The sequence below is a fragment of the Canis lupus genome, chromosome 1 (assembly GCF_011100685.1).
Source record: "Canis lupus familiaris isolate Mischka breed German Shepherd chromosome 1, alternate assembly UU_Cfam_GSD_1.0, whole genome shotgun sequence".
NCBI lineage: Eukaryota > Metazoa > Chordata > Mammalia > Carnivora > Canidae > Canis > Canis lupus.
In genome coordinates this window covers 50,139,141-50,257,330 of record NC_049222.1, presented here as the reverse complement: position 1 = coordinate 50,257,330, position 118,190 = coordinate 50,139,141, and the positions used below count along the sequence as shown (strand labels likewise).

Below are 118,190 nucleotides of genomic sequence, written 5' to 3'. Positions count from 1 at the left end.
ATGTGGTAGGATGGCTTCTGCTTTCCCCCATCCTCCCCTGCGTAGGGAACGTAAGAGAACTTAAAGGGGCCTCTGGATCTGCAGTGGTGTTTCCTTTAGTGAGGAGATCGATCCCAGGTACCGCAGAGCTCCTAACCCAGTGCTCATCTCTAGCACATCTGGCTGTGCCCCTCTGTACCTGAACGTGTGAATCAGAGTGACAGACCTCTGGCTCAGATAAAGTGTTGGCTTCTGAAGCTGGTAACCAGTAAAACACAATATAACTGAGCTTTCCTAAAATAAACCATTTATTGAAAAAAACCTTTTTCTTAAATTTCATTAATCAGCCTTTGCATAACAAACCTGTGGCTTGCCAACAACAACAAAAGGTAAGATTTCACAGTCAGTGCACTCGACAAACAAGAGTTTAACAAGGCCCAGGACACCTGATAACACTACAACTGCTTTTGAACCCAGGAAGGTCAAAACACTACACTGATGTCACGGTTCTCAGTCACACGAGAAACAGGTGACAGAGGTGATGGTCCGTGTACAGTAGTAATGGCACTTAACATGCAGCTTCTTTACCTCGTGGACACCGTCACTCAGAGGGCCCCGTGCCACGTCAAACAAACAGGAGCAGCAGGAGAAGTGACGCTTGTCACCTGTGCAGTCTTCAGTCTTGGAAGGTTAAAAAGGCTTATACTGCTTCTCAGCACAGTCTTTATGTAAATATTACATACAGTAGTGATTAAGAGAATTCTCCGAGCACACACACTACCAGGCCGCAGACCGATTAGCTTCATTCTTCATCTGTGCAGACCTGGGAGGGAGGCAGGAGAGAGCTGAACCAGATCTGCCATAGACACACAACTAACAGGTAAGTCACCACCACTGCTGCAGCCTCCTCCCCAATCCCCGCACTGGGGAGCCTGAGCAAGAAGCCCAGCTCAGAGAAGCCCCAGGGCAGAGAAGCCCCAGCAAGGACTCAGCACAGAGGGGAGGCTCAATGGTGCAGTAAGTGATGTAGGTACTAAAGTCACGGTTCTGTCAACTGGCCCCTGAAAGCATTTTTAAGAATGTACCTGGACAGGGGCAGCCCGCGTGGCTCAGCAGTTTAGCGCTGCCTTCAGCCCAGGGTGTGGTCCTGGAGACCTGGGATCAAGTTCCATGTCAGGTTCCCTGCATAGAATGGAGCCTGCTTCTCCCTCTGCCTGTGTCTCTGCCTCTCTCTCTATCTGTATGTGTCTCTCATTAATAAATAAATCTTTTTAAAAAAAATGTACCTGGACAATATCAAGTCAATACAAACCATCTAAACAAAGAAATGAGTGTGTTTTAAATTACAAATCCCTAATCTCTACACAGCAAAACTAGCTCCTTGTTCCTTACTTCCACTCACCCTGCTCATTGGCACCTTCCCTTCCTCCGACAGGGGCTCCCCTGTAGGGCCCTTTCAGCACTATTTTCTCTCCGGGACCTGCATCAGAGCCCCATTCTCTCCCCACATTCACACCCATCTGAAAGCCCTAAGCAGATGTTCCAAACATGCCTTAACCATCATCTGCCAGAGGAACCCACTGCCTCCCTGACCCAACCCTCTGTATCCCTCCTTGGCCAACAGGATCTCCCATCTGGTGATCCAAACCAGGGCCTGGGAGCCATCCCAGACCCTCCCCTTACTTGTCTCTCATCCCATCAGCTATTCAATTGTGGCCATTTTAACCCCGAAATAGCACCAGTAACTTGCCCCTGACCTCCCACGCCCAGCCCATTAGCTGTATCAGCAACTTCTTAACTACTCTGTCTCCAGAAGCATCATTCTGAAACACCATTTAATCAAGTTACACTGAAAATAAAACTGGAATTCCTTCCTGGGGGCTCCTTTTCACTTCTGCAGCCTTACCTTTTACCACTTTCCACATCCTGTGATCCACCGGTACACAGTTCCTGGATTATTTTACCCTTGTTAGCCTGTCGTCTCCACCGCCTGACCTCCCTATACCCTCCCAAACAGCTCAAGCATCTCATTCCAGAGAAAGCAATGATAGCTGAAATGGCCTGGCTGGATGAAATCACTCTTCCCAGGATGCCTGGGTGGCTCAGCAGTTAAGCGTCTGCCTTCAGCCCAGGGCATGATACTGGAGACCTGGGATCAAGTCCCACATCAGGCTCCCTGTATGGAGCCTGCTTGCCCCTCTGCCTCTGCCTGTGTCTCTGCCCCTCTCTCTGTATCTCTCATGAATAAATGAATAAAATCTTAAAAAAAAACAAAAAACAAAACCTGCTCTTCCCAGTGGCCCTACAATGTAGCATACATACCCCACCCCAGCTCTGAAAAAAATGCTTAGTCACTGCTAGCCCTGTCTCTCTCTCCTCTCTTAGAGTGCAGGCACTGCTAGCCCTGTATGCAAGTAGACCATACACTCTCAGGAGTAGAAACTTGGTCTTTTGCCCAGTCCCATATAAAATGCCATGTGACAGTCCCAGGCATACCACAAACACACCGGGGTAGATCAAGCAGAGAACCTCAATGAACATTTTCTGGGGGGGAGAAAAAATCTAAAACTCCCTGGCATAATACGTTTAGCTCCCTTCCTTTTCTTTTTCTTTTTCTTTTTCTTTTTTATATTTAAATATATACATTTTATTACTAAAAGTAAATTATTAAAGAAATGAAAATTGAAACAACACTAATATCACTAACTATTTTGCCTATCATATGGGGGGGAAGATAATACTACACAATGCTGGCAAGAGTATGGAGAAAGCAGTGCTCTGATTTTCTGCAATAGGGAATGCTAATTGGTAAAAATTTTTGGAAATTAATTTGAAAATACATCTTGAAGTTCAAATATTGCATAACCTTTGACTCAGCAATACTATGTTTATAAATGTACCATGTGTGTACTAATACAAGTATTTTATGTCTAAGTTTCCAAATTTCCTTCAGTGCCAGATACAAACAGAACTCAAACATCCAAACATGAAAAAGACTGTACGGTGATCTGCCCAACCTTGACGAAGGAATGGTCGAGGAGCTGGCTGGCCGTCCACCTCATCCTGGGCTCACTTTCAAGGCAGTGAGAAAGGAAGTCCTTTCCTTCCGGGCTTAGTCTCTCAGGGATGGGTGGCTTGTGCCCCATTCCCACTTTATACATAATCTGAAAGTTGTGTTCATATTCATGCCAAGGCCTCTAAAGAAAGGGGGAAAATCAGGTTTAATGATATTACATGGCCATAAAAAAATGAGATGGCCCAATCCTTTCAGGCATCTCAATATTAATATATATCAGAGGCCAGCTAGCTTTTACTTACAGGGCCAAATAGTAAGTAGTTTAGTTTTTTTGCTTACAGAGCCAATTAGTAAGTAGTTTAGGCTTGTGGGCCACAGTGCTCAATTCTCCCGCTGTGACCTGACAGCAGCCATAGAAGATACATAAATGAATGGGTGTGACTGAGTGCCAGTAAAACCTTATTTACAAAGCCAGGTGGTCAGCACAGTCTGCCAACCTCATTTGGATGTTATGATAGTCCAGCATTACCTGGAAGCCACTATCATGAAAATAAAAAAGGATATATATAAACTGATATAACAATGTCAACAAAATATATAAAACTCAACAATTCTCTCACAGGGACATTACTATGCTACCCCGTTGAATAATGAACATCAAATTCTAATAGTGCGAAGCTCTGGTTATTTTATGTATCATAAAACATAAGAATAAAACGTTTAGCAGCCACAAGGTACAATACATTTTCCTACTAATAACACTTGAGAGGTTTCTAACATTTTTCTGCTTTATAAATAATGCTAATACACACACACAATGGTCCCTCTAGACATCTGCTGTTCATTAGCAGTATTTTCATAAAAAAGTAAATTTTTAGAATTTTAAGATAATCATACAGAACAGTCTCACTGCCCTAAACATCCTTGTGCTCTATCTTATCATCCTTTCCTTCTTCTCCCAGAGCTACTGACAACTGATCCTCTTACTGCTGCCTCCTGCCTTCCCCGCAGAATGTCATGTGGGTGGAATCACACATGTATGTAGCATTTCCAGATTAGCTTCTTTCTCGTTGGCAGTATGCTTTTACAGCTCCTCCTTGTCGTCCTCTGGGCTAGACGGCTCATTTCTTTTCACTGCTGCATAATATCCCGTTGTCTAGATTACCAGTTTGCTCACCTGTTCACTTACTCAAGGACACCTTGGTTGCCTCCACATCTGGCAATCATGAGTGAAGCTGCACTCCAGTGCTAGTGTTTGGACAGAAGTTTCTGGTTTCTCATTTCTTTCTGCAGCTTCTCATTTCTCCAAGTTTTAACTTGAGCTTTCTAGTTTTTTATTCACTCATGTAAGTGTTCTTTAAGTCATAAATCTTATAAATATTTGGTTCCTAGACGGTCACCTGTCTTCACGTTACTGTATCTTTTTAGAGTTCACTTTTTTTTATGTTTACTCACATTCTCTAGTTAGCAGAAAATGTGTCCCTGGTATTTGTAATACCTAATAAAACACAATTACAGCTCTGTTCCTGTGAACACCCTCTGGGAGTTTCTCCTCCTGGTGTGGGCTCTGCTCACCTTGCCGGTCACCATCTCTATGACGACACAGCCCAGACTCCAGATATCAGCGGCACGCCCATGGCCTTCTCCTTTTGCACGAGTGATGACTTCTGGAGCCATGTATGCTTTAAAAGTCACAGATATGGTGATAGGAATGGATTACAAACACAGCACCATGCAATAATAGAGCTAAGCAAGAAATTAATATTGTGTAATACTCCACATAAATGAAACTAACTTATGGCAGGGGGGTGCAGAAAGGACTTTCTCGGAGTTATATAATATGAAATATTGAAACTAACAAAAGATTTCAAATCAATTTTCTGAATTGACATTTTAGGGGATGAATTAGTATCTAAACGACAATTTCTGAATGGCAAATCTTCAGATAAACTGTATCACATTAAAAATATGAATTAAGTGGTCAAAAGAAGCTGTAAAATTTTATGACACTGAATAATCAAAACAAATAATTACCATTAAACATGTCCCTTTTTAAAGGGACAATGAAGCAGACTGGTGGGGAGCATACCAGGTGTGGGCTTGGCTGCACTAGTAACACATTCCCACGTGTTAAGATATTCACCCACTTCTGGGTGTGCCTACCTACTCCTTTTTATTTAAAAGAGCCAATAATGCTTCAAACTTCCTGCCTCCTTTAGACAGACATGAAATTGTCACAGGTGCTCGACAATAAATAGGTTATGTTCTTAAAAAAAAAAATCCATACTACCCTATTTAACATACTGTTGTGTTTTGACTAGAATAGTTTTAATAAACCCCTTGTGAACAACAAAGGTAGTTTTTCTGGGAAGAAAAAGAGGACTTTCTTGTCTCCTTTCACTTTGGAGGGAAAGGCGAATTTCTGCATCTGAGACGTGCTGGCAGGTAGAAGCCTGCGGTGTCTGTGGTCAGAAACCCTCCCCCCTCCTCCCTGGTCTGTGCTGACAGCAGAGATGAAGGGAAAGCCCAGTTACCAAGCACACTGTAATGAGTCATTGTGGCAAAGACAAATCAAGCCAGTCCCCACCTGCTGTCCCCAGTGTGCTATTCACTTCTCCCGGCATGGTCTGTGCGTTGTTTTTAAGCTTTACTGAGCATCCAAAATCCCCCAGCTTGATGAGTCCAGAGGAGGTTAGGAAGATATTGGCACCTAACAAGAAACAAGCACTTGTTGGGCTTGGGAACACAGAGTGCATTTTCAGCTATACGGCAACCAAAATTCCCAGGAACTTGATTCACAAATTAAATAATGTAAAGGTTTATAAAATTTGACTTACAGAGTATAATCACGGAAGGATTTTAAGCCTTATACACAAATGTTACTACAAAGCAAAGAAATGTTCATATCAGTACAGAGAGCTTTGACCAACAGACTCTGAACTGAAACACTTGCACAGATCTAATGCTGCAAATACAGGGAGACCCTTTACAGAGGAATTACATGGAAGCTACCATTGCCTGTAAAATCAGAGGCGTGAACAAGTAGCAGCGCCTGTAACAGGTCGCAACGTGGAGTTTGGACTGGCGCACTCGCTCTTCTCTGGAGTCCTGGCTGAGGCTGCACAGACAACTTCAAACTATGACTGAAGAGATGCTATAGAGCCTCCTCACATCTCTGAATGCAACACACATGCTCATACTCTAGCTGGAATCTGGGGTGACTGCTCACAGCTGCAGGAAGCTCTAGGCTATGAGATATTGTTGCCCTAACCAAGCCACATATCTCTGGCACTGTGTGTCCTATGGCACTTTTCTCAAAAAGCAGTACAGAGCCACTCAAATTAGGTTGGGAGCCACACCATGAGCTGACATCTAACAGAGCACCTGAGTGCTCCCAGGATATACAGTCCCCACAGAGGACTACACACTACCAACTTCACGACTCTGGAGCTACTCCACACGTGGACATCAGCCATACTGAATCACAAAAAATATCACAAGGACAAAGATTTGATTCAACAACCCTGAGGAATTCTCTTTATGGTCATGGCCCATGAAAGGAAGGTACCATTCCGTGACAGGGATCAGAGCCAGGGTATTGGTATATGTGGCTGAACAACTGGAAACAGGCAATGTCATGGCTGATAAAGAGCCAATTAGGCAAATGCTCAGAATGATTCCAAGCAGCAAAGCAATGGGGGACACGGGCAGGCGGGGAGGCAATAAGAATGGTGGATGCTGGGGATTCAGGGCGAGCTACTGGAGGGAGGATGGACAATCCTTACACTCAGACCAAAGCAGGTTCTGGTGTAATCCAGCCCCGTGCTGGATCAAGTGCTGGGTCGGAAGTCAGCCAATTCTACAGAGAACATGCTTATGCTGACCTCGGACTGTGTGACAGAGTGGAATCCTTCAGTCTAGGGCCCACCAGAGACAATCTGTCACTTTAATTATCCCTGACTCCCCAAATACAAAGGTCAGGGACAAATGCCAGAGGTTCTGAGGCAAGCATGACTATTCCCCTCATGCCAGAAGAGAAAAGCACTTTAAATCAATCAGCATGACTAAGTCAGTCTTTAGCAGAATTGTACACTGGAGGAGGTTGGTGTAAATAAATCTTGTCTCCCAAAACACAGCTTACACTGGCATTTCAGATTCACGGTCACTTTACATATGCATGATGTTCACATGGAAATACGCAAAAGTCTTGAACAGAGAAAAAGATGTGTAGATTGTGAAGGTCTAGTAAATATACAAGGTTGGCTAAACCAGCCTATAAAAATAGCAAGTTTCATTCTTGGGGAAACAGACCTCACTAAAAACAGTGTTACACAGAAAGATAAAGCAGTCTTATCTGCTCATGGATGGGGATGTGCTATATGGTCTCTCAATACTGGGTTCTTAATGGTAGCATATTCACAGTAAAGGCACTTCTTTCTAGAGAAATGGTTTGTGGGAGAGGGATCTAGTGTCTTGGCAGCACCTACTATGTGTAGGGCACACAGTCTGGTATCCATGGCAGCCAGTTGAGTGTGAGGACTACCTTTGATGTCACGGTGAACGATGCCATGCTCATGGAGGACGTTGATTGCGATGGTGATCTGCTTTGAATACAGCCTAATGACATGCTCCTGAAGTCCCAGCCTTGACACCTCTTCTAATGTCCCCTCGTCACAGTATTCCATGAAGATGTACATTTCTTCCTGCGGGAGGAACAAAATGCAGCCTGTGTTTATATGTACACTAAGTGAAGAACCTGGAAAATGTCACAGGTCATGCCCCAAAGGAACCTTCTTTCTAATGGTATGCTACACTTGTCATCCTCAACACTGAATTTGTCTGGTAACAGTCATTTCTCACTCCTACACAGAGGTGTCTGCCTGCCTCCTCTGTCTGGAATTATACAGCTTGTCGAGATAAGAGTGTCTTCTCCAAATCACAGGTGATAAGTTGTCTATTATCCTCTGAAATTAAGTCTGCTATATAATCTCAGACAGGGACCAACAGGGCTGTCCCTATAAATGTATTATTAAGTACTGAAACACATCCTTTTCAGATATGAATTTATTTGTGAAAACATTAAAAATCACCACTATTCAACTTCCCTTGGAAGTTCAGACTCCACCAAGATGATCCGAGTTATCCTCTTTCCCTCCAAGTGTTTACTTCCAAACACAGGGGGGAAATGAATTTGAAGTTTTAACGTTCTCATTTCACAACGGTTCCTTAAATACATGTAGGAGAAAAACCAGCATTTCTTGACAGTGCACCCAACAGTGGTTCAGTGAAAAATGGGGGGAAAAAAGTAACACACTGTGTAAGGGGCATTTTAGAAGAATCTTCTGATCGGCAGGATGGGTTTCAGTGCTTTATAATGTCGGGTTAACGACTACAGTCTACAACTTACATTTTAGGAAGAACTCCTCTAGTTTCAGAGAGAAGGCAGAAATGATGTAACTCATGGAGATTTCCTGATAATTAGGCAAAGTTACTGTGCTCTGAAATGAGAAGACCTGCGATGTAGAACAGGACTCCGACTGTGCCCTTACTGATTCCTCACACAAAACCGCGTGATCAAAGTTGGCTTACTCTATGAAGCTCCACACCAAAATACCGAACCAGATTGGGGTGTTTGATGCCCTCAAAGATTTTCAATTCGTCTGCAGTTTCCTTGATAGTTTTATGGTCATTAGGTTGAAATCGGATCTGTAAAGAGAAAACTGTTGATCAGTGTTGGTCCTGTCACAAACCAGAAACAAGACACCTTTATCCCCGAGAGCTGTAAAGCTGCCTCCTGCATGTGCATCATCCAGACCCACAGACTACGGTCAGTGTGTCTGTACTTGACTTTGAGTCTTTCTCTGCTTTGTCATTCCAAGTGAATTAAACATGCCTGCTTTAGAATATTTGGTGAGAGAACAGCTAACAGGATCATTTTCATAACTGCAAACTGAATTCACAAAATCATTAAACATTCGATAAGTGATCATAAATATGTAGGTTCTGGAAGATAAAAAGGTGAGAGATAATTGTGCCCTTAAGAAGTATACGAAAGGGCACCTGCACCCCAATTTTCATAACAGGAATGGCGACAACAGCCAAACTATGGAAAGAGCCCAGTATTTTGTCAACAAATGAATGGATAAAGATGTGGTCTATATATATACAATGACATTACTCAGCCCTGAAAGAAAGAAAGAAAGAAAGAAAGAAAGAAAGAAAGAAAGAAAGAAAGAAAGAAAGAAAGAAAGAAAGAAAGAAAGAAAGAAAGAAAGAAAGAAAGAAAGAAAGGAGAGAGAAAGAAAGAAAGAAAGAAAGAAAGAAAAAAGAAAGAGAAAAAAAGAAAAGAAAAGAAAAGAAAAGAAAAGAAAAGAAAAGAAAAGAAAGAAAGAAAGAAAGAAAGAAAGAAAGAAAGAAAGAAAGAAAGAAATCTTGCCATTTGAAATGACATAGATGGTACTAGAGGGTATTATGCTAAGTGAAATAAGTCAGTCAGAGAAAGACAATTACCAATATGATCTCACTCACGTGGAATTTAAGAAACAAAACAGAGGATCACAGGGGAAGAGAGGAAAAAATAAAACAAGAGGACAATCAGACAGGAAGACAAACCACAAGAGACTCTTAATCATAGGAGACAAACTGAGGGTCACTGGAGCGGGGGGGTGGAGGGATGGGGTACCTGGGTAATGGGCATTACGGAGGGCACGTGATGTAATGAGCACTGGGTATAAGACTGATGAATCACTGAACTCTACCTCTGAAACTAATTAATATATTACAGTGTTAATTAATTGAATTTAAATTAAAAAAAAATTTTTTTAAAAGTAGTTTACGACCGGAGTGCCTGGGTGGCTTAGTTTGTAAAGCATCTGTCTTCAGCTCAAGTCATGATTCTAAGGTCCTGGGATGGAGCCCCAAGTCAGGCTCCCTGCTCAATGGGGAGTCTACAACCTCTCCCTCTCTCTCTCCCCCAACCCATGTTCACTCTCTCAAATAAATACAATCTTAAAAATAAAAAAGTTAACAACCAAGTGGGAACAAGGTGGTAGAAGCAGTGTGGGTGAATGCCATGTGGGAAGACAAGAAATGCCACAGGAGCTCAGAGAGGGAGGGCTGGGCACTGCACGTGTGTGCTGCCTGCCAATCCTACCACCCATCGAAGCTCCAGCCTCTTCCGCCACAGGCTCCTTCTACTCCTTGCATCCCGAGTGTCTCCTCAGGAGCGACAACAGTATTTGCTTCCCTGATAGGAGGCTGGCTCTCCCCCATCCTACCTTTAGCTATTGAAATGCTGCTCATTCCTGAAGCTGATCACAAATGTTATCTTCTTACCTAATTCCCCACTAAGATTTTACTGTTACCACCATCCTCTCCGCCTTTAGCTAACTTTGCTTGCCTCTTTCTGTAAGGCGCTCAGCACACCTATGTGGTGGCAGAAGTACCTGTGCATCTGGTCTGAGAGTTCTTACTAGCATCCTCACCGGAATTGGACACTGCACTACTCTATCATCTCCAGGCATCTGCCTAGACAGCTCAACACAGAGGAGCTAGCTCTAGGAGCTAAGAAGAGCCTTGAAAATAAGCTTCTTTACCAAATCTCTGTCATGCAGAGGCTTGAAAGCAGAAGGCCCCCAACAAGACCAGACCACTTACCTCCTTCATAGCCATCAATTCGCCAGTGTCAACACTGATACAGGTGTAGACCTTCCCATACTGCCCCTCCCCTGTGAACAGAACAAACATACCATCTCAGTCACCAAAGAAGGCCATTTGAAGTCATTCAGATGTGTAGTAATGTTTCCCAAGTCTGGATCTATATTTATATAATCTATAATTATCTACTATTCCAAGACCCAAAATGTTCCCCAATAACGGAAGGCAATCTCTTCACTGAGCCTTACCTGTAAATATCTGTAGGGTAGAAGGAACTTTGGCAAACCCTAGAGGAAGCATAAAGGAACAAAGGTGCACACTTCTAAGCCCTTACAGCCCTTGAGGAGGTCAGGGCCCGGGGTGGGGGCACCATCTAAGTGTACCTTGTTGTGGCACGTCCAGGGGTGGGTGGGAGTGGATATTTTACCAACGTATCTTTGGGGACATTAAGCGAAGGGGACGGAACATATAGCAAAGACCAACAACATAACTGATAACATTTACAAAGCACTTGGTTTCTTCTGTGTCTTCTGCCTTAATTGCTAGCTCTACAGAACCTTAAGGGTATCCGGGGCTCACAGAGTCCTATTATCACAATCATGTTAGCCTCTTCAGAACCAAACACTCCATTGAGAGATGTATTTAAAAGACAGAAGGATCTGAAACATGGTCAGGCTGCTTCTGTCACACGATCCACCTCTAGTTATAAGAGGCACTTGACTTGGAAATTAATAACAGGCAATGCTTTAGGAAGGACAGTCTCTCTTCAGTAATGTTCTTGAGGGAATAAGGTCATAAGAACATCAACAGGAACAAATGGGTAAAATTTACATAGTTTTCCATTGGCAACTTCTGGAGTTATCATGCAAAAACTACTCATTTTAATGAACCATTTAAAAAAAATCTTTCTAGGGGCACCTGGGTGGCTCAGTGGGTTAAGCGTCTGCCTTTGGCTTAGGTCATAGTTCTGGGATCCTGGGATGGAGCCCCACATCGGGCTCCCTGCTCAGTGGGGAGTCTGCTTCTCCCTCTCCCTCTGCCCCTTCCCCTGCTCACTCACTCTCAAATAAATACATATATACATCTTTAAAAAAAATTTAAAATCTCCTTTGTACTGTTCTTATAACACATTTTACTGAAACATTATTTACACAACCTAAAAACCAGAACCCTCTGCAAAAGATATGCTACATCTACCAGAGATAAGAATCAGTTATACAACTTAACCTAAAAAAGTGTGACTGTTGCTGTTTCTAACAGAGGTGAACTCTATGTCACATTGCTCCATTTCCTTACCAATTTTGTTTCCTCTTTGCCACTTGAAGGTCACCTTCCTCAAACCTACATGCATAACGTTATCATATGATTTAGGGGTATCACAAACTTGACCAATGATATTCTTTCTCCTCATTTCTCGATACCTCTTTTCTTCAAACAGTCGGACTGATTTCTGGATAGCTTCTATGGGTCCTTGTTTGGAAGCACTGTCTGCAGGGAGAAACAAGCTCAGTAGTCCCAGTCACTAGAAGTAAGTCAACGTCCAGCAAATAATAATAGAAAGAGAGCAATACACATGAGCACTTGAGCACAGCAAGGCTTAGCATTCTCTAGTCAGATACCCAGCAGGTGCATTCAAGTCCATTCCAATCCAACAGCTCCAGAGGATGCGCCACCCACTGCACAGACACACACATAAAATATAGGCTCGTCAGGCAGAGCTGATGACTTCGCCCCCCCAGACTGCTGCTCAGACCCTGGAGTGACTTCCTACCTGCCACCAGACTCTCCATCTCCAGTCCACTCTCGTTGGCCAGTATTGTCTTACTGGCACATAAAATCTGGTATGTTCCTTTCCTACTTAGATTTATTTCACGGTTCTCAACAAACAGTTTACCAAAAATCCAAGCCCTTCATCTGGGATTGTAGGCCATGCAGATTTTGGACTTGGTTTATCTTTCCCAGTTTGCTCCTGTCAGTATTCTCCCTCTCTTCTCCTGCCACAGGCCCCAGATGAACCAAACTAAACAGACTCGTAGAATAAACACTCCAAGCCGTTTCTGACACTTATGTTCACACTTTCCTGCTGGTCTAAAAAGCTGTCTTCCCACCACGGTGTCTGGGGTGTACGTCTCACCAATGACAGCTCAGCTGAAATATCATACCCCTTTTCGGAAGCTGTCTTGATGAGAAGGGAATTAAGTTGTCCCTTCTCTGGGAAGAGTCCAGAATAAAGGCTCTGGAACCAGGATGCCTGGGATAAGGTCCTGGCTTCATCAGTTTCCAAGTAGATAAGTTAACTGACTTCTTCATATATCGAACTCCTAATTTGTGAAATGAGGGTAATAATATCTCATGCACAGATGGCACTACTGTATTTAAGGAAATCATACATTCAAGGTGCTAAGCCCTATGCCTGGGACACAGCAATACTCAGTAAAATTTAAGTTACTTTTGCTACTATTCCTTACCTTCTCATCAGGTTCTATATCTCTAGTTCTCCAAATTATCTGGTCATAACTTACAGTAAAAAATAACTTTTACACATATAGATATCTAAAGAAGTTTCATAAAACAGTATTACTGTTACCACGTGTGATTCAGACTCCACCTTATGTTTTTAAATGCTGACTTTACAACCCACAAACGGGTTATGACCCATAATGTGAAAAGCACTGCTTGGTACGTGTCCCCATTACAGCCCTCCTCATATTGCATCCTCACTAGCTAAGAGCCTCACTTTCTGGCCAACAAAGAGATCACTAAGGACTAGTATGGCTGTACGGTTAATTTGAGAAGAGAAATTCCCCCAAGGTTTATAGTGTTCTAACTACAGTTTCACACTATAACCACTTCTTAACAACATGAATCGCTGTTTTCTTTACCTCAATATATGACACATCAGGTCTCATGGGCACCGAACAAGATTTCACAGCTATGAGCCCATGGACTCCACTGTCAAATATTTCTGGGAAAGGCATTTTGGTTTTGTTTTACAGTAAATATTTCTCAAGATTTCTCCATCTTTGTTACTGTGAACTGTAACTATCCCAAGAGTTCCCAAGTTCTCCTGACCACAAAGTACTTGTTTTGAAGATTATCACAAAGAGCTGGCATGTATGGGAACTTCTGCTGACGTGAGAGCTGCTGGAGAGACCCAAGCTCCAGCCCGTGGCTTTCCCTGCCCTAAGCCCTCCACATACACCTCACCTGCCCCAGGCTTGGCAAACAATGCATCAGAGTCATTTCTTCCACTTTGTTCCTTTTGTTCCTTTTTTTAAAATCCCACCTGAGTCTGGTGTCTTGCACGGCACCACCATAATGATACGCTAACCAACCTTATTTCCCCCCACTCCAAGCAGCTCCCACCGTCTCTCCTATCTCCTCCTCCCCACACCCAGAACACACCAGGTGCTCAAGAGGCTGCCGGGCTGCTGACTATCTCAGGGTGAGGCTTTCATCCCTTAGCTGTCACTGAAGACTGGCCACAGTCTAACTTCTCCCAGCCCCTTCGTGTTCACCACCACTTATATCTACACTGCCCAATCCAGCTGGCTTCTCCTTTCGTCACTGGGCCTCCCTCTGGATGTATTTCCTACTCTGTACTTTTCCTCCTGGCTTGATGCAGATCTGTTTTGATATAAGAGTCAGCTCAAGCCTCACCCTTCCATAACACCTCCCCCCCACCCCCACCAACTATTTTCAACTTTGGTGGACAATATACTTCCAAGGGGCGAACATTGGTATGAGCACTGGACTTGTAGAAAGAAGCAGTGTGCGCCTGCCCCAGCTCTGTCAGTTATCACCTCGGTCAACTATTTGGCTTCTCAAAAACTTCATCAGAAGAAGATATGAATAGTTATTCAGTTCACAAATATTAATTATATTCCTACTATGTACAAAGAATTATGTGAAGGGCCCACCCAAAGTGACATAAAGAATTAACTACCACCATAGCTTAAAGAATATAAGATGAATAAAACATGTTCCAGATCCAAAGGAGCTTATAATTTATTATAAGAAACAGGAAATGTATACACAGTACACATAGGAAGTAATGTCACAGGTATAAAAGAGATCAAAAATATTAATGAAAAACTAATAATTCAAAAGCTAAAGCGTATTTTAGCTGAAACTGCTTACTTTATGCTTCAATATTTGAAGTTCAACATTCTCTCTCTTACCCTTAGTCTGGCTGATAAGTGTCCGAAGTTCCCAACTTCTTCGAGCTGACCCACTTGAATCACCTTTTGGATACGCTGGTTCTGCAGGAAGTATGTTTTTCACAAAATTAAGATTTATGGAACAGATAAGCCTATGTAATCGAGAGTAAGACTGAAATGGTGCGTGGCAATGATTAGTTCCCGTCAATCTGTCCTTTCGTAATTAATTTCTATTCGATGTGAGTGTGAGAAGCTACCTTGAGAATTAATTCAAGAAAACTATACCAGACTAAGAAGTTGTCAATGATGTTACATGATTTTGACTATATGAATTTTCCACACGTGACAAGACAACAGAATACTGAGCAGAAATTAGATTCTCTAGGGACCCCATTCAAGAGGCCCTGAATTATAATAAAACCTCAGCGCATCATTAACAAACTTAGTGCAGGTTCATATTTTTAAAGAGAATAAGAGTGCCTGGCAATTAAAGTAGCAGACATAATATATTTTTTAAAAACCAAAACTAGCAGATCTAGAAAATGCAAATACAACTAAAAGGCATCTATATTAAAAAGCCAACACACGTTGATCAACAAGTGTTCTCTGGGAGCTCTGTCATTGTTTTCTCATTCTTCATTTCTTTCTAAGGCATAGACCATAAAAGCAGTAGGAGATTCAGCACCTCACACACTCACCGTCGCGCTCCTCCGTGGGGCTTGAGTGGCGGCTCAAGGACCGAAACTGTAACTCGGCGGCTATAGAAGCCAACCGGTCATTCTCAGGGACACTGGAACCCCTGTTTTGAGATTTTAAATAAATTGAGCTGTCAATTCAATGGAATTAAAAATGAAAGATCTGTGAGATTCTTCTAGAGTGGTAATTCTCAACTAGGGGTAATTCTGCCCACTGGGGACATCTAATATCTAGTGAACACAGGATAATGCAAACAATAGCCCCCAAACAAAGAATTATGTACCCAAAGTGAACAGTGCTGCTACTGAGAAACCCTTCTCTGAGGAAGGAATGGTCAGATTTTTGCTGACACCTGACAGCAAAACACTCTGTTTAAAGTTAAAAACAACAAAAACAGAAACAAAATAGGATTTATTCAAGTGTTACTGGCATGCGTGGAAAGCTCCACCATTTAACCCCGGATGGATTAGAAATTATTAGCCAAATATAGCTAACATTTACAATTCTGATCATACTATATATTAATGTACTTAATTCTATTTTTTAAAGTGTTAAAATTATCACATGATTGAAAAGATTTCAAATCTCTTAAGAAAATGGAAGGGAATACCTAATGATTTTCCAAGCAGTAGCCAAGCAAAGGTGCAGAAGAGCAGGAAGCTTAGCATGTAAAGAACAAAGTTAATTTGTTGCTTTTCCAGAATAAAGTTAGGTGTGTTTAGAAATCCAGAATGAATCCATAGACAGTAAAACCCAGAATTAAATAAGGGAAGTGTTAAAATTACGATTCGAGTAATCCATGATAAATATGGCATGAGTTTATTAACACATTCAGTGTGTACTGTGTGTATGAGCGATATTATGAAGTATGGTAGCATTTATGCTCTTTTCCAACATACACTGAATAGATTTAAGGGGACATGGTTCTACTGAACAGATGCTCAGAGATTATGAAGTATGCAATGCTTTTTTATTTCCCTAAACTCTTAAATCTAGTATAATACTTGTTAAGTCTGAAAAGAGGGGGACATCCTCTATTGCCATGTAGTTCATCAAAAAGTCTTGAAGCCGCTTCATGGAAAAAATCACTGATGTTGAAGAGACAAGTGACTCCTAAAGCAACACCAAAGACTGTGGTGCCAAGGGGAGGTCACCTGACACCACTATATTCCTGATTTCTCAGAGACCAAATCAGACCACATCCTCAGAGACTTTTGCTAGGGTAAAAGGCAAAAAATATACTTAAAGGAAATAGTGTGCGAGTGAATGTTTAACTACTAGTGGAAGAGTTCCACAAGTTCAGTGGTGTAACAATCAGCTTGCAAAATTCCTGAAAAATTAACAATCAGTCTCACAAAGCAGCAAGAGCCAGCTCCAACAAACAGAACACCATAAAAAAGTCTTATCAACAATGGTAAGATAACTGAAGTCCAGACTATTTCCTAAGTCAAATCAAATAAAATCAAATCAAAGCATTTATAGGATGCTGTGGGGCACAGTTAAGATTTCACAGGGCTCAGGGGTCTCTAGGACAGGAAGGACTGCACACTATGAGGCAGGGGCCTTCCTGCTGAGGCTGGAAGTCCTGGGCATCACTCTGCTTCCCCTGCAGCACATTCACAAACCCTGGGCTGTACAAGCCATCGGCAGGGGGCAAGCTCGCCACCACAAAGGGGCTGAAGCCCAAAGTTAAACTGAACATGTGCCAGGCTTGAACGCAGGAGCAAGGCAAACCACCATTGGGGTGCACATCTCCACCGGGCCTTGCTGCTCAATGCCTGCTGTCACATATACACAACCAGAGAGTAGAGAGAACTTTACTCTTTTGTAAAAACTGCCCTTCAAGATGGCACACTATGATGGTGGTAAAATTTCTGTGTGTCAAAAGCCATCCCAAAGATGAACACTTAGGAAGTGCTATTCACAACGGACTGAAAACAACTTCCACAAGGCCTGAGACTAAATGCACAAGAAGACCAGCCACATGTACTTCACTTTTACGCTAACACATGCTTCATGCACCACACCCCTGACTCGCAAATGCCTTAAGCCACAGTTCACGAACCCCGAAAAAAAGAAGAGCATTCCTCCCTTTTCTAGTTTGCAGGAATGGTGTGCAAACATGGACACAGCAGGCCATGAAGTGTTCTCAACTGAGTCTGCTCATGAGGGCATATGGCTTCCCTTCGCCCTGTGTCACTCTCATGAAAAAGACAATTTCAGTGCTTCCCTAAGGGACAGGAAAGCAGATGTGGGAACATTTGCCATGAAATGTTCTAAACATAAAAATGAAGAAGGTAAAGGGAATCTGTTTAATGGTAACTGTTAGTTGTTTTGGTTGACAGCTGAAGCTGTAAAATACATTGACTTTTTTAGGTTATACAGGTTTATCACTATAAACTGGAACATTTATTATTTTAATGAATGGAAGAATGGCAATGTTTGTAGAAATTTTAGACTGTTATAAAGTAAGTCTAAAAACATTTGAGTGCATTTTCAATTCTAAAGCCACATGCCATCTTTCTGCCAACATACTAATATTTTTTCTGTGGAGCAAGATACAGAGCACTGGGTTCCTTCACAGTTTCATCTTTTTTGATCAGGTTACCCTCAACTCATATAGTTTATTTGACTCTATCACTATCTTTACCAGGAGATGAGAATAGTGACTGTGTGTGTCCTCTGCTAGACATGAGGATAAAATTAAGAGTGACCCAATGTCATTTGTCCACTGAGTATATGAGGCCTTGATGAAGCCCTCTGTCAAAACTAACGAGAGTGGGAAGAAGTGTAACAATACTCCTTACCTATACAGATGACTCATGCAAGAGACTTTCCAGAGCTTGGCAAATATCTGATAGCTCTCTCTAGTAAGGATACATTCTCTATATAAGATACAAACCCCACGAGCTCACTTTTCCACTTTCATAAACTACTTCTAATCAATAATTCTATAAATCAGAAAATCTGGTTAGAAAAGGGATCCTCCTAAAATGCAAATTCCCACCTAACGGTGTTAACTAGAAGCCACCTCTGAACTACCTTGGGACCGAAAGGCACCACTTGCTGAATTTTTCATGTTCCCTTCGGTAGGGACCAGGTTCTTTGGTCTGTTACTCTCACCAAAGAGTTGTTACTGGCAGGAGTCTAGTCATTCTGGTTAATATTCACTCCAAAGAAATATTAATCAGGCAAATTATCTACTGGTGCTGCTGGGTGCGAGAGCCTTCAGGTTGTGCCACCCCATGGGCTGCCTCCCGAAGCTGAGGTCCCTGCGGGAGTGCACAGGAGAGGGCCGAGGAGACAGGATGCTGGGGAAGGGTGACTACCTGGTATCATGGGCACTGCTGATGGGTTTGGGTGGTGCAGAGTCGCTGCCTGCGGGGCCGGGGCGACCGGCGGTGGCGGCGGCAGCAGGGACAGGAGCAGCAGCAGGGCTGCCGTGGCTCCGTGCGTCTGAAGGCACGCTCCGAGTGCTGAGATGAGAAGAAGAGCTTTAGGAACACAGATTGAGAAAAGGGACTGGACTCTCCAGTGGTTTTAAAAATAAAATAGGGTGAGGAAGTGAAAAATATTTAAAAATATAAAATGCAAATTTTCCTTTCAATGAGATTCAGGTCTAGGTATAAAAAAGAAAAACACTAATTATTCTGAAAAATAACTGTGGTCTTTTCCTAGCAAATATTGTCAAATAAACTTAACTTTTAAGAAGTGATTCTAATAGGGAAGAGAAAATGTTCACTCCCTCAGGATGCAGAAATGCCACCACATTCAAGAAAAATACTTTGTACAAGTTTCAGAACTCAGTTCAGTATTAAGTTGCTTCAAGGTTACATACACACATGACAGTCAAGACTAGAAAGATCATTCCAATTTTTTCTCCATTTCTAAAATGATGTTTAGGATTGTTTTTCAAATGCTTACTGTGCTATGCACACTCAAATTTGTTTTCGTAAGGTCATTTTCAAAGAAAAAAGAATTATTCCAAAGCTGGTGAGCATTTAGTAGCTTGAGGTTATAAATAAGCTGAGAAACTAAGTTATCTGGAAAGGTACAAGTCTGTTTTAAAGTCAAATGTCTTTTTCTCTTGCAATTAAGGCATTGTGGTACATTTTCGAGATAATGCAATTAAGAGCTTTTAAACAGTATGAACAAGAACAAAGAAGAAATACTTAGTGATCAGAGCAAGCACTCAGTAGCGTCAGAGCATGAGCATGCACAACACAGAAGAATCAAATGGCTAGATGAGCACCAAGTACCTGAATCCCTCTGGAGTCGGGATAATTAGATGTGGGTTGGGAGGGTCACTATGGCATCGTGGTACCTTCACAGGGCGGGGACTGTTCCGATGAATAGCTGCCAGTGACAATGGCGACAAATCCAACTTGTTAAAAGGGTCAAAAGAAAATGCTGAAGCAGGCCACTAAACACTTAACTTTGTTGGTGACCAAAATAAACCCATTATATAAGAAAATCATATCACATATACAAACATTGTGGAAAATGGCACTTTTTAAAAATTAATAAAAGGTATATTACACATTCAAACTTTTAGCATCAAAAGCATCTCCCAAATCCTGGAGATAAAGTACATGATGTACACAAAACAAACAATGTGACCCAGTTAGAGACTGAGATGTGTCATCTCTGTAATAAAACAGAGTTCTTTATGCTTGCTACATTTTTAGAAAGATTCTGGACCATGCTGACACTTGAACAGATTCTGAGTCAGGGACGGTCACTGTCATTTTCCTGAGTACATGGAGTTTTATTTAATTCCTTTAAACAAACAAGGAGGACCAGACACAGATTAAACAGGTTATTCTTTTTTCAGAACACATTTTCTTCTCTACTTAAATATTCTGGTAAAAATGAGATAAAATTTAAAATAAAAATTTACAGAGCCCTTGCCTAGTGATTACAAAAACGCTGATAATTCTCTCCTCTGAACTAGACACAACTAGCATAGCATATGTGTTACATTTTGTCTATTTTGCCCTGACATGTGTCCTCTTCCTTTTGACTTGGTTTTAACCCTCCTTAATTTTTTAGGGGTCATATTTTCTCCTTATATGAATTTCACTCCACATTTTATTTAATCTACATATTTTCTCCTCATGTGAATAATTTTACTCCACATTTTATTTAATCTATGTATGCTTTATCCTAAATGGAAATACATTCTTCTTCATGGTTCTGGTTGGTCTGTTGTCAATGATATTACACAGGAAAGACCAGAGTCCCCAAAATGGAGAGATCTGAAGGGAAAACTTGCGAAGCAAAAATTAAGCAATTTTTAAGAAAACAGTCAATTTGTGTCTCTGGCTCATTATCTCAACAGTTACAATAGTAAATGAAAGAACTCCAATAGTAACAAAGGTAAAAAAAAAAAAAACAAAAAAAACAAAAAAAACAACAAACCAATAAAAATGCTTCAGGAAGGAAGGTGATGTCTTTAATTCAGCAAACATACTGGGGACTTCGGAGTCAAAAATCACTAGAAAACTTCCCCTTCAAGGTGTAAAAGAAAGACATGCTGCTAGAACACATGCATGCAAGTTTCACATTCTTCATATGAACATTTCTTTTAAGAGTTGATATAACTAACTGCTGCAAAACTGTGATATTTCATTGAAAAGAAAAGCCAAAAGGTCAATAAACATAAAACAGATGCTCCAATTTCACTGGCAGTTATTTACTACAGAGATGTTTTTCATGGCAAAAACTAACAAAACAAATGTCCACAAGGAAATGGTGCAAAGCACTGTACTATGTCCATAATGGACACAATGCAGCCCACTAAGGAGAATGAACTGGATCCCTACCTGATGACCAGAAGGAATATCTACAGTTGTCAGGTAAGAGAAGCCAGAGATTAACATCTAATGTGATCCAACTTTTATACAGCAAAACGAACAGCCCTGTCTGTGCTTGTGTGATGACAGGAGGATAAAGAAGGCACAGCGGAACGCACCTGTATAATTACGTGAGCACACAGAACCTGGGGAAGGCTCTCCACCAGGCTGTTATCGGTGGCCACAAGCGTAGAGCAGAGGGAAAGGAAGATGGTACACAGCGGGAATGATGGTTGCCATGCTCCCCTTTCACTACTGTTCTTGTAAGGAAAGAACATGAAACCAGATGCAGACTGCTGCCTTGCACAGAACACTACAGTTTACAAAATGTCATGACCTTAGGGAATCCACATTAGCATCTGATGTTGAGCACTTGCAGAGGAGGTTCAGTGAGGTTAAACAAGCAGCCCCAGGTCATAGGGCTGTCAGGCAATCAGATTCTCAGCCACTCTGTTTCCACCAAACCACACACCCAGAAGACAAACAGCACCTCCAGCCTGCAGACAGCACTGCTAACCAGCTGTCCTACCAGCAGTTTGGGGACAGGCACATGAATAATTAGTGACCCCACGTTAGCAGTGATTACCTACCTATCAATCGTGGAGGTACAACTATTTTTTGTTTCTTCCTTCCGTAGTATTTTTCTACCTTGAAATTTTTTCTACATGTACATTTTCTACATTTCTCTGCATACTCTATATTTTAATTTTGCTACCATGAAAATAATTCCATATATAGTAAAATATTTTAAACAAGTGATTTTTACTGAATTATTGATCATGTATTCTTAGTGAAATATTTTAGGAGAAAAGAAAATCAAAGTTTTCAGGATAATATGACTATTCAAAAAATTTCATAAGAATAGAGAATGTTATAAAATTATAATATTATAATTATATAAAATGTTCAAAGAGTTTTGTGAATGCTTTCATTTTGTAACAGCTCTGGGAGAAAAGGTATAAACTGAGTAACTGAATGAATTTTAAAAACAGAGAAACCAAGCATTAAAACCTGGTCTACTGAATTTTCTGTATCTAGCAAGTACCTTTAAGATACAGTTCCTGCTCAATAAATTTATCATTTATGAATTATTTTATTCTGTGTAATTTAAACTGTTTTAAAATTTCTAAGTTTATATTTATGGATGTTTATTGCATATAAATACATTTTTACTTTTATTTACTATTTCAAGAATGGGGGAAAGCACAGTCTTTTTCTGATACATTCTGTCTTAAAGTTTCAACATACTCCATAAAACTGTATACTAAACTGTAACTGAAAACTATAATGAAAGTATGTCACAACACAAGTTAACCTGTGTTTTTTGTTTGGTTCGGTTTTTTAAGTAAAATCAACTAGGAATACACTCTGTTGTTCGGGAAATTCTTAGCTGTAGAGAATAAAACAAACTTATTCTCCATCAAAAGGTGAGGAAGGAGGCAGAACGACCACACTCATCCACCTGCAGGAAAGGAAGGCCCTTGCTCCCTAACAGCCAGCCATCTCTCCAAGTCCTTCCTTCCCAGAAGAAGAGACTTTAAGGGGGTGGACAGAATCAGTGTTGGCGTGCAAAAAAATAATTAATTAATTAAAACGTGTAGTTTAACACTTGCTGGCAGGCAGTAAATACCCTGTGCTGGCATTTTCACCTTCCTGTGAACTGAGTATTGGAGTTCTCCATATACACACCTCATTCCTGTCACTGTCATCTCCCTGAATATTGTTAAAGAACCTCTCTACAGGGGATCCCTGGGTGGCACAGCAGTTTAGCGCCGGCCTTTGGCCCAGGGCGCGATCCTGGAGACCCACTTCGGGCTCCCGGTGCATGCAGCCTGCTTCTCCCTCTGCCTGTGTCTCTGCCTCTCTCTCTCTCTCTCTCTCTCTCTGTGTGACTATCGTAATTAAAAAAAAAAAAAAAAAAAAAAGAAGAACCTCTCTACAGGTGAAGCGTGAATGGCTGCAACTGTAAGATGACGCGCTTGCCCAAGGAGGTGCTAGGGGAAACGTTCTAACTGCCATCTTACCAAGGTACAAACCTGTAACAGGACTGTGTGGCTTTCCTATCACATGGCCAATGCACTCATTCATCAAGGCTTGAAGACTCTAGGAAAATGGGAAAGGACAAGGGAAAGAATGTGCATTCTCTCAATTATAGCACAAATTAAGCTTTCAGTATATTTAAAAGAAATATGCTATGCTATCCTTAGTGAATATTTTCAAAGTTCATTGAAAAGAAAATAGGTATAAAGATAAAATTAAACACAAACAACACATAATTTAAAATAATAATAATTTATACCATTAAATTTTTATAAATAAGAGCAAATTAGCATTCAAGTCCCCATAATGCAATGATGTGCACAAGCAAGGGACTTCTATAATCGTCTCTACTATTCAGGGGCTAACATGATTGAATTCACATGTTGAACATTGTCTCTTTGAGCTGATGGAATGTCCTGGAATAACAGTGATAATATTTAACATTTGGCATGCTCTTAAATGACACATGCTGAAGTAAAACAGCTAATCCTTATTCTTCATTAAACTGTTAAAAAGCAGCAACTAATAAGTCAGCACTTTATAAAACCTGAAACTGACAAATATTTTAGAAGTGTCAGGCTTCACAGCTAGCCACTGACTTAGTCGGTTGAACAATACTATTATAACAAAAACAGAACGTGGAATATCTTACTATGTTGCTAATAGTGCTTTAACTTTCAGCATTATCATTACAGTTATGAAAAAATATTTAAAAACAACTATTAAAAAATACACAATCAGAAACAGTGATCAACTTATTTCTTTAATAAAAAAAAAATTCTAGAATATTTCATACCAAGAAGTCATCTTCTGGCAAAGCTGAAATAAAGGCAGGTTCAATGGCTTGTAGAAAGTCAAAACCTTGGGTTGCCCACCTGTTACATGAGAAAGTTCAATAATCACAAAACCAAGAAAATGCTGTAGTAGTTTTAGTCTATACAATACTGAAAAGTAATCTGGAAAATTATAATCTAAAAAAAAATACACTTTTTGTCTTTATGTAAATGCCTGCGGTTGAGTAAATTTACAATGTGTTTTGAGAAAAAAAGGACAAACAGCTTCTTAATAAAGGAACTGGTTACCAATTTGTTTCCATTTATGTTCATAAAAGGCTTAAGTTTCATGAGGGAGGGAAAAAAATTAGCCATCAGGAAGACCTGTCCAGGGAGAATGTGAACTTCCTTAAAGTTCACTCATTATGGAACAATTTTTTTTTAAGTTTTCTAAGAATCATGGAGTTTTTTGGTTAATAGTTTCATTTAAAAATAAAACAAAGCAAAATCCTTTTACTGAAGAGTTCAAAATGCTCCTTTTTGTGTCATCTGCTCAGAAATCTCACATAAAATATACAAATGCAGTACTATCAATCCCACATCCCTCACTTATTCTTCCATTTTCCTGCTTCACAGTCTGCTCCAACTCTCTCTCTTTCTCTCTCTCTTTCTCTCTCTCTCTCTCTCTGCAGTAGGAGTACTGAGTTACTTGCAGCTCTAGGAAACATCTACTTGGTCATTACCTGGGTCTTGTACCTCGACCACTCTCACATTTAGTTAGGACATAGTTCATCCATTTCCGGGCAAAGCTTATATATTTGTCTCCTATCTTCTGTCTAAATTCTCCAGACATCAAACGAACAACTTCTTTATGATACTGTAAGAAGATTTTTGCATAAATCAAAATTAAGTAATGCTACATCTGTTTAAAATGTCATTTTTCTAAAAACAAAAAGCAAACTCCAATTGAAATTGACATATTTTCAAAAGGATAAAGAGTTACAGATAATATTATGTCTTAAAATGCAGTTTCACCAATGTTTTACTAAATTCAAATTATGAATGTACTTTCATGATATTAAGTATCTCTTAAAGAAGGTTTTCAAATATAAGTAGAAAGCTAATGTTAGCACAAAACAAAAACTAGGCAACTCTGACAATTTCAAAGAAAACCAACATTTCTGATCCTCAGCAGTGGGTAAGATGACATTCTTGACTAAGCTGTGATTACAATCAGTAATCTGATTTGCTGTACAAGGTTCATAATACTTTTGGTAAGTAAGCCTCAGAGCAACTGCGAAGTTCACGATTCGTTTCCTCTTATTTTGAACCTACCTCGAACCCAAAGTTGTAGCCCTGAATCATTGCCTCTCGGTAGTACTGTTGCAATGTGACAGACTCTGATTCATCAACTTCCGCATCAAATTCTGAAGTGAACATGTGGTCCACTCGGTCAATGGCATCGCTTATTCTGTTGCAAAGCTCTAGTGCATCATTCTAAAGAGTCCCAAACCATAATTAATCCAAAAAAAGCAAATCACTTAATAGTTAACTATATTATAGAGGAAGATTTTTCTCATCATCACAGACATTAACAATCATTGCAATATATTTTGGTCATACTTATTTTGGTTATTCAAAAATAAAGGAAATGTATTATTTATTTATTCATTATTTTCATCTTTATTTGTATTAGATATTCTTTAACATCTTATGAAATAAAAGAGAAAAAAGCCATTTATAATAATAATGCCTAATGACTATGTGGTCTTTAAATAGATGCTCTCATTCAATATTTTGTGTATCAACCACTAGCTGCTTTTTTGCCCTGGGTGGTTGCTAAAGTATGATTTCAATCTAACAGGAAGACTCTGTATTATCCTCTTAGCTCCCTGCCACTCCCTAGGTTCAGGGGTTCTCAGTTGGGGTCGATTTTACCCCCTTCTGCCAAGGGGACATTGGCAATATCTATTTTGGTTGTCCAAACCTAGGGAGATGGGGGTGAAATCTACTGGCATCTACAGTGTAGAGCCCATAAATGCTGCTAAACATCCTACAAAATAGGACAACTCCCCCCAAAACAAAGAATTATTGACCGAAAATGTCAATGCTGCAGAGGCTGGAAATCCCTGCCCTAGTTCACACTGTTGTCTCCCTAAGCAGGACTACAATCACTCCAAATTGGACCCCCTTCCACTCACTCTTACACACACGTGTATGTACACATGGTCTCCACTGGTAATATCCTAAATACCTTTCCAAACTATTCTCCCTAGATCTTCAACTATTTGATGTGGCTTCGAAAAAATAAAATCCCAAATCTCTCAATAGCCTGATTTTTGCCCACCTGATTTTACTAGCCTTATCTCCCATGACTTTCCACTGTACATACGAAGGTCTAGTCAAGTCAGACTATTTGATATTCAGTGACCAGTCCCAGCACCCTGACCCAGGGATGCCAATGCCCAAATGTTCCTTCCCGGTTTGTATCTTCTGAAATCCTCCAAGCTAAAATGCCCCCATGGTGGCAGCTTCCAGATGTGACCAGGAGGATCTAGCATCTCCCTTCTCAGTACTTCAGTGTCACACTTCAGGTCATACTCAATCCACTGTAAATTCCTTAAGCTCAAGAATAATCAATATCGTATATAATTTTTTTTTTTTTTTTTTTTTTTTTTTTTATCGTATATAATTTTGTACTCCCTGGAGTTCATTGATTTAAATTGAAAGAACAGTCTGCTGCACTGGTATTCGAGTGGGATGGCAACCGACGAGAGAACAAGTTTCTAGGCAAACGAGACAAATCAGATTGACAGAAGAAACAAGGCTTATCAAACTACTTATAGTTTCAAGAACTGCTGCTTCTTCAAGAAATCAAGCCTTACTGTGATGAAGGCATAACTGATGGCTTGTAGAAAAGCGCAGATCAGACCAAAGCCAATGAGCAGAAGGCCAGGTAGGGGTAGTGAAAACAGGAGATAATGGGAAAAGAAGGTGAGGCTCTGGCTTGCCCTGAACTTCGAAGGGCTAGTGCCTGTCTACAACCGGCTGTCTCTACTACATTTAATTTTACTGAATTATCAGTTAAATAAAAGAAAAAAATAAATTTTCTTTTAGATTACACATTACTGACATATATATGGAAGTACCTCTAGCAAATACTTGTCATTGCTAAAGAAGAAAGAAACCTGGATGAGGAGTAAAGAGATCTAAATTCTAGGTAGGCTACTAACCAACCATGTGGCCACTCAGAAGTCACATAACTGGTCCAATTTCTATCCCTTCCAATTCTAACACTTTATGGTTCCAAGACAGATCTGGGAAGTCTTTAGTGAAGACATGGGACAATGTTTATTGGGAAGAGGAAGAATAGTGAGGACCTTGTAAGACTTTGGGTTCCTTGGTTGATATGACACTGTAGCACACAGACCCTTCCACACTAAAACCAAGGGGTTCAGGCGGAGGTGGCAGCGACATACTTTTAACTGCTGTAAAGCTCTGGCGATGACCGGCTGACTGGACGTCTGCTCCTGGCGGAGAGTCATGAGTCCCTCGATGGACTGCTGGAAAGCTTTTCTCTGGATGGTGAGATGTGCAGACTGCATGACAACTAGTAAAAGGTTATCCACCTGGGAGGAGAATTAAGCACAGGACTGAAAATCAGATCCACTTACTGTTTCCCATTCTAGCTCAATCCTTAGTCCAGAACAATGCCAACCTCATCAGGGCTACCAGTAGCTCAGTACTCCTGCAGCAGTATATGTGTATGTGCGTGTGTGTGCGCGTGTGTCGGAGCAGCCTATGAAGCTGGAAAATGCAGGAATAAGAGAGGGTGAGATGAGTGGCCTTCCATGAAACAGAAGAAAACGAGACTTTATTATTTTTTTCTTTTAAGTGACAGTGAGTCACTGTAGGAGTCTGCATAGAAGAGTGTGTGATGTGATCAGTTATATATTATAACGTCATTTTCCAAGTATCCAAAGACACACACACACACACACACACACACACACACACAGGCTTCGAGAGAGGGCAGGTGAGGCTGGAAGCAGGGAAACTAAGTGTGACACTGCAATAGGCCAGGACAGGATGATAAAGTCTGACCCTGGCAGTGGCTCTGGACAGCAGAGAGAGTGTCATTTCCCGGAAATGCTTTGGGTGTGTGAGGGCTGGTGATGACCTGGAAGGGTAAAAGAATTTCTGTTGATTGTCACATTCTGGCTTAAAGAACTGAGTGGACAGAGCACCATTCTCTGAGACAGGGAGCACAAGTGGAGGAGTGGGTCACGTGAAGCCAAAAGGACAGGAAGCCAGGGTGTTCAGCTCTGGCCAAGCTGAGTCTGAGGTGTATATGAGCACTCACCACCAACGTCCGGAGTGAGCACAGAGAGAATGAGAAGACTTCTTAAAGGTTTTAATTAACGAGCTCTACAAACCATCATGGGATCTCTGTAGGGTAGGCAGGTAACAGCCTTTACTACACAGTGTTAACTAACACCAGGTAAACCACAGTGCTCAAAGAAGGAGAATTTCTGAATTACAAATTAAATGAGGGTGATAATTCCTTTTAGATCATGAGTATACTGATTACAGCTGAACTACGTACAGATGTATTTCAAATATTCCAATATAATTTAATATACTTATAGAATTTGAAGGAATATCTTAGTACAAGTTGTAATACAAAATTACTAAAACATTGAGGCCTATTCTTAAGAAGCCCACGCTTGAGATGACTATGGCAGCTAAACCAATCACTCAGGGGCTGCTAACAATTTTTTTTTTAGTAACTAATACCACTTCAACACAGGGATGTGAGCAATGGCTACAGGAACTGGCAGTGACACATACCTGCATGCTTCTCAGGGTGTCGACGGTCTCGACCTGAGGCACAATTTTGACAGGTCGCACTTCCCATGAGGCCCAACTATCCTCTGAATCCCGAGCGCGATCACTCTGCTTGGTTAGCAACAGATAGGCATCAATCAGTACATCATCTGACTCTTTCGAGCAATCTTTTCCTGCGGCTGCATTGAGTAACTGCAAAATAATGTTCTTCTCCTCAGCAAGAGTGTCTGGAACAAACACTTGCAAGTTTTCTAAGCCAGGAATCTGTACCTGCAGAAGAAATGATCCAGAATCTCAGATGAGGGAATGTCACATGCTATAAAAATGTTATTTAAAATAAACAAAACCAGGAAAAGACAAGCAGGTGTGAGAAGGTGTTGAGGGCACTGCAAGAATCCCACTCCAATGTGACTGAAGTCAGGGAGAGCACGGGGGTGCTGTGCTGGAGGCCTGGTAGAGCTTCTCCACCCACTGGGCAATCCTCTATTTTATTGTCAATAAGCAAGAAAATACCCTTCAGAGGAGGAATGCCAGCCTGAAACGACCTCAATCGATGCTACTTTCTAATAATTATGGAAAGTCATCTGACTTGGTAAAAAGACAAATATGGATTTGCTAATCATTCTTGGTGGGGGATCACAAGAAGCCTTTTAAAGATCATTTTAATAAGGATTGTGCAAATCACATATAAGTACAGGTGGGATAAAATCTCCAGTAACAGTATCATACAGAGAATCTACAAGTACTGAAACTCAAATAACTTTAATGGTGGAGCAAAGATAAGGACTCAAAAAGGAGCTCTAGTGATGAGCAGGGCACTGATGGCAGAAGGTCCTGTAAAAAGTCTGAACTCTTTCAGGAAATGTAAAGGTAAAAAACAAAACTACTACTTAAAAATCAATTATCAGAGGCACCTGGGGGGCTCAGCCAGTTAAGCATCTGAACTCAGGTCATGATCCCCGGGGTCCTGGGACCGAGCCCCAAGTCAGGCTCCCTGCTTAGCAGGAAGGCTGATTCTCCCTCTGCTGCTCTCCCCACCCCCCTCCATCGTGCTCTCTCGCTCTCTCAAGCTCTCAAATAAATGAATAAAATCTTTTTTTAAAAAATCAATGATTATTTCATTATTTTGCACTATTTTAGATACATTATTTTAAATACATATAACTAATATTAGTACAAGTAAATATTTGATTACTTTATTTGCATTCTATAAGCAAGTTAGTAAGTCTGAAAAAGTTTGTTTTTCTGATTATTTCACTGAAAAATTATGAGAAAGTCTTATCACTGGAATCAATATATCACCAGCAAAGCCTGCAAAATTTACTATCTGGATCATTAAGAGAAAATTTTCCAGGAAAGGCAAAATATTCCAATTACACCATCTTTAATATTTACCTTAACATACTGTTTTGATTTCAGAACATCCAGAAGGTCTCTAATGGGGGCTGAAAGTATGAACTCTGCTGCTATTTCCAGGTCCTAGAATCACAGTTACAAAGAAACTTCTTTAGGGTTAACTTTAAAAAAAATAATAAGATAAAAGAAAAAAATTGTAAAAATCAATCAGGATTGTGAACTCACCTTTCTCAACATTTTAGCAAATCCAAGCGCCTTGGAGGCTCTTTCTCTAGCTTCGTGAAAAAGCTCCTTCAGAGCTCGACTGATCTCTATAACGGATCTCCTGCAAAGATGATTGAAATCCAGTTAGGGTACGTTAGAGTATATCAAGAAATAGAAATAAGGATGAAGCAAATTCCAAATCATATTAATAAAGACTGAAAAAAATGAGAAAAAGCAATTATTGAAAATGTACTTGAAATATTCAGAAGCTTGCTCTCTTGTGGTTTTTAGAAACCATTTGTATTGTTCAAATAAGTAAGGCACATACAATAACATGCAAATAACAGTAAACTTAATTTTCTAAAGATTTCCTTATAATAACTTCTTGGAGTTTGAAATAAAGTTCTTAAGTTGACTACCAGCTCAGAATCTTACTAAGGAGGAATATATATATACACAATGGCAGGCTGGTAAATGCTTAACAACTGGCTACCCTCAAAGAACTATCGTATGTGGTGTTTGGTGATTTTTGGGGGTGTATAGGCTCCACCATTCCTGCCTGCAGGTTACCAGTGTGACAGCACTGAACAATGACTGAAAAGATGTGTGCAATAGCACTTTTGCTCTCTGGAGCCAGGATGAGCCAGCCCCATCACACCACTGCACATGAGCCCACTTTTTAGATCCATCTCTAGTAAACAATCAGAGCATCATCAGAACTATTCTCTAGTTCGCCATCTTAGATCTCCAATTTTCCCTGCTTATTCTGAATCCATTGTGTTAGCACTCAAAACTGCAGGACCTTCTACAAACTGACTCATTTTGATCCTCAGCTATTGAGCATTGTCCCAGGTAAGAATCTGTGAGGACGCTTCTTGCTTTAACCCTGGCATGATAACATCTCAGGTGTTCTGAAACCCAAAATGTGTTTTTCATCAAATTTTGGATGGTGAGAGAAAACATTTCAGCTCCAGAGAAGTCAGTTCCCCCTGAACATTTCCTAAGGTTGAATCATATGATATCACTAGTAATTGGCCACAAAATATGGCTGATATTGCCAAAAAACAGCAATTTAACCTGATCCAAGCTGAATACTATCTCACAGAAGTGGAGGAAATGCAATAGATGCATAAGCCATAGATTCATGTACTCAAGCTTAAAGTTTAACAGAAGGAATAAGCCACGCATAGAAACAGTAACAACATGCCAAGTATCATAAATGTTATATGCTATGGGGAGTCGGGGGGTGTGTGTAGCAGAAACATAAGTATTTAATTAGAGACATTTCAGGACACAGAGACGAATTCTGTATACTCATTTTTAGTTAACTTACACTCTCCCTCCCTTTTTCTAAAGACACTATTTTCATTAGGCTAACTAAATTCTAAGTTCATCTTCAAAGAAAATTTCATAGAAAATCCTAAGTAAGTAAGACACAAAAATGTAAGGTAAGTAATAAAGAGAAGTCTTCAGGTCTACTATGGAAATTCCTAACACGGTTGAATTTCTGTTCAGAGCCCATTCTAGGCTCATCGCCATGAGCAGAAGTCAGTGAAATAAGGAAGGAGAAGAGAAGGAGTGAGGCTGCACCTTATTTCGTCTGAGGCATTGGAGTCGTCAGCGCTGGTCCAGAACTCTGCACAGCTCTCCTGCAAGCCGAACTCTAAAAAACTCCCTGTTGACTTCAGCAGCATCCCTGCAATGTCACTAGAGAACAAGAACAGGAATGTAAATCAGGGAAGAAAAATGGTCCTCGCTCATTCTACTTCTCTAATAGGACACTGAAAGAGTCACTGAAAGGGTCAGCTACTGTTTTAATAGTCTGAAAATCAGTAACAGAATTTTCTTTTACTATAAAATCATGATGAACGTGAAAAAGAGGAACTTTCCCATTAAGGGTAGGTACCTATCTTTGTTCTATTTCCACAGTTTTATCATAAACTTTAAAATCTTAAACTAGGGATCCCTGGGTGGCGCAGCGGTTTGGTGCCTGCCTTTGGCCCAGGGCGTGATCCTGGAGATCCGGGATCGAATCCCACATCAGGCTCCCGGTGCATAGAGCCTGCTTCTCCCTCTGCCTGTGTCTCTGCCTCTCTCTCTCTCACTATGTGCCTATCATGAATAAATAAAAATTAAAAAAAAAAAAAACTATATTCAAAGCAGCTATGTAATTATTATATAAGTGTAATTTTCATCTTAAATGTCCAAAATGGTATAAAATAGTATAAAATAGCCTCAAATATATATCTACAAGATGTTCTTAAAAGCTTAATAAACTAAACAATAGCATAAGAAAACAAAGTGAATTTCTTAAATACAACTGTTTTTCCAAATTTCCCCCACAATTAGCTTTTCATAGTCCATCAACATGACATGTCTCACACAGCTGATGCTTCTCATTGAGTATGCAATCTAACTATGGGCTTAAAATGTAAATCCAAGTGTGTACAACAAATCCAAATGAGTGTAGTCAAGATTCAACAGCAGCTTACTGACCACTTTGCTCAAGGAAAAGAGCTTCTATCTAGTCAAAGAGAGCAGGTATGCATACAGACAGTGTCAGAGGGCTGGAGAGACCAAACTCAGCAGAAGGCCTGGCTACACTGGGCCCCCAGGCTATGCAGAGCAGTGAGTGGTGAATGGTAGTGGGAAGAGGGGCTCAGTTGGGAGAGGAAGGGCAGTTGAGGAAGAACAATGAATATGATCTAAAGAGTTAAGTAAGAGGCCTGGTTGTGAAAAGAAATTGCACAATCTGAAAGGCATAGAGGGTGGTGGGGTAAGACTGAGAAAGCAAGCTGGGGCCATGATGAGGAAGGCCGTGTGTGTCGCGCTAACTGCCTGACCTTTGATTGGTGGGCAAAGAGGCCAGGCTTCAAAAGTAACCAGCGGGTAAGTGACCTGATTACAAATGCATACTCTCTGTTTTTTTTAAAGATTTTATTTGAGAAAAAGTGAGAGCAAGTGAGTGAGATAGAGAAAAAGAGCAGGAGCAGAGGGAGAGGCAGAGGGAGCAGGGAGCCTGACGCAGGACCCAAGGACCAGGGATCAGGACCTGAGCCGAAGGCAGACATCCAGGTGTCCCACAAACCCATCTTCAAGAACAGTAGTATACAAGGATATCCACGAAGAGTTTACTCCACAAATACTGAGTATATGTTATGTACCAAGCAGCAGTGAGCAGAATAGATAAAAATCCCTCCAAAGAACAGAGGAAAAAACAAAAAATAAAGTAAAAAAGGAAAAGATATAATTCAGATATTGTTAAGTCCTATGGAGAGAAATAAAGCAGGAAAGGGAATGAAGATGGACCCCATGAGTAGGAATTTCCATTTTAAAGAAGGTGACACTTAAAGACCTAAAGGGAGTACAAAACAGGTCATCAAAGTAATTGGGGGGAGTGTAACTGGGGAAGAGTAGAGCGACCAGCACATGCAAAGGACCTCAAGTACAAGTGTGCTCAGCCTGGGAACACAATGGAGAAGCCCCTGTGGCTGTGCGGTAAGCCCAGGAGAGCCTAGCAGAAGAGGACAGAACTGCAGTGACAAGTCAGACTATGCCCACCTGATGGGCCACATTCCGGCACTCTCACTCTTCCTGAGGAAGAAGGGAAGCCGTGGAGTAGTTGGAACAGAGGAGAAAATGCTCTGATGTGCATTTTAACAAGATCACTCTGGCTGTGGCCCTGAGAACAGACCAAAGGGACAGAGGAGCCAAATAGAGAGACTCCTTGGAGAGCGCCTGCAGCCATGCAAGTGGGCTCAAAGCAGTGGGGCCTCCCCTCACCACAGTCAAAACTGTCTCCAGACGTTGCCAAATGTCCCCAGGTGGCAACCGGGCCCTGAGAGATGCACACATGCACACAACTGGTTGTCACATTCACACAACCAAACAGGCCGATGGGAAGCAGGCGGCTCAGGCGCACAAGGGCTCCTACCAGAAAAGTTTTCCAGCCTGGGCTTCTCCTCCCCGGATGTAATGGGTTATTTCTTTGGTGAAATTCCACTCTTCTTCTAACAGGTTTTTTAGACTATGGGATGCTTGAGGTAACTGCTGCAGCATTTGGATCCAGCTTCTCATGTAATCAAAATACACCTGAAAATACAAAAACATAATGGGAGATATCTGACAACGGAAGCCAGCAGCTCCCAACCTTCACCTCTGTCAACCCGGAAACGACACATCAGAAGGGCCAGGTGTAGGCGGACACTGAGGCATGCAGCATGGAGAGAAGCAAGAGTCACAGTACTGCTGTCTGATCGAAGATCTCTCTTCAACTGCACAACTCAACTCCTCGGCAATTTAACCCATTATTTACAATCTCTGTACGTTACCAAGAAAATAAAATGTTCACAATGTACATAAAACTTATAAAACAAATCAAAATAATAGCACCCAGAAATGTTCATTATTAACATACTGTGAACATTATTCTTTTAAGAGGTTTGGATCTTTACTTGTGTAACTGCTTATTTTAACTTCAGACAGCATTTTCCTTGAGAAGAAATGAGTACACTTTTCCCACCATCCCTTCCTGACACCCAAATTTTTATGACATTGTTTTTTGTTTTCAAGATTTCTGACATATAAATTATGATTTCTAATCAAAATACCCAGTTTGTATCTACCGTAAGTCCTACGACAACAGCCTTTCCATTCCTAAGTTCTTGTTTAGATTCTCTGCCCTGAGATGTTTAAGGTATTACTCCACCTTTGAATGTTGTGTGTTGTTTGAACGAAGAACCATGACACCGGCCTCACCTCCCGCTGTCCCTGCTCGCCTTACACCCTGAGCTGCCTTGCCTTTTCTCTCCTTGGAGGTTCACAGGACTCTGGATCTAGTCCTGGATCTCAGTGACCTCACCAGGCTACATCTCAGGGTTCACTGGAATGAATGCTTTCTGAAATCCAGTACTAACTTTCAGTATGCAAACCTTAGATCTTTATTTCAAGAAAACTCTTCTGTTGTGTCTTTGGATGCTTCTGGGCCTCCGCCAGCCTGGCTTTGTGGTAGGAATCTGCAGTCTGGGGTCTGCATATGTGGAACCCACAACTTACAGATCTACCATCATCTTTGCCAAATGAAATAAATCCTTTAAATATAAGGCCAGGACTTTCCTTTGGCTTCTCAGAGTGCCACTTCCTCTCCCTGGCCTTCCTTAAATCTGGCCGTCTCCTGAGGACTGCACTTTTCTCTTACAGCCCGAGGGCTGCACGCAGTTGCCATCCTCATGTACATCACTGCTCTCTTCAAACCACTGCTCTTATGTTCTTAGTTAAAACCAAAACAAAAGAAATATCTGCCCCTTTAAGATTTACGTCATCAGACATACCATCGAACCCTCTCCACACACTGTCACCTACTGATTTCCAGCTGCCTGTCCTCCTCCGTCACACTCTGACATCTGACATAGTCTTCTCTCTGCCCCAGGCTCAGCCACCACACACGGTGATTCGCCCCCGTTCTTGTCATTACAGAAGAATCTCTAGGCCTCAAATCATCGATCCAAATAGACTGATTCTAAAACCTCATCTCCTGCTCCCAGTTTTCTGTTCAACTACCACCATGGTGACTGCTCTCTCATTTAAACCTTATCTGAACTCCAGGCCCCGAGTTTCTCTTCTCTCTCCAGGTCATCCCCCTTCCTCCACCCCTGTTCCTCCTTAATCAGCTTACAGCCCACACCGTTACCCTGTCCACTCACTGCTGCTGCCACCCCACACCCTCCCACCTCTCCCTTCCTTTTCAGCTCACTGCCTGCCAAACCCCAAAGCATGATGAGTCCAAAGAGCCCATTCACCACACCCACAACTCAAGGTGATGAGTGTCACAGGACAGGGAGGAGCCACTGCTCTACATATTGTAATCCCAACCACATGGTGTATGTTTCCGGTAATATTTATACCTCCACTCAGCACATTCTCTTTCTCCCTACAGCCACAGTTTGAAACACCTCCATTTTTGTCAAATGGCCAATGCCTACCCTTACTTATCTCACCCCTTCTAACAAAGGAAAAAAAGGCATTAGATATAAAATTCCTCATCTTCTCAATACCAAAAATGCACACCCATATATGACATGCCAATCTTCCCTTTTGAGCAGTGGCCAAGCTGAGCTTCCTCCCAGTCTCAATACTTGTGTTTGGAGACCCACCTGCTCATGGCATCTAAGGAAGCTCACACTATCAATTTCCCTCCTCTCTGATACGCATAGAATTCTATTCATCTCTTTCGCTGAACAAAAACAGTCCCAAAGGCATTCAAATGATCTCTAGTAAGTTCAATTTAAAAACCTCACTAAACCCATAGCCTTCCCTATTAACCCCACTGCCCAAGCCCAGCCTCTGCGGGGAACACCAGCTGTACACATCTCGGCTCTCTCCTTCTAATTCTTCCACAACTATCATCATCTTGTTCATCATTTTCACATTTTCATTCTTTTTATGTAGTTTCCTTGTGTCTATCACATGTTCCTACATCTCTATCGTGTTTAGGTTTTGATTATTTCTAAGGCCAGCACCACAGAAATGTGCTAATAACACCGTTTATAAGCTTCAATGTGGTTTGTTGCCTCAAACACTTGCCCTGGACCTGCACGTATACGTGCTTAGGTTTTCCAAGGATGATGATGTAACACAGAGCAAAGCCCCAAAGTCACACACATTCTGCATCACGACCTGCTAACCACTCTTCCTCTTACCCTATGAGGCTCTCATTCGGCAGTCCTTCTCAGTTAGCAGGCTACATTCAGACAGCACAAGTGTCTCTACTTATGTTCCTCTGTCTTGCAGATCTGCCACCAACAAGTCCTCTACGGGGACTCCTCCTGCCTCTCTCCTGACTGTTCACACCCCCAGATATTCCTATCTGGGCTATGAGATATTCAGAGCTTGTACTCACCCTCATTTCAGCCCAAATTTCAAGGCAAATATAACAGTGTTTTGGTCAGGAAGGAGAAGAGAGCACTGTAGCCAATTTCGTCCTCTACTGAACATGGAATTTCTTTCTTCATTGTTTTTGGCGAGTTGCAAGAGAAGGGTATTGTGGTATACATAATGTGATTGACTTTTGAAAGGCCATTCTTTCCCCCCTTCCTAACAAAATCACTGATTTTGTTTGGGTTCCTCCAGTTTTCAAAACATGCCCCTGCCATTAGCCATCAAGCATACAATTTTAAAATCACTGGTAATTTCTAGCTCTTCATCTGTGAAATTATGGGGATTAATTGTAGCTCTAAGGAGTACTTCACTTACCCTGCACCTCAGATGGCCCATAGATATGCTACAGACACTGAAGTTGAAGGACCTGGAGGGCACAGTTCACCTGCCTGATTCTCTTCCTGCCTCAGTGACTGCATGCTAAAGGGTGCCATGCATGCCTTTATAAAACCACCAAATACAGCAAAGCACTTTTTGTCTTTTTAAACTCCTGCTTTAACCATCCACTGAGAGAGAGAGAAAATAATCTGCTTTTGTTTTTTTACCATGACTTTCCAATGATAAAGACTCTTCTGACATAAGAAATATATGGTATTTCAAAATGTGGCCACATTTTACACTCTCTGGTCTTTTATGCATTCTCCCCAAACAATTAGGAAATCATTTCGAACTCAAAATTATTTCTAATATGTTAGATATTACAAGTCCCAATGCTACCCTCGTTCTTCTTTCTATCTTTCTATGATAGAGGCTAGAAAGCTAAATATTTGAATCTCTAGTCTCCACTACAGTCAAGAGGCATACAAACAGGTCTGGCCAATACAACACAGGGGAAACCTGTTGGGCATGGCTTCCAGGAAAGCTCTCCCTGTTTTGCACTGAGCTGGCAAGGATACTTTTTCCCTTTTGCTCTTTTTCCTTCCTTCTAACCTAAAAAGTGGGGATGCTCTCTGGAGGTGCTGCAGCCATCCCGAGGCAGAATACAGCGAAGTATCACACAACACATGTCTTGAAAACATTCCAAAAACAACATGCCCATGAGCATTGTCATTCTTACATTGTTTCATTGACCTGCCACATGACACAATCATCTGCACATATACTCTAATGAATCCAACCCATATTTGCCTATACTAATACTCTGCCAGGCATGATGAAAGACACGATAACTTCAAGCCACAGCCTCTGGCTTACAAAGCTTCCAGGCCAGTAGGGGAGAGCTGAGAACAGCTGCCCTGAGAGTACACGGGAGGTACAGCTAAGTGCACATTAGGTTGAAGTTGTCAGATAGAGCTTTCCAGGGAAAAGTAAAAGTTGCAAGGAAGTCTTAACTGGGTAGATAAGGAAAAGGGACATGTCTACCAGGAGGGAGTAATATGAGCAAAAGGACAGAGGTTAACAAGCACAAGTAAGCACAACATGTGGTGTGAGAAGCCTGGGGAGCTCCTCTAGGGAAGAGATCAAAGTAAGTCTGCTCCTGCCAGATCACAGTATTTACAATCTCTCCAATGCACGCGGTTCCTCAGCTAAGTCCTGACTCGGGGTAAGAGCTCCCAGATGCCCCCAAGGCTAATTTAGAGGACCGTCTCCAAGTCACCATGGCACCCCAACAGAATAAGAAGCCCTTACTGCTCACTACTGCCTTCCCAGTCCCAGCTCAGGTAGGCCTTACAGAAACGGCTGACGAGAGACAGTTCAATAAACTAGGACCACACTAGGACTCCATTTCTGGGCCATTATGCTGTAAGAAGAAGAATCTTACAGTTAAACAATGAACTAGGGTAAGTTGTCAAAAATTCTAATATAAAGACCACTGAGGATTTAGGAGAAACAAATTTAATCCAATACTAGATGAAAAAATCAGGTTAAAGAAATGTTGCCCTCCTCCCTCACTGGCTCTCTATCTCTCTTGCTCTCTCTCTCTCTCTCTCTCTCTCTCTCATGCATGCACACACAAGGATCGCCAACCCCCACGGGTCTCACCATCAGCATTTTGTGCAGGTCCTCCTCAAAGGCGTCGATGTTGCAGTCAGTCTTCTGCAGGTCGGCCAGCACCTCGTGCAGCATGAACTGGTAGTACTGCTTCATCAGAAGGCCGCCCTTTAGCACCTCTTTACACTCCCTCACCAGCTGCAGGAGATGGGCACAAGCTCAGTCACCACACACCCTCACCACATCATCTGGCAGTTTCACACAACTTCCTCTTAATCCTCAAAACCTCTGAAAGTCCTCAAGTATTTTCCAATTCTTCATCAGTTCAGTTTATATAAATACCTTAGGAGTCTTGATTAAGAACAGAATAGTGAAAATAAAAGTAGCTAACGTTATAGCAGCAATACACATACACACAGAATACATCATCCAGGCAAATACTGATTTGTGAAAATATATTCCCCTACAAATACATTTACATAGAAAATAAATCCCATGGAGAAAGATCTATTTCTCTACTAGTTTGAGTTATATAAGACAAGGGATAGGAGAGAAAAATCTTCTAATGAAACTGATGATTTCTGTCCAAAAACACAATACTGATTCACATAAACTTACATGCCACAGAGCATGACAATCTTTGTAATGATTTAGCATAGCAACTACAGTGATTTGTGGTCTTTACCATCAAAAGCCTTTAATCATCACAAAAATCATCCTGAGATCAATCTGATGACATGAGATGGAAGTCCAGGGAAAGCAAATGTAAACAAAAAGCTGAGCACCACCGCCAGGTGCACGCCCTGCAGGTGATGCTGGGGAGGAGAAGGGTTGACACGGGATGACTGACCTTAAAGTCCTTTCATCACAATACTTATCAGATACTATCACAGTATTATTTAAAACAATGGGGATTGGGCAGCCTGGGTGGCTCAGCGATTTAGCACCTGCCTACAGCCCAGGGCCTGGTCCTGGAGTCCCAGGATCGATTCCCACATCAGGCTCCCTGCATGGAGCCTGCTTCTCCCTCTGCCTGTGTTTCTGCTTCTCTCTCTCTCTCTCTCTCTCCCTGTGTCTCTCATGAATAAATAAACAAAATCTTAAAAAAAAGGGAGGGGGGATTAAATAAATTATGATGTACCTATATAGCAGAGCACTACTGTGGCCATTTAAAATCTTATTTTTGAAAAATATTTAAGGGTAAAAACCATACGCATATTTTTTCTTTTACTTGTATGTGTAGGAAAAACAGATGGATAAAAATATACTAAAAGAGTTACAGTGGTTACCTCTGAGTGGCAGCATAATAGGAAAAGTTTTCATTTTTGTCTGTATCATTTTCTGTACTCTTCAAATATTCTAGAATAAATATGGATTGCTCTTATAAACATAATTTCCTCTTTAAAGTATTCTAAAAATAATAACCTACGATAAGAGAGCCATGGCTGGAGTCAAATCTATTAAAAGCTGTTCTGTTCAGATGCAAATTTCTCTGGCAAAGAGGTCACTTAGGTGCTTACAACTGAATCTCTGAATGGTTTTAGCCAAAATATGTTTTATTTTGATTGTAGTAATGCCACATTTGTCTAAGTATTGTTTCTATTTTTAAAAATATTTTAACAAAACTTATTGTTTCATCCTCACAATAGCTCCATTAGCAAAAAGTAAAAAGTAAACTCTGCTTTCTCTTACTAGGTTATATTCCTGAAGTATTCATTTTGTGAGAAGAGAAGTCAGTATTTTACCTAAACTTCCTAAATTACCACCACAATAAGGTGGACAAGTGGAAAGCATGGCCACAGTGGATGGCAGGACAATAACCAGGAGCAAGGTGGTGAGCAGCAGAGCGAGCTCTCTGGTCAGTACTGGACAGAAACTGAAGTGAGCACAGTGGGTTCCATGAGTCACCCCCCTCCCAGCTAGACCCACAAATTCAAGTCTTATTCTGTGCCTATCCTACGGCCTGCGCTTGTCCCCAGGTGCCATCGGTTACCCGGAGCCCATGAGCTCTTGGCCCTTCCAACCCAAGAGGACGGCCACACACAGTCGACAAAAACATACCTTTTTCTTTCTTTCTTTTTTTCAAAATCTGACATATTTATTTTGCATAGTGGATGTCAATATGGGAATATCATAATGTACCAATACAAACAATCTCTGGCATTGACTGTGCTAGATACAACTGCTTCCAGCCATTCCGGTTACCTCTGGAGTATCAAACTCCCTGGAGAATCCCATCCAAGAAAGCAGAAGCTGTCATTACTATTTAAACCATGCAACTGCCTAAGCAAGCAAAAAGTCCAAACATCTCCCCACTGCATACTCAAAAGACATTTATCTATTTCCATGTAACTTAAATAGAACCAAAAAAGAATAAATTTAAGGAACTTAAAGTATTTCTAATGAGTGAATTTTATGTTTCTAATCTCCAAAGACTGATATTAATAGACTATGTCACTTCATAGTACTTTTATATCCTTTTGGAATGAGGAAGTAATGGCGAAAAGGCTGAACCACAATCCTATCTTTGAGGGCTACATGCAAAGAATATTTTAAATTACCCTAAAAAGAGTAGCTTAAAAACAGGTACACTCATTTTTCATTATTTGCAACAATTAAAATCCTCAATCCAAAATAAAAACAAGCCTGTAGAATAGTAGCATTTAGTAATTGCTAAATATTTTTAAACGGTCACTGAAACAGACCTGCTTAATACTTAAGAGAGATGGTTCTCCAGCAGGCCTCTGCTCCAGTCTTAACTTCAGACACTCATGTATCACATTCAGAAGGACTCGACAGAGCACCAGGAAGGCAGGTTCGAAGGAGGGTAAGTCCATGGACTTTAGCTCGTCCCACGACACAGTGCTGCCCTTCTGCTCCGAGGAAGGTGGTGTCCTGGATAACTGCACATAATCGGAACCCCACATGGGGTCTGGAAATTCGGAAAACTATAACAAGAATTCAACAAAGGTTAAAAGAGCATACAAAACAATGTCCCGAGGTTGTGGTTATAAACTATAATTCTCTACAGTTTACTGGTAATCTACAAAATCACAATTTTATAGGTACAATAATCTTTAGACTGATTCAACATTTTCAACATATAACTTAGAAGTTCTAAAAGTAATAGAAAATCATAACAAGAACATTATAATTTTTTATCAAAAAAAGCATAGTAGAAAAAGAATCATGTTCATCATTTGCATCATATATTTTATCATCATATTTGAAATGATTAGAACACTTTATTTTTAAAGTTATATATAGTATTATCCACAACTGTCTCCAGACTGAGAAAATAAGAAATTATTGAAATTTGAGGAAAGGTTATAAAACCAGGGAGCCATTTACATAAACATAAAAACCAATTCTTCTGTCCGTTGCTCTCTTGAGCTACACCAAAAGATGCTGAAATAAAAATATTCATAAAATTGACCCGGATGGTCCCACTCAAATGTTATTCGACATTCCTGGGAATCTCAGTGTTGCTCACCCTTTCTCAAATTCCTTATGCTTTTCTTCATAAAGTAGGGAATTTAGAGCTTTCCCCACTATCCTTAAACCCTGGCAACATCATCCTGACTAATCATATTCAAAGACGTTCCCCTCTCCCTTTACTGAGAAAATGAGGCCAACAAAATTCAAAAATCTCAAATTCTCATCAATTAATTTTTTTTCAAAGAGTTATCCATTCCAGAGAGAGAAAGAGAAAGAGAGCAAGAAAGAGAGAGAGAGCATGCACGCAAGCAGGGGAGGGACAAGCAGACTCCACGTGGAGCATGGAGTCCGACAAAGGGCTGGATCTCAGGACCCTGAGATCTGAGATCATGACCCGAGCCAAAACCAAGAGTCAGATGCTTAACGAACTGAGCCATCCAGGTACCCCTCAAGTTCTCTTCAATTTAAAACATCACCAATTATAGCCATTCTGCATCCATGTCATTCATATCTATGTTCCCCGTCATTTAGTGAACTCTTAACTTGTCTCCTCTACTCACATCCTCTTATGCTCAACACATATTTCTGCATTTAAATTAATACATACTTCAATTTCCCATAACACAAGAATTTTTAAAATAGCACACCATTTTTAACATGTGATCAATGTGGTTAAGGTTAAAACATGTCTGTTTAAAAGCTTTAGGCAATATAAATGCATGTTTTCCTCTGGTATAGAGAACGATCTCAGATTAAAGGTTTATTTAAAACTCTCTAAAACTCAGCAAACATTCTCTGATAAAATTCTAAAGAATTCTTCTGGCATTCTCTAGAGTTCCAGCCCGTTCATCCATGCACTATGGGCTCACTGGGAAAGGAACAATCCCTTCTGGTCCACACTGCAAGACAACACTGCCTGGGAGACCTACACAGCTGCTAAGGAAACGTATTCCTGCTGGTGGTGCGCAGTGGGTCAGTTCCTGTCCAATGAGTACCAGGAGTTAAAAACCTACTTAGCACTGAAGAGGAAACAGCAGTTTTAACTGAAGAAACTAAGGTGACGCATCAGAACAGCTGATGCTCATTTAATATAGGAAATAAGAGAGAACCATAAAACACTCCACAGCAATATCACATTGAAGTCCTCTGGAAAAAATCTAACAAACCAAGATTTCTAAAACAAATTCAATATAGCCCATGAAAATAAAATTAATGTGGTAAAATTAATAACTTAGACATTAACAGAAATTATCACTACAACAAAGAGCAAAAGAAAAAGAAATGGAAGTTTTGGGCAAAAAAGAGACACGTGGAAGTCGGATCTGGGAGCTTAATGTGCAAGTAACAGAAGTGTGGAAAGAAAAAAGAAAAAAAAAAGTGTGGAAAGAACAGGAGCGGGAGGAGAGGAGAGGTTTTAGCAGTCAAGATAACACGAATATGTGAAGAAAGAACCCTCTTTAGACAAGGAAGAACTCAAAGTACAATTCATTTACCCTCACTAAAAATTACATGAGGAAACACAGTAGGGTCTCGTCAAATGAAAATTTAATCATAATAAAGATCCCAAGATAAAAATACCCAAGAAGTGAGAAGCCATGAAATTAGCTGAACTTATACAGGCAAATACAACCCCATGACGATAACCTGGTTAGAGACTATAATCAAGTTCTAGAGGAGTTTTGAATTTCTTTTTTTTTATAGCATACTATGAGAAAAAAAAAAAAAACCTGGAGCTTAAATTCCCAACTATTTCAATAAAACACAAGAGGGCAGCCCTGGTGGCCCAGTGTTTTAGTGCCGCCTTCAGCCCGGAGTGTGATCCTGGGGGCCTGGGATCGAGTCCCACATCGGGCTCCCTGCATAGAGCCTGCTTCTCCCTCTGCCTGTGTCTCTGCCTGTCTCTCTCTCTCTCTCTGTGTCTCATGAATAAATAAATAAAATCTTAAAAAAAATAAAACACAAGAAGAGAAGAAGGGGCAATAAAGTACAAGAATGGCATTTTTTGCTATTACTTCATGTTTATTATTACTTCTAGTGAGAAATACAGGATTAACTATGCTATAAAATCTGTGATCAATTCAGGAAAACCAGGCCAACTCAATAGTACAGAGACATCAATAAAAATGCAGTGTAATTACAATCATAACCCCATTGGCATTTTGAGTGGGCTAATAAATTCACTCAGTAAAATTCATGTGGAAGAAAGTAATATGCAAAAGTCAAAACAGCCCAGAAATTTTTAAAAAGAATAAATGGGAAGAACTGCCCTACATGATGGCAAACCTTAATAATAAACCTACTTTATTTAAAATAGAAAATCAGCAGAGACATGTATCAAATTATCTATAATAAATACATTTAAAAAGTATGCAGTAGTTGAAGAAGCTGGAAGATGGATAACCCAATGTTAAAGAAAATTGAAAAATAATTACATCTTACCTCCCCCTATAACTATAGTCATATTTTTTTTAATTATGTGGCTATTTTAGAAGTTCTTGCCTAATAGGAGAAACTAGAGTATGTATTAACATAAATTAAAAAAATGTTTTAAATATATACATATGGAAAGACTCCAAATGTTAATACAGGTTTAATAACCTAAACACAGAGCTATACATTAGGTTAAGCCACATAAAACTGTCATTTTCATCAGGCAAAAATGACCAAATATTGGCAATTTAGTACAGGTCAACATAACGGGAATTCTGGAAAGACATAGGTGGCAGCAGGATTTTGATTCCTCTTAGTTCCCCCATAAGAATGAGGACAACAAAGTCAAAACTCCTTGAGACATATATCCAGTAAAACTAGGTGACCCGACATCTCTGCGAACTCCAAAGTAGAGGAGATGGGGGAAGTGAACTGACCCAGGCCCTGCAGTATTCACACATGTGCAAGGGAAACACAGGGGATTCCTAGGCTGTCTGATGGGCCCAGGGGCAAATTCCACCATCACTAACGACTATTCAATAGAATGCTCAGTGCTTCTATTTGAGGACTTGAGTGAATCAGAAAGCGATTTGGACACAATAGTCACGAGTGAGGTCAAGAGGCTGTGACAGGTGTGAAGGGGCTGAAGTTGTTTAGGCTTCCCGAACTCTTAAAACTCTGAGCTAAAATCCCCTACCAGGACAAACCTGCTAGACTGAAATTCAACCAACCAAGAAAGTAGAGGAGAGGTAAAGAACAAGAAGGTCTAGAAGTGGGAAGGGAACACAGGAGATCTCAAAAAAAGAGACATTTTTTGGCAATTCAGAAGAAGGAGTTCAAAGCTACAAACTCTCATCTTCTGAACTCTCCTTAAAGTTCATGAAAACAATTATGTTTTAAAATGAGCAACAAAAGGACTGTGCTAGAATCCAATACAGGGTTATTAAGTAGAGAAAGAAGGAGCAGAATAACCCTAGAGACAATGAAAGCATGCCAGAAAGACATGACCACTAAAGAGAGGACTGCAGCCCAATTTTCAAAAAAAAAGTTAAAAGAAATTAAGAAAATCATAGAAAATATAAAAGAACAACATAAATTAGAAAACCTCACAAACAACGTGATAGTACTCAAAAGATAATTTTTTTAATGGAAAATAATTTTAGGGGCACTTGGTTAGCTCAGTCCATTAAGCATCTGACTCTCAGTTTCAGCTCAGGTCATGATTCCAGGTTTGTGAGATTGAGCCCCTAGGAGTGCTCCCGTTTAGCAGTGAGTCTGCTTCCCTCCCTTCTCCCTTGGCCCCTCCCCCCGCTCCTGTTTTCTCTAAAATAAATACATAAATCTTAAAAAAAAAAAAAGAAAAGAAAATCATTTTTAAAACATAAAACAGACTATTAGGAACATGAGCACAAATAAGCAGAACAGATAATGGCCTCAAAAAGATATGAGGTAAAAATAAAGAAAATTTTATAAATCAAAAGGAAAGAAGGGATTTGAAATAAAGTGACAGAAAGGCAAAGTAAATCCAAAACAGATATAGTAGCAGTTCCCAGAGAAGAAAACCAAATCAACGAAACAGAAAAAAGTTAAAACGTTAAGAAATTCACTTGAAATTAAAAAAAAAAAAAAAAAAACAAGCAGATAAAAAGCAAACAAACCTGAAATCATATACTAAAAGGGCACCACGTATTCAAAAAATATCAATGTGGAAAAACCAACACTAGGTAAACTAGTGGAGTTGAAAAAGAAAAAAATCAATTCTTTGGGCATCCAGGTTCTAAGTAAATAAATTAAATGAACAAAGGTTCTTATGGGTTAAAACAAAAAAATTATATTACCATGAGACTTTGCAACCTCAGTGCTGCATGCCAAAAGACAATGAATGATATATATTAAATTTATTCAAGGAAAGAATATGCCAAAGATTTTATGGCCAAATAGACTTGCAAGAGTCAATGCTGCAAACTTAGGAAAATCCAAGAACTCAGAAAACGCTGGTCTTAGGAGCCCTTACAGAGGACTCTACTCCGGAACAAAATGACTCAGGAGGCTATTACAAAATCAAAACATGAGCCTTAAAAACAAGTAAAAACTACATATGTAAACCTAGATTTCTATGTTCATCTATAGAGACATACGCACATACTCCTGTAGGCTAAAAGGAGGTGAGAACATAGGGAGAAAGTTGGGCCCATTAGGGCCATATCTCAGATAGACCACAACTATCAAACCCCAGGAGGAAGGGGAGAGCACGTGCAATGTCACAGCATTTCACTGGAAGTAGAAGAAAATAACTTCACATGAAAACCTGGGTAAAAGGAAAGGAAAATTCTAATATCCTCATGGTTGAGAACCAACAAATAACAACCAAAAAATTTTGGGGCCAGGGAGAGCGATAAGGGGATTAATATTAATAGGAGTATGACCTTAAGGGGTAAAAATAAACTTGTCATATATTAAAAGTAAATTGCATACACAGCTTACATTAAAACATGGAAGAATACAATTTTTTTTAAAGATTTTATTTATGTATTCATGAGAGACACAGAGAGAGAGAGAGGCAGAGACACAGGCAGAGGAAGAAGCAGGCTCCATGCAGAGAGCCCGACGTGGGACTCGATCCCGAGTCTCCAGGATCACGCCCTGGGCTGAAGGTGGTGCTAAACCGCTAAGGCCGGGGCGAAAGGGGGGCTAAACCGCTAAGGCCAGTGGTGCTAAACCACCAGGGCTGCCTGGAAGAATACAATTTTTTAAAAAGCTTCTCTTGATCAGGGAAACCAGATTCCCTTGAAAGTATATTATTCCATAGATTTTTCTCTTAAAACCAAGTATTTTATATAATTCTTGAAAATTAAGTTTAAGAAGCAACACCAAAAAATAAAAAATAAGAGACCCATGAATGGAGAAGTAGAATGTGGCTGGTCCACATATGGAGTATTAGGCAGCAGACAAGAATGAAGCACTGATGGACGCTAAGCGTGGATGAACATTGAAAACATCATGCCGAGTGAAAGAAGCCAGTCACAAAAGACCACAGATAGGATTCCATTTATATGAGATGTCCAGACCAGGCAAATATAGAGACAGAAAGCAGGTAAGTGGCTGCTCAGGGCTGAAGTGATGAGAAGAAATACCATGGAGGTGGAAGGGGACAAGGTTTCTTTTAGGAATGTGGAGTATGTTCTAAAAGTAGACAGTGGTGGTTATACAACTCTCAATATAATAAGAACCATTGAACTGAACAGTTCAAAATGGTGAATTTCATGGTATGTGAACTGTTACAATAAAGCTGTTATTTTAAATACACAACCCAAAAAAGAAGAGAATCGAATTATATGTCTAGTTAGTGGCATAATCATGAGAAGGATTATTCAAGCGTCTTGAAAACACAGTAATTTGATAGTATATCCCTAAGGATGGGGGGAAAAACTTAAACTGTTTTTCAGTAATCATACTGCTGATGGTATTATTCTGAGACTACTATGTATGTATTTTGGAATATAGTCAGTGTATCCTAATATTCTGCTACTCTGATATTCTAATGTCATCATTTCTGTTATCACTGGGAATTGAGATTTTCAGTGTAGAAGTCAAAAGAGAGTACATAAAAAATTTAAAATCCTGGGCAGCCCGGGTGGCTCAGCGGTTTAGTGCCACCTTCAGCCAGGGTGTGATCCTGGAGACCAAGGATCGAGTCCCACGTCGGGCTCCTTGCATGGAGCCTGTTTCTCCCTCTGTGTCTCTGCTTCTTTTTCTGTGTGTCTCTCATGAATAAATAAAATCTTTTTTTTTTTTAATTTAAATCCTGATTTTGAATTGTTAGTATGAAATTGTGAGGTATTTTTGTATATTTGTGTGTGTTTTGTCTACTAAAGAAAACTAAAACAATGATGGACCATTTCAATGAACAATGCCAGTACTGTAGTCCTGACATACCATTTCCCAATAAAAGGAACAGGGATTCCCTGAAGATAAATCAGATTCCTAATCTGAAGCAGATGTACGATATGAGCTTAAAATAGATTCTTATATCAGCTATCAAAGAAGCTATTAAACATTACTCACAATGGCTGTGATAAAAGGACTTTAGCCAACTTGAATATGTTCCCATTGTCCAAAAGTGGGATAATGTGAACATCAATTATTACAATTTCTTCATTGGATTACAATAATGATTTTGATGGGTTGAAACATATCAAACAGGTTTAAATTCATGAGTTCAAAATCACATTAATAAAAAGAAAAGACACTAACTAGTTTATTTAACTAAATAAAAAAGGAAAGACTCAAGCATATTCACTCCACCATTTCTGTTCAACTATTCCACTCAGTGACCAAATAATGACTGAGGAAAGTTTTTCTTTGCAGCAATATCTATTTAATGCAGCTGATAATTAAGTTAATAAATTAAGAAGAAAAAAGAATTAGAATATCACTTTTCAATCCTTAACAAAGTAAGGGATCTAGGTAATGATCATTAACTGCTAATGTTTCAAAAAGACAGTCATGTATTTTATGTGTCCCCATAACACCATCAATCAACCAATCAAAAAATCCTGAATCTAATCAAGCGACTAGTTCTTATAGCCAGTTTACACAAAACACAGAGAAAAAGGAAACTCGTGAAAGGACAACTGTAGATACAATCACCAAAATTCAGACTGTAGAAGACTCTCTATGGGATGAAAGGATCAGGTTCTTCAATAAATATATGGCAAAAAAAAAGAGACGGAGCTACAGATTTAAAAAGACTTAAGAAATATAATGAACTGGAAACACCTGGGTGGCTTAGTCAGTTGAACGTCCAACTCATGATTTTGGCTCAGTCATGATCTCAGGTTGTGGGATCAAGCCCTGCATTAGGCTCTGTGCTGAGCATGGAGTCTGCTTGAGATTCCCTTTCCCTCTGTCTCTGCCCCTCCCCACCACTCACTCACTCTCTAATAAATAAAAGCTTTGAAAAAATATATATATATAATGAATTGTTACCTTGTGTGATTATTTGAAAATCAACTTAAATTGTACAATATGTTTTAAAGAAAACCAAGATAACTATGATACAATCAAAAGATGAACACGAATTTGATCTGTGATGGCTATGGGAGTTAATACTATGTTTAAGGTCTGATGATTGTACTGTGGTGTATTTCTAGAACAAGCCTTGTCCTTCAGAGAAACATACTGAGCTATTTAAGGATAAAATATGATGACATCTGAGGTTTTCTTCAAAGTGATAGAGGAAGGTGTCAAGTACTTATAGGTACTGGCCATGAGCTGATAATCAGTGTGTGGGGATACAGATTCAAAGGGATTCATAGTATTATTCTCTCTACTTTTGCATGGGTTTAGTATTTTCCCTAATGAAAAATTTTGAATCATGTAAAAAATGAGGGAAAAAATACAGAAAGCTTTATAATCTCTGACTATACACAAAAGAAGGTGATCAAGACTAAAATAAAAATTCTAAATTTCTACCTAGTGAAAGATGTCATAAACAAGTTAAAGATGGTCTATAGCCATAATAAAAAATGAATATTCATAAAATAAAGATAACTCCAACAGATCAAAATTGTAACAAAAAACTCAACAGAAAATGAACAAAATGAATCAAAGAAAATTCAGACATGTATGTGCCCATAAGCATGACAACATGCTCAATGTCACTAAAAATGAAGAGAATTAAAGATAAAAAGAAAATTATATAGTTTTTACTGATCATGGTTGCAAAAATAAGGACAAATGGGCTTTCTCCTATACTGTCAGGTAAAGTACACAATAGTACAGCCGTTTTAAAGAGCAACTTTTCAGTATCTATCAAAGATTAAACTGTGCATACCCCATGACCCCATAATTCCATTTCAATTAACCATTCTTACAAGAACATAAGTTCATAAAGGGGAATGTACACATAATATTTATTGCTACACTGCTTATAAAAGTAAAAAAATTAAGTGTCCATTAAGAGTGAAATGGTTTATTAATCATCAGGGGAATGCAAATCAAAACCATAGTAAGATGGGCGCCTGGGTGGCACAGTCAGTTGAGCATCTGACTCTTGGTTTCTGCTCAGGTCATGATGTCATGGTTGTGAGATCGGGCCCCATGTCTGGCTCTGGGCTCAGCGTGGAGTCTGCTTGAGAAACTCCCCCTCTCACTCTGCCCATTCAGTTCATGTGGATGCACACTCTCTCTCTCAAATAAATAAATAAATACATCTTTTAAAAAACCACACACACAAACACGATAAGATATCATCTCACAGTGAATGGCTATTATCAAACAGTTAAGATACATGTGTTGGTAAAGATGTGGAGAAAAGGGAATGCTTGTGCACTGTTGTTGGGAATGTAAATTGATGCAGCCACTAAGGGATGTTCCTTAGTGGCTGTTCCTTAGATGTTCCTCAAAGATTAAACATAGATCTAGCAATTCCACTTCTGTGTATTTATCTAAAGAAAACAAAAACACTAAGCAAAAAGAAATCTGAACCCACTGTGTGCAATAGCCAAGATATGGAAACAACCTAAGTGTTGTGTCTACCTACAACCTAAGTGTCTACCAATGGGTGAATGGATAAGGAAAGTGTGAAATTTTATATATATGCCATATATATATATACACACACACACCAAGTCACTTGACCAACCCACTTTTATTTATATATATAAATATATAAATATAAATATATATATAAATAAAAGTATCCTGCCATTTGTGATAAGGATGGATCTTGAGGACATTTTGCTAAGTGAAATAAATCATACAGAGAAAGACAAACACCATATGATCCTACTTCTAGGTGGAATCTAAAAACAAAATAAAACAAAACTGAGCTCAGAGATACAGAGAACAGATTGATGGTTGCCAGAGGTAGATGGTGGGATTTAAATAAAAGAGTAAAATGATTCGTTCCTATGATGGAATACCAACCATGTAGTAGTTAATTGCAACTGAGGTAGAGTTACATATACCAATATGGACAAATCCGAAGGAGGGGGGAATAAGTCTTATCAATCATAGAATAAATATAGCATTAGCACTTTTTAAAAAAGAGAGCGCTTTTGGATGTTATATGGAAGTTCTGAATCACTGTGCTATACACCTGAAACTAACATTACGCTGCATGTTAACTAACTAGAATTTAAATAAAAACTTTTAAAAATTACCCGTATCACATAACAAAGATATATATTTATATAAGCACAAAAAACTCTAGAAGATGCAAACCAAAGCATTACTACTCTGAGCAGGGGTACAAGATAAGCAGCAACTTTGCTTCTTTATATACACATTAAACAAAAGAAAGTACATTGTTTTATAAAATAAAGGAACAGGTCAAAGTATAGTTGATCCCTGAATGGCACGAGTTTGAACTGCATGGGTCCACTTAAACGTGGATTGTTTTCGATAAATACAGTACAGTACTGTAAATGAATGTATCTTCTCTTTTGATTTTAATAAATTTCCTCTTGCTTACCTATTGTAAAAATACAACATATAGCCCAGGTAACACACAAAATACGTGTTAACCAACTGTTAAGGTTATCAGTAAAACTTCCAGTCAACAGGAGGCACTTCCTAGTTTTGGAGAAGTGAAAAGTTTTATGTGTTTTTTTCAACCGTACAGGGGATCATCATGCCTAACCCCCATGTTGTTCCAGGATCAACTGTAGTCTTTATGTAACCCTTCAAAAGTTTCTATGCTTCTACACCAGGGGTCAAAGCAGAAACTGAGATGCCTACAAGGGCTAGGTGGATGATATCAACAGGGGATAGGGAAGGGTGACAGTGGAGAATAGGAAACGATAGGCACTATGGTTAACTGGAGCCTGCCAGACGCTACTGTGTGGGAATGTGAGCCCAGTGTTGACAGACCTCCTCCTAGCACTTTAAGGACAAATTCCAGATTTTCTCGTGAAATCTTATTTTCAAATGCTACCCACTAAGCCAAAAACTACTTCAAGTACTAGGTGGGACAAAGTAGAACTTCAAAAGGCAGTATACTGTAAAGGTTAAGAACACAACTTTACAGCCTGTTCTGGGTCACATCCTGGCTCTGCCCTACAGGTTTATATAGGATCTGAACCGAGTCACTTGACCAACCCACTTCCATATAGCAAGTATTCAGTTAATGCTAGCTACTAGTCTTGTTGCTACTGTTGTGTTGTCTTCATGGGATGCAGTTCTCCACTGTGAGCTGATGAATTCTGTCCTCTGATCTTCTCCATCTTACATCAGATTTTACTCCATTGGCTCACTGTGGTCAAAAACAACATAGAACAACTGCCTATTTCTCCTCAAGTATGCATGCTTCTTTTAGAAAACAGAAAACCTATAGGCAAATGAGCAAGGATATACTTATTAGCTTGCCACTTAATTAAAAAGTCTGTGCAACTTTACTAATGAAATCAGACAAGTAATGACTGAAGCAAATAAAACAATTAACTACTATAATTGTGTTAATGAACACTGATCTGGAAGGCAGGGCTAGGCAAGTACTATTGCCTACATAGTGTTTTCAACGGGGCTCACTCAGAATTGCACTGGTGCTGGTCTGGCTACACAGGCAGCTTGTTGGAGGTTTGTTAATGTCAGCACTCATGTCCTACCTCAAGAGATTCTGATTTGCCCTATATCCCAAAAAGGCACAGGTCCCTGAATTTTCAGAAACTCCCTGGGTAGTGCTGGGTGTGCAGCCAGGTTTGGATACCATTAGCACAGTTGAAAGTGTAGCATCCCAGAATCCTAGGTTTGAATTCCTCCAACAATCTATAGCTCCTACGATCTGGGGTAAGTCATTTACTCTCCTTATTTGTAAAATACAGAATTAACACTACCACTTCACTCATTTGTTATGCCTGGTATATGGTAAGACTTGATAAATAGTAGCTGTTGTTACCATATTCCCTAGTTTCTAAAAGCTTTGTCCACTCTGAATATATAAGGCAACCTCTTCAGGATTTCTTGTGCATACAGAAAAAATTAGCATAATTATTCCTGGATCATCAAACAAATAATATTTTATTGGCCACTAAACTTATAATTATTACATCATCATTTGTAATTCAAAAGAAAGTAATTCATAAAATAATCAAAAGTCTTCCTTAGGATTTGAGGTAATATGCACGGTAACATGCAGTGAGGCAACTAGATCTTTTTATACACTACACTAAATAAATATTTTATCTTTCTTTTCTTCTGAAAATGTGTAAATTTCATAAGATAAAGCAAAAAGGAAGAAGCATAAAATAACCATATCATAATCTGTGGCTCAAATATTTATGGATATTTAACATTTTAAATGCACAAAACCCAAAGGACTGTACAACATAAAGAGTGAACTCTATGTAAACTTAAAAAAAAATCAGCTAGGACACTGTGGAATCTCAGGACTGAGATGAAGTAACTCTAAGTATATTACAAACATATGATATTATGTCACTGAGGAGGGTGAAGGAAAGAGGTGCTGACCTAACTAACTCTGGAAAATTCTGTGGGGACTCTCTAAGACCAAAGACAAAAGTAATTGTACTGAAATGCCGTACTCTAGTTCACAAATTTATCTTCAGAGGGGACCTGGTTAGCAGTTCTGAAACTACTTTACATGTATACTCTGGCTGCACCAATATGTGAATGAATGTAGTAATGGGAGCCAGGTTTCTCATCGCAAGAGAAGAAATTACAAATAAGCAGAGGAGGAAGGCTAGGATGAACCTGGTAATGCTAAATTAGGCCAGAGACATCAGTGTGAAAACAGGTTTAATTTTCACAGACAGGTAAGCAAGGAGACAGATGATCAATTAATCAACTGATCAACTGTCAAGCTGTGCATACACACACATGGGGTGACGGACATACCTCTATTTTCTAACTCTATGACTGAGTGGGCCTGGAAGCAATGATACCCAACAGTAACATCCAGTGCCCAGATCTTCATCTCTAAATACCATACTCCCATAAAAGGAACCGGAGCTCCTCAGGGAAATGGCTGATTTCAGGACTGCAACAGGAAAAATAGAGGATGATGTCACAAATAAGAAACTGCTCAAAAGCAACACTATACAAAAAAAAAAAATGCAAGCATGTCAAAAGGACACAGAAGGAAAGAGATCCAGTGACTAAGCAGGAACAATGTGAGCAACAAAGTAAGGAGCAATACTACTAGATTACAACCCAAAGAAAAAATAAGTATTTATGACTTTCCAGTGAGGTAAGTAAATGGGAGAGAAGAGGTAAATCTTTCCTACAGAATAATTCTAAATAATTCATGTAGCTATTCCCTTCCTCTGGAGTAGAGAGACACTGGCCTCCCCTTGAATGTGGGCTGCATTTAGTGACTCACTTCAAAGAACTAAGCATGGGAAGGAAAACTGCTAACTCATGGAGGAACCTGGCAGACACCACTTTCAACGCGTGACCCAGGTTAACACCACCAGGGACAATATGATGCCATAGGGCGTTGCAACTCTGTGGCATTCCTGCACAAGCCCAGGCCCTCAGTCTAATCTTGAGAAGACACCAGACCTATCCAAATTCCAGGACACTCTACAAGCCATCCAAACCATGACAACCAAGGGAAGACTAAGCAACTACACATATCAGAGGAGACGGAGAAGACATGACTAAGCGCAAAGTGGTGTCCTTGACTGGGTCCTGGAACAGAAAGAGGACATTAGCGCAAAAACAGAAATCCAGTAACGGCTCCAGTTTAGTTAACAGTATTTTATACCAATGTTAATATATTAATTTTGACAAATACAGCAGAGTTAAGTAAGAAGCTGGATAAAGAACGTATGAAAACTCTGTACTATCTTTGCAAGTTTTCCATAAATCTAGAATTATCTCAAGATTACAGGTTTTTAAATTTAAAGATTTTGAAATATAATAAAATTTTAGAGAAAAATTGCTTTATAAAGCATGTTTATAAGCCAAAGGGGATTAAATATAAGACCATGTTATTATAAGCACTAATTACAAGTAACTTAGTTATAAAGAATAAAAATACAAAGACATAGACAAGAAAACTCAAACGTCCTGAGTATTTTTCCTCCTTCCCACAAATCCTTCAACTATATTCATTACTATTATCACATAACCTAAAAAAAAGTGCAAAAAAAGATGTGTATTGAGTACAATCTGTGGTGCCAGCTGGTCAAGATTCTTCTATCAAGAATGAAAATAAAATTGTCCTTAAACCAAAAGGCTATATGCTGCTTAAAATGTATGCCCTTCAAATGTAGGAGTATTTGGCAGAGATTAAAAGGTTAAACACATTTTAAAAATAAAAACAGAATAGTCTAGCCCATACTGACTGACAGTTAGCTTCAAAAGAAAAAAAAAAGTTTAACAAAACCTCTAAAAAATTAATAGTTTATATTTGGCTTCTATAGCATTTTACCATTTATACAAACACCTTTCAGGCCTCACAACAACCCTGTGAGGTAGGTAGGAAAGTATATAGTCATTTTACAGATGTGATAACTTAGGGTCAGAAAGATTAAATCATTTACAAAGTCATGTGGTGAGAAAGACCCACACCAAGGAATGGAATCCAGTTACTTGATTTCAAAACTGTGGCTCTTTCTCCAACATACTCAAAGACTGAAACAAACCCAGAAGGAAAGTCTACATGTGTTCATACACATACACGTACACACCTCCCCTTCTAGAAGTTATGTCCCTGAAATGGTAAGAAAAAATAAGTCTAACTTTCCCACTGAGTTAATTGTAGTGTTGGAGCCTCATCTTGTATTCATTTAGATTGAATTTCTATTTCAGCTCTCAGTTACTCTTTTGTTATATGACAAACATGACATTTTATAAAACAAAAAGCAACAGGGGCGTCTGTACCTCATTTTTCTATACAAAAAAATCCTACAAGTCTTTTTTTTTCTCTCTACAAGTCTTTAATTCACATACTTTATGAGCTCTGAATCTATATATCTTTTCTTTTCTATAATAAGGATAACCTGTTTACTTAAATCACAACTGGTCAAAACAAGGGAATACAACTTTGACAGGAATTCAAAACGATGGACTACCTACTACCATCTATTTTCAACTTGACTTTTTTTTTTTCAACTTGACTTCTAATAGAAAATGTAGCGCACTCATTTCCAATCTTTTTCTTGTTCCAATACATTTCAGGCATGCAAAGCTCTACCATTAGTAGCAATGGTTCATTGCCACAGAAGGTCCCCAGGCGAGAGGAAGACAATTTGGGAGAGGGAGTTTAAAGCAGTTGTAAGAAGCCCCCATATACCTCCCAGGGCCCTTACTCTCGTGAGATTCACTGAATCAGAGATGGGGTTAATACTGCCAGAGCTGTTTCATTCATATTACTTCAAAAATAGTGCTTCACAATAAAAATTAATCATTGTCCCTGTCTTGTCCACATGTGTCCTCATTGCAACTGAACACTCCAGCCAAAAATCTAGATCAAAGTCAGTCATTCACCATCTGAAGTATATGGCAAATCCTCAATCTGTGTCTAGTTTTGTTCTACTGATTTTGAAACCTGCACTAATAAAATTGCATGAAATTGTTATGGACTAAAAGGGGAAAAAGAGTCATTTGCTCTAAAAAAAGATGCACATAAAAAATCATTCAGAGTTAAAATACTGTTCAAAGAAGACTCATATATAAACTCACTATTAAGACTTGTAATTCAAATAATACTCAGTCAACTAACTTCCTATAGCTACAAAGTACAGACTCCTTTTGCAAACATCTTGCTATATTATGTGAATGTCTGACCCCTTCTCCTAGGGGTTCATGGTCTAGTTCATGAAAAATAAAAATCTTATATACTCAGATTCTCTTCCAATGTTATCCATTATAAAAAAAAAAAATGCCTTCTGTTTTATCACCTTTCACTCCAAAGCAAGCCAGATTGTGTAGTAAACTAAAGTTTAAAAATAAAAATGAAAGGTGCACAAATATGTATGTAGATAGCTACTAAAATTTAGAATTGCGACATAGAACAGGACAAAGGATCTCAAAGATGTGGGTGCTTTTGCTTTTAGCCAGATGAACATGCAAACTCACCACAAAAGAAAAACTGTTCTTCTTCCTCTGAAGAACAGTATCCAACAGTGTGCCCTCTCTTGTTTTACCACCCTTCACAGTCAAGAATTTCTGAGACATCAAGCTAATCAAAATAAAATGTGTACTGTTTTCAAGCTGCTTTTTCTAGGAGGCATACTCCTCTCACAAAAATCTTCACATATTGAGGCATGAATTTGATAATTAAGGCCTCCCTTAAACTTCTATCATTTATACTAATCATAAACTTTGCTAAATATGTAAACTCTTTTTTCCTTTGATCATTCTTACAATTCTCTACAACTCACATCTCTTTAAAATACAGTGGCCAAATAGCCTCTTGGCCTGTGGCTAAGATCATGCATAGTATCTGTTCTTATCAGTTTAAAATACAGTGGCCAAAACTGGACATGCTACTCAAAAATAAGCTACTACAAAGAATAGAGAAAAGAAGGAGATCCATGACCTCGGATGCCACATTCATTTAAAAATATTTCAGCATCATGTTGACTTTTTTACTGACTCATATTCAGTCTGTGGTCACCCATGATTGTGGTTTTCTTCCCTCTTTATTTATACCTAGCCTGTCCTTCTCCATCCTATATTTATATGGCTGGATTTTTTTTCCTCCACACACCACCTTACACTTAATACACTAAATTCATACAGTTTTCAAAGAACCATTTCCCCATTTATTACAGTGCTTTATAGAAATGTTTAAGTCTGCAAGTTACAGTAACTATCACTTACATCTTAAAAATATCAAGACTACGAAAGTACATAATAATCAACACAACACACTGTAATAATGGAACTGAGGACAAAACCATACTAATGCCGACCAGAAACCTACCTCCACTGGATGGTCACTCTTTACCAGTGCTATACGTGCCCTTTGCAAGGAACCGTCCATCAGCTTGTGAAGTCTTAAAATTAACTTTCTTAACCCCATTTGCTTCAGGGCTTTGTCTACAAATGGCCTATAAATAGAAGTCAGACAATGTCTACTAAAGCCTGCCTCTGTGCTGCAGTCTGGTGCTCCCCAGCCAAAAGAATCATCCTCAGACTCAAGCCTCTCAAGCTTCTTCAGTACACAATCCTGTGAATGGATGCTGAAATTGGTGTCAATGGGCTGTGTGGGCTCTGGTGCCCTTGGACCTGAGAGTTGTTCTTCTTCACTCTCATCCGTACTACTATCCAACTCTTTCAAGTCCCCTTCTGTGTCATCACCCTCATCTTCTGGCTCATTGCCTTTGGATGATCGAGGAGAAGGGATTTCAAACACTGGCCAGCCAATGTCTGATAAATTCTTGATGCCCAAAACAGTGCCCATAATCCTTAACTTCTGATTTAAGTCCTTTGTGATGTTTAACCACAAACAGAGTGCCTGCACCCTGTCCTGGAAGTCTTTTGCAGCATATTTTTCATAGTCCTTTTGAAGAGCCTGCAACGATGGATAAAGTGCTTCCATGTACTCCAGCAGCTCCATTATCCGCTTTACCTGCTCAAATGACACTCTCTGGCGTTGGAGATGCTCATGATATGTTGAGTAACACACAATTTTTGTTCCATGAGGGGCTCTGCACTGCCCTTCTACTGAAGTACCATTAAAACTAGCTCCATTTCTAACAAAGGCAAAGCTCCCATAATTAACTTTGAAAGTAAGGATTTCATTAATAATATCAGGGATGGCTTGACGGGCTGTATATAAAAAGAGGTCCTGGTCATTAATGGTCCGTCCTGCGTGCCAGGCTTGTAGCTCTAACCAGATCAGTTCATTAGATCGGTTAAACCAGAAAGCAGATGTATTTTCCTGTCCTCTTTGCTCCCTGTCCTTCTTCTTTGAGACTGAGGTAAGCTTTAGCAGAAGTCGTAAAGTCTCAAAAAACTTTAAGCGATCTGCTGGACAGTCAGTCCTAGAAGTCTGGCGTGCAGTTCTGGGTATAGGCATGGGCACAGATACCGGAAGCTTAGCATTGCTGCAGCCAAGACTGAGGTAAGGCTTATTAAGATCCACATCTGGAATTGATTTTTTGGGCAAAGACCCACCCACTGAGTCCAACATGAACGAGCACTGCACATTTTTCTTATGATCACGCTCTGTTGTCCTAAGAGCAGCTCGGATCTTCTTCTCCTGCTTATAGCTATATTCTTCCACATTCTCCATGGTTTTTCCAGTGTCTTTGTGTGGAGGCTGGTTTGGTGCATTCATTTTTTCTAGTAAAAAGAAATAAACAGAACACTGGGTTAGCTCTAAAACATGAAGCTACTCAGTATCCTCACTAAAACTGATTCACATTTACTTATTCTTCAGGCTATTACTGGAAAAATCATAACCATAGGCTGAAAATTAAAAGATTCAAGATACATACAACATTTCTCTCTAAATTTCTAAAAAGATTTTATCCATTCCCCCACTTTATTATACTTGCTCTGCTCTCTACTATTCTCCACTACAATCTAAAACAAGTTGTTTCTCTACATTAAAGTTGCAGTTACCCAGTGAGCAAAATTGCCACAAGTTACCACCCCCGACATAAGAAGGGAGAAACATTACAGATCTGAGAAACATGGTTTAGAAAACAAATCCCATCCCTGCCTCTGCCCTGAACTAAATGTACTAACTCAGAGCAGACCACGGAAGTTTCCTGGGTCACTTCTCTCATTTGTAAAATTAAGTAGATTGAGCAAAAACTCTTTAAGGCACTCTCAGATTATTCTCATTTAAAAAAATGAAAGGGGTAATAGGCAAAAATGTTTATTTATTCTATTCTTTGTTTTCTTCTTTCTCACAAATGAACAATAATATTTTAAATTTAGCATTAAAAAAACTGAAGACATAGAGACTAATTCAGTATCATTTGCAACTGGCATATAAAATCATTCAAAATTAATGCAAAGAAAGCAAACATCACATTTTGTCAAACAATTGTAGAAGGTTCTATTAATTTAATTCCCAAGCTTTCAATGAACACACACACCCCTTGCTTCCTGTTTGGCATTTCGGCCAATATCAATGACCTCTGCCTTAATGAAATCCCTTCATCCTGTTACTTTCTAGATACAACAGTCTGGGTTCTTTTCTGCTTCCCAAGTCACACCTTTTCAAATTCCCTCCTTGGAACTTGGCTCACTCCAGAAAATGCTGTTTCTTAGAGTTCTGCTCTTTGATCTCTTCTGCCTTACTCTCTCCCTCCCTGGATAATCTCTGCTTCCACTTCATATACGGATAATGCCCAAACCTAAAAACACTGTCCCAGTCTCCCCTCCACACCCAAGATATACTTCATGTCACTGACTCTAGGACACATGTTCTGGATTTTAAGAACTCTGAAATTAAAATAGATTTTAAAATTGATATGAATAAGCTTTAAGAATATATTCACTAGTAGGTTTCATTTATATTTTCTTTTATACACACATACATAAGTAACAAGTAGTTCTTTAAAATCTGTATCTAAATATCAAGAAGTGTAAAAGGGTTCTTTTAGTAAATAAAAAATAAAAATTCTAAGTATAAAAAAACATTCTGTCTTCAATTGTAAGCATTTTTCTTCTTAAAACATAGTATGCCTTAGATCTGGTGAAATAGGGCATATTTATATGGGTTACAAACTGATATATCCAAAATTAATTCACTAAAGAAATCCTGTTGGTTTTTTTTTTTTTTTTTAAGATTTTATTTATTTATTCATGAGAGACAGAAAGAGAGAGAGAGAGAGAGAGAGAGAGAGGCAGAGACACACGCAGAGGAAGAAGCAGGCTCCATGCAGGGAGCCTGACATGGACGCGATGCTGGGTCTCCAGGATCAGGCCCTGAACTGAAGATGGCACTAAACTGCTGAGCCACCAGGCTGCCCAGAAATCCTGTTTAAAACCAATTTACCTTCTAATCAATTTAAAAAAAAATTTTTTTAGATTTTATTTATTTATTAGAGAAAGCGACAGAGAGAGTGTGAGTAGAGGGCAGAGGGAGATGGAGCAGCAGGCTCCCCACTGAGCAAGGAACCAAATGCCAGGACTTAATCCTTGAATGGTGGGATCATGATCTGAGCCAAAGACAGACACGTAACCAACTGAGCCACCCAGATACATTCCCCCCATTTTAAAGATTTTTATTTGAGAGGGTTAATCAGTTTAAATTAAAATAGTTTTAAAAGAAGAATTTTTAGGTCTGTCAGTTAAGTATCTTATTCTTGATTTCTGCTCAGGTCATGATCTCAGGGTCATGAGACTGAGCCCCCACATTGGGGTCTGCTCTGAGCATAGAACTTGCTTAGGGTTCTCTCTCTCCCTCTCCCTCCTCTGCCCCTGCCCTTCCCCTATTTACACAGGCATGAGTGCACACTAGTTCTAGCTCACTCTCTCTCTCAAAAAAAAAAAAAAAAAAAAAAAAAAAGAAATTAAAACAAATATTCCTAAGAGGAATTCCTAAGTCCAACTTGACATATTTATTTCCTTTATGGTCCATCAAAAAAGATTTTCTCTATAGGAATTTTTGCTATATTTTAATATAAAAACTATTACTTTTTAATTACCAATATTTTTTAAATGATGGAATTTTTATCCTTATTTTAATCTATCTTACTTCTAAAGGTCTTAAAACCTTTTATGCAGTCCATTCAAGAAATTTCTTCACAATTCTGCTTCTAGCTACAAATGCCTATCATTATTCATTTATAAAAAAATGAATTTTTTTTCATTTTGGCCTTTGTCTCCTCTTTGATGTTTTCTTTAACTGTGTTCTTTTTTTTTCTGTAACTGTATTCTTTATACTTTTATTGACTTAGCACATACATACCATTTATTCATCTCTACTTGGTAAAACAATGGTTATTTGAAAGCAAAGCTAACAAGTGCTTCCAAATTTAACTCCACTATATTTCATTTTTCAAGATACGAATTTATACTATACTTTGTCCTATGAAACACATAATGACATACATGGTATCACTGTTTAAGACTAGAGGTAAAAATAATGAGTTTAGTTTTAATACACTAAATTTGAGGAGCCTATAGGAAGTCATATTGGCGATGTCCATAGGTACATAATGTGGATCTTGAGTTTAGGAGAGAAATCCAAAGATACACTTGGAAGTCATCAGTGTATACATATGTTATTTAATACTAGGAGAGTACATAAGAATATCCAAGAAACATGTACAGAAGAGAGGCAATGCAGACCTAGAAGAGAATGTTGTCTTGGTTTTGAATCAAAGAAATCAAATATTTATGTAACAAAAAATGATGCTTTTAGCTTAGGATTTAGGATCCTAACAAAACTTTATAAAATGATATAGGATAACATTATTGATAATGGCCAGAGAATGTTTGCATACAGTTTATAATTTGAAAAGAATAATGAACAGTGAAAATGTAATACTTTACTTACATAACTCATAAATGTTCTTCCATGATTTTTAAAATGTTTAAATCCATGATTTAAAGATTCTAAGGAAAAAAAAGTGTTAACTGAGAGTGGCTGGGATGGTTTTTCATTATTCCAGAAGACTGGGCTATAAACATTATGCCCAAATCTATGCCATATTTTCTAGGAAGCGAATATTCAAAGCATGAAAAAAAAATATTAAGAGATAAAACTTCTCAGCCTTGATCTTTATTTCAGTAATTAAAAACACTTAAGGGACGCCTGGGTGGCTCAGTGGTTGAGCATCTGCCTTTGGTTCAGGTCATGATCCTGGGGTTCTGGGATTGAGTCCCACATTAGGTTCCCCACACGGAGCCTGCTTCTCCCTCTGCCTGTGTCTTTGCCTCTCTCTCTCTGGGTCTCTCATGAATAAATAAAATCGTTAAAAAAAAAAAAAAAAAAAAAAAACACTTAAGAGAGAAAAAAAATGCCACAGTCCCACTTTCCTGTATAAGAAGAATCCAATTTTAGTAGCCTAAAAAACTAATTTTTGCAGATTATGTACACATCTTAGGCCTACCTCATAGCAAACAAAATGGTGTATTATACTATTTTTAAAAAATTTTGTATGTACATAAAGCAATGGCTTATTTGGATGTACAATGTTCATAAAGACAAGCAAATTGGGAAAGGCACAAGATGGAACATAAAGAACATTTTTTTTTTTTTTCAAAACAAAAAACAAAGTTGGTTTTGGAAAAAAAAGCATAAATGGAAATTGATACATCATGCTTTAAGATGATATTAATTTAAACTTAAGATAGACTTAAACCCTAGTCTAGCTACTATAAAAAACTCTATTTATCAGTTGCTATACTTTTCAAATGATAGATTTGAGATGGACAGAGGAAACACAAGAGTATTTCCTAGCAATCAGTGATCGGGCAATCCTCTATGAAACTCTAAGAGACCTGTCAGTTAAGGGAGATGGAGAAGTACTAGGATGTTGGGGATGAAAATAAACCTATAAGCTGAGACACAGTTATTATTCCCAAGCACTTTATATTATCTTTACCCAATCTGACATGAGTATAAAACTTTTAATAATAACTTGAAAGCCCATTAATAATGGAAAGCCCATTAATAAGTTTATCTAGTTTCCTTTGAATATTAAATCCCTCTGCAATTAATAAAAAGTCAAATACAAACAGCTTCTGAAAATAATAAATCAAAAGTATACAGAATATATTACATGAGAAGTTCTCATTATAGTATTTTAAAACTAGTTCATCATAACTTAAGCAAGATTAATGGAACATCTGATCTCCTGAATGGCTATAAATTAAATGGTGTGATTTGGTTAGTGCAGTTTCAACAATCTTCCAGAGTAGTTACTTTTTCCTTTGGCCAATTACCAATAATTCCTGCCTAATTGGAAGAACAAGAAAGGAAAAGGAAAAAAAATTTATAATGAAACCAAAAGCAACCAATGACAAGCAATATGGTTCACTTGCTTAAACAGATATGAGACATTCAACTGAACTTTCCCATCATCCATATCTAGAACTGGCTCCTTAGAATATGTATAAAATGTATTTTTTATCAAGTCCTTACAATACTTCTGCTCTCCTATAGGAGTACTGTCCAAATTCTACACAGCAGCTTTCCTCAAGCTCTCAAATGAGTAAGCATAAACGGATGGCCACCCTTTACCTTTAAGTGTGAGATGGTCATTAGAGCAATGATGTCCTAGATTATCAAACACTGGCAGCAATCTGCAGGGGCTTAGAGATCCAATTCATGGTTCTCAAATATCAGACAACATTAAAAATCACTTGGGTTCTTGCTAAAATGCAGACTCCCGGGCCCACTCCGAGTGTCTCCAATTCAACCTGGCTAGAATTTTGGGAAACAGTGCTTTCTTCAACTCCCTCATTTTCAAGGTAGGACCTATACAGAGACTGTCATCATCTTCACAACACTGTGATGAAGTCTACCATGGAACATCAACACGTAAATATTATGACCGGGATCCCAATCCATGTTTGTGCCATCACATCACAATTACACCTGTCACAGGTGCTCACAGGCCAGTGCTAACAGCCCAAGGAAAGGTTAGACACAGAGTGTCATAAACCACAGATTATAGAGGGTAACTAATCTATAAAGGCTTTAAATAAGACCATGTAATTGACCAGGGCCCTTGAAATTAGAGCTCAAACAAGGGTAGCAAGAAAGTCGAGAGTATCTTTTAAGCCAATGAAGAGACACAAAGGCAAAAAAAGAGACTCTGGCTGGACAGTGAGTCTGCATATGGGTAGCCTGAAACAGAACTCTGACTACCAGGCTGAGTTTAAAGAGCTGAAATACAGATTTAAGTCCACTCTAGCTAACAATGAGCAATCAGGTGACTGACGATACAGCTGACCTTTGCACAACAGAAGCTTGAACTATGCAGGTCCACTTACATCCAGATTTTTTTTTTTTTCTGATAAATACTATAAATATATTTTCTCTTAGATTTTCTTAAAAACATTATGTTTTCAGGGCACCTGGATTGCTTGGTCAGAGAAGTGTTCAACTCCTGATTTAGGCACAGGTCATGATCCCAGGGTTTTGAGATCAAGCCTTACACTGGGTTCACACTGGGCATGGAGCCTGCTTAAGATTCTCTCCCTCTCACTCTGCCCCTTCTCCACCCTCTCTCTCTCTCTCTTTAAAAATCCCCAATAATAATAAAAATTTCTTTTCTCTAGCTTACTACATTGTAAGAATACAGTACATAATACATATACAAAATATGTGTTAATCAACTATTTACATCATGGTAAGACTTGTAATTGACAGTAAGCTATTAAAAGTTACGCTGTTGGGAAGTCAAAGTCATATACCAATTTTTGACTCTGCAGGGAGTTGACCCCTAACCCTCACCCTGGCATTGTTCAGGAGTCAATTCTATAGACTTGTAAGCATTTTATCAACTCAAATTTACAGCAGTATTATACTCTTTCAAAAACAAGTAGCTAATCATACTACTGTTAGCAAATACAGACTTTAACACACACATTTTTTTTAAGATTTTATTTATTCATGAGAGACACACACACACACACACACACAGAGAGAGAGAGAGAGGCAGAGACACAGGCAGAGGGAGAAGCAGGCTCCATGCAGGAAGCCCGACGTGGGACTCCATCCTGGGTCCCCAGGATCACGCCCTGGGCTGAAGGTGGCACTAAACCGCTGAGCCACCCGGGCTGCCCTATACACACATTTATATATACATATACCTTGAGATATTTATGATAGGGAAATCAGTATGCGTATATAGGAATGTACATGTAGGTTCAAATTCTGATATAAATATCTTGAAGTATTAGTTCTATCTCTATAATTTGGCTATTGCAGTATATTATAATACTGCTGGCAAAATGAAGCTGACACTGATTACAAGGCAGATTCACTCTGAAAAGAACTTGGTTTGAGTGTTTTAATTCTTGATTAATTAATTTATTTAAAGATTTTATTTATTCATGAGAGACACAGAGAGAGGCAGAGACACAGGCAGAGGGAGAAGCAGGCTCCATGCAGGGAGCCCGATGTGAGACTCGATCCCAGGTCTCCAGGATCACACCCTGGGCTGAAGGCTGCACTAAACCGCTCAGCCACTCAGGCTGCCCTAATTCTTAATTTAAACTATGAGGTGAACTAGATTTACTTCTTTCTGCGATGTTAAAAGGCACAAAAATTTAAGGTGGAGATACTTTGACTATCTTTCCCTTAAACCAATCTTAAGAACAGCTATATATGACTAATTATTGTCCAAAATTTATTAAAATCTTAATTGCTGTAATTTGGCAGTTATTTACCATTATCCTAAAGTACAATTTAAATAATACCACAATTAAATCTTGTTACTCATCAAAGTATGAAATCAAGCCTGGTGGGTGAGCTAATTCGAGAGCTTAACCGGTAGGTTACATCAGTCAGGATGTCACATAGCTAACTTTTTTTTTAGGTAATAAGGAACTAACCATTCATACCTAGACATCATAACATTGCTATCATATTTGTCACAGCTTCTAAAACCAGTAGTTCATGTTTTGAAAACAAAAATGTTTTTAAATTCCCAGGGAAATGCAAAAATTGGATAAAATATCATTTTGCACACTTCTAAACTGGCAATCATTTCAGAGTCCACCAACATAAAGCAAGAAATAAAATACTACAATGATGGCCTCACTTTCATCCTTCACACCCCCACACCATCTTAGCAATGGCAACCTCACCTTTGTCCTTCATCCCCGCCCTCGTCCCCAACCAAGGGTCTCCTCTCCTCAGTCCCCTAGCATCCCAGACAACCACTATGACAGACACTAGTTTTGAACTACCCTGCTTGGTGGTTACACAATTGCATACTATGCTTGGAAATCACAATGAATGACACAGTGAATCTTTTTTCAGGAACTTCTCTAAAGTCTAGTCCCAGTGGTGGATATGTGGGGTCAAGGACATAACCAACCATCCCTTAACTATATTAACAAATTACTTTCCCACAAGGATTGAGACAATTTACACTCCCATTAGCATTGTATGAAAGCTGTCATCTCCCCACACCTTTGCTAGCAGTTGCTCACTGAGGTATATGATAAGAAATATATTTGGATTTTGTCCAGGTTTCTGGCACAGAACTGCTAAAACAACAACAACAACAAAAACCTTTGGATTTCCTGAATGATAGGAGCATCTTTAATTACTCACAGGAGCCCCTTTCAATCACATCTGTATTTATGCTAATGAGGTGACTTAGGGAATGCTCCTAGATAGCCTCAGGACAGAGCTGGGCACAGAAGAAGCAAATAATTAGTGGGCTGGAACCTTTAGCACCTCCCATCCACCATCCTAACCTCCCAGAAGGGAGTTAGGAGGGGGCAGTTTGGAGATTAAACTCTATAAAAACTCTTTAACAAGGAAATGTGATGAGCTTCCAGGCTGGTTAACACATCCAGGGAACGGGACACTAATGCTGGCGGGACTGGGAAGTCTCAGGTCATCCCCCCCCCACCCCAACTCCCCAATCCCTTGCTCTATGCATCTCTTCCATTTGACTGTTCCTGAGTCCTTTATAATAAACGCAAGTAAAGTGTGTTCTTGAGTTCTGTGAACAGTTCTAGCAAATGATGGAACGTGAAGAGGGTCTCAAGGGAACTCTCAATTATAGCCAGTTGGTTAGAAAGTGGCCTGGGACTGAATTTCCAATTACAAAAAATAAATCTATAGTAGTTCATTGCTATTATAGATTGGTAGTAGTTACTCTGAGCCTATAATAATAAAAATATTTAAAGAATCATATCCATGTAATCAGTTCATGACAACAGCTACCATTGCTAAAAAAAAAAAAAAAAAAAAAAAAAAAACTGTTAATGGTTACTCTCCCCTCCTTACAACAGGGTGCCCTCAGATACCTTCTTGTGTCCTTATAGTCCTTCAGAAATGCTTATGATGTCTGCCTTTACAGAGGAGAGACTGACTGGGCATTAATGCCCCAAAGCTTTCTATCAAATGCAGGTAGGTGCTAATGCCTTACAGCCTGCAACCACATCTACCTCTGAAATGCCCTGTGTGGTCCCCTCCCACACTGAATTCTGGCAGCCCTGTGTAGCATGGCACCACCATGCAGCAGAAGTGGTGTTATGTGACTTCCTAAGCTAAGAACCCTTACAACTTTCACCTTGATCTCTCTCATGACACTTGCTGTAGGGGAAGCTAGCTGCCATGTAAGAATTCCAATTACCCAGGAACAAGTATGCTGTGAAGAATCCCAGGATGACCATGTTGAAGGTCATGTGGGAAAAAAACAATGCTAGCCAGCTCTCAGTCCACACACTAGACATGTGAGTAAAGGAGCCATGCTGGACCACAGAGACGCAGCTGACACCATGTGGAGAAGAAGTGAAACCCCACATTTAGGGCCCTATCCAGGCCATGACAACATCTTCAGCCAACTGAGCCATTCCAGTTAAAGCTCCAGACATAATGTGTTTGAGATGAGCTATGATCTGCCTAAGTATGTGGCCCAAAGAATCATGAGCAAAATAAAATGGTTGTTCTTTCACGCCACCAAGTTTTGGGGGTGGTTTGTTATACAGCAATAGATAACCAGAAAAAATGCAAATATTATTGGTGACATTTATTAAAAAGATGAGTCCAACTTGGACTGCAGCTCTAAAGTGAATAGTATGATTCAGAGAGCCTTTGCTTGTGGCAGTGAGAAAGGAAGAATGCATCAGTTCATACTTCCTTGGAAAGCTTTTAAAATAAATCTGACCAACCTAATTAATTCTAAAAGCTCTTGAAAATACTAAGAGACCAATATATTATCATGAATCACACACTAGTTTGAAATATTGGCCTCCCGGCCTCAGCCCTGAGGTCATAACACAAATGTCACTTGTTCCAGAAGTCTTCTACCCCCAGGGCTTCCCAGTCCCTCCTGTGGACACTGCAGCAGCCTCACCTCACCACCCTTCATTCTAGCTCCACCACACGAGCCTGCACTGCCTATTTACCTGCATGATTCCTATGCGGCATAGGGCTTTCACCACAGATGGTAAAAGTTATTACTTCTGTGTATTGGCTTTATATGTATTTTTATTTCTTTTTGCTTTAATTTTCTAAATTTCCTATAACAAACTGTAATCTTTGACAACAAGAAAAAAGAATAAGTTTTTAAGGATTTTGGTTTCTTACGTTTGCTGTTATATAGGTACAGGTCAAAAGATATATGGCCATACATTTCTTTACCTGGCAGGAACTGGAATAGGTGGTCTCTAAGACTCTACCTGGCTGGCAGGAACTGGAATAGGTGGTCTGTAAGACTCCTTCCAGAGCTAAAATTCTGTAATTTTACGAAATAAATAGTTGAAAAAAGTTGAAGGAAAAGAAACAACCTTCCATTTTCTATTTCCCACACATCCCAGAAGGACAGTAGGAGTTCAACAAATACTTAGTGACTGGGGTGCCTGGGCGGTGCAGTTTCGTAATGCTGGGTTTTTGTTTTTAAGATTATTTATTTATTTATTTATTTATGAGAGAGAGAGAGATTGAGAAACAGGCAGAGGGAGAAGCAGGCTCCATGCAGGGAGCCCGACGTGGGACTCGATCCCGGGTCTCCAGGATCACGCCCTGGGCGGAAGGAGGAGCTAAACCGCTAAGCCACCAGGGCTGCTCGGTGCAGTTGCTTAAGTGTCTGATTCTTGGTTTTGGCTCAGGTCACAATCTCAGGGTCTTGAGATCGAGCCCCATGTCAGGCTCTGCACTCAGCATAGGGTCTGCTTAAGTTTCTCTCTCCCTCACCCTCTGCCCCTCCCTGCCCTCATGTGGGTATGCATGCACATGCTCTCTCACGCGCTCTCTCTCTCTCAAATAAATAAATAAATCTTAAAAAAAAAAAAATCTAGTGACTGGTTTTCTGACTGATTAGTGGAAGACAGTACACTTAATTCAAGTACTGCATTCAGGTAAGTTTAACATCTGCTGCTTGTACTAGGAAAAAGTCCAAATCAAGAACCAGGAGAACTATTTCTTTTATTTTTTTTTCCAGGAGAACTATTTATAAAAATAGTCCTGTCACTATCTCAAGACTTCTGGCCTCAAAGTTACTTTAATAACCCTATACTGCAGTTTCTCAATCTATAAAATGTGAGAATTATGCCCTTAACTCCTATTCTAAAATAGCATGAACCAACATCAGCAGATGTGCTACTGGCATCTTCTCAGTTTTACCAGCTCGAAGCAAATACGTATTAAATAATATTGATTCAGTAGATGCTACTTTACTTTATAATATCTAAAATATTAGATAAGGAACTTCTATAGCTATCTTTGAGAAAATGAATAAAGATTGATTTTAAAGATAATAAATTGCAATGAAAAGCTATCAGTTTCCAAAGGGGATAATAAGTTCAGGTCACAGGTTAATATCCTAGTGCAAATAAACTTTTAAAAGAAAGTAAAAAATTGGGGAGCTTGGCTGACTTAGCCAGTAGAGTATGTGACTCCTGATTTGGGGATTGTAAATTTGAGCCCCACACTGAGTATAGAGGTTACATAAAAATAAAAATATCTTGGGGTGCCTGGGTGGCTCAGTCAGTTAGGCATCTGACTCTTGATTTCGGCTCAGGTCATGATCTCAGTATCATGGGATCAGGCCCCACATCGGGCTCCATGCTCAGCATGGAATCTGCTTGATCCTCTCCTTCTGCTCCTCCTCCAACTCACAGGGGCTCGCTCTCTCTCGCTCGCTCGCTCTCTCTCTCAAATAAAAAAAAATCTTTAAAAATAAATAATTTGAGAATGCAAAAATCCTTACAAAGAAAAAGAAAGAAAGAAAGAAAGAAAGAAAGAAAAGGAAAAGGAAAAGGAAAAGGAAAAGCAAAAGCAAAAGCAAAAGCAAAAGCAAAAGGAAAGAAAAGAAATCACCTTCCCTGTGGAAAAGAAAGACTATTAAAGCTTAGGAATTCTTCCTTGGGCAAAATTTCACCCAAGCAAATATACACCTCAAAATCCATTTCTCTTGCCTTCCTTCTTTCCTGAGAAAGGACCACAATGCAGACAAAGAGTGAATGTGTCCCCTTACAACCACAAAAGGTCAATATGTGGAAGATATCTGCAGGAAGGGGAACCTGGCCAGAGAAAGGGAGAAATGGGTATGAACTTGATATCAGTAAGGGAGACCATGTGATAGGAAAATGTCCCAGATAAGATAAAGAATAGAATCCATATTTGTGCAGTAAGAGACGAATGAATTCCACAATGCTATGAGATCAGTTTTAGGACAAATGGCTTGCTGAAATTAATAGGAGAATTCTAAACCCATAAGGCTTCAGCAATCTGAGGATCTGAGCCAGAAAGTAGAGAACAAGAAAGCAGCAAGTCAGCACGATTTGATTTATCTACCTTAGAAAAGAACAGCTGTGACATGCTGGAGGAAGTATGAAATGAAACCAGAAAACACTTCCAGCTTCTAGGAACAGAACATTATCAGGGCTCTGAGATTCCAAACAGAGAGATAAGTAGAAGGCAAGTTCTGTCCATGATGAGGTACCATCCAAGCACTGTGCTTAGCATGAAGGAGGGCTGTGCATATGTAGGACAGCATCACGGTCACTGACAGAGAGCACACGTCACAGGCTGGCTAGGGAAGCCTGGATCCGCCTCTCCCAAACTGTCCAGTACATCATGTCTGGAAGACAAAAGCTAGCGACTCAAAGTATAAAAAAGCCATCTCTCTCATGTATCAACAGCCATCTTGGATGAGTGCACGGATTCCCGCACACGTGACCTCTTCTATATACCAACAGGTATACAAATGCCTCACACCGCTGGCTTTAACAATTACTCAGGACAAATCTTTCTATCTCTGGAGAATTATTTTTTCCTTTATTAACAAAACTGCTACTGGTAATAATTCAAAAATTAAGTGAAATTTAAAAGCAGCATTAAAATCAAATTCAAGATAAAAAGAAAAACATGATCATAGAAAGGATCAATCAGTAGTTATGCGTTATACAGATTACATACTGAAAGTGCCAAGCCTGTCTATTTTTGTAAGTACCAGACTCACCTTTCAAACCAGATCGATTGGCAGGCTTCCCCACGTTATTCCTCTGGTGTTTGGTGGACATGCGTTTCATCTGCCGAGGTGTGCTGGGGGGAGAGGTGCCATAAAGGTTCTCCGTATTGATTTCATCTGAAAAATCCTCTGGATCAGACTCAGAATTCTTGCAAGCTGAATCTCCCACTGTGCACTCTTGCCTACAAAAGACAAAAAGCAGAGAAAATGTTCAGTAATGTGGTAAGTGAACTCAAATTTAAACTACTTGTGGCTTCTTTTAAGAACTCTTGGTAAAACTTTTTTCTATGGCTACATCTCCTCCTCGGCAACGTGGTCTTTCTCCTCTATCGTTAGTTGTGGAACTCAGAGGAGAACTTCTCTTTTGCCCAAAGGGAGTAAGGTCTGCGGTGGCTTCTGCTCTGACCGCAAACAGCAGGAGTACTGTGCAGGCAAAACTGGCGGGCGGTTCCTGTTGTTTACAGAATTCTGACACACAGGAGCTTAAACCTAAAAACGCACAGACTGAGGAACAAGAGAGCAAAGGACTAGAAGATACAAATGAAAGAGAACGAAGCATGTACTTGTGTGCTAGCCACTGGAGGCCCGGTGCACGAGTGGGCAAGTACTTCCTCTTTTGGAAGCACACAGAACAGGAAGCATACGAACACTTTACTGTGATCCGGGGAGCAGCAGGTCATTGTTTCTATGTCCTCTGCTAACCACTACAGAACAGAGCTGGTGGGGGCGGGGGGGTGGGAGGGTGTAGGGGAGAAGGACGCTGTGGAAGAAGAAAAAGGAATTAGGTTCTCTTCACCTTCAAAATACACTCCTCATCACCTTATTCTCTGGTAATGCTTCCTGCCAATCCTCTATCCCCAGCCAGTTTCTCAAGTAACATCACTATTTTGATAAAGTTCTATTTTGCAAAGCTAACAAAAATGAAAAAGCTTACTGATACAAACAGAACAAATACAATCCCCAAACAGCAAACTAGAAGGAATCAATCACATAGCTCCTTTCAAATATACAGCACCATCTATCTCATTCTGAATATTCTTTCTAAAATAAACTTCATATTTTATAAATCAAACTCCAAACTACATCCAAGATATAACCAGTGTTCTTCCTGGCAATTTATATCTTGATATAAAATCAAAGCTATTACAAAATTGAGGTGGAAAAAGAAAAACCACTCTAAAATATATGACACCATTATTGCTGAATTATACTAACAAATAAAACTTCAGAAAATGAACTTTCAAAAAATAAAAATGCTGCAGAATTATATAAATTTATAGCACTGAAATCCATAAAGAATCCCTCTAACAGGTCAAAACTGATTTAATCAGATGAAATGACTCTAGGTATTGTGAGTACACGTGCCCCCATACATATGTGCACACATTAAGACATACAAATGAAATACCCTGAAAGCTAATGACCACAAATTAAACCATGAGCAAATTTAGAAATAAGTTTTAAATAGGTGTGTTCCCTTAGGCTAACTACATCTATAACTGAAGTATCACACAGTCATACAACAAATAATACAACTTCCAGATGAACTTGAAATTTCCTACAACCACTTCTACACTCACTGCAAAATAGCTGATTCAGCTGACAAGAAGATATGTCCATCAATGACAAGGCCACTAATCTCCTCTCCCTGCATTGTGGTGCTTACTATTACTAGCATAGGTTTGGAATGATTAACTCTGCAGGCTTTGTGTTCTGAGGGACTTTGGTTCAAATCCTGACTGCCCTGGTGATTAGCTATGGTGATTGCCCAAATTATCTAAAATCTCCACACTGTACATTTCCAAAATAAGGATAATACTTAGACTCCAGTGAGGATTAAATCCAATAATGCATGCTTAACAAAAGAGTAATAATGGACTGGGGGTTCACTCAATGATTGCTACTACTCCTTTTATAAGCCTTGGAAGTCCCAGACTCATTTGTTACCCACTGAAAGAACCTGAGTTCCTTACTTCATCTGCTTAACATTAGGAACAGGGGCGCCAGGCTGGCTTAATCAGTAGGATAAGTGACTTTTGACCTTGTGGTGAGTTTGAGACCCACACTGGGTCATTGGGTGCAGAGCCTCCTTAAAAATGGGAAGGGAAGGGAAGGGAAGGGAAGGGAAGGGAAGGGAAGGGAAGGGAAGGGAAGGGAAGGGAAGGGAAGGGAAGGGAAGGGAAGGGAAGGGAAGGGAAGGGAAGTGAAGGGGAAGGAAGGGAGGGAAGGGAAGGGAAGGGAAGGGAGGAAGAGGAAGGGAAGGGAAGGGAATGGAAGGGAAGGGAAGGGAAGGGAAGGAAGGAAGGAAGGGAAGGGAATGGGAAGGGAAGGGAAGGGAAGGGAAGGGCAGGGAAGGACGGGAAGGGCAGGACGGAAGGGACGGGAAGGAGGGAAGGGAAGGAAGGGAAGGAAGGGAAGGGAAGGACGGGACGGGAATGGACGGAAGGGAAGGGACAGGGAACGGGAAGGCGAAGGGATAAGGAAGGGAAGGAGGGAAGGGGAAGGGAAGGGAGAAGGGAAGGAAGGGAAGGAAGGGAAGGAAGGGAGGGAAGGGAAGGAAGGGAAGGGAAGGAAGGGAGGGAAGGGAAGGAAGGGAAGGGAAAGGGAAGGGAAGGGAGAAGGAAGGGAAAGGGAAGGAAGGGAAGGGAAGGGAAGGGAAGGGACGGGAAGGGAAGGGACGGGAAGGGAAGGGAAGGGAAGGGAAGGGACGGGAAGGGAAGGGAAGGAAGGGAAGGGAAGGGAAGGGAAGGGAAGGGAAGGGAAGGGAAGGGAAGGGAAGGGAAGGGAAGGGAAGGGAAGGAAGGGAAGGGAAGGGAAGGGAAGGGAAGGGAAGGGAGGGAAGGGAAGGGAAGGGAAGGAAGGGAAAGGGAGGGAAGGGAAGGGAAGGGAAGGGAAGGGAAGGGAAGGGAAGGGAAGGGAAGGGAAGGGAAGGGAAGGGAAGGGAAGGGAAGGGAAGGGAAGGAAGGGAAGGGAAGGAAGGGAAGGGAAGGGAAGGGAAGGGAAGGGAAGGAAGGGAAGGGAAGGGAAGGGAAGGGAAGGGAACGGGAAGGGCAAGGGAAGGGAAGGAAGGGAAGGAAGGGAAGGACAAGGGAATGGAAGGGAAGGGAAGGGGACAAGGAAAGGGAAGGATAAGGAAAAAGGCGAAGGAAGGAAGCAGGAAGGTGAAGGATAGGAAGGAAGGCAGGAGAAAGAACGGAAGAAGAGAGAGAGAGAAAAAAAGGAAAAGAAAGGAAAAAAAAAGAGAAGGAAGGAATTAAGGGAAGGAAAGGAAGGAAGTAAGAAGGACAGAAGAAGAGAGAGATAGAGAGAGAAAAAAAAAAAAAAAAAAAAAAAAGATAAGAAAGAAAGAAAAAAGAACGAAAGAGAAAGAAAGAAGAAGAAAGACAAGAAAGAAAGAAAGAAAGAAAGAAAGAAAGAAAGAAAGAAAAATCCACCTTTGAGTTCACCACGGTACAGGACTGGAGATCATTTTAATATTTGTAGCATCTTCTAAATCCTTTCAAATTCAATACTGTAACTTTTTTCTTCCCCTCTAAGATAAAGTCAATGGTAAAGACAATGTATTGCATTACTTTTGTATCTCCAAGTTTCTAGAATAGTGTTCAAAACCATTCAGTGTCTCAGCACAATAAGATATTTCATATATTAGAACGGTAATGGTAATCACTACAAAACTACAGCACAAATATTTAGGCAGTTAAATACATCGAGGCCAGACAGCAGGGAATGCCAGGGTAAATAGAAAAATGGAGTCAGATAAAGGAACATACAAGACCTTGTTTACAACATGCTCTCTGCAATGAGGAGAGACATGAACTCAGGAGTCAGAAGATCTAAAGCTACATCCCAGCCTTAGAACATAGGTGACTGCATACCTGACAAATCTTCCTAAAACTAAAAAAAAAAAAAAGACTAATACATAATTTGTAAAGTCAACATTCTAAAAAAACTTCAGAAAATTCAGTTGTGAATATTCAAAATAATCAAAACAATGGAAATAAATAGCTATTAGGGAAACACTAAAATATAAAACAGGCATATAAAATGGTATGTTTTACTGGTACCCTGTAGTCTCATGTGGATGAATAAATTAATAAAATGCAAGTAAAAGTGGAAAAGGATTTTTTGAAGAAGGACTGAAAACACCCAAACTTCAGTAAGCCAAGTTCAATGGCAAACCCCCAGAGCTAAGGACAGAGTCATGATCTGAAGAGAATAGTTTATTTTTCAAATAAGTACCCTTCTCTAATCTATGTATGATGGAAACAAGTCTGGTGCTTTGGCAGATAAAAAGAATCAGACAATACATATAATAAAAATGTTAACTTTTATGAAAAATTTAATTTGGGGAAACAGAAAAAAATATTTGTGTTGTGCTGTCATCCAACTATGGACAAGTTATTCTCTACCCATGGAAAATTTCATTTGGCTGCACTCTCCAAATAAAAGCAGAAAACTAAGTCCCTGTAATACTTGCACAGAAGATGAAGATCTCTTGTTTTTAAACCCACACCTATCATAAAACAAAGTCATCTACCTCAGTCTTTATACCCTCACAGACACAATAAACACTACTTATTCCAAAGTATTTCCGAATTATCTAATTTTCTAACAGGAGACATACAGAATCACACGGAAGCAGAGGAATACTGTCATAAATGATGCATTAAAATAAGAAAAAACAGTGTATTTCATCACTCTTTATTCATTATGCCACACAGAAAATGAGGTAGAAAAACGTACCATGTGGTGCTGCCAGCCACTATATAACTCATAATTAAAATGAATTTTAGAACAGACATTATAATAAAGATGAATTTATACATTTAATACTTTCTTAGGATTTACTTAACTCCATCAAGATGGTATTCACACACTTATTGGATATGTTAATATATTCCATCCAAGTAACTTAGTAACTTAACACATGTCAGTACAAGGGCACCTGGGTCACTCAGTGGTTGAACATCTGCCTTTGGCTCAGGGCATGATCCCAGGACCCTGGGATTGAGTCCCACATCAGGCTCCCCACAGGGAGCCTGCTTCTTCCTCTGCTTCAGGCTCTGCCTCTCTCTCTGTATCTCTCATGAATACATAAAATCTTAAAAACAAACAAACAAACAAACAAAAAAACACATGTCAGTACAAAGTCCAAAAATATTTAAAGGAATTAAAGTCTAGCATTCAATAGATACTATGCATAATGTCTGCCATCCTATCAAGAGCTATCAAACAAAAGGAAACTATGACCCAAACAAGGGGAAAAAGATCAATAAGCAGACCAGAAATTACTCAAGTAGAACTTGCAAAAATGAAAATTGTACCTAAAATGACAAATACTCTGTATAGAATTTAAAAGCAGATGAGACACAGCAGAAGAAATGATCCGTGAACTTCAAGACAGCAACAGAAACTATCCCAACATGAATTAGAAAAAGATTACAGAAAAAAAAGAAAAAACATAGCATCAGTTATCTGTGAGACAATATCAAGCAGTGTAACCCATGTATTACTAGAATCTAAAATGAAAAAGGGAGGCACAGAAAAAAATATTTTAAGAATTAAGGGCTGAGGAACACCTCTGGGTGATTCGGTGGTTGAGCATCTATATGCCTTTGGCTCAGGTCGTGATTCTAGGGTCCTGGGATCAAGTTCCGCATCGGGCTCCTCATAGGGAGCCTGCCTGTCTCTGTGCCTAGGCCTCTGCCTCTGTGTCTCTCATGAATAAATAAAAAAAAAAAAAAAAAAAAAAAAAAGAATTAAGAGCTGAAAATTTTCCAAATTTGAAGAAAACTGTTTAGTTCACAGATCCAAGTAGTTCTACAAACTCCAAGCAGAACAATTTGAAAAAAACTATTGGTTTTGATTATGCATATCATAATCAAATTCCTAAAAACCAATGATGAAGAGAAAAAATCTTAAAAGGAGCCAGGGAAAAACAACTTTGTTTGGGAGTCTTAACTTAGAAGCAATATGTAATAGTGCAGTGTGAAGGGACATTAAGCAAAATTTTTCTGTAAAAAAAAAAAAAAAAAAAAAAAACTTATACACAAAATCTAGGAATATAAACACTAGTGGTAAGTTCAAAAGAACTTGCATCATTTCAATTAACTAACCAAAACCATTCAAAACCTCATTTTGTATTAGCTCATATGAGATGAGCTAATGTGGTCAGTTGACTAGTTCAGAATGTTTCCATGGATACCAATTATTTTGGATAAGGAAAGTAGTACAAGGTCTACATCAATTGCCCGGAAACACTGGCCTTATTTGTGTTGAAAAACACATAAATGTGAAATTTCTTTCTGATGCTAAACTTCTGACAGTCACATTAAACAATGTCTCACTCTTTTAACATAAAACTTTGCCAAGTACTATTCACTTGACATAAAATCTGGTCTAAGAAAAGTATGTGTTGAACTCAATCTGAGGGAGTTTGGTCATTTTTCAATGGAAAACGTGTGGAAGACAAGACAAAAATTCAAGTAACTTGAGGTTACATAGTTTTGCTGTGACACAGTAGGTAAACCACATGGTGCCTGAAATAGCTCATCCATAAAATAATAAAGTTGGATTAGAGGAGTTCAAAAACATCTGTGGTTTTGCAAAAGCCCTAAAAAAAAAAATACTTCACTACTAGTTCCTTAGCAAAATCCTTAGAATTAAGATCTTTTAGTCACTTAAGCTCACCTGTGTGAGGTCTTCTTTGCCACCTCTACCTCCTCATTAACCTATTCTCTATTAAATAATAATTAAAAGGAGATTGCTGCTGTTGAGGGAAAGGAAAGGAGGGGGAGGGAAGCAGAGACGGTAGATTTTCTAGGTTTCCTTTTTTAAGAACTTGTACAGTTTACTGGGCAAGCAGTATACATCAAAAGGAGCTAAGCTAATTTTGAGGCTGCATGGTTGGTTCGTATTGTAAGAGCCATTTAATTAATAAGTCAATTGATCTATATTGTCAGCCTATTGTTGAACATTTACCAGCTAACCTCCAAGGAAGCTGCTGTGAAAACTCATACTTATCACTAGTTACTTCTTCATTGATTCAGAGTACAAGATCTTTATAAACCTACTGAGTATTCGTTTTCAAGACAGACTTTCTTTTTTAACTAAATTTTATTTCTTTTTCAAACAAAAGTAGATTAGGAAAAGAAAAGTATCTCCCATGGAAACAAACAAGAACTATCCCCTCACCCCTCAATCAGACTCAAAGCTCTATGAGGGCCGGGACCCCATCTATCATTTTACCACTGTTTCTCCATTGTCTGTCCTGGTGCAGATTACGTACCCACAACTACCTACTAAACAAGTGAATCTGTGAGGCAAAAATGTTATCTTTGATACTTTAGACTTAATCATTATCCAAAATCTATTAAAATACAATCACAAGTATTTGAAGAATGTGATTTTTTTAAAGGCTGCAAGAACTAAATGATGGTCGATTTCTGCCATTAATATTATTGTGATTATGTAACCTAGGTGCCAAGATAACTATCTACTATCCAAAACAACTGCAATGGGGTATAAGGAATAATGGTTTGGGAATCAGATTAACATGGGCTGAAATTCTTATGTCCCACTCTTATTAGTGAGAATACAGGTTTTATTTATTTTTTCAAAAGATTTTATTTATTTATTCATTAGAGACACAGAGAGAGAGAGAGAGAAGGAAAGAGAGAGAGAGGCAGAGACACAGGCAGAGGAAGAAGCAAGCTCCATGCAGGGAGCCCAACACGGGACTGGATCCTGGGTCTCCAGGATCACACCCTGGGCCAAAGGCAGACGCTAAACCGCTGAGCCACCCAGGGATCCCCGAGAATACAAGTTTTTATCAAATTACTATAAATAAGTCTGCTTGCAAACTCCTTCATTTATTAGAAGCCTTCTTATCAAATGTTACTGGGACCTGTGGTTAGCCAGGTAATTTTAAAAATACAGGTCAAAAGCATTAAAAATAAAACATGCACACTTAAACTGAAACATCTCTGGTGGCTGGTTACTTTGATGGCCTCCCAGTATTCACACACCTTTCTATAATCACCTCCTCTTCACCTGGGGTGACCCTGTGCCTGCTTTACTAATGATACATAGTAAAAGTGACACTGGGTCAGTTACAGCTGGGTACTTCAGGGGAGGCTAGCCACCATGTAAGAAGTCCAACTGCTCTAAGACTGCCACGATCTTCGAAGCCCAGCCTAGCCAGGTGGAGAAGCTGCATGAAAGAGAACCTAGCTAGGTCAAAATCTTGTTGAGCTTCCAGCTGACAGCCAGCACCAACTTGCTAGCTTGTGAGTGAGGCTATTTTGGACCTTCCAGCTGTCCCTGAACCCAAGCCAACATCATGAGAGGCAAAAGAACTACTCAGTACCATAATAGATAGTAAATGGTTTTTATTTTAAGCCATTAAGCTTTGGTGTGTCTTGTTAAATTATATAGATAACTACCACAAATATAAAATTTAAAACATTTACTTTTGCTGTAAGCCCATGAATGAGATTAAATCCAACAGCACTTTGATGAGGGCCACAGCCTTGTTTTGTAGTATGGGTCCCTGAGAGAAGTCATGGGTCACAAACACTGCAACCAAGTGTAGTATCTACAATCTACACTATTTCATTAAAATAGAACAAGAATCTAAAGACTTCCATGGAGCAATTTTTCTGGATTTTCATGATTTTTCTTTCTAAATGTTAACAACTCTTTCCTATGTCTATTTGATAGCAATTTTCTTCTTGTGACCTATCTTGAGGCTTTCCAAAGCACTGCAATTCCAGTTATATGGAAATCATAATTCTCTCTTGTATTCACATTTCATCTATTTGTATAAGAGTTTGCTAAATTATGCAATAACAATTAAAACATACAGTAGACCTATATAGATTTAGGAACAAACAAGGAACTCTTGATAAGCATATATTTTAATTGGTGGAAAAAGAATGGCACGGGCATTCCAGATAGTAGCCTATTAGTCATAAGCAGTCATGATGCTGTGAGCATCAGCAGATATGTTTTATAGAAGAAATGGACAGGGTCTCATCTTGGAAAGGGTTAAGTGGTTGCATGGATAAGCCCTGCCTTAGATCTTCTGGCAAAAGTCTTTTATGTCACAGATTTACACAAAGTAGATTTTATCACTCCTATACTAAGTAGAACAAAAAAGAACACAAAGACTAAAAACAAATATATATAAAAAGAACAGTTACTCCACATGGATATATCCTGCTCATCATTAAGAAATAAAATAATTATATACTTTAAAAAATATATTTTCAGATGAAGGCTTCTGGAAAATAAAGTCTTATAAAACCACATAAACAAATGTAACAAAATGCTTTAAACACTTCATATTATCATCTCTAACTTCTGCTTAAGTAGAAAACTACTTGAAAAGAACTAGAACCAAAAGAGAAAGGGAAAGAAAGAGAGAGAGAAGCTCTAGGTATTTAAATACATAGGAGTCATGTTACAGCTTGCAAGACAAATGTGATTATTCCTGTTATTTCTGCAATTTTGCTGTAAAGAGTTGAGGACTTAAAAACAAGAGTGCAAAGAATAAGATATTTTCAGATGCACTTTCTTATTTTTTACCAGTTCTAATGGCTTCAAAGATACATATATATATATATATATATGTATATATATATATTTTTCCAAAACTCTGCAAATCAACACTAGATCATATGTATACAGATTAGCAAGGAGACAATCAAAATGGAACAAAAACCCTTCTGAGATGCACTTCCTTGAGGCCTTTCAGCCATACAACAAGTTGTACAGGGGGAATGCTCAGGGAGCAAGGTGGGAGGATGTCCTTTCAACACAAGAAGTGAAAATAAGCATGTCAGTCTTGCTGTGAATGCATTTGATGATGAAATGCCAATGGAAAAAAATTTAAAGAAAGCAACATAAAATAAGAATGCTAATTCATTCAAAAGGTTGTTTTAGGCTTAACTAAAGACAACTGTGGGGCTTAAGCAGGAAAAGTTGGAAGACGAAAAACTGGATCAAAGCTGGGAGGAGAAGCAAATGGTCTTCCACCATGCCAAGTGCACACAAAACATTACAGAATTTAGGGAGAAACAAGAAAAATGTTTAAAACTTCAAAGGTAGGCAAAAGAATTATGATGTTCCTCTACCTACTCTCACAAACGAGAACATTTTTTAAATTCCTTTGTTCTAAATTGAATTTATTTGTTGAAAACAAATAAAACACTTCCCGTCATGAATTACTCCCTGTCATTCTTAGAAATCAAGTAACGGAAGAGCTACTTACTGTGGGAAGCACATGAGCTGTCTGAATCTCCTTAGCTCAAGTTATCTTTCTTTCTAATTCGATTTTTTAAATAGTTAACTATAAATATGCCCTATGACACACACACACATTCAAAAGATGAACCCCACCTGTTTAGGGGGATAGATCTAGGAAATACAAGCATATGAGATCTATTCGCCCAGGTTTTCGGTGGCATAAAATGCAAAGAAAAGTGAGGAAAGCAATTAGACAACTGGGACATAAAATCTCTTACCTCTGCTTTGACATCAGCACAGAAAAAGCTCATTTATCTGAGATCAGATCTTGGTTTCCAACATCATGATCCAATTGAAGAACCAGGACTCACTGGAGAAATGGCTGAGTCCAGGACCAGAGCGAGGGGAAGATGTAATATGAGCTTGGAGCACCTTGTAGTGCCAGCAAGGAAGGAAGTGCTCAAAAAACAAAAAACAAACCAATGAGAGTACTTTAGAAGGACATAGAAGCAGAGCTCCCACTGGCAAAAGCTGGAAAAATTTGAGCCACAAAATAAAGATACAGAATTATATCCAATTATAACAATGAATCCATGAGTCTATAGTGATATAATTACTAAAAAATAAATAAATAAATGGGAAATGGGACAAGTCTCTTGTACAGAAGAAAATCCAAATAATTTATGTAGAAACTCCCCTCTCAAGGAGGTGGAGTTTAACTCCCCACCACTTAAGTGTGAACTTCACTTTTAGTGACTCACTTCCAAGGAGTAGAGAGAGCATGGACAAGTAGAGTAAAAATGTTAACTGTATAGTAGAGAAAACTGACAAAACATTCTCAGCCTTCAGCCAAGTGATCAAGGTTAACAGCATCAGTAAAAAGTCATGCTGAGAACATGGGCCCTGATACGATGAGAAAGGCACTTCATCTGTGTGGCCATCCTCCCAAAACCCGTAACTCTAGTCAAACCATGATAAAAACAGCAGACAAACCCAAATAGAAGACTAGTGTACAAAACACCTGATTGGCACTCCTTAAAACTATTAAAGTCTTCAAAAACAAGGTGAGAAAGAGCTAAGGAGACGTGACTACATGTGATGGGATATCCTGGATGGGGTCTAGAACTGGGAAAAGAACATTAGGGGAAAATGAACAAAATCTGAATAAAGCACAGAATTTAGTAAAGAATATCGCATCGATACTGGTTCACTAGTTGTGACAAATGTACACAGTGAGATTTAACAAAAGAAGAAATGAGGCACTATCTTTGCAATTGTCTCTAAACTATTCTATAATAAAAATTATTTTAGAATTAATTAGTTACCTTAATAATGTTGTATGGGACAGTTACATGATAATGCTGAATAAATGACATTACTGTACAGATACAAAAGACTAAGAACTAGGACTAAATGAAATTTTTAGTATTATTTTAAGCAATTCTTTATCAATATAACTGATGACTGGGTTGTAAAAAAATTTCAAATAATAGGTGAAGAAATGCCACTTAAATTAGTAACTTCCAAAATGGGGATATGCATCATATTTCTATTTGTTTTTAATCAGCTGTATAATCTGTTACATAGCAATGAACAATTTCCATTCTAACAGTGTAACTTATGCTACCACTGGATCCTGAGTTCTGACCATTTACCAGGCACTATGCTAACTATCTTACATAATTTCACTTAATCTTTGACAGAGCCTTATGAATCCATTTTAGGATTATTTGCCCAGAGGGCCAATTCTCATTGATGATGAGAGGTATTCATCATCAAATACCTATTATACACTAGGTAGTCAATTAGGCACTTTACAAATGTTAACTCATTTAACCTTCCTGATGACCCCCAAAGGTACTATGGATATCTCTAATGTATATAATAGAAAAAACAGTTGCAAAGGTAACTTGTGTGCTCAGGTGGAAAAGACCTGGGCCAGAACTGGAGTCCTGGTCTACCTCCACAGCACAGACCCCTCGCACCCCAAGCTTGGTTGCTGGGATGTCGGCCCCTTCCTGGTGGCAGACACGGAAAATTACTCTCCCTATAGAAGGATGTCCCTACCAGCTGGAGAAAGAGCATGGGAACAGCTCAGAGACTAGCTCTCTGCTCAGCTGCAGGACTCACATCTTTGCTGAAGTCTTTTAACCACTCCACATCTAAATTTCCTCGCCTATAAATAAAGGTGTTAGCCTAGCTAAAATATTGAGTCTCAATTAGCCTGGGGACACAGTATGACTACAATTTAAATGAAAAAAAGAAAAAGTGAGGGTTTTTCTTGCCCTTATTTCTGCATATAAAATAAAAGGCCTACCTCAAATCCTCTCTTTCAGGTAGCTATTCACCTTCTCTACCACGTCTAAGAATTACACCCTGTCCCCCCGTGGAACACTAATATATACTGGTCCTCTAACAGAGCATTCCTCAGATCAGGCTAGTGTTTTCATTCACTTTGTGTAAACCTGTGTGTGTTTTTGTCTAAAAAAGAGCATAGAGGGACAGAAAAACAAGCCTTTTAAATCAGAGAACAATATTTTGAAATTAGCAACTTTTTTCATTCAGAACAGGATTTTGTATAAGAGATGTGACAGGGGACAATACAAAAATTTAAATGTATATTATTTTATTCTTTGTTTTTGTTTGTTTCTCAGGTCTTTGTTTTAGTGATTGGTTTATTTAGAGTTAAAAATACCCATTAACTGGTACTTTACTGTGTGTGTAGGTGTGTCAATGACACAATTAGCTCCTCCAAGACAATAACTGCGTCACTCATTCAACAATGACCCTCCTGGAAAGTGCTGTGCTAGGAGTTGGCAAAAAATACATCACTGAACGAGAAAGTCACCATTCTTGCCTCCTCCAAGCTTTCAGTCTATAGAAAGAACTAGATATACAGCACACGAGTATAGACCCCCAAGTCTTTAGAGTGTAGCGCTCAGTAAAGCTATCAAAGATTACAGAGTATGCTGGTAGACAGGACCGAGCCTTGAGAACTGGGAGGAGGAGAACAAGGCGGCCTCTGAGATTCGAGAGCTCTGAAGGCATGACTGGAAGGAGGAGAGGAGACACAGGTGACACAGAAGAGGGCAGAGCTCAGCGGAGTTGCTGAAAACTACAACGCCCAGAGCAGAGTGAGCAGAGCAAACGTGCGCCCCCGGGAACAGGCAGCCAGCCAACCACGCTGCCCCCTTGTCCCGACAGAAAAGTGCCGCTGGATGGGCACTAAGTAGGGGACAGTCGTGAGAGAACCTACCTTTCTCTTCTCGGTGTCTACCCTATCACCATCCGCTACTGGACAGGCAGACACAGAGGCACGGTTCTCTAACGCCATGCAGACTTTTTCACACACAGGCTATTCACACACTACTCAGTCTCAAAGTCAATCGAAACAACTCTTCTGTCTATACTATTTTAATAAGCAAGATCAACTCATTGGTTAGGGGCCAAAAGAGAAAAAAAAAACTTGTTCACCTGAGAGAAACAATGCCTGTAGGGATTATGAAATCCTTAGAAATGGCACATTAACAACAATTAAAGCACTACCCAACACCAAAGATGTAATTAAAGATTTACACACACACAAAGTTGTCTCGTGAAAAATATAACTTTCTCCTAATTAAAAACTATGTAAACTAGGAAAAAAATTAAATGAGTCTAAAACAATTTTAGGAGACAAAAAAATAAAAGCTCCTATTTTTAATTATATAGCTTTCTTCACTCAAGGGAACATAATTGGTAACTGTGGTTGAATATATAAGGCCAACGTGAAATTTACTGGAAATGTGCGACCTAAAAGTCCTGTGTATGCCAAAAATAAACACCACCTACAGCTTCAGAAAGAAATGTCTCACAGTATACAATTAAATGCAACATGTACAAAAAAAAAATAGGAAAAGCCAAAAAAAAAAAGTTAACACATCAAATCTATATTACTTTATACTTCAACCACCAGACCATGAATCCCTGAACAATGAATGTAAATTTTTATTATGTGCATTTTTCAGGGGAGTCAAGAGTTCACAGTTTTCATCAGATTCTCAAATGCAATCTATGACCCAAAAAAGGTAGAGAAGCAATGACCTAGACAATATTTACCACACATCTAGCAGGGTTCTCTTCAAAATCCCTCATCCTGACATGTATTAGACACTCAAAGGATAAAGGTTTCAGATGCATAACTAATTCAAAATCAATATTCAATCTACAAGGTCACTTCCACAGTAGCCAAGAAGAGAGACAAATCCCTTCCCAACCACAAATACTGGCTTCACACAAAACACACTTAAAAATCACATGAATGTCATGAAGTGAACCAACTAATAAAATAATTTTCAATCTTTTTGACACACTTTTGTTGTACGTTTAGGATAACACAATCCTCCATACTCCCTGCAAAAGTGGTTAATTAAAATAAATTACATTTAATTTAGTAACAGTTAATTTAGGAATAAATAAATCCAAATAAATAAATAAATAAATAAATAAATTCTTAAACGGTTCATAATCAAAGCAGTAACTAAATACAATAGAGGCAAAGCCTTTGGGGAAAAAAAGATTTTAAGTAAGCATGGAATATAGTGGTTTGGTAAATGAGAAAAATGGAAAACATTTCATGTAATACAATACTAGAAATGTGAGAGAAGACACACAAGAATAAAGTTATTTATAAGACTGACAAGGGTAGAAACTATAGAAGAACAAAATTCAAGCAGTGATTTTTTTTCCAGTGATGGTTGTCTTTGTATTTATCTTTCCTGGGGCTTACCAAATTTTTTTGAATCAATGAGTTTATAGTGCCCAAATTTGAAACATTTACAGTTACTTAATTTTTTTTTTTCAGTTTCCCCTCTTTCTTTCTTCTTTCAGGAACTCCAAGTACACATATGATGATGACTTGATATGTTCTCATATGTTATCATTGTTCTGTACATTTTTCCTGGCCTTACTCTGTACTACATTTTGCATAGTTTCTGTTGCTATGTTCACAAGTTCAGTCATTTTTTTTTCTACAATGTCTAGTCTTTGGAAAATCCCATCTGGTGTATTTGTCATTTCAGATATTGTATTTTTTTCATCTTCAAAATTTCCATTTGGTCTTTTTTATATCTTTTTTTTTCCAATGTTCATGTTTCCCTTTAAATACCTGAATATAATTATAACTATATCAACAACTCTTTCTTCTACTTCTGTCATTTTTGAAATTTCTGGGATTGTTTCTATTGGCTGAAAGCTTCTCCTGGTTATAGGTCATCTTTTAGGGCTTACAGGCATGTCTAGTAATTTTTGGTTGGATGTTAGACATTATAATTTTATGCGGCTGAATGTCTACATTTTGCTGTTCTTTAAAAAGTATAGGAATTTTTTTTTTTAAACAAGCTATTATTATTTGCAATTCCACTTTATCCTTTCAAGATTTGTTTTCAAGCTTGCTTCGGGTAATTTCAGACATGCCTTTGCTCTAGGAACAGTTACCCCACTACTAAGATATGAATCTTCCAAATCTTTATCACATGTCCCAAGTGATCAACACAACAAAAACTTTCCACTTTGACCAGTGGAAATTCAAGACCCTTCAAGCCCCATGTGAGCTATAGCAACCTTTCAGCTCACAATTCCCCAATGGCTCTTTGCCTAACCTTGCAGAGCTTCTATTCTATACAAGTGCATCTTGCATTCAAAGACTCAAGGGGGCCTGCGTAGATTCTGGTACTCTTTTCAATATCATTCCTTCCTCTCTAGAATTCTGCCCTCAACTTCCAACTGCCTCAGTCTCCCTGAATTCCAATCTGCTCCTTCAATTCAAGAAGACCATTCTGCTTTGCCTGGGATTTAGACTGTACCACAGCCTGGAACACCTTATAGGCAGAAAAATCAAGGTAATTATAGGGCGCACTTTGTTTCCCTTGTCTCAGTGATGACAATCGGGTACAGTGTTATCATCCAATGTCTGAAAACACTTGTTCCATATTTAAGCTTATGCAAAAAATGATAGACAGGTTTATTATATAGCACTAAAGACAATATATTTATAAATTTTTAATTTAAAAATTGCTCTAGATTTTTTTAGTGTCATAATGAAATGATACACTATCTATCTATAACATATATAAAGAGAAGCAATGAATGACTTTCAAAGTGACTAACTCCACAGTCTAGCTAAAGTATTTTATGATAGAATCATATAGCAATTACTTTAGGAAACAAAGAAGAGGGAAAATTTTGTTTACAGACAAAAATAATACAGAAAGGCAAACATCATCTCATCTTAAAGGTTAAAACATTTACAAATAGTCAAATCCAACCAATTTATTTTGTAGCAATTAAAACGCTCCCAGTTTCTACAATTTATATAAGATCAGAAAGATTCTTCATAGACCTCTAATTTTTAAAAAGGAATACAGAAGATCTAAACCTTCAGACTTAAAAGACAAAGCTGGTTATCACTTAAATATACAAATATACAAAAAATGACATACTTCTCAACTATAGATGGTACCAGAATACCAAACAAATATGTAGCATTTTTGACAGGTCCTTGATTGGGCTCATCAGAAAAACTATAAATAGTTTTATTACTCTAAGTTCTCCTGCCGAGGGAGAAAAAAATGATTAACAGAAACAAAATGCCACTAAATTTTTGTGACTACTTAAAATCACCCAAACAAAAGTTCTAATATATTAATACAAGAAGCCACTCAATTTCTGAAAGCTTACATTTAAGTATACAAATATATACCTCTCCTGCAAGAATAATTTTAATTATATTGAGTCTCAATACTTCTTTACAGCTTAATTTTGTGTTGGTTAATCACTAAAACCTTTGCTGATGCCTTTTTCCTTATCTATGATTCTTTCCTCAGTGCATACACGACCTTTAAAAAGCAACCTACTCCCATGATATACTTCATTACTAGAAACTTATTGACAGGAATAATAAGGAACTGAGTATAAAATATACTGAAAATGTGTTAGCTACAGTTGGGAAAGTATTTAGAGATACCAATTTACCAATCAAATTGAAATTGAACTATTTACTCTAAACCATCCCTGAAATAAATGCTCACTAAAAATTACTATATCCTAAGCACTATTCTAGACACAGGGATATAAGGAGTTAAAAAAATAAAGACAACCAAAACAATCCTAGAAAAGACTAAAGTTGAAGGACTCGCCTTCCTGACTTCCCCTTGCAATTATTATAAAAGTTAACAACAATCAAGATACTGTGATTATCGCATACAACAGATACATAAATCAATGGAACAGAACTGAGAGTGCAGATATAAACCTACGCCTATGATCAAATGATTTTTGACAAGGTGCCTAGACTATTCAATGGGAAAAGAAGAGTCTTCTCAGCAAATGAAGCTGGGATAATCGGGTAGCTACACACGAAAGGATGAAGTTGGACCCTTAACTCACACTACATACAAATATCAATTTAGAACTTGATGGGATGAGCACTGGGTGTTATACTATATGTTGGCAAACCGAACTCCAATAAAAAAAAATATATACAAAAAAATAAAATAAATGGATCAAAGACCTAAACGTAAGATCTAAAATTATAAAACTCTTAAGCAAAAGCAGAAGTAAATCTGTAAGGCCTCAGATTTGGCAATGGATTCTTAGATATGACCCAAAAATATGAGCAACAAAGGACAAAATAAAGTTGGACTTCCTCAAAATTTAAAATGTTTGTGCATCAAAGAATACTATCAAGAATGTGAAAAAGACAACCCACAGAATGAGAGAAATATTTGCAAGTCATGAATCTGGATAAGGGACCTATCAAGAATACACAAAGAACTCTCATAACCCAATAATAAAAAGACGGATAACCCAAGGGCACCTGGGTAGCTCAGATGGTTAAGTGTCTCAGATGGTCCTAGGATCAAAACCCCACATGGGGCCCCCTGCTCAGCAGGAAGCCTGATTCTCCCTCTCTCTCCCCTTTTCATGCTTGCTCTGTCTCTCTCTCTGTCTCAAATAAATTAAAAAAAAAAAAAAAAAAAAAAGACCGATAACCCAATTTAAAAAAGGAGAAAGGATCTGACTGGACACTTCTCCAAAGATATATAAATGGCTAACAAGCATCTGAAAGAATGCTCACCATTGTTAGGAAAATGCAAATCAAAACCATAAGATAGCACTTGACACCCATTAGGATGGTTATCAACAAATAAAATAATTACAACTGTGGGCAAAGATATGAAGAAATCAGAACTCTCACACACTGCTGGTGGAAATGTCAAAAGGTGCAGTCACACTGGAAAACATACAATGGAGCATTTGCAACCCTAGGTATATATCCAAGAAAAACGAAAACATGTGTCCACACAAACATTTGTGCACAAATATTTATGGCAGCATGATTCATAATGGCCAAAAGGCAGAGACAACTCAATGTCTATTGAATGATGAATAGATAAACAAACAGTAGTACTTCCATTAAAGAGAATATTATTCAGCCATATAAATTAAGACTGATACATGGTACAACATGGGTGAAACTTGAAAACATTAGCTACATGAAAAAAGTCAGTCACTAAAAACCACATTATACCATTCAATTTATATACAATGTTCAAAATAGGCAAATATAGAGAGAGAAGGCAGATCAATGGTTACTCAGGACTGGGAGGCATGGGGATTTGAAGATTGCAATAGCTAAAGACTGTAAGGTTTCTTTTTGAGGTGATTATAATGCTCTAAATTTCACTGTAGCAGTGGTTACATATATATTCACAGATGTATTAAACTGTGAATGTATCTGAACCAATTGATCTGGACACTTCAAATGGGTGAATTATATGGTCTATGAATTATATCTCAATAAAGTTACTTTATCTTTGCTGCTGCTGCTTTTTTTGTTCTTGCTGGGGAGTGAGGGTGGAATGTGGGGATGATGACACCTGGACATGAGCCAGAGACTTCCTGATGCGCAGAAAACTTTTATTTATTTATTTGTTTGTTTGTTTATTTATTTATTTTGCAGAAAACTATTTAAAAAGAAAACAATAAAAGCAAGATTCTTACTCCTATAGTTCTCTTATGCTCCGTGAAAATTCCAATTCCGGTTAGAGTCCTTTCTGATAACTTGGAGATACAATGCTTCTGATAGTCCAGAATTCAAATACATACTTTAAGGTTAGTACAACGTTTTAGCACCTAAAACAAAGAAAGGTTATCTCATTCATTTTTTTTTAAGTGCTATTATTAAAGCCCAGGGACAGGACCCATGGGCAGAAAGAGTTGTCTTACTTGTTCATTTCTCAAAGAAATTGTGAATAGCAATAAATTTAGAAAACAGTACAATACAGATCTCCAATGACCAAATTAACTCATTTTAGTCACCTATTATTCAAATTTTAAAACAAAACAAAAAAAATAAACAAGCACTAACAAACTAGCAGGATCTGAAAAGAAGGCAATCTTATGTCTGCCTAAAACAAGGGGAAATAGGGATCTTATGACAGGTTCTAAATTAACTCTCACTCAAATATCATTTCCAGGAACAAAGCTCTTACCAGATATGTAAGATATAGTACTAGTGATGCAAAAAGCAGTAGCCTAAAAGAAAGGGCACTCCTTTGTCTTTTATTCACTAATTCTCAGAAAATAAGAGCATACAGAGAATCCAGGGGAAAAGGTGCCAAGAACCAGTGAAATCATTAAAGTCACGTCAGTGATAATTCATTGAATTTAACTCTTATTCATTCTACCAAATGAAAATTACTCAGGACGTACTATGTGCACAGCTACTGGGATAAGATTTACAATGACACAAAAATACATAAATCATTATAAGCTCCCTTACAGTTTACAGTATATGTAAACTATTGTGTTTTTCCATAAAGTATTATAGAAAATGATATTATACGATATTTTTTCAGAAAATGGGTCTGAAATTACATTCCCTTAATCACATGTGTTGGACTTTCTAGCTTTAATGAAAGAAAACTTTAAAAAAAAAAAAGATTTAACTATGTAAACATTTAAAACTTCAATATATTAAAAAAAACTAAGTCATACTGAAAGCTCAAATGGAGGAAAAAACCCACTGTCCTTAATTTGTAAGTAGCTCACTAAATCTGTCATGAAAAACACTAACACACCAAACAGGAAAATAAGCAAGGAATGAGAAAAGATAATTCACAAAATAAATTTAAATAGCAATAAAACATGAAAACAGTTCCACCTACGCTGATAACCAGACACTCAAAACAAGATAACCTTTTCTGACCTATTAAATTAGCCAAGACTTTTTCTAATACTCAAAGCTACAAAGAGTATAGTACTGTAAGCACTACTTGTGGCCTATTACACATCATACATTTGTAGTCTTTCCAGAAGCAAATGTTTAACAATAGATACTAAAATTCTTAAGTGTTCAAACTCCTTTTGAATTCTACATTCAGAAAATAATTTTACAAGAGCACCCAGAAGAGCAGAGTTGTGTATTAAATGGTTCACTGCAGTATTATCTAAAACAGTAGGAAAGTGGTAATAACTTAGTTTATGGTATAACCATAAAAGGGAAAATAATAGAGCCATTAAAAAATGATATTTTAATATTTTTACCGAAATGGCAAATGTTCACAATACATTCAGCTACTATAACATGCCCATCTCAGCCTAAAGAGATCTCTTTCCACTCCTGCATAATTTACTTGGCAATTAATCATTCTTGTTGTATCTCTTATTGCTATTACAAACTATGATTAAGATCCTTCACCATGTCCTTTCCACATCTATGCCTACAGACATACTACATAACATAGAGAACCAAAGACTCTAAAATACAACAAATATGGATGGGTTCTGGCTCCAGGTGTTCTGAAAATGAAAGTCTCATTTTCCTCAACCAAAAAATGCACATGTATTTTACAAGCTTCTTGTAATTGTTATATAAAACAAATGTTACACCACTTGAACGATGGCACACAAGTAGATGACAAATGCAAATCTATTACCATTTCTCCACCAGACCACGAATTATCAAATTTCCATTACCTTATCTGTTCTCCTTAACTAGATTATAAATTCCTTAAAGACAGGGCAAGTATTACGTTATGCTTATGTGTAATAAAAGTATTACTTGCCTGGAGGAATATGGGTACATTCATAAGATGAGTACCTTCTGAAATGACTCAACTAGAAAAGGGAGGAACAAACAGCTGACAGAGAGGAACCAATCTTGGCAACGACAAGAAGCTGAGGAAGAAGATGGTCAGTGTGAATGGAGATTCCAAACTCTAAGAGGCAAGGGGCTCAGGAGCTCCATTTGGCCCAAACCTCCAGCTTAGGCCTAAAATTTGGCTATTGATGAATGGCAAATTTGTGTGGGGATGCAGTGTGAGGTCTCTTCACAAATTGGATTTATTTATTTTTCTTTTTTTCTTTTTTTTTTTTTTCTTTTTTATTTATGATAGTCGCACAGAGAGAGAGAGAGAGAGACAGACAGACAGACAGGCAGACAGGCAGAGGGAGAAGCTGGCTCCATGCACCGGGAGCCCGACGTGGGATTCGATCCCGGGTCTCCAGGACCGCGCCCTGGGCCAAAGGCAGGCGCTAAACCACTGCACCACCCAGGGATCCCCCACAAATTGGATTTAATTGAAACTTGTAGCCTTCCTAATTCTGCTAAATCTAAAGGTGGGGAGACCTCCAACTCAGAAAGCTCTCTGGGCCTGGTCACTAAGCCAAGTCATGTCTTTACTTTATCCACCACAGCAGCCCCATGGCCTGGCCTGCCCATGCCTGACACCTGGTAGGTACTTCAGTTACAAGCTGGTCTCACTGGAAATGAATATATGGTACAAGAGACTTAATAGCTAAGATGGGATGAAGTCACACACTACTATGACTACCAGTCACCACAGTTAAGGTGGAGTTTTTAAATTTCTTTCACAGAGTCAAGCTAATGAATCTCCCTTTTTAGTAATCATTCCTCAATACACACATACTCCTTTTGGTTTTCTGTTAAATAACACCTGGATATTCAAAGAGCCAAGTGCTTTTTACAAAGTAAAAAGTCAGCTTTGAGGTTGAACTTCACGGCAAATACTTCTGATGCTTCCAGAAGTATTTCCCCAAGTTATTCTGACATCCTACTTCATCAGATACATGAATGTAATCAAACAATTTCTAAGTTATTTTAGTTCAAGATGTGATTTCCAAAATTAAATGTGTGATTAGTGGCGGGGAGGGTGTGTTGAAAGGCAACCAATAAGGGGCTGTTACCATTTTGCCTTGCCAAGGAAAGATATAGAAGATATTTAAAATCTACTGCCACCATCATCTTCAAAAACAATTTAGCCCTGGAAAATAAGTTTAATTTTATTTTTTTTTTAAATCACTACTCTGTTATTTTATCAATTTACTGCAGGCTGATAACTTGAGAACCTGTCTGGGAACCTCTCATTAAAGGAGTTTATTTGATGTATGCTGCCAAAGAAACTTTCCTGAAAAGCATTTTTCTTTATAATTCTTCATAAGACTTTCCTTCTATAAGCCCATCAGGACGATGACTGCTACTATGAGTTGGGAAGCATGTCTCTACCCACCTCTTCTCCCTTCTTTGCATCTCTACCTCCCGCTGCTGACACTCTCACCCTCCTCTTTGGGGTCCTCCTCATTTACCCACTCTCCTGCAAGCACTCCTAGAATTACACACCCATGAAGTATCTAAGCAAAAGCATCAAAGTGTTAGAGTTCTCACTTAGGTGGCTGTCTTAGGATCCTCTAAGGATCATCCACTCCAAACGCACAAGGAGTAAGAGGCACAAAAAGCATAATCAAAGCCACACAAAAGAACCTCAGTGCAACAGCCTTCAATGCAAATATCTCAAAAGTTCCAGAGCAGAGAATTCAAAGTTTCAGAAAATGCTTTCTATCAGACACCTATATGTGGCAAGATACATTCATCTTTTTTTAAACTTTCCAAATAAACTGTTAGTGGTTGAGTACTTAACAAAGATTAATGACAGTAGATACAGCAAAGTGATTAGTGATACAATCCTAAGCCCAGATTCAATAGTACTGTCACACTTATCTACTCAAAATAAAGGGGTAAGCAATTACACAATTAACTTAGATGGGCTATGGACTAAGTAGGAAAAAGAAATTTAACGGATCAAAATGACTTTTATTTAAAGTGAACTATTTAGGGGCATCCTGGGTGGCTTAGTCAGTTAAGCAGCCTGCCTCTTGATTTCAGCTCAGGTCATGATCACAGGGTCATGAGATCAAGCTCTGCCTCAGGTTCCATGCTGGGCATGGAGCTTGCTTGAGATTTTCTCTCTCCCTCTCCCTAACCCCTTTCTCTTTCTCTCTTAAAAGAAAACCAAAGTAAACATTTTAAAGCTATCTGAAAAAAAATACATATTTAACCTAAGAAATGTGAAAAAAAGAAAGCTTAAAATAAAGATAATTTCTAATCAAGTATCACTTGAGTCTAGTTATCAAATACTACTTGAGACTATTTACTATGCAACTGCTTTAAGAAATGTTTTTGTAGGGGGATCCCTGGGTGGCTCAGCGGTTTGGCGCCTGCCTTTGGCCCAGGGCGCAATCCCGGAGTCCCGGGATCGAGTCCCACGTCAGGCTCCTGGCATGGAGCCTGCTTCTCCCTCCTCCTGTGTCTCTGCCTCTCTCTCTATGTCTATCATAAATAAATAAATCTTAAAAAAAAAAAAAGAGATGTTTTTGTAACAGGTCATAACATACCAAAAAGTACTACAAGGATATAGCCTTATGAGGTCCCAATACATCCACATACAAATGTATTCATTCATTTACCAAACACATTCCGGGCATCTCATGTAGTAGACTTAGTACTAGACACTTCATGAATAAAAAGGTCTAAGATGATAGCTACTACCCTCAAGTAATTCACAGACAAGAAGAAAGATATATGAACAATTTTTAAAATACAATGGGAAGAAATGTAAGTAAGTAACTGACATAAGAGTGTTCAGGGGCGCCTGGGCAGCTCAGTTAAGCATCCGACTCTTGGTTTCTGCTCAGGTCATGATCTCAGGATTGTGGGATTGAGTCCTGTGTCAGGCAGGCTCCATGCTCAGCAAAGAGTCTGCTTGTCCCTCTTCTCTTCCTCTGCCCTTTCCCCCACTCACGCATGTGCTCTCTCTGTAAAATAAATTAAATCTTTAAAAATAATTAAAAAAAAAGATTGTTCAACCTCACAAGTAACCAAACCATTGGCGAAAACCTACAAATTACTGTAATGGCAAGAAAATTAACACAAATTTTCTGAAAAGCATTTGGCAATATTAAGTCAAAGATCTCTAAAATTATACAAACTTCAAAAAGATGGAAGCAACCCTGGTGTTAGTGGACAGACGAACGGATACACAACATGTGGTATATTCATACAATGGGATATTATTCGGCCGTAAGAAGGAAATCCTGCCATGCGACAACGTGGATGAAGCTTGAGGACATTCTGCTAAGCCAGCCTGTCACAAAAAGACAAATACTGTATGATCCTACTTACATGAGGTGCCTAAAATAGGCAAACAGACTAGAAAGTAGAATGGGCATCACCAGGGGCTGGAGGGGAGGGGCAAGTCACTTGTACAAGATGAAGAGTTCTAGAGACCTGATGCCCAATAGTGTGAATGAATGTACTTAAAACAGTACCGGGCACCCCGGGTGGGTCAGCAGTTTAGCACCGCCTTCAGCCCAGGGCCTGATCCTGGAGACCCGGGATCGAGTCCCACATCGGGCTCCCTGCATGGAGCCTGATTCTCCCTCTGCCTGTGTTTCTGCCTCTCTCTCTCTCTCTCTCTCTCTCTCTCTCATGAATAAATACATAAATAAATCTTTAAAAAAAAAAAAAACACTACTGACCTGGACACTTAAAAATGATTACTATGGTTAAAAAACACTGAATACACTGATACATCTATACAAGAGAATAGTTTACAGCAACAAGAATAAAAGCATCACTACTGCCCAAAACAAAAAAAACACATGAATCTACAAGTACCACACTGCATGAAAGCTGAAAAATATGAGCAGGGGGTCTGGGTAATAAGAAGAGGCAGAAAAGTGGCGGTGTGGGGGATTTCCAGGATGCTGCTCACGGTCTGCTTCTTCACACAGGTGATCTCTACAAGGGCACCTTCACTTCTGGACAATTTATCAGACTATTCATTTCATATACACACAAATAGCTGTGTTACATTATACAACAAAAAATATTATATAAAAATTTAAAATAAAACAACCTGAGGAACTTACCAGGTCCTGCCTAATTGGTCAACTAGTCTCTTTCATTTCTGTATTATCAAATTCTGCCAACAGCCTATATAGTTGCTTCCCCATTATAAAAAAATTCACTATGTAAAATTCTGTACTTAAAGAACAGTAGACTATAACTAAAAAAATATATACACATGCTCTTTGATACAGCAATTAAATTTTCAGAATCTTATCCTAATAAAACATCCTGGATGCACATGAAGATTGAGCTAAAAAAAATGCTCATAACTTTATAATAGCAAAAGAAATGGAAACACCCTGAAAGTCCAACAAAGGATTGGTTAAATTAATTAAGATCACAAACGGCTTCCTGGAATAGAAACATCAGAAAACAATCAGCGGGAGTCAGCACCCAGCTTGCTACGAAACAAAGGTTCCCACTGGTAGACTGAAATTATGCTAAATTTTATGTAATTAAAAATCACCACACCCCACTTTTTTCTACCCCATCCTACTTCCCTTTTATTCCTTGTGAATTTATCAGGATCTTGTGGAAGCCAGCAGCTTCTTCTGTATATATACTACCATATATATCACATTAAGTTTAAAAATAGAAAGAGTTGGGGGCAGCCCCGGTGGCGCAGCGGTTTAGCGCCGCCTGCAGCCCAGGGCGTGATCCCGGAGACCCGGGATCGAGTCCCACGTCAGGCTCTCTGTGTGGTGCCTGCTTCTCCCTCTGCCTGTGTCTCTGCCTCACTCTCTCTCTCTCTCTCTCTCTCTCTGTCTCTATGAATAAATAAAATAAAATCTTTAAAAAAAAAATAGAGTTGGGCACCTGGGTGAGTCAGTTGGTTAAGCGTTCAACTCTTGATTTCAATGATCCTCTGGATAGTGGAATACAGCCCCATGTCAGGCTTTGTGCTCAGTGTAGAGTCTGCCTAAGGTTCTCCCCATCTGCCCAGGCACCTGCTTGAGCTCTGACTCTCTCTTTCAAATAAATACAAATAAAATATTTTTTACAAAATAGCAAGAGTCAAGACCTCCCCATATTTCACTGACTTTAAAACATACATTTTTCCACATTTTAACATCTCTAATATTACACTGCTTCCTACAACTGATACAAAATGCACTGTGTCATAGTATAATTGCAATATTTTTTCCTTCATGATATATAAAATTATACTGCATCTTACAATCAAGGGCATCTTATATTTGATGAAATACTACTCTTTAAAAGCTCATTTCAAGAAATTAAATAGACAAACATTAGGCAGCTAAAAATGGCAGCTCTCTATTCAGGAGCAAAAGCACCAAAATAAGTATGAACCAGAGCAATTTTTTAAAAAGAGAAAAAACTTTCTTTAGTGTTTAAGAGTCTATAAAAATTATGTCCAGATATTCACAATTAAATAAACTACTTCAAACTATTCGGTGCAAACTATTCAGTGCAATATTATAAATAAAACACACAGTGAGCTGGGCACTTACACACATCTCTTGTGATAAATGTTCAATCTCATCTGAGCCCTGTGCTCCTGGATGAGAGCAAAGAGTAAGAAACCCTCACCCTTATGTGCTCCAAACAATGACTAACCTGAAGGGCCACCATGTCCTTACATATGAGAAAATAAGACCCACCTCCATCTTCCTCCATGACTCCCATGTTTCATAAAATGAGTTTTCTCCCTCCTCTCTGAGACATTCTCCATTAATGAACATTCCCACACTGCCTCAATTGCCTTATTACTATGTCCTTTGTTATTTAAGAAAGCAAAAGTTTCTCAGTGTAGGAAAGGTCCTTCACAATCATGCTACTCCTAATATTTACTTTTAAAATCTTTACTGTCACTTTGGTCAAATATATATTTCAAATATCACTTTTGGACATTCCATAATCCTATCTTAACTGAAGTGTTCAAACTCCTGACAATTTTGATATTTTGCCTTCCCAAAATTAAATCCTTAAATGGTTTTTTTTTTTTTTTTAGACCTAAAACTGTCTTTTTTAGATTTCCCATGGGGGTCTTGGAAAATCACAAAGGATTTGTTTTCTCATGTTGTAAAAGGAGAGGTGCTAGAAATAATTTGGTTTATTTGATGTGTTACTATTGATGAGATACCAAATCAGAGCAGATGCTTAGATTAAATCTGTCTGGGCTAAGATGTCATAAATATTTCAAAAATGGTTTGCTGTACGAGAAGTTCCTACAGAACTGTCAATGCCTGCACTGTCCATTACACACTTGCATTTATCAGGGTGCTGGAGTTAACCTGTTGGATATTAGACAACAGCTATATTCTCAGGCATAATTGCATTATGTTTCCTATATTGTTCACTTAGTCACAACTGCTTAAATTTGAATCTAGGATCTTCTAGGCCAGTGGTTCTCAAGTAGAAATGGATTATCACCTATCTATGCAGCTTTATACACACACACAGAAGTTTAAGACCTATTCCAGATTTACAGAATCTCTTTACCTAATATTCTTGATATATTCTTGGTATATTCTAACTATACATTTAGTATATTGTTGGTGTATTATGTCAAAACTATTATAGGTCTTATCTGAAGATCTTTTCTCTCTGTAAAGTTTATGTGGTTTCCATTTTCATAAATTAGACAACATATCCACTCTTTCTTGACAGTAGAGTTAATCATTATGTTTATAAATATTCTGTCTAAAGATTTTTGGATCTTTATCTTGTTTTGCATGTCACAGAAACAATCAAATTTTGTCAAATGCCTTAATCTTATCATGGTTTCCAACTGGATCTTACACTTCTGAAAATTAGCGATAAATTAACCAGTCATTTTTAAGTCTTCCATTACCTACAGATAGGTTTTTGTTTTACTCTGTTGTTTCCCTGAAAGCAACTTGTGATCCTATCTTGGCAAGAAGGTGGATGCATAAAACTGCTAACTGAACATCGAACAGAGCCAGAACTGCCTAGGACAGAATGCACTGATGAAGGGTGACTGTGGGTTTTATTTGGAATACTCCTGCTGTACTAACATCTTATTTTCTGAATCTATAAGGAAACTTTTTCTCTTAAGCTATCTCTAACTCACAACAATTTAGTAGACTATGCTTTTGTAATGGAGATTATCCACTGTATTTTATCTTTAACATTAGTATGAGTAAAATAACTTAGTACCTTCCAAAAAGAAATGCTGCAATGTCTCAAGAATCTTAAAACTTAAAATATCGGGATCCCTGGGTGGCGCAGCGGTTTAGCGCCTGCCTTTGGCCCAGGGCGTGATCCTGGAGACCCGGGATCGAATCCCACATCGGGCTCCTGGTGCATGGAGCCTGCTTCTCCCTCTGCCTATGTCTCTGCCTCTCTCTCTCTCTGTGTGACTATCATAAATAAATAAAAAATAAATAAATAAATAAATAAATAAATAAATAAATAAATAAATAAAACTTAAAATATCTTATGACCTAGTAATCTACCTTAGAGAAATGACCTAAAATACTGAAAAGTTTATATAAAGATTTTTTATCACGTCATGGGAAGTGGAAACATGTATTATAAAACAATTCAAGAACAATTAGTTCAATTATGGCATATACATGAACAGAATACTGTTTGTCATTAAATATATTTATGCCATAGAAAGATGCTTATGACATGGTAGCTTTTCAAGTTAAACTGTATGGAGAAAAAATGTATATATATACATGTGTGTATATACGTGTGTGTGTGTGTGTGTATTTCGCACACATAAACCCAGGAAATCAAACCCCTAATCAAAATGTTAATGGTAACTATATTTAGGTGGTAAGATTATCGTTGGTTATTTTCTTTATACTTTTCAGATTCTTCAGATTCTTCCGTAATAGACATGTGCCGCTTTTATAATCTGGAAAGTTTCTAGTTGATTAAGTTAGTTTTATTAATCAAATTTTATTTGCTTTTCTGAGGCAGCTGCTAGATCAATCTGAAAAACATTACTCTTAAATACAGCATGCAACCTTTTAAAAAATGAACAGTACTGACCTAAGTTATAAAGACATGTCCAGTTAAATAAACAACTAAAAAGAACTTCCAAAGAAAAACACTGAACTGTGCCCACTAACCCAAACAAGTCAATCAGTAGTGCCACACTTCTGATTCTAGGAGCATGGTTTATGTCCCACCAAGGGCCATTCAGAATTCCAAACACCTTTAGGAATAATATGCAAAAATAAATCAAGTAATTGAAGCAAAAGAAAGAACTTGGAAAAATCAGGTCCTCAAATCCTTTTTCTTCCTTCTATGACTTCTGCAGACAAAGAAAAAACAAACGTTTCTTCAATAATGCAGATGATTGCAGCTATTTTTAAAAGTAGGTAGTTTCTAAGCATATGTGATGGCTTTTTAAGAAAATTAATTACAATGGACTTCCCTTTTCTCAACTTAAACCAAAAAGTAAGGAAGAAAAGAGAACTGTAACCATGATAACTACTATTGACTGGGTAACTTTATATAAAAGGCCATTATTTCCCTGAATCTGAACAACCTAGAAAGTAGGTGCTACTATTACTTCTGTTTCTCAATTGAGGAATGGAGTCTGAGAAAGGCTCTATACATCCCAAAAACATACAGCTAAAAATCAAAGGTAAGATTCCAAGTCCATCTGTGTAATACCAAACCCACGCTCTATCCAATACAGTCACCAACTCCAACATCCAATAGGTATGAGCTGAAAGCCGACTGAGTGTCAGATGCAGTACCAGGAACCGGGTTATAAAAATGAGCAAATCAACGTCCCTGCCTGCATGGAGTTTAATGTCTCCTTGTTGCCAGGGCACAAGAGACAGACCTTCACACTCTCGGTGGCAAAGTACAAGGGCCATGCAGACTTATAGCAGAAGGATCTCATTTAATCCAGGGGAGAGGAGGCGGCGGTCCAGGAAAGTTTGACTCAAGTAAGTGACGGTTGACAGAAGACGGAGAGTGAGAGGAATGATTAACAAGATAAAGAGGGAAGAGCAAAAGACAACTCTCCAGGTCATCTCCTCTCAAAAATATACTTCACAGCACTGAAGACTGCTGTGTACACAAGTACACACATGCATGCATACACGTGCACACACGGCAGGGAAAACGGGGTTTTTTTCTCCCTTTCGGGCCCACTCTACTTGAAAAAAATTTAAATACAAATTTAAATTTTTTTTAATTTTTTAATTTTAAATTAAAATTAAATTTTTTTAAATTTAAATACAAATTAGTGTTTTAGAGAAAAATAGTCTAAGATACTCTTGTATTTCAACCCCGAGTTTACTCTAAAATTAATTCTAAATTCTAAACTAACTTTTACAGTTCCTGTGTTTTAAGGATAAGCAATGGAGAGAACAGCTCTGAGCAGCAAGGGTGAAATGCACTCTTATTCCTGCCTTTGGGAAATAATGCTGTTTTCAAGAAGAAATACTCAGATCCTAACCTTGCCCAGCTTCTTCAATATTATCAATTAGTGGATAAGTACTGTGCCATTCTCCTGATTCAATCTAAAGGGACAAAGTACAATAGGACATGTTTTTATTTTTAGTAGAGCCATGTTTTTCAAAATGAGGGTCACAACCTATTTGTGGGTACTAAAATCAATTTAATGGATCATGGTGAACAATTTTTTAAATATGACAGAACAGAATTATCAGAGTGTATCATATATTACAAGGCCAAACATTATTTGATAAATTTTTACTTCACTTATATAGCATATACATACTATTGTAAAATTTCTTACTGTACATCACAGTCATAGCCAGAGTTCAATATTGCCACCCCAGAAGAGAAATTACAACCTTACTGTCTGCTTAATCTAAAGGCTGAGCACAGAAAAGAATAGCAAGATAAATAAAAAGGTCTCAGCATTGGTTCTTTATTTTATGAACTTAAAATTTTCACAGGGCAGCAGGGGCAGAGGTTTGTACGAGTTGGAATTTTTCTGGGGGGGAGGAGACTGTATTTTTTTTCTGAAAATGAATCGTTCATCACTGCTGTATCCTGTAAAGTCTAATTAATCCAGAAAATATAGTATTCCACAGTTGCCAGGTAACTAGTCACGTGGGTGTGAGCTGATGCTGGGCTAGGCACAGGCAGTCAGGTGGCCGAAAGTACCTTTAGCTTTGACCCTAACCCGGGTAGCAAGGTGTGACATGAAAGAAAGGGAAGCAAGAGCCTGGAGACTTGGAGAAGCCTGGAGACCTTGGGGAAACAGCAGCCTCTCTAGGTTGCTTTACTCTTCTCTAAAATACACAGCTGGGTTCCAAATTCCCTTCCAGCTCCAATTACTATAATTCTATAAGCAATTGCTGAGAGGTTAGACTAAATAAATATTAACAGTCCTACGACCCATAAGACTTACACTGTAAGTACTTAATTCCTTCTTTGAATAACAGCTAGAGAAAAACCTACATTTTTATGTTCCTACGTAAAAAAAGCTTTAGAATTTTTAATGGTACAATAAAAATAATGCATGTATTAAATTTTCTTCCAAAATATTCTCACTGACAGAGTAAAAAGGTTGACAATTTCTATTAATTTCACATCTCTAAACTAGCTATCCTCTAATAAGCCCTATTCAGAGCATTGTACACTTCAGCAGTATCCTCAAATAGCCTGCTCACATGCACAAAAAGCTTTCACTGAAAACATCAAATCTGATCAGCTTTAAAGCTTAGTATCCACTTTTCTCCACAGAAGGCTTATTTCTTCTGAAATTATGCTGAAATGAAATCCACTTATGAAATGCTTTTGAAAGAATGCCTAATATATTCTTAATAGCTTTCTCTGCTACTTTATAAATGTTTGGCATCCAAATGATCCATGAGACTAATACTTCTACTGATGTCTGCAAATTATGACAAATGAATGTTCTCATAGGTTAAAAAAATATATATATCATTTTGCCTAGGCTGTTAGTGAATAAATACCTAAAGGCAAATTGCACTCCATCACATGAGTCTGAGGTCTGTGGGAAATACAAGAATATACCTACCACACCTATTTTTCAAAGGAATAATATTCCTTTTAAATACAGTGGTTTTGCATTTTGCCTCTTAAGGAGGGGGAAACATTTTAATATAACATACATGATGAAGATACAGTCATAGATTCTAAACAGTACCACTACAAATATGAAAGACTATCATAAAGCAAGCCCTTTGTTTTGTCACTGCTGCTGTTACTATTTCTAATCTACAGATTCTGTTACCCAGGATGAATTAAATAATTAAAGCAAACCATCTCAATATAGTCAGCTCAGTTAGTTCATAGATATTAAAAACATTTGAAAAAAGAAAATTTAAGTAGTTAAAATAATTCAAAATTTGGCAACCACATTCTCTTTCTATAAAACGTAGACTCTCATCAATTTCAACTTTAGTAACAATTCAAAGTAAGGACATTTAAAAGTATAAACATACTAGTTAAGAATTTGGGCTCTATAGTTAGCTTTTGATTATAAAATAATAACATGTAACACATTAACTATAAAATATTTTAGGAAACAATTAGTATGTATCCTTTCTATCTTTTCTATGCACATATACACTTTTTAAAATGGGATCATATTGAGCTTAGCTAGGATTAAGAACCCTAACTCACCTCATTCAGAGTTTAAGCAAAAACAGAGAATCTATTTAACTCACATATCAAATCAAGAAAAAAATGGAAGTGAATCTAGCATAAAAGGAAATTGGCCAAAGTGCTCTTCTGGCCTCTCTGCCTTTTCTCTGGGGGCTGATGTTATTGTCTGAGGCCAAACTACTTCTCCATGAGCCTTACTACAGCTTCAGAGAGCTAGCTCCAAGCTCAGAACTCTACATTATATATATTTTAGTTATTAAAAAGAGCATTGCTCTCCTCCAGTGCCAATTCTAAAACCCAGGAAAGAATCCTAATGACTTGGCTTGGGTCGAGTGTCCATCCTTACATAGGCCAGAGCATGTAGGAAGAGGCCATGTCCAATGTGAACCAAGGAGCTAGAGCTGACAGGGAAAGAAAGATGACAATGGAGGAGAGGGAGGACAAAGGAGGAGATATTGGTGAAGACGGACGTAACCGGTGGAGAAATATAGACCACCTGAGCAGCCACCTCAAGTCTTGGGTACCACGTTCTGCAAATACTGTTTTTATCATCTGTTCTCAATGAACACAGTGGTGAGTATGTACACATCAGAACTACTTGAGAATCTTTTAAAAACTGGATACTCAGGTCCCATTTACCTATAAAAACTTTTCTTTATAGGTTTTCTGGCATGAGCATTTGTTCATGTCACTGAATAGTCCTTAAAAACATGGTTTTTAATAGCTGCACAGAATTCTAATGTGGTTCTAATTTATTTTCATTTAATGATTTAAATCCAGAAAAACCACATACCATCATGATATTTTTTTGAACATAATACAAGAGTCAAAAAGCATTTTATGAAAGCACCAACCACTGATCTCTGCCACACCTTTCTCAGAAACTATGCCACAGGATTCTTTCTGGGGGGTGCTGACAGGGGGATGGATTAAGGGGTGGGTGGAGATAGTTGTGACCTTCTGAGACTTAACACTAGTAAAAATCTAGCACTGAGACTTAACCACTAGTAAAAATCTAGCACTTGTAAAAATCTAGACATTAAGAAATATCTTTAAGGAACAAAGATACAATATGCTTCAAAGTATAGCCAGAAGAGCAAGGTCTGTTACAATCTGATTAAAGTAAGACTGAAGATTATAAACAAACACTATCACCCAACTAATGGAGGGAAGTTAATGACAAGATGGGAAAAAAAGCAGCCTCTCAAATCTAAGGAAATGAAAGCCTAAGAAGTAAGACTTTGTCACATGCCTCTCACACTAGAAGAGGGTGCATCTGATGGGGATGCAAGCCAACCTTCCTTAGCAACATTAGTCGCTAAGATCATTCAGCGAATTTTCCTTGCTGATGTCATGTTCACCAATCAATTTCTCAATTATACTGTAGCTTTCTATAGTCAAGAGAATAATACACTAGCCCACCAGATGTAGACAAAGCTGAGACAGAGACGAGGCACAGCACCTAGACCTTGCTTATCTTATCCTGCCAAGGGAATGCCAGCTCAAAAAGACCCACAGCAGTCATTGCCCAAACTGCTTTTCTGACATTTCTTCTATTTTCTCTTTAAAGAAACTATTTCGGGGATCCCCGGGTGGCGCAGCGGTTTGGCGCCTGCCTTTGGCCCAGGGATCCTGGAGACCCGGGATCGAGTCCCACGATGCATGGAGCCTGCTTCTCCCTCTGCCTATGTCTCTGCCTCTCTTTCTCTCTCTCTCTTTCTGTGACTGTCATAAATAAATAAAAATTAAAAAAAAAATTAAAGAAATTATTTCCAATGGCCTACTGACTGGCAACATGCAGGTGTCTTTAAAAAGCATACATACCACCCGGTCAAATAAGAAAGCGGAGACAACAGAATGCTATGAGCTAAAAGACAATCATTGAGGAATGAGGAATTATTAAGTAACAGGAAGTTATTAAAGCAAATGTATCCAGTAAGCAATCAAGACCTTATATCCCCAAGTTTCAGGTAGAGCTCAGAACAAGATTTACAAGATACCAAGAGAAGACCTGTGAAGGAAGCAGAAGCAACTTCTAATAATATAACGATTAAAGGGAACCACAAAGTCCTTCTTGAGAAGACAAGCTGTCCCCATTTCAGAACATGAAAGAGCAAGCTTCTGCCATCACTGAAGCCCTTTGTTACCGCTGGCTGCATGGTCACTGCTTCTGTGCCCCCACGCCGCCCCCGCTAATGGGATCTAATGTTGTCATGGTCTCAGGCCACACCCAGCACTGATGCTGCCCAGGCAGTCTGCAGCTGCACCATAAGGTGGATTTCGCTAGGTAGAATAGGTGACATCCAATGACAAGACTGAAATATGTTGGCTCAAAGGAGACATTCAAGTTGAGAGAGAGATCAAATCGCCCAGGAATGACAGGATATTCAAGTACTTTTACTAGTGAAGCCCATTTTTTTTTTTCAAATGAACTTAAAAGAACCATCTTCTTAAATAATTAGTAAATCAAAGTACCTTGATTTTTAAAAAAAAAGGTATTTTTAAGCTAAAGTAACATGTATTTTTCAAAGTCAGTAAGTGAGAACAATGAGGCTATTTTAATATAAACATTTTAAATGAAAAGTTACAGATAAGAGCAGTCTTTTATCAGCCTTAACATCCAAGTTCTGTTGTTTTTTTTTTAAGTACAGATTCAAGAAATCACAGAAGTAAATTGTTCCAAATTATTTTTAATAGCTCTCCTTGTAATCTCAGGATCCTCCTACAAATGACCCAGAAGCTTGAAAAAGAAATTATAAGAAATGTTTACTTCTAAGTTATATCACTAATAACTGCTACCCTTACAATTCTTTATCATAAATAAGGACAAGAAGTAGCCACGACGGACAATCAGAAGTAAAACTACAATAGAGTACTACCACCTCTCAACCTGTTTTGTGTTCCTCGGTGATTGCCTAACTCTCACGTCAGCATGCACCAAACAGATGTGCTGGGCTGGCACCTGCCACAGTGATGCACTGGCCAACATGTGTAGGCCTGCATCCTACAAAAGACCTGTGCCTTAGAGCAGCCTTCCTAATCAATGACACGTTAATATACAGTACGTGAACAAAGACGGCAGAAGGAGTTTTATTCGGTCTGTCCCAAAACCAGTTAATCTGGTAGCATAAATCACACTTTTGGTCTCCGGTGTTAAAATGCGGCATCTATCATTTTGAACGTGCATACTGAGCTTCTTTAAAATAGTTACAAACACAAATAAGAGAAATTCAAATAAACAGTCGCAGAACCCCTAGAGCAGCATCTTTTACTGATGATCCACAGGAAGTTTGTCAGAGGTCGGCTCTGTGTATGGAAGAGGTGGTGGCGATAATGAGAGTGAGTATAAAAGACAAAATCACAGCTTGGCCAAGTAATCTGTTTTACAGATTTGCTATTGTAAAATTAACTATAATGTTGCTAAGAAAGATATTTCTAAGATCTTCTTGTTCTGTACACTGCTGTTCACTTAAAGTTGGATGAAGCCCATTTATCCTGACCTATTTTTATTATAACAAAGAAAGGCAACCTGACTTGGAAAAAAAAAAAAAAAAAAAAAACACCAAGGTTTCTTTTTATCCTTGGGGAAAGTGATTGTTCAGCACATTTCCACTCCACTCCACCCTTCTTACTTTCACCTAAGAAGGTTCATGTCTACTTATTTCCAAAGTACCGTTACACTGATTTATAACCTCTGATCTGTCCGTTTGGGTAATAAAATCACGCCTCTTCTTCAAGGTGTTTACGGGTGTGCAGCCGGACTTGTGTTCAACTAGCTGTGAAAGCTTAGACAAAACACAGCAGAACCTTTGTGCCTCAGTTTACTCATTCGTAAAACAGAGATAACAGGACCTATCTCACGGGGTGGCTGTAAAAATTAAGGAAGCAAAGCAAATGGCACATTTTAAGCAGTCAATAAGTGTCCTTCTTATTCTTCTTAAAAACTTAAGTCAAAACGCTCAAAGATAATCTACTAAGGGATGTTGTATACAATAAGGTATTCTGGCAACACGTCTAAAAACGTTAGACGGATTTCGCAAGGAACAAAACGTGTTCTCTTTACACCCTGCAATATGATTTAGAGAAGCTGTTCCTTAAAAGTCCACAGAAGTATCTCAGAATTCTAGGAAAACGAAGAACGAAGTTTTTTCCGCAGCTTATAAAAATAAAATCTGTTTGAACTGACTGGGTCGACAAGCAAGAATACGGTTTCTGTGTTCGGGGCTAACCAAATTTAAACTTTTTTTTTTTTTTTTTTTTTTTTTTTTTTAAGCAGGAAAAACAAAGAGGACGCTTTTTTGCCGTATTCCTGGAAGTACTGAGCAAGACAGGAAGATTCAAGAGGAACTCTGCAAGTATTTCCATTATAAGGGACAGGGGGCAGCAGTTTGCAAGTTTAACTCTGGGATGCGAAGGACGGGCTAAGAGGACAGTGGAACAGAACAAACGTAAGCACATGAGAAGAGGTAAATCCTTGGGTATGGGGAGTCTGACTTCCCAATCAGGAAGAAAGAAAGAAAGAAAGAAGGAAAAAAAAAAAAACCGACATAAAATTCATGAGCAAGAGTGTCTCAGGAACGGAATGCAACAAATGCTCTGGGGACCGAAGTTCCATCTTAGGAGCTTCAGGCGGTTGCAAAGTTTCAGAGCAAGCAGCCCTGCACTTTGTGTGCGGGCACGTGCGGGCGACGCTGTGCAGCTCGCACGCCGCCAGCCGAGGCGGTAAGGGGCCCGCGGGGAGAAGCCGGCCCGGCCGCCCGCACAGACCCAGCGCAGTTCCCACCGGAGAGACGGCGGCGAGGCGAGGCGAGGCGAGGCGAAGCGGAGGGCGGGGGGGCGGGGGTTGCAGAAGGAGGGCAGCGGGCCGCAGGGCCACGGGCTGCGCGCGTCGGCTCCGCAGGCGTCCGCTCGGGTGCTCGCACGCGGGGCGGCGCGGAGGGCGCGCTTCCCTCCGGCCACGCTGCACGCGGTTTCGGCGCGGCCCCCGCCCGCAGGTCGCCGAGGAGGTCGCGGAGGAGGTCGCGGAGGAGGTCGCGGGCCGGCCGCGGTGCCCCGGGTCCCGGAGCTGCACCCCGCCCCGCCCCGCCCCTGCGCTCCCCTCCGTGGCCCGGCCCGGCACCGGGACGCAGCCCTCGCCACCTGGCGGGAAGCGCGGGCCCCCACGCCCCCTCGGCCTCCCGACCCAGTTCCGGCCGGCGCGCCACCCGCTCCTCGCGCCGGGCCGCCGCCGCAGCCCCACTCACCTCGCCGCCCGGCAGCGCTCGGGCTCGGGCTCGGGCTCGGGCTCGGGCTCGGGTCCCGGCGGCGGCGGCGGCGGCTCCTCCATGGCGGCGGCGGCGGGCGTGACGGCGAAGGCGGGCGGGGGGACCAGCTCGGCGGCGGCGGCGGCTTCTCTCATCCGTGCACGGGGCCTCGCATGGCCGCGGCGGGCGGCAAGCTGCAGCCTGGCGCGGGGCACCGGAGCCCCGGAGTGCGGGAGTGACTCGGCTCCGCCTCCGCCTCTAGCCCGCCGCAGGAGCCGCTCGCGCCGCGGCCATCTTGGAAACGGCGACCGGCCAGCGCCGGGCTACGGCGGGCGGCGAGGGACAAGCCTCGGAGGGCGGCGGCGGGCGCGGCGGCGGCGGCGGCGGCGGCGGCGGCGGGCGGGGAGCCCGCGAAGGGAGGAGCGCGGGGAAGGGCCCCGGGGGCCGGCGGCGTGGGCGAGCGAGGGGGCGGCCCGGGACGCTCGTCGGGGCCCCTCGCCCCGGGGTCGCGCCCCGCCGCGCTCGGCTGGTTTCGCTGGGGGCGGGGGGCGGGGGGAGCTGTGCGCGCGGTGCTCCGGGCGGCGGGCGGCGGCTGCAGCAGGCTCCGCAGTAGGCGCTCGCTCCCCGCTCCCCGCTCCCCGCTCCCCGCTCCCCGCGCGGGCCTGCCGGGGGCCCTGGGCACCCACCCGCGAGCCTCGGGTCTCGGGTCCCGAAGAGAAACCGAGGCTCGGGAGACACAGGACCCCGAGGCTACCCTCCTCCTCCAGCGGGCGGGAGCGAACGCGGATCTAACCTGACTCGGTTCCACTCGGTGCTTTTGCATTTGCAGAAGCCCGGGCGGCAGTGCCGGCTGCCCCCGTACGGGAGGCAGGAGTTCTAGAGAGCGTGTCGGACCTCGAGCAACCCTGTTGCAACTCCAGGGCATCCTGGGCCCTTACAGGGGACGCCGGGCTTCACGGCTGCAAGTTGCCCGTCTTTACAGAATTGCCCACCGAGTGCAGAGTTAATTCAAAAGTAGCATCGTTTAAAGTTAAGCATATCTCCGTTCATTCACATGTGCTGGTTTTTAAAAACTTAATTCGGTGGAGCTTGAATCTGTAAAAATGCACGTTTTGAGTAAATGTTGGGAAGAAAACCGGTCCAGGCAGAAAACGCTATAAACAGGGCTATATTTAGAGGCCAGTTGTGAAATTAGCTATATTGCCCTCAGAGTACCTTGCAGAAACTTCTGCTTCCATCTATTTTATCAGGGTCGTCTGTATTGACATTCATTTTATTTATTCAACAGCATTCCTTCAACAGATACTTAGCAAATGCATATATGTGCCAGGATACTGTACTAGGTGCTGAGGCTATAGCAGTGAGCAGAACAGACTAAATCTTTTCCTGGCAGAGCCAACATCCTAGGTAAGAAGAACAGAGAGAGAAGAAAAACAAGTAAGTGAACATATAGCGTATCAGCCAGTGATAACTGCCTTGCAGATCTCAGCTGGGAAAGGAGTTGGAGGGGGAAATCATGTTTTACCAAGGTTGATCAAGGTGATTAAATGATTTGGTTATACAACCAATCTTATTTACTGAATTTCAGATTTTCTTTCAAAATAATTGTATGACCAAGTCAGTTAACTTTATCCTCATTAATTCATATCTAAGCATTTTAATATTGTGGATAAGTCATAGTTCACAAATAATTCCTGAGGACCATCTAAGCCTGGGGCCTATCTTCAGGCCCTCCAAACTTGGACATCTATATTTGATACATAGACCAACATTTGAGAGATGTGTGGTTTGCTGTTTTAATTTCCCCTTGAGGATGCTATTTGAGCATGAGCTAAACGAATTTACACTTGATTGGTCACAGAAGGCATCATGTGTAGAAACCTTAGTAAATAGACTTGTACTGAATATTCAATTTAAGTGCAGTGAAGTTTTCCTTCACTTAAGGGAATTTGGTGATAGGCATCCACATTTTTTTATTACTGTGTTCTCCTCCCTATTCTGTGCCACTTCATGTCAGCGATTCACTATTCCAGATTCCCAGGTACGAGTTGATTTCCTTCCTACTCACACCCACCTCAAACCTGCACCTGCCCATGTCCTCTGACTTGGTGGTGAACTACAGCACCCCTGCTCCATCAGAGTTCTGAATGGCCACGCCCTCAGCCCCCTGACTAGTGGGTCCCCAATCCTGGCAAACTCTACCTCCCCTGTGGAATCCACACACTTGTCTCCATCCACTAGCTCAGACCACCATCCTGTCTCACCTAGATCCCTGTGAGTCTCCAGGCCTCCCCGCCCCTGCTCCTGCACGCACCTCCCAATCCAGTCTGTCCTCACCGTGCAGTCACACTAATCTTTCCAGATCTCAATGCAAACATGTCACCCTCTTACCTAATTCACCGCTGTCAGAATGAAGTCCATAAAGAACCTTTCTGGGTTCTTCAAAATTCCATCGTCTGTACTGTGACTAGGATTGTACCCAAGCAATTCCTATGTTGTCATACCACCCTTTCCACCTGGCCCGTTCTCTTCCAGGGCAGGAGTGAGAGCTGCACACTCTGGCAGGCTTAGAATTGGCATCCATTCAAATGATAATTAAAAAATATTTGTTCAAGAGGGATCTATATCACTTACTAATTCACTGTTGTGTGAAGAAAGCTGAACAAAGTATTTCCCAGCTTTCTGTAATTCTGGTTCTCTTAATTCTCCTTTATAATTTTCTGGGCCAGAACCCTTCTTGGAAGGCATATTACAAGTATTAAATGTTATGTAATGAGATGCATCCCTCACCTGTAAACAGCACTATGCCATATTATTCTTCCATGTTGGTATTCCAAGCCAGTGTGACAACTGATTTTAGTGGAGCCACCATATACACAGGTACACCCAAGACACAAAAATACTCCACAAATATAAATCAGGGACTGACTTTTTGTTATTTTAATTTCCACCTAAGGGTACTCTCTATTTTAGCAGGAACCAAACAAATTAACATGTAAGGCATCATGTAAGGCATCTTGTATAGAAACCTAACGCAACTGGTGCTAAATATTCAATATAAGTGCAGGGATGGCTTACCTCAACCCAGGCCCCCACAACACCCACCCCTTCCAGCCCTCAGATTCCTTTTCTGCCTTCTCCGCTAGAGTGTGTGCTCCTTCACCATAGGATCCTTCTTCTCTTATCCACCTTTCTGTCTCCTAACCACTAAGTGGACAGTGCTGGAAGGAGGTTTCGTCTGGCTGTATCTGGTGCCCAGCACAGTGTTCAACACATACCAAACTAGCAAATACTGTTGCATTCAGGATGCAGGTGTTTTTATTTTGAACGTTAATAAACTACTATTACAATTAGATTTTGTCTCTAAAGTTATCACTGTTGTCACATGACAGATCTCCTTGCCTTTAATCACATTCTCAAAAACAATGACAACACCAGCTACAGAGGAATGCCTCTCACTTTCTGTCCTCAAGACTGACTTCACACGGCCCTTATTAAATTTTCTTACTTTAAAATGAGTTACGGGGCACCTGGGTGGCTCAGTGGTTGAGTGTCTGCCTTTGGCTCAGGTCGTGATCCCCAAGGGAAGCCTACTTCTCCCTCTGCCTATATCTCTGCCTCTCTCTCTGTTGTCTTTTATGAATAAATAAATAAAATAATTAAATAAATAAATAAAAATAAAATGAGTAACAAAAACGAGTTGAAAGATTTTTTTGTGGGTTTTGTTTTTGTTGTATTCATGAGAGAGGGAGGCAGAGACAAAGGCAAAGGGAGAAGCAGGCTCCATGCAGGGAGCCCGAAATGGGACTCCATCCCGGGTCTCCAGGATCAGGCCCTGGGCTGAAGGCGGCGCTAAACTGCTGAGCCACCCAGGCTGCCCATGAGTTGAAAGTTTTAATAAGGATCCAGTTTAGGTTGAACTACACAACACTCTTAACTTTGCTTACCACAAGTTTCAGGCCAATTTGATACATATTACTACCATTATGAAGACTCAAACTAATATATATATATTTTTTCAGTATAAGTACAGTGATGGTCTGCTCCAACTGCCATGTTTATTTATTTACTTAGTTATTTATTATTTATTTATTTAGAGGTTTTTCTATATATGATATATATTTAATATATAACATGTACTAAATATATATATTTAGAGTTTTTGGTTTTGTTTTTTATAACAGAAATGACAAAGACATTCAATGTAAAGGAGATCACTATGGTACCTCAGTATCTGAAAAACCACCCTTTTAATACCTTAGCATCTTATCAGGGCTAGTATATTAGCAGAAAGTCAATATCACAGGTTTTGTTGCAAGCTGTTTCAAAAAGCTGTTGCAAGCTGAATTTTAATGCCAAGCCATGCTATAAATAGAGCCATGTCTCTGTTATAAAAAACAAAAAACAGATTTTGAGGCTGTACCCTTTCTTAATTATTCCGAGCATGGGGCTACACTTAGCTAAGTTCCTCTGTTCCCTGTGGTATTCATGAGCTTTCTACCTAGATTCCTGTGCAAAGCTCGGACAGACATCCCCAGCCAGTCCCTCTCCTGCCATTGGCTCCTTGGCAGCTCCGCCCAGCTCTGCAGAGGCAGAAAGACAGGAGCTCGGACAACCCCAATATGCTCATGACCAGAGAGGGTCGACTCATTTTCACTCCAGCACATACCAAGAAAGTCCAGCTCAAGATACAGCAGTAAAAACTTAACTCCTGTGGAAGAAAACCTAAAGTGAGCATTACACACAAAGATATTTTTTCCATAATAATAATAAAATGACATCTATTTCTACCCACTAGTAAAACACAAAAAATTTTGGATACAAAAGATAATTAGTTACTATACTTTTTAAATGGTCCTTGTAACATTGAAGCTTTGCGCTTTTCTGGTAGATAGTGAGAAGTCAGGTAAAATCACCCCTGATGAGCGATTAGTCTGTTTTTGTGATTTCTCCATCAGGACACAAATCATCCCTTATTTCAGATATTCTCCCCTACACAAACAAAAGGTCTAAAATGAGTCCCCAAGGGCTCTGAATCACTAAAGGATAAAAAGTCACTCTCTTTTTCAATGGTTACAAGACTCATGGGGGGAAGGCATTGTCCTCCAACATGTGAAAAGTTAGACCAGAGAAGAGGATGGGTGCTCCAGAGATCCACAGCATGAAGAGAATGCATTTCCTTCTGGAAGTGTAGACAGCAAAAGTCAGGAGAGCCCACACTTCATCACTGCTCTGACTTTTCCATTCGCTTCTCCAGGGTCCTGTAAGCCGTTAAATCCTTGACAGAGCCCTTCTTGCTAGCCAAAAATGTCTCTCATTGCCCCACTAACACAGCTATAGAACTTGCCTGATCCTCTCCCTTTCGTTCCTCTTTCAGATGTCCAGGTGCAAGCTTTAAGAACTATGAAACCACAAGCTACAGTTCCTAAATGATTCTCTGATCCCTCCAATCCATAAGCATGTACTTCACACATGACATGGAACCAGGCACACAGAAAGGATGACTGGACTAGCAAAGAGCTCCACCAGAGGCTTCTGTTCTTCACTCTCTCCTGCCAAAGCCACTCATTCCAAATGCAGTTCAAGGTTCTCCCAAACCACTCAAAAGACTTTTCTGAGCCCCACCACCAGTCTGTCCTAACATGACAATTGGGTGCTGCCTGCAATGTCCCTGTAACATCTTGAGTGAACCCCTATTTTAGCACTGTCTGCCTCCCTAACTGTGTCCATATATTTGGTTGATTACATGTATCTTTCCTCACCTATGACCTTCTAGAGAGAGCAGGCATTATTTCTTACTATCACTGTCTCTTCAGTGCCTAGAATAACATACTGCATATAGTACATGTTCAGTAAAATGTCTATTCAAAAAAAAGGAGCAGGAAAGAGAATGAATATACGGACAGATGGACAGATGGATAGATGGATGGATCTATTTGGGGAAATAAGCCTAAGATAAAAATTACTGAGGTACACAATGACCCTAAGAAGCATCATAAGGCAGATTTTTAAAAAATGTAATAGATGTTCTAAAGGGTCAGAGACAAAGTGGACACAAGTAAGGAAGAAAAGTTATATAAAAAAATAGACATTCAGTATGGGGGTAAAAGCAATGTTAATTCATATTATGTGAAGATTTAAGTCACAAAAAATTAGAACAGAAATAACCTGGATTCTTATACTGACGATGAAGAATTTTAATGACCCCTTTGGTTGTCTGGCACTTCCTTTATTCCAGTTGAAGAAAAAGAACAGTAGTCATTGATAAATACTAAAATAGAATTTAAGACACTAATTTTTTTTTAATTTTTATTTATTTATGATAGTCACACAGAGAGAGAGAGAGAGAGGCAGAGACATAGGCCAGAGGGAGAAGCAGGCTCCATGCACCAGGAGCCCGACGTGGGATTCGATCCTGGGTCTCCAGGATCGCGCCCTGGGCCAAAGGCAGGCCCTAAACTGCTGCGCCACCCAGGGATCCCCTAAGACACTAATTTTTATTGAAATATGATTCTGATGTACAT

The 118,190-nt window shown here is 39.3% G+C and overlaps 1 protein-coding gene, 1 long non-coding RNA gene and 1 pseudogene across 9 annotated transcripts; 2 read left to right on the top strand and 1 right to left on the bottom strand.

The window, feature by feature from the left end:
• Positions 1-269: 269 nt before the first annotated feature.
• On the bottom strand, positions 270-112,007 carry MAP3K4 (mitogen-activated protein kinase kinase kinase 4). 7 transcript variants are annotated; one of them, XM_038526498.1, is made up of 27 exons: positions 111,667-112,007; positions 73,357-73,547; positions 59,217-60,580; positions 42,157-42,399; positions 39,503-39,649; positions 34,518-34,675; positions 32,174-32,290; positions 30,605-30,704; positions 30,419-30,502; positions 29,027-29,293; positions 27,655-27,804; positions 25,511-25,672; positions 24,919-25,052; positions 24,199-24,277; positions 23,387-23,465; positions 19,767-19,863; positions 18,837-18,983; positions 15,510-15,610; positions 14,833-14,913; positions 11,948-12,139; positions 10,652-10,722; positions 8,585-8,701; positions 7,539-7,698; positions 5,583-5,705; positions 4,571-4,677; positions 2,997-3,176; positions 270-802 (listed from the first exon to the last, which is right to left on the bottom strand). In XM_038526498.1, the coding sequence occupies exons 1-27, from the start codon at positions 111,819-111,821 to the stop codon at positions 782-784; spliced, it is 4,827 nt and encodes a 1,608-aa protein (XP_038382426.1). In that variant the 5' UTR covers positions 111,822-112,007; the 3' UTR covers positions 270-781. The 7 variants fall into 7 exon arrangements, with proteins under 7 accessions (XP_038382426.1, XP_038382427.1, XP_038382428.1 ...); XM_038526499.1 differs by having other exon boundaries at positions 23,399-23,465; XM_038526500.1 differs by lacking the exon at positions 111,667-112,007 and adding an exon at positions 83,892-84,018.
• On the top strand, positions 58,696-58,800 carry LOC119869932 (annotated as a pseudogene).
• A 311-nt stretch (positions 112,008-112,318) lies between the features above and the next one.
• Positions 112,319-117,947, top strand: LOC111095918. Of its 2 annotated transcripts, XR_005353769.1 has the most exons (4): positions 112,319-112,695; positions 112,955-113,103; positions 116,172-116,396; positions 117,044-117,946. It is a non-coding gene; the product is annotated as an uncharacterized LOC111095918 (long non-coding RNA). The 2 variants fall into 2 exon arrangements; XR_005353768.1 differs by having other exon boundaries at positions 112,319-113,103; positions 117,044-117,947.
• The last annotated feature ends 243 nt before the right edge of the window (positions 117,948-118,190 follow it).

Coding starts and splice junctions, on each gene's coding strand:
- MAP3K4 (XM_038526498.1), bottom strand. CDS start 111,821: ATGAGAGAAGCCGCCGCCGCCGCCGAGCTGGTCCCCCCGCCCGCCTTC. Junction 24,278..24,918: donor GGTCGAGGTACAAGACCCAG/GTAATGACCAAG, acceptor CTCATGTAACAG/GTGGGCAACCCAAGGTTTTG. Junction 10,723..11,947: donor GCAAAGAGGAAACAAAATTG/GTAAGGAAATGG, acceptor TTCTGTTCACAG/GGGAGGGGCAGTATGGGAAG.